Source organism: Vanessa cardui, chromosome 16 (assembly GCF_905220365.1).
Source record: "Vanessa cardui chromosome 16, ilVanCard2.1, whole genome shotgun sequence".
NCBI classification, from domain to species: Eukaryota; Metazoa; Arthropoda; class Insecta; order Lepidoptera; family Nymphalidae; genus Vanessa; species Vanessa cardui.
This window is the reverse complement of record NC_061138.1, coordinates 12,448,158-12,571,061: the sequence shown is the minus strand read 5'-3', so window position 1 is coordinate 12,571,061 and position 122,904 is coordinate 12,448,158. Positions and strand designations below refer to the sequence as shown.

The 122,904-nt window shown below is 32.8% G+C and overlaps 10 protein-coding genes across 16 annotated transcripts; 6 read left to right on the top strand and 4 right to left on the bottom strand.

Annotated features, from left to right (window-relative positions):
• Positions 1 to 2,626: 2,626 nt before the first annotated feature.
• Positions 2,627 to 7,150, bottom strand: LOC124536411 (threonylcarbamoyladenosine tRNA methylthiotransferase). Its single transcript, XM_047112948.1, has 8 exons — positions 6,929 to 7,150; positions 6,469 to 6,643; positions 6,193 to 6,350; positions 5,571 to 5,837; positions 5,095 to 5,260; positions 4,495 to 4,602; positions 3,586 to 3,751; positions 2,627 to 3,089 (listed from the first exon to the last, which is right to left on the bottom strand). The coding sequence occupies exons 1-8, from the start codon at positions 7,101 to 7,103 to the stop codon at positions 2,688 to 2,690; spliced, it is 1,617 nt and encodes a 538-aa protein (XP_046968904.1). The 5' UTR covers positions 7,104 to 7,150; the 3' UTR covers positions 2,627 to 2,687.
• Positions 7,151 to 9,268: 2,118 nt separating this feature from the next.
• Positions 9,269 to 51,941, top strand: LOC124536320 (protein trapped in endoderm-1). Of its 3 annotated transcripts, none has more exons than XM_047112842.1 (7): positions 9,269 to 9,426; positions 23,695 to 23,920; positions 32,789 to 32,921; positions 33,567 to 33,680; positions 45,366 to 45,468; positions 49,466 to 49,680; positions 50,065 to 51,940. In XM_047112842.1, exons 2-7 carry the CDS (start codon positions 23,815 to 23,817, stop codon positions 50,441 to 50,443), a joined length of 1,050 nt encoding a protein of 349 aa, XP_046968798.1. In that variant the 5' UTR covers positions 9,269 to 9,426; positions 23,695 to 23,814; the 3' UTR covers positions 50,444 to 51,940. The 3 variants fall into 3 exon arrangements, with proteins under 3 accessions (XP_046968798.1, XP_046968800.1, XP_046968799.1); XM_047112844.1 differs by having other exon boundaries at positions 49,466 to 49,668; positions 50,065 to 51,939; XM_047112843.1 differs by having other exon boundaries at positions 9,276 to 9,433; positions 50,065 to 51,941.
• Positions 51,942 to 52,774: 833 nt separating this feature from the next.
• Positions 52,775 to 54,003, top strand: LOC124536151 (ATP synthase subunit d, mitochondrial). The gene is made up of 3 exons (XM_047112612.1): positions 52,775 to 53,005; positions 53,188 to 53,406; positions 53,668 to 54,003. Exons 1-3 carry the CDS (start codon positions 52,887 to 52,889, stop codon positions 53,852 to 53,854), a joined length of 525 nt encoding a protein of 174 aa, XP_046968568.1. The 5' UTR covers positions 52,775 to 52,886; the 3' UTR covers positions 53,855 to 54,003.
• Positions 54,004 to 59,853: 5,850 nt separating this feature from the next.
• LOC124536523 (ATP-dependent RNA helicase dbp2-like) lies at positions 59,854 to 73,622 on the bottom strand. Of its 3 annotated transcripts, none has more exons than XM_047113080.1 (10): positions 73,469 to 73,622; positions 72,630 to 73,311; positions 71,108 to 71,255; positions 70,373 to 70,491; positions 68,168 to 68,404; positions 67,610 to 67,766; positions 63,873 to 64,012; positions 63,239 to 63,338; positions 62,376 to 62,465; positions 59,854 to 61,735 (listed from the first exon to the last, which is right to left on the bottom strand). In XM_047113080.1, exons 2-10 carry the CDS (start codon positions 73,254 to 73,256, stop codon positions 61,425 to 61,427), a joined length of 1,929 nt encoding a protein of 642 aa, XP_046969036.1. In that variant the 5' UTR covers positions 73,257 to 73,311; positions 73,469 to 73,622; the 3' UTR covers positions 59,854 to 61,424. The 3 variants fall into 3 exon arrangements, with proteins under 3 accessions (XP_046969036.1, XP_046969033.1, XP_046969035.1); XM_047113077.1 differs by having other exon boundaries at positions 73,384 to 73,610; XM_047113079.1 differs by having other exon boundaries at positions 59,854 to 61,732; positions 73,384 to 73,610.
• A 433-nt stretch (positions 73,623 to 74,055) lies between these two features.
• On the top strand, positions 74,056 to 74,771 carry LOC124536403 (tektin-2-like). The gene is made up of 2 exons (XM_047112934.1): positions 74,056 to 74,264; positions 74,519 to 74,771. The coding sequence occupies exons 1-2, from the start codon at positions 74,056 to 74,058 to the stop codon at positions 74,769 to 74,771; spliced, it is 462 nt and encodes a 153-aa protein (XP_046968890.1).
• A 337-nt stretch (positions 74,772 to 75,108) lies between these two features.
• Positions 75,109 to 78,610, top strand: LOC124536516 (tektin-B1-like). Its single transcript, XM_047113071.1, has 5 exons — positions 75,109 to 75,314; positions 76,625 to 76,847; positions 77,082 to 77,219; positions 77,566 to 77,651; positions 78,414 to 78,610. The coding sequence occupies exons 1-5, from the start codon at positions 75,151 to 75,153 to the stop codon at positions 78,598 to 78,600; spliced, it is 798 nt and encodes a 265-aa protein (XP_046969027.1). The 5' UTR covers positions 75,109 to 75,150; the 3' UTR covers positions 78,601 to 78,610.
• Positions 78,611 to 79,727: 1,117 nt separating this feature from the next.
• On the bottom strand, positions 79,728 to 87,810 carry LOC124536129 (serine palmitoyltransferase 1). The gene is made up of 6 exons (XM_047112586.1): positions 87,632 to 87,810; positions 87,108 to 87,562; positions 85,489 to 85,756; positions 85,010 to 85,169; positions 82,696 to 82,819; positions 79,728 to 81,258 (listed from the first exon to the last, which is right to left on the bottom strand). Exons 1-6 carry the CDS (start codon positions 87,656 to 87,658, stop codon positions 80,958 to 80,960), a joined length of 1,335 nt encoding a protein of 444 aa, XP_046968542.1. The 5' UTR covers positions 87,659 to 87,810; the 3' UTR covers positions 79,728 to 80,957.
• Positions 87,811 to 88,475: 665 nt separating this feature from the next.
• Positions 88,476 to 90,525, top strand: LOC124536130 (putative inositol monophosphatase 3). Its single transcript, XM_047112587.1, has 3 exons — positions 88,476 to 89,080; positions 89,515 to 89,663; positions 89,844 to 90,525. Exons 1-3 carry the CDS (start codon positions 88,579 to 88,581, stop codon positions 90,216 to 90,218), a joined length of 1,026 nt encoding a protein of 341 aa, XP_046968543.1. The 5' UTR covers positions 88,476 to 88,578; the 3' UTR covers positions 90,219 to 90,525.
• Positions 90,526 to 91,730: 1,205 nt separating this feature from the next.
• LOC124536115 (ubiquitin-conjugating enzyme E2 W) lies at positions 91,731 to 113,461 on the bottom strand. Of its 2 annotated transcripts, none has more exons than XM_047112564.1 (6): positions 113,379 to 113,461; positions 113,015 to 113,106; positions 107,223 to 107,325; positions 96,722 to 96,877; positions 95,908 to 95,983; positions 91,731 to 94,053 (listed from the first exon to the last, which is right to left on the bottom strand). In XM_047112564.1, exons 1-6 carry the CDS (start codon positions 113,400 to 113,402, stop codon positions 94,040 to 94,042), a joined length of 465 nt encoding a protein of 154 aa, XP_046968520.1. In that variant the 5' UTR covers positions 113,403 to 113,461; the 3' UTR covers positions 91,731 to 94,039. The 2 variants fall into 2 exon arrangements, with proteins under 2 accessions (XP_046968520.1, XP_046968519.1); XM_047112563.1 differs by lacking the exon at positions 113,379 to 113,461 and adding an exon at positions 113,260 to 113,369.
• Positions 113,462 to 113,691: 230 nt separating this feature from the next.
• Positions 113,692 to 122,439, top strand: LOC124536113 (N-acetylneuraminate 9-O-acetyltransferase). 2 transcript variants are annotated; one of them, XM_047112562.1, is made up of 10 exons: positions 113,692 to 114,020; positions 114,404 to 114,500; positions 115,137 to 115,240; positions 117,049 to 117,205; positions 117,746 to 118,004; positions 118,943 to 119,172; positions 119,584 to 119,862; positions 120,501 to 120,819; positions 121,172 to 121,413; positions 121,866 to 122,439. In XM_047112562.1, exons 1-10 carry the CDS (start codon positions 113,888 to 113,890, stop codon positions 122,416 to 122,418), a joined length of 2,373 nt encoding a protein of 790 aa, XP_046968518.1. In that variant the 5' UTR covers positions 113,692 to 113,887; the 3' UTR covers positions 122,419 to 122,439. The 2 variants fall into 2 exon arrangements, with proteins under 2 accessions (XP_046968518.1, XP_046968517.1); XM_047112561.1 differs by having other exon boundaries at positions 121,842 to 122,439.
• The last annotated feature ends 465 nt before the right edge of the window (positions 122,440 to 122,904 follow it).

Sequence of the window (122,904 nt, the reverse complement as noted above, 5' to 3'; positions counted from 1 at the left end):
TTATTGTTAAAATATATTATTCAATGGAATATTTTGACATAATATCTAAATATTATGAAGAAGGCTGATAAGTTTAAAATAAGCGACGGTTGCTTCTAAACTTTTATTAATTTGATTTTGGAACAAACTTCAGAATTACCAGATTCTACTTTTAAATAATTTGAAATTTAGTGTTTTTTTTTTAATATTTACGCCCTAGACACAATTTTGCTAGATCTTAACCGTTTCAAATTCACTTATTTGTATTATAAATAAAACAGACAATAGTTTACCTATTTCAATCTTTTATTTGCGTTTATTGGACCGTTGAGTACTTAGTCGTTATACAATATAATAAAAATTACTTAACCCATTGCGCAACGCCCGCGAAAACCGAGTAAGCGAATTGAGAAAATATTTTAAACAAAAATAGATCATTCAATATTATAGATATTTAATATCTGTGGCAGTTTAATGAATTGAATCCATCGGTATTAACGATAAGTCCTCAGTTCAAATCCATAATTAATTGCCGTTCATGTGTATACAGGGTTATTGATGATTTGACGTATATCCGTTAGGAGGCGATAGGGTTGAGAAGAAAAAAAATGATTTAAGTTGATAATTATTTTTAAATATATTTTTGAAAATTTAGCATTTTTGACAAATTTTGAAAAAATCTAAAAAACGTGATAACTCAAAAATGGTTAATTTTTGCACTATGCATATAGGGGTTTAAATTATTGCAAATAGTCACCCTTATCACCTCCTAACGGATATACGTCGAATTATCAATAACCCTGCATAATTGTTTGATGACGAAAAATATCCAAATACAATCTGATATATTTACGGGATGATTTTTAAGTTTACGTGGATAACATGAAAACTTATGATACAAAAAAGAGATTCGAAAATAATTTCATGGTCAGAAATCGCCCTAGTGCTTAATAGATATATTGTCAGAAGTTTGCCTATCTGTGCCGCGGTCCGCGTACTAAGCCCCTTTCCCTATTTCCAAACCATTTTCAATGAGAAGAGTTAGAACAAATGTTGGCAAACATTCACCTATACACCGTATAGTAAATACCTACAATGAAATTGGTCCTACAAATGATGTTGACATCTTCCACGATACATTACCTAAGTTTAAGAAAAAAAAAAATTCTGTTATTTAGTCTTAGTTTAATTTAAATTTTATCTCATTTAGTTTTTTTAATTAAATTGTATGTTTTTTATATTTTCTTAAGTTTATTTTAGTGCGATTAGTTAGCTGTAATTTTCATTAAAATTTGTGTTTAATTTATGTTTGTTTTCATTTTTGTATTTTTATTGTAGCAAGTGTCGTACACGCCTGTAATGGTGTACCATACAGAATAAGTCTGATGTTCTTTTATTAACTACTATTTTATTGTGTGTATGCCGATGTTGTGTCTTTTAAATAAATAAATAAATAACTTTGTAAAATTAAAAGGGTTTCTTCACGTCCTTTCCTCTCAAGGAGAAGTTTTTGCTCATTCGGTTACACTGCTCCAATTCGAGATGGTAGGACATAGGGTTGAATTTCATCCTTACACACAATTTTCCTCTCGATTGAAGAAAGAAAACTCTTTCACTGCCATTGTGGACGGCGGTGTTTTTGGATATAAACATATTAATCACGTAAAGAATCTCACTGAGTTTACCTTCCTTACCCTTTGAACCTGCAATCTGATCTAAACACTGGAGCCATCATGGTATATAATTAGCCGCTTAAGACATACATATATACGTACATATTACTGGTTAATTATTCTCTTTTTTGGTTTTCTTCACGGTGTACATAGTGTACATATAACCAGTGGTTATAAGGTTAAGAAAACCAAGAAAGAGAACAATTAACCAGTAATATGTACGTATATATACATATAACCAGTCAAATGTGCCCAATTAAAGGATAAACTGCTAATAGTTCCAGTGCCGTAAATAGTCTTTTCTGCGCTCTTTGCGTGCTTCTATAACTGCGCCCTATTTCAGCAGACTCTTTGCCTATTTTACTGTCTCACTCACTAAAATCGTAAGTTCACTACTGCAAATGCGTTGCCCATTTACGATAAACATTAAACACAAATACGCTCGTGCGCTGCCAAAAAAATGAGCGCGAAATATGTTTTTAATGATACTAGCATGAAGTAAGTTTGTATTGGAATCGAGTACTAGGGGCTCAGCGGCATCTTAACAAGAGCAAAACGAAAAAACAATAGTCCTGCCCAGTCTGGCTATTCTTCTGCGCCCCCAAGAGTCTACGCCATGTGCCTGGGCACCGGTGGCACCGCCACTGAATAGTACCAAAAAATATTATGGATATTTTAGTTGGAATATAAGAAAGCCACATTATTTGTTCAGTAGTTAACAACTTTTATATTTTTTTTTTGTTGTCTTAATCGGTGATTGGCATGTTACCCTTTGTACTATACGTTCTTTGCATTTTCAAAGTTAACGTTTTAGCTTTCGGAATATGTTTCATTCGGGTAATGAAATGAAATAATTAAATTGATAATATCATATCCTATATCATAAATTTTTTTTTTTCATCATCTTCATAATGTTTTCCTTTCAAATTATATTGTTAATAGGAATAAAATTTAAATAAAAGGTTGTGTGCAAGTAACTTATAAAAATAGTTTATTACTAAATAAAATCTATACAACAGTATATTTACAATAACATTATAAGAAAATCCAGATCAATCGCACTATAACCGCGAACAAAAGCATTACAATCGGTATCGGCACCGCCATCTTGTTTTCCCGCCTTAATCCTGACACCTCACCTTTCTTCAAGGGTTGCGTCAAGCCCGCCATCTTTGGTTTGTCTATGGGCTGTCCCATCATAGAGAATTTCGTCGCGCTTGTTATTTTGACGGTGACCATTTTGCCCATGTACTTATCTTCCTTGGGCACTAGAACCTGTTCGTAGAACTCATTGTGGGCGACGTAGTAGTTTTTATCGTGTGATATATCCGTGACAAGTACTTCTTGTACTTCGCCTACTTTGTGACCGTACGGTTCGTACGATCGGAAAAATTCGGACAGTTCCTTTGTACGTTTTTTTACTTCTTGTCCTGGTACCTGAAAATTTAAAATAGTTAATTAATTATCAGGTTATTTTATTCATTTTTATTACGAAAGTGTGAGTGGGCCAGGGGAATTACAGCCACAAAAAACATGACATCTTAGTGACCAAAGTGACAGACGCATTGTAATGTAGACAATATTTAATATTTCTTAAAGCGCCTGTGCAATTATCTGTGCAAAAATCTGTAGGCGGTGGCGAGTTGATAGCATATAGGGCCGAATTTCATGCTTACACATAAAGTTTTCCTCTCGATAAAAAAAAAAACTCATGGTCATCACTTGGTCATCACTTTGGTGGTCATCACTCACCAACAGAATTACCTATTGTAAACAAAACTAAAAAAATGAATTTATTTAGGTTGTATACCATGTTCTGTGTATTTCTTTATTTTTATGTTGTTTTTTTAAAAAATGTTTTAAGTTTAGAATTACAACAGAGTTTTAAGTATACGTCCAAATTTTCTTGATACATTCACCAATGTTAACTCACCCTTTGCATCTTAGCGGCAGGGGTCCCCGGTCTAGGGAAGAATTGGTTTATGAACAGAGAAGGGAATTTGTATTTCTTGCATAGAGTCATAGTATCATTGAAATCTTCTTCCGTTTCCGTCGGAAATCCACAGATAATATCTGTAGCAATTGTCATACCTGGTACCCTGGACAAAATAAAACAAAAATGAAAATTGGGTAACAAGGTCTATTATTGACACTTTGATATTATTTAATATCAAAAAGGTTGTTCATAAATAATAAACTATATTCACTAAATTATTGTGTTAATTTATAAATTATATTTAACATATAATTTTCTTAAATATATTTGGCACTTTTTTCAATTAATTATTACAAAAATTAAAGCAATGAATAGAAAATGATAAGAAATATATCCAAATATTTTATAATCATTGATTTAGGAGAAAAATATGCATTGTTTTGTTATAATATTAAAATCTTATAAGATTTAATATCAAAATCAAAATATACTTTATTCAAATTAAACTAGCTATACCGGATTTGAATCGCGTATATTAATTATTATTTTTTTTTTTTTAACATCCCGACGTTTCGAGCACTTTACAGCGTTCGTGGTCACGGGTAGACTGTAAAGTGCTACAAACGTCGGGATGTTTAAAAAAAAAAACTAATAATTAATATACGCGATTCAAATCCGTTATAGCTAGTTTTATTTCAATATGTAATCGCGAAAATTTAAGACAACATTATACTTTATTCAATTAAGATTTCACAAGAAATTGTTAATCTATATTAATAATCTAATTTTACAAAACTATATTTAACATAAACGAATATAGATTCTACCGAGAAGAGTTTTCCTGCATGTTTCAAATTCCAAGCTTTTTGTGTGTTTTTATTAATTAATATAATACAACATACTAACTTATTTCTAAGGAAATTGACGACTCTCTCGAAATCCGCCCTCGTGTACTCGCGCTTCATGTCCGACAGCACTCGGTCGCTTCCTGACTGAACCGGAACGTGTAGGAACCTGGAAACACATTGGATAATAACATCTTAGCTTCGTAATTTATATTTACATATTACAAAACTAAAAAAAAAGGATACAATTCATTATTTCATTATTTCTCATGCCTTAAAACTGATATAAGGAATTATTTATAATCATGTAGACATAATAAAGGAGATGTCAATTATCCAATTTGAAGAATTTTTTTTTTATAAATTACTACATATTTTTAGGTTATTCATTTACTATTTTTATTAAGTTCATTTAATAAGTTTATCCATAAGGTTTTAAGTTTACTCTTCCTACTAAAAAAACCACCTGAAGCTTGTATAAAAGCCTATATAAGTCCTACTTCCACAATTATTCAAATTGTGTTGTAATATATCAATTACTGTTCGTGTTGGCAACACTTTCTCTCTAGAGAATGACGAATAGCCACACCACACAGGAAGACATCACATCACTAATGTTTATTTTTATTCTACTAATCATATCTGCTATGTTATCACTCACTTGTATACTCTTGGATGATGCATGATCTCGGCGACTTCTGCAAGGTGTTCTAGGATGTATGGCGGATTAGTCATGCCCAGACGCAGCCTGCAGCCTTCCGGTATAACCTCGACCAGTTTCCAGAGTAACTCAGGAAGTGTAGTTCCAATGTCACGACCATATGTTCCTGTCAGTTAACATAGGTTTGTTTTAAAAAAAATATTACAGAAAATAACATTTTTACTAATATAATTAGGGAAATTAAGAAACAAAACACTATTAAATTCATCTATAACCACCAATTTTATGTGTATCTATTATATATGTTAAAAAATATGATTAGTAAGAATGTGTTAATGTTCATTAACGTTTATAATAATTATGTAGCATACTTATATATGATTGAGAAAAAAAAGGTAAAATTATATAAATCATGATTAGTTATGTTTTATGTACGTACATATCAATTAATCAAATAAAATAAATAAATAGCTGACCAGTGTCTTCGCTAGTGAGCCATATTTCACAAACACCCTCTTTGAAAGATTGTCGTGCCCTTTCAACTATTTCCTCAGGAGGGTAACTACCAAGTTCACCCCTTGCATGCTTAGTTTTGCAATATGTGCATTGATTTAAGCATCCTGTGTTGATGGGTATTATCTCTATAAGAGGATTCTTTCTAACTTTTGGTAGAAGCAGAGAAGCGCCTCCCGCTTTTCGACCTTCTCCAGTTTTCTTCTGGCCAAAGAGACGGACTGTGTGCCCTGAAACAGTATATAATAATTAACATTACATACTTATAAAGATCTTTTATGTTTAAAAAATGTTTGTACAGTTTTTAATGTTATTATATTTAGGGTTATTCTTATTATATATGATGGGATTTTATATATTTGAAGCATAACATTGTTTTCTTTTTATGATGTATTGTTAGTATTACCATTGATGATACAAATCTGTCACAAATCAATGACTGTGGTGTAAACCTTTTTTAATAATCAAAATAAATAAAAAAAATAATAATTAATCTTTGTTTACTTAGTCTATGAATTTATTTAATTTATATGAATATTTATTTCTCACTATTAAGGCAATTAAAAAAATTTCTATAGAACTTGCCTTTTAATGTTTCCTCAACAATTTCGACAATTCTGTCAATTTGTTGAACACCAACCACACTCAGTCCTTGCAAGTATGTTGCGCGTGGGGCCCCCTGCGGCACACAGCCAGCAACGACCACATGTATACCACGACTCTGACCCAGCTCTATTTCATTTCTAAAATAATATTATTATTTCAAAGTTCATTGACCCATGCATGAATGATTTTATGTTATGCCTTTAGCATTACTACTAATGTATTAAATAAGAAGAAGTTTTAATAGGTGTGACTTACTTGAAATGATCTTCGGCAGGACTTTTAACAGTACAGGAATTTAGCAACCACAATTGTGCTTGCCACTTATCTTCTGTAAGCTTGTAGCCCTGAGCTGCTAACAGCCCAGCCATGTACTCTGAATCTGAGTTGTTGTGAGCGCAGCCCCATGTTTTAACATATATTGTTTGGGTACCTACATAATTAACATAGCTATAATATTTTAAGGAAATGTTTAAAACTATTAGTAATAACCAAAAGAAATTAATTAAATTATCCTTTATAAAATGTGCACAGTACATTCAATTGTTCCGATTTGTGAATGAACACTTCACTTAAAATAAGTTATTATTAAAATACAATAAAAACATGAAATATATGAAATCGTATTATATAGTTTAATCAACAGATTAAATCATATTTCCGTATAATAGTACATAAGTTTCATATTATAATTTATCGAGTAACTTTTAGGTTATACCTGGCACAACACTTTCCAAAATTATCTTCTCAACGGATTCTACGTCCTTATTTTCCCGTTTCTTTGACCTAACGCTTACATTTTTTCTGCTCGCATACCTTTCTTTAGGTGTTATATCCTGAGAAGATATTAAATCTTCGATATCGTCTATAAATTCTGAAACGGCACCTGGCATTTTTGATAAATTGTATGAATTTGACAATTGCTGACATTCAACGTCCAAAATAAAAACATTGACTATAACAGATAACAAAGCAAATTTAATGATTACGTTACAGATTACTTACAATGAATATTAATTATGCCAACTAGAGTTGACTACGATATTAGATTGAAGATTTCAGCAAAATTTCGAACATTCAATTTTTTGAGAATTTTGAATCATGTTCAATTTTAGTGTCACTTATCTTTTTTAATTTTAATGTGGATTTCTTTCAATGGATTTTCAATTTACTTTGACTTTCCGTTTCACGGTAGTGTAATAGAATTTTCATAATATGACTCAATCAAAAAATAAAAAAAATATAGTTGTATACTACAAGACATAGTTATAACTCCACTCTCAGCTACCTCAGCTTAAATATAAGCCTTTGGTTAGTTTAGAACAGACTTAAAAAAAGTTAAGTTTTATCAATTTGTATTTTTTTTTTTTAATATCTTCTCTGATTGTTATTATTTGTATATGTTTAATAATACATTTCCTTTCGAATAAAAGGGATCCTTTTTATTTAATAGCATCTTCTCATAAAGGGGGAATAATAGTTGAAAAGTGAGATAATTATTACTTGCTGTCAATTGCGGTGTCTTTTGCTTTTTGTTGAATGAAAAAAGTATGCAAAAAGACTGATTATTGTTAATATATCATAGTAATATTTATATGTTCACATACACATATTATTTTATTTAGTATTGGATAATAAGCTTCTTGGATACCTCAATTGCCTTTATTTATATATCATATACAATAATTATATAATGTATAACATATTTTGTATACAAGATAACCCAACACCTCAAAGTCTTGATATAGATTTTTCGGAGAAAAGATATTGTAGTTACATCGAATTACAGTATTCATAATAGATATTTATTTTTATTTCCTATGTATGTATTAAAATTAATATCTTAATTATGTTGGCATGAAACTCAGCTATAAAAATAAAAAAGGGATACGTATCAAAAAATGACAATAGAATATAACCCCAATGAAATCGTGGCTTCCCATTAATAATAACGTAAATGTATTCAAGATGAATGGTAATGAATTGCAATTATAAGCTGTATGTTAAGGGTATAAAGTTTATAATTGTATAATATTTTACAATAGGTGTTTTACAACGTGACAATGGGTCGTACAGCTGCTTTGGAACGATACCCTTGGCCTTACTGATCAACTTTGGCGCCTTTTATCCTGTCTATTCGATCGCTGAATGAATGAATATTATTTATTTACAATACAGTACTTCATAATATTCTAGCTATCTAGATGCACAGTTGTGTTATTATTAGAAATACAATTTAATAAAAATAGGTACTTTTTCGTCTACTGGTAATTATTTTTAATCTATTAACTTTAAAGTTATTGTAAGGATTTCCTTCACCGTGAAGGAAAACATCGTGAGGAAACCTGCATGTGACAAATTTCATTGAAATTCTGCCACATGTGTATTCCACCAACCCGCATTGGAACAGCGTGGTGGAATATGTTCCAAGCCCTCTCCTTAATGGGAAAGGAGGCCATTAGCCCAGCAGTGGGAAATTTACAGGCTGTTACTTTACTTTACTTTTTTTTATTGTAAGGATTAGGAATTTGGAAAAAGTTAAATTTCTCTCAGAATTATTAACCCACCAAAACGTCTAAATATTCAAGAATAACTCTTGTTAATCGATATATTATATACTTATGACACATGTAGCATGTACCGAGAATGTAAAATTGCTTAATGTATATTATATTATATAGTTATATATAATACATCTTGCAATAGGGTACTTTTGGTGGTGAAATATAAATTAGGGAACTTGATAAAACTTAAAGATTACATAAAAATATACTTAAAAATTCTGATTTGAGTCGTAAAAGTTTTTTGCAGGAATAAAAAGGTTTATTTTTAGAAAAGGTGTTTATTTTGCCAAAATATATTTTTTGTGGCTTTTTATGAGTATATACAACATTTTGAAGTACTATTTTAAACACCGTAGAATACCCTATTCTACATGCGATTTCTGGCGCCCGTAATGTCATAATTCCCGGCAAAACGGCAAACTTCCTTTTAAAGTTTAACTACAGCGGTACACTCAAGCTCAACAGTCAACACTAGTTGTACGCTGTACTACCGGTGTATAGTGTACAGTGTACACTGTACAGCTCAGTGGCGCGCAAGACTTCGTGAGAGAAGGTTATGTGATGATTTTGTGTCAATGAATGTTGAGTGAGATGTCGTAAAAACTTTGTGATTTGTTAAGTTTTTTTTTTAATTATTACTAACGACACAAAGGTGAGTGGTATGTAATAGAATATAGTTTTATGTGAATGTTTTGAATATATTTACATTTTTTTTAGTCTCTGAACTTATTGTTTTCAACTTCCGAAAATGCAAAAGACGTGCTTGTAATGTAAATATTTTATTGGACTGCTCTTAAATCTTGATATGTGAAATTTAGTTTTATATGTGGTACGTACAAAATCTAGATGCCCTATTTTTTAATGTTCGACTACCCGGTAATTTATAAAGTAAATGAAATCAAGCTGAAGCTTAAAGGAAATGTTTTTTTAAGTAACAATTTTTCTTCAGTATTACAGCTAAAAAAACAGTAAATTTGTTAGTAACTTATACTATAGTTATACTAATATCTAAAATATCTTTCACTAAATATATTTAATTATTTCACTAAGTAGTTTCTCACCAATTTATGTTTTAATTTTTTTATAACACAATCACATTACAAATTATAATACGACTACATTTTATGATTTTTTTTTAAACCGAGGCCGTTACGCTCAACTTACCACCGTATGTCATGGACAAGGGTTCGGATCAAAGCATGGTGGATCTTTGCTCCCTTCGTATGTTTCTTAAAAAAATAAACCATGGCCCGCGCATGCGCACGCGCCACTTTGACCACCTGCCGCCATTATTGTCTATTTCGAACGCTGCACTTCCAAATATTACACAACATGATAACAGTAATAAAGTCATGTCGATTATTAATAAACTCTTGACGTACGGAATAGTATTATACGTTTTTAAACCTAAAATTTACCTGCAAGTATAGATGATGTGCGGAACGAAAGATTTATGACATGCTATTTGCAAGTAAGTTTGCAAGAATTAACTATGTTTATAAAAAATATATTTAAAGAACATAATGTTTTGAAAGAGAGCAATATTTAAAGCAGACATTACTTCTAGTGAGTTTATTCAATTGACATTCTATAAATTTTGTTCGTTTTTAATAAAAAAGTATTTAAAACACCAATAACATTACATATAGTCAATTTCAATGGGTATGTGTTTTTGTTTGCAGAAAGTTTATGAATGAATCTGACAGTATATACATATATGTGCATAATAAATATACTCGTAGCACTTAAACGACAGCCTTAACATCGTAATACTGACGAATTAATCTTCTTATTTTAGAGAAAGGGAGCTAAATACATACTCAAACTCAAACTCAAATTGCTTTATTCAATATAGAAGTATTACAGTTTATGATGGTCAATTGAAACGGTACCATCGGCTCGGAAATTAAAATACCCTGACTTGAGAAGAACCGGCGAAAGAAACTCAGCGGGTTTTTTTGTCTCATTTATTATATAAACAATTTAAATGAAATGAAATAGCCAGGAGGCGATCGTTTTATTCCCAAGGTGTGCTATCGATCATAAACTCATTAATTGTATAATACGCTTCTCTAGCGTTTTTGCTGGAAGTCAGATGATTGGTTGGGTAGTCATTTGGTGTTGGATTAGTGTTTATGTGATAGTTTCAAAAATAAATGGTTAAGATTTTTTAATTTAGAGAAAATTATTAATGACCACATGACGGTAAGTGGTAAGCACCGTCCATAACCATGTAAGTTGTAACCAACGCTTACATCTTCAATACAACGAAAATTTGGGAGCAAAAATGTTGTATGTATATCTCAAGTTATGGTGGCCCACTCCCTTCAAACCGGAGACCGGAACACAACAATACTGAGTACCGCTCTTTTATGGAAGTATAATGTAAACTCAGTAAAGAAAGTTCCATAAAAAATATTCTACATCACGTTCTTTGGTTACGTCAAACAACGAATTTTATGTTATAGTCTGTGCTTATTTGAATTAAACTCTACAGTATTTTTGGCATGGTTTTCACACGAAATAATATCATAGGTCAAAAGTTATCATAATCAAACGACCTAAATAAGATGATGCGCGAAACCGTGTCTAAAGTTTATCGAATACATTAAATTCATTCCTTACACTGTTGTTTATGATGAGTTTAATATTATTATTAGAATAGTAACACTATTTAAAGTTATTTTTTTAAATATTTGATATTTTTTAAAAGTCGAAGGTATTTTAAAGTAAATCTAAAAAGGTTTAATAAATAAACTTAATTAAGTTTATTAGATACATTAAAACTAGAAGTAAAAAATGACAGAGTATATTAATAAAAAAATAAATTGTCGTTGGTATAATGGGAGTTTTTAATAATGTTTATTTTATCTGGAACCCAACACGATACATGTTTAATCTTAATAGCTATTATATTTGACGATGCTAAGTCTGTTTTTAATTATTATAGAGAAGTAAACTTAAAAAACGCCTTGAAACGTAGTCGTAAAATATCAGAAAATGAGTTTATAGAATACACTCATCAAATTACGTCAAAATCGCAGTAAACTGGATTAAAACATTTTATGAGTGAGTTATAAGGAGGCAATTTATGTTGATCAATAATTTAATGTAACACATCTCGAACTCTGCTAAGAATCGTCTGTTATCACTGGAACATTAAAATCTTGATTCTATTAATTGTTTCTTTAATAACATTTTTTATCTGTATTCAAGAATATATCGACATCATTGTTGCTTAAGAAAATGTATGTATTTTTTAAATAGTTAAATGTTTATTGTTTTATAACGAGGGACCGTTTACTTGTGCTTTTCTAAACCATTTCATTAATTTTTATTTTCGGATTCAAATCACGTATTTCTTTTTGGGTTAAAGCAAAATATATTTACGCAACAAAAACATTCCTAACAACATTAACAACAATAGTTACGAACAATGACACATAAAATAATAAATTTATAATCATTAGAGGATCAAAATCTTGTAAATACATTGAAATAAAACAATAGTACTAGTATCAGTGCTTTCTTAAATTATTCCATGTCGTTCCAATGCACGTTAGTGTAGAATATAATCGGACTGTGAACAAGATGAATTATAAACACAAATAAAGGACACTAGTCGTCGAACGCGGCTTCGCTTGCGTTATTAGGATATGTCGTCACACATCAGACATAAAAAGTACCCAAGAACTTTCCTTGAAGTTCAAGCATGTTTCGTAGTAAATTTCTTCAAATTCATTAGTGTTCTGGCCTTGAAAGATTTATTAGTGTAGGTTAATATAGATTAAAACTCAGTAATTTTTGTTTGTAGTTAAATTCATTTTCTTTTATAAATTTAAATCCGACATTACCGAGAGTTTACTGGCTTAACGTGTTTTTCAATGCATAAGAATAGTATACACTGACGAATTGTCAACTTCAGCTTATTATTATCAATTACTTAAAATTCATATTGACTTCCGTTTTACATGTACAATAATCTTAGTTATCTGTTTATGTTCAGTCTGTCAAATCAAAAATGGTATTCTGTGACAAAGAAATTTAAACTCACCGTAAGTAAGTCGGTTGCCTAAATATCACGAGTGAGATACGAAGTGAATTACTACAGAATCCCAAACAAAAGGCCAAACGATTTGTGACACCCATTTCCAAAATGGCGATATATACACGAGTGTTGCCAGCAAACTTTACATAAAACAATTAACTAGTATTAAGACGAATGCACTCTATGTGTGTTAACGCGTTACGTCACACTATAACACTAATTACAGTGAGGATAAGTGACCTAGATGTTTTCAAATAACTACGTTTACGTTAATTGCTTGTATAATATTTTAAAATAGCTTTAAAATTGACGCGTTGCAACGAACCCCATAAACTTACAAATGACAATTGATGTGTTTTTATTTATTTTAAGTTACGACAAATTTGTATATTTTGAAATTATAACATTTATGAATTGTTTTTTTCTATAATAATAATAAAGAGAGGTATTGTAAACTTTTTTAATAGTAAATCTTAATAATACGGCCCTTGTTAGATCAGTCAAATACACAAAAATTATGTTTTATTGTCATTAATAAAATTTACCTATTAACTTTTTTGTTTTTCTTGATATATCCCTGAGATGTATAAATATCTGAAGTGAAAGTTTTCCGGAAAGTTTGCCTATAAAAAAGTAAAATAATCGATGATATTAACAAACTCGTATATGAAACTGTAGTATTTCTATCAGATTTCTAGACCTCTCTTTTTGCCGACATCCTAAGAAAAGGAGGTTATCGATGCGGTCTTTCGGCCAGAATACATCGTTTGTGTTGTATCTATATATAGATAAAAGGTCAAGATTTTTATTCGTTGAATATTCATATTTAACTTAAATGAACTTTGCTTAGTGGTAAGACTTTGTACGACGACGACGTATGGGTACTACCTTTCATCCAACATCACATATTCAACCGACGAACAGCAAAACTATCATTGTTTGGAAAATGAGTGAGCCAGTGTAATTACACATACAAAGGACATAACATTTTAATTGTCAAGGTTGACGATGAGAATGTAAGGGATTATTAATATTCCTTACAGAGGTGGTCTATGAGTGATCTTCTCTAAATATTATTTACTTACAAAACAACGCTAAATATGTACACTAGCGTAGTGTTTACTGAGGGCGATGGCAAATGTCAAATAGACTATTATAGGGTCACATTAAGTCACAAGGGAAATAGGGATGGAAATTCTTAAGGGAGAATTTTGCGAATCAATACTTTATTTCCGGTTTCACTCATCATTGGACATAGAAACTTAACTAACACTGGATGTTGTATTCAAAATAATGCAACATGGTAGATTTGCTTTTTATTTCTTTATTTTTTAATCCAATGAGGTTGTTGTTTCTTGGCAGTAGAAAAGGTTTTCTTAATCATATCCATAGTTTTTAAAAAGTTAATAAAAAAAACATAGAATTGAAAAGGATAACTATTAAATAATATAATGTTAATTTAAATTATTCGAATAAAAGTTTCTGAAAATTACAATATTTTTCATTTACTTAATAAAATGATGAATAATAAAAAATATTATTAAAATGGCGGTCAATAAAACAAAATGGCTGACAGTCTGACGTAATAGCTCAGACAGCTGGACGCTCGACAAGTGCTCGTATTTTAGTACAGAAGATGAATTGATCTCTTCAATCGAACAGTAACACATCGGTTTGGCGTTTCGTAAACAAAATTTTATTTCACTACAACCGTGAGACGCGTGATTTATTTTTACTATCGCTTCGAAGAAAAATATCGAGTATAATTTACTTTTTACGACTTAACGAGAATGCATCATTTGCGAGATGACGTTTTGAACTATAACACAAATACAATTTCCCGCCATCGTAATTTCAAAGTTTTTTTTATTAAAACTTATTGGCTAAGAACAAATTATTTTGGACCTAAAATTTTTTTTAAGGTATCCGTATCGGTTTATTGCATATGATGGATCAATCAAAGGAAAAATCAACAAACAAACCATACATTTACGTATTCCACATAATTTGTTAATAATTCTACATATTAATATTATTAATATTTACAGGGTTATTGGTAATTCGATGTATATCCGTTAGGAGGTGACTATTTGCAATATTTTTTTTCTTCGTGAGGATAATAAGTAATAGTAAGAATAGAATTCTGCATTATCCACTGTAGAACATGCTGTGTGTGCTTTGCTCTGTTATAGAGAGTTTCTCGGATTCGCTTATTAATACTTTATTTAGGCTATATTACAAAATGTCTTATTTATAATTTAGCTATTGAACTGTTTCTGTTTCTAAATTTTATTTTAAATTTGTATTAAGTAAGTAAGTAAGTTTTTTGCATTGGTTGTTATTTTTAGTTAATTTTGTAGGAATTTAAAGAGCGACCTTTAGAAATACCTACCCACCTTTTTTATAAATTCGTTCATGTTCTACTACAAATTTCCACCAGCGTCCTTTCTGGTCATTTTAGTTCAATTGATTTGAAATAATTTCCTTCATTTTATACATTTTTTGGAAAGTTAAGAAAACGGTTATGTTTTTAAAATAATCTGCAGGCCACGTTTCATAATGATTTTTCTTTTTAATTAAAAAATGGTTCACTTTTGGATTATGCTTATTGGGGTTAAAATTAGTGCAAATAGTCACGCCTATCACCTCCTAACGGATATACATCGAATTACCTCAATCTCAAAACTTTTTACGATGGAAAGACTGCAGTGAGAGGCTTGGCCTTTTTTTTTACATTTAATGTTTTTTAGTGGGATCAATATTTCACATTCACACTTTATTTAGACATACATATAAAAACACATTTTCTAAGAAACCTAGATGTATGAAAATTGTTTAAAAATCACTCATTTAGAACATCGATTGAATTTTGAAACAACAAAATATTTAATTCAGATATGAAAGCATAAATCTATTAGTTAAAATTATTATAAACTTCCGATTGTATGAACCGAGAGATTGTTTATTGCGACCTTGAGTACAAAGAATTGTTTCAAGACAATGTTTGCATTAAGAAAATTAACAGTGAGTAAGTGAGTTTTCAATTTATTTTGAGTATATTCTTACCCGCACCGATTTGATGGAGATTTATACAGTAGTAATAAAATGTATCATCAACAATAAAATGTATTTCAATCCATAAAATAGATGTGATTTAAAATTGTCATTTGTGAATTGCCAGGGCTAAAATCAATCGCTTTGGTAAATTACAATGCGATGTAAATGTTCTCGTAACCAAAAATCATCCACTTTCAAAGACTTCAATGTGGACGAGTAAGAGCACCTATACTCTGTTCTCCCTCACACATTGTGCGATTGGACGATACTTACAGAAGACTAATTAGCCCACCCAAAAAATCAAAGATTCTATTATTATTTGACTGTGAAATAACTGATGAACGAAAGTTTGTAATCATGAATTACTGAGAATTGAATATAATGTACGATGTTGCATAACCTGGGCTAGTCTCGTTGGTTTAGTACCTGACCTATAACACCGTAACTAAGCCTTCAGTGAAAAGGCCATTGGATTACCCTTCATGATATATCCAGGTAGTTCGTGGAAATTATCAATGTTTACATTTCGGGGTGTTAGAAAACACAAAAATCCGTTAGTGCTGCGACTGAATTCTCTGGCCTTTTGGATTTGCCGTGCCATCGGATGCATGAAAAATGCACCTGCTTTCACTTACACGCAAAGTATAAAGTATCTATCTAATGGTCACCCTGATAAAAATTGGTCACGAGGACATAAGGAGGATAAGACAACCTGATAGAATAAAAATATTCTATGAATGAATATGGATGGATATACAGGTACGACGAATGAGACGATGGATGGTTTGGATGAAAGACGATATGGTTAAAAAGAATGTTACTTGTGAGATGACGTCTGATAGAGAGGTATGGAAGAAGAAAACAAGCTGCGCCGACTCCAAGTAAAATTGGGATATGGGAAGGAGGATGATCTATGGGAGAGTTTAATCAAATTACGCAATTTTGTATCCTATATAATGTCGAACCTGCGTCTTACATAACGTCATAGAGAATGCGTCACTATATTCTATTGCCTGCATTTTTACCAGGTATTTGGATCGAAGCCAAAACTGCATATTAATACATCACATATTGTCGGTTTAAAAAATCTATTTATCGCTCCAAACTTGACGTTACAATCTATTTACATAACCGTAAAATTAAATTAAAATTGCTTACCTAACTACGTTACGTATTTTTATTTGAATTACTTACGAAACAGATTGTAATTAGCATAAAGTTCAACTAGCCGGTGACATTAACAAACAACTATCATTAGTGACGTTGCAAAAAAAAAAATAGATTATTGACAATGGCTCTTAGCAAATTAGTGATGTCCGCAAACACTCGATGAAATTGAATTGACATCTGTCATTAACGTTATCGCGGATCGGGTGTCGTGTTACGGAAACGACGAGACGTCCCTAACATGGGTTCGATATGTTTTATAGTAATGGTTTTTTCTGTTTACAAAAAAAAGGATGTTTTTTTTTTATTTAGGTAAAGTATGTATTAAATAAGTCACGTGTCCTGTTCCGTAAAAAAGATTATATTTCAGAAAAACAGTTATAATACGAATAGATCATCAGTTCAGTATTTCATATAAATAACTATTTGTTTTCATACGGAGAATTAAATTATCTATGAGGCGATATTCAAAAACGTCCTAATAAAGAAAGGTATCACAGAGTCCAAAGTCATATATATGATGCAACTCCACCTCCTTGGTAACCAAAACACGATTGTACTTAAAGAGAAGTTAAGTAACACAGAAAAATCGAAATAACTATCAATAATGCCACTACAAAATTTTAACCTTAATATCTGTATACAGTAAACAATTGGATCTTGTATTAAAAACGTTTTATTCACGAAAATATATTTATCAAACTCAAACTGACCCCCCTCCACACCTCAGTCCATTCGATTAACAAACCCACTTGACCATTATTTATAAACTTCAAATCCAATGGATAGACTGTAAATATTTGAATAAGATTATAACCAAGATAATTACGAATGTAATTGTAACACAAACACACAATTGGCGACGACGCTATCCGTATTTGTTATAACAATAACCCGGCTAATTTATGCCGGCGATAAATTAATTATTATTCAAGCAATAAATTTGATAATACCGCCTGTAGGCTGGTTACGCTAATCGTTTCAACTCTTTCATTACAAGTTAGTTATAGTACGACACAACTTAGATATAACATCGGCAAAAATCGTATAAACGATCACATCCGAATTAATTACGCTATCCCAGATTATCAGTATTTATTTCTTATGTGAATATGATCTTTACACAAACGTAATAACTTGTAATATCATATGATTTAATACATTCGTCAATTTGACGCGTCGATTTACATGCTTTCTCTGACGCTTGAATCTATAGCGACGAATAGCGTCGAATGGCGCGATAGGAAACTAATGTCTGTATCAATCGGCAGTAGTCGGTTTTATTGAATTTGCCGATGCTACATCTAAGTTGTGTCGTATTATACTTAGCTCGATACTTCACGTGGGCGAATTTTTCAATAGTCCAAACTTTTAGTCTATTTTCTATAATTAACTATACTTACCTCAGAATATAATTGTTGACTGTATGACAGTAATCATCGCAAGTGGTTACTATGTATATTTTTAGGGCTATAAAAATTCACCTACAATGAGTAATAATTCTAGTTAATCATGTATTCATTATTTAAACAGCCTACACTTTATATTGCAATCTCTTATTATGTAAAGTGTTGCCATTTACAAATAAATGTATTAAAATTAATGTTTCCTTTTCAAATTTATAATTTTATACTATTTTATGGGTCAAGGATTCAATCATTGCATGAGAATAATATTTTTAATACCTCAGACGCTTAAAATACAATTTTAATCGCATTTAACGAAAATACACGTTCACATATTAAAGGATATGTCAAAATAAGCCACTTTAAAAAGAAAGATAATGACGTCATCAATATGATAATTAATCGTAAAAAGATTGGGATCTCAAAATTCCTGATTAGATTTGTCCATACGTAAGTTACCTGAACAAGTAAATCCGAGTAAGATTTTTTTGTTAAACGTACATAGATATTATATAAACCATTAAAATGAATCAGAAACTGTGCGTCCTCTGACTTTACGGCAATCCACTAATATTAAATATGCGAAAGTAACACTGTCTATCTCGCTTTCACGCCGAAACTGGTGGACTGATTTCAATGAAATTTTGGTACGCAAATAGTCTAGAGCCTGAGAAAGGATATAGGCCACTTCTTAATTGGAAAATAATATTATAAACAGAGGTCTTACAGCAACAGCAGCCTGTAAATTCCCACTGCTGGGTTAAAGGCCTCCTCTCCCTTTGAGAAGAAGGTTTGGAACATATTCCACCACGCTGTTCTAATTCGGGTTGGTGGAATACACATGTGGGAGAATTTCTATGAAATTTGTCACACGCAGGTTTCCTCACGATGTTTTCCTTCACCGCTGAGCACGATATGAATTATAAAGACAAATTAAGCACATAAATCAGCGGTGCTTGCCTGGGTAACCTAACCTAACCCGCAATCATCGGTTAAGATGCACGCGTTCTAACCACTGGGCCATCTCGACTCTTCGAGGCCTTACATCAATGTAATATTTTAAGTTAATTTGTTAATTTCAAATTTTATACGCGAGCAAAGCCGCGGATAGCAGCTAGTAGATAATAGTCCTTATTTGACTTCAAGGCAATCTCATTTATATATTTTATATGATACAGTATAAACATGCGCATTTAATACCGTCCAGACCAAATGCAGTCACCACGAGTTCAATTTCACAATAAAAAAAATATTGACAGCCCCGTTACATTAAATATATTTATGAAAAAATTAAACATAAATAAACACTGCGTTACAAATATAACACTTCATTCATATATTGCGGCTTTACAAATCATATGAACTGTTTTCTGTACTTGTGTTAGATAATTAGTTAATACTACAGGTAATATGTGATAGTAGAAAATTTACTTTAATATTACAGACTAACTCGCAAAATATATCGACTTTATGGCACAAGTTGGTACATAACTTAAATTAGAATAATGACGTAATGTTGATCATAGTCTTAAATATTTTTCTACGGTATAATTCTATGTTATTAAGTAATTCAAAATTTATAAAAAAAAAACGGTAAATTCAAATTCAAAAATCGAAGAATCTTAATAAAACAAAGATTAAAGTACATATGAGAAATTGTAGCAGAACACACTTAAAACAAACACACAAAATTATAAACTCAAACACAAACAATTTATTCGAGTACGCTTACTTCAAGCGTTTCCATTTTTCCATTATTATAAACAACGACCTCCGTGATCGAGTGGTGTGTACACCGGTTTTCATGGGTACGCCACTCCGAGGGTTCGATTCCCGGCTGAGTGGATGTAGATTATCATTAGTTTTCTATGTTGTCTTGGATCTTGGCGCATTGGCAATATGAACAATTTATTTTTCTTAAACTACTAATCTTAAACAATAATGATCACTTACTTTATGCCCCAAAGCCCAGTACCCATACATCGACGACCTCCATGTCTGTATAAGTATAATTTAATATCCATAATCTTCAAGGCCCCATAAATCCACAACAAAATGCCATACCTTAACATAAATAATGAAATAATTGTCAAAGCATTAGGCTCTCGCAGCTATTAGTATCAAGAATACCTTGAAACGAGGTCGTATACAGGTTCTATTCTCTATCTATATGTCTAAGAAAATAAGGCTGTATGATTATTATATGTTCTTACTGCTCATACCAACATTGTATGGGAAGATTTCCTTCCCTCTCCTTACAGTTCAAATTTCTAAAATTGATATATTCGCTTACGTATAAAATATTCCAAAAATTACGCAGTATTTTTTTCATTCTAATTTTGATGTTGCTCTTCAAATAGTCGTAATTGCTATATTTAGATTATATTTTTATATTTGTGTTCATCATACCATACACAAAACGTACGTTCTCTATTAGATTAATGAAATTATAAACAGCACGTTGATTGGTCATAATTTAAAATGGAAACCAAAGAGTTCGTATATAATATTCTTAAACTATTTCCAATTTCAAAATTATCACGAACGATGTCAAACGGCCAGTTCCTTTGAAATATACCCACGATTCCGTGTGGGTATTATGACCGGGCTAAAGCTATATATTGACACTCATTATGGACTCGTTAAACGCTATTTGTATTCAGCTATTGTTTCGTGCCCTCGATAAACGATTGCCCTTGACTTGATGACTTAAAGATGATCGTAAATTGTCATCGTATTCACTTCAGATGTATACAAAAGTTCCTAAGTATCAAAGTTGAAAAGTACTCCTTTTAAATAAGTAGGCGGACGTGTAAATGGGCCATCTGATTACACGTGGTCACACCGCCCATAAACAAACAATAACAACAACAACAGCCTGTAAATTTCCCTCCGCTGGGCTAAGGCTAAGCTTCGGAACATATTCCACAACTCTGTTCCAATGCGGATGTTTTCCTTCACCACCGAGCAAGAGACGAATTATAAACACAAGTTAAGCACAAGAATATTCAGTGATGCTTGTCTGGGTTTGAATCCGCAATCATCGATTAAAATGCACGCGTTTTACCACTGGGTCATCTCGGTTCAATAGGTAACTAAGGTGTTATTTGTGTAGTTTTAGCTCACTCATATTTCAAATGCCAGAATATAACAATACTTTTAGTGTTGTTCATATGTATCAAGTATTTCAACCCTTAGGTTGAACAGTAGGTATAAAATCAAAATCAAAGTATACTTTATTCAAGTGGGCTTTTACAAGCACTTTTGAATCGTAATTTAACAATTAAGTGAAGCTACCACCAAGCTATAAAAATTATTGTTTTGTACTCACTGACACCCACACATAAAAATGTTGGCCTACACCAGTGTAAGTGTTGCTCGTGCTTACAAGATGTCTTAGTAGGCGTGTCTCACACAACGTAACAGATAAGGCAGCAAAACAAATTACATTATATTAGTATTAATTACAGGATAATTTTACGGGAAAGGCGCGCCTTTAAGACTGCATAGATCGATACCAATGTCTTAAGTGATATGACAGGTCAACCACTTCCTTTGAAATTCAAACAAACTTATCAAAACCAAAACATCAAAGCAGTTTTTTTATTGCTGTAAAGTTTACGATTAAACGAACTACTCGTAGTAAAACATGTTGAACGTATTTTTTTCATAGTTTTCGCTTGATTGGAGTTGCGTTTGTGGTTGTTCTAGTGTGCCGCGCCTTCTTAAGACATTTAATATTTTTTAAATTGGTAATACTTTATGATATTTATTATATACCTAGTATTTTTTTATTATCGAACAAAAGACGTATATTACTCTACTTTATTTAATTTTAAGGTCTCGTATTATTCGAGACGTTTAAAGATTTATTCTATTTATTAATACTAAATAAATTCTACGGTTCATCATTCATTATTTACTTTATAAGATGTTACGTTGTTTCGAACGTAAACAAGTGTTTTTTCACTAACTAACGACCTGTCCGTCTTCGCAAGTGTGCAATTAATTAATAAACAATATATTATGATTTAGATTTATTTTTTGCCTAGCCCATGTATGTATATAAGATAACGTTGTATTCGCAAAAACTTTTTTAGAATTGGTTCTTAGTTAAGATTACCGCCTCCATAAAATTGACAAGGCATACAAATTAATATTAACTCTTTATAATTATTGGTTAGATTAGAAAATATGCCTTTCCACATTATTTAATGTCAAATAAATGCTCAATCAATTTAAAAAAATACACAAATACAATACGTAAACAATATTGAATAAACGAATTTGAATTTCAAAGTCGATAGAATACAATGTCGAAACATCCATACATATGATGGCTATCTGTGCCAATGGACAGGCGAACAGGCACAATGATCTCCTTGCCTGACCATGCGGGAGCTACTGAGATGTATTTAAATGCATTTAAGTCCGCATACAAGAACTGAATATTTTATCCTCGGTCGAACGGTCTAGAAATATTATTAATACGATTAACTGTTTAACATAGAAAACAAGTAATTCTGTGATAGATCTTTGTGCAAGCCTTTCCCCACTTACAGATTTTAATAATAAAATCAATAGGCAATACAGTGGCGGATTTACAAATAGGCTGAGTAGGCTGTAGGGCGGTAAATTTAGAGGGGCGGCAAATTTAGCCCAAATTTGTTATTATCTTACAGAAATTAAAAAAAAAAAAACTTATAATTATATGTATGCACATTACGTCCGTAATCCGTATACTCGTTAGTACATAGTGGGTTGGAAAACTAATCTTGTAACTGACTGAAATATCACCTAGTTTATAATCACACTAATAACGGGAAAAACCGATGTAATGAGGACGATAGAACACAAATTATAAATGTTGCAAAAAAACGTAGGGGCGGCAAAAATTGAATAGCCTACTAGTGGCAGATTTGTAAATCCGCCATTGAGGCAATGCGCCACCAACCATGGGAGCTGTCCCTTGCGAGTACAGTAACACTGGCTCGCCCTTCAAACCGAAATGAAATAATATTGTTTGGCCGTAGAATATTTGATGAGTATTCAGGCGGTCTTACTGTACAACGACATTCACAAGTCAGTGGATTGTGTCCAAGAGATTCTTACGACACATAAATATTTCCCCAGTCGAATTTGTTGCATAATATTACTGAATATTAAAAGATTATAATCTTCAAACATCTTTAAGTAATTTTAGTGTAAATAAAAAAATAAACCACACTTTCTTTTTTTTCAGATTTATCAATCATCCAAATGGATCATAAAAGGACATACAAAATTGTTTTTAATGAAAAACAATGACATGCGTGTTTAGTGTATCACTAGTGATGTGTTGAAGTTATATCGATAAGAAAAAATGGATACAGATATGCATAATTCAACGTTGGACACGATTTACCCGCGGGAGGCGACTATAATGGCGGCCGCGTGTGCTTGTATATTTAGCATAGTAGGTGTTCTAGGTAAGTGAAACATTTACTATCGTATTTATTTTTTAATAGATTAACTGCCCTGTCAATGTATTTTAACAGGTGTTTAAAATTAAACATTGATTACTGATATTTTATTTTTATTATTATTATACTGTTTAATTATTTTATAAACAGCTGTAAATATAGACCAAACATATACTCTAAATGATTAATGTAATGGCATCAAGATTCATTATTTCTATTGGCTTGACTATAGTAGTGTGATAAATGACACATGCACATGTGCAGTCACACGCACACAAGCTTAAAAACACGTGACGAACGACACTTGGAATAAGCGCTTTTAACTTATATGATATGATAAGCTTATAATAAGTTTTTAATAACAAGTTATCTAATACCTACATTTTTTTATAATTATTTAATTACCTATTTTTTTTTTTTTTTTTTTCTATAACACTAAATAGCTTTAGATATTTTTTCATAATTTCGTAATTTTTTGTCTTATTTAGAAACACTTAACGCTAATAAAATGAAATAATTTTTATTTACAAGATAGTCAGCACGATTCAACCTGCATTATACGTCATTGCTCTGTTCCCGTGGGTGGTAGCTTGATGTAAAATAGCGTATAACCGTCCACAGGAATTGGGCTATGAAAAGCAAGAATAATTTCTCAAATCCGACTAATAGATCCAGAGATTAGCGCGTTGAAACAAAAAACAAACAAAGTTCAGATTTATAGTATTAGTATAAATTAAATAAATCTGGAATCTCCCCTGTTCCAAATTTAAATTCAAATATAGAATGTAATTATAGTCTATTCGTATCACAACGTAAATTAACGGTAAACGACATTGATTACAATTCGATAAAGTGCACTTGCCTCAAACGTAAAATATTATTACGACGCTTGCTGATAAGAATCCTTATTTACCCTGTTCATGACCTAATAGAGTAAATAAAGTGAACATTTACTAGCTTAGAATGGACTTCAAACAGAGTAAGTTAAATTTAAGCTAAGAGATATCATGTAAATATATAATTACTTATCTAAAGTATCCTCTCCCTTGAGGAGAAGATGGAACATTTTCTAATACGATTTTACTGATATATTTGAGGCAAACATTTTTTTTGTAATAGTCTTATTACAAAAAAAAATGTTTACGTGAAGAACCGTCAAAGCGTTCTAACTACGGGGCGATCTCGGCTTATTATTGTTGTTTAACACACTGCATCATCACCCTCCTGCCCTTTTCCCAATTTTATTTGGGGTCGGCGCAGCATGTCTTCTCCTTCCAAACTTCTCTGTCAGACGTCATCTCACAAGTAACATTCTTTGTAACCATATCGTCTTTCACACAGTCCATCCATCGTTTTCTTGGTCGTCCTCTACCTCTATATCCATCCACATTCATGCTCAAGGCCTTTCTCACAATATGTCCCTCAATCCTCATTCCTCCGCATTACATGCCCATACCATGATTTAACACACTGCATTTTGTTAATATCACGCTCGGGCCCACTTTGAAGAACCTAATTGTATATATATCTTTAAAATAATTAAAAGTTAATGCGAGATTATTCCAAGCTTATAGTTTGTTCTCTTTTGTTTTAACCGGAATCATATTTTTACTGTGTTTATAAAAAAAATAATACTAAAACAACCTTATCCTAAATATGTTCCATGAATATTAAATTTTTGATGTGAATAGCAAAATAGTGAACATAACTTAGACTGATTTAAAAAAAAACTAAATCCATATAAAACTCAAGCCAACAGCGTCAATTACTTGACGCTATTTAGAATCTATTTAAAGTGATAAAATCTAAAAGTACATAAAAAATTATTGACATAAAATACCGTTTTATCGATAAAAAATGACGTTTATCGTATCATAATAGTCGTTGGGAACGGGAATATTTGTTTGCTCATCGATAAGTATCGTCCCATCACTACCGGTTCGTGGAAGCGCATGTTTACTGAGCGCCCGCACATTGATATAAGACAATATGTCATAACAGCGCGTTCGTGTTACTAAATCTTTCAACGGATCCATGATGTGTTGTCACAAGCAAATAAACAAATATCATATAAATATTCGTCCGCAATAGGAAAAGACTTTTTATTAGGGCTATTCTGTAACAAGAAACTCGAAACTCACCTCAGAAGTTTTTCTGCGGTGAGGTTGAAACGTCCGAATGTGTTATGCGATATTGATGAAAGTATTTATAAACTTTATTGGATACACGTATCAAAATCGGTTGTCAATATTTCACGAGTGAAATGCGAAGTGATTTCACAAAGAATCGTACTGTCGTTTCGTGTCGATTCGAAAATCGAATGCTATTTTTGCGCGGCTAAAATCATCGTGATTCGAAATTTTGGCGCGCGAAGCCTATACGAGGCTTTGTTGGAATGTTCTCATGTGTGACTGTTTTTTTTTAATTTTATTAATTTCCATAACTTAACTAAAAAAAAAAAAGAAAACAAACTTATCTATATTATATCAAATTACAAGAGTTCAATCTTTCCTAACCTCATTCCGAGCAATCACGTGCACACACATGACACAGACCGCTTAAACGCACTCATTAAAATTGACGTCAACGCTCAATACATAGAGGTTAGGAAATTAAAGAACAAGACGTGACTCAGTTATACAAAGACTGATTTTGGTTAATTATTATTAATTACGTCCGTTAGTGATTTACTTTTAAGGTTTTACTAAAATTCTCACCAGCCAGCTCTGGCTGAATTGTCTCTGGTCTTGTCGTAATGCGATCTCCACAAATTATGAGCTAAAAGAGAAAACACAAATATTTGGCCTCACTCTTATGCAAAACATTATCTGTATCTTTTATTTATCCAGAGCAAACTAGAACACGATTCTTTTACAACTTTTAACTTTTGAACCTAACATTTCTAGAAACAGTAACAATAGTAACAACTTTTAGTTTTTTCATTTTATTGTTCCTGCTCCTTTTTACAGAGTTTCTTCCGAATTTATAATATTAATATATATGTCATGAAAATGCGTGTTAGTCGAGCTGTTTCCGATTTTTGAGCTCCGCAAAGTATTGAGACGATTGACGTGCGTCCAATCATTAAATACAGCGCAAATCGATAAATCTATATTTGTTAATATTGGTAGTTCTTATTTTCAAGATCACCTGCTATAGTCCATAATACCTATTCAATATATTGCTTCAAAATCATATAAAAGTCTATACAACATCAGAGTATAACTGTTGCTATGGCCAATTATAAATAAGCCTATAGTTTTAACCAGATCCCAAGCTACATCTACGTTAAATTAAATTACGATCGGTTCAGTGGTTTAGTCATAATGAGATGACTATCAGAAGATACTCTTGCATGTATTAGTCTGATGAAGCTAATATGTGAAAAATAAGGAAAGAAATATATTAATTTTTAATACAATGTTCGTAATGTACAAACTATTGCCCAAATGACTTATGTTTTGACATTTTGGTGTTCCCTATTTTATTTTACTTTTAGGTAATAAGAAAAAGACAACATAATATACATATACGTAGTTAAAAAGCGTGACACGTGCTTATTTGTCATGTATAAAATTGTTACGAAATTATCCTGTCTAAAAAAATGGCATACCAGATGTGGATCTTTTATAAGTAATACAATTGATAACTGTTCTTCTAAACAAATACTTACGACAATATTGTGTTACGACAATTTAGAAAAATGGTTACCAAATGTGTGTGTGGACAATGGGTATCCATTACTTTTCTTTGCTTTTATGATGAGTGACTATATACAAACACGTTGAGTCAAAATATGGGGATTGGAGATCCAAGTTAAAAAACAGTCTATCTAAAGTCCTTTTCTTATTTAACAATTGCTTGTTAGTTAAAGGAAGTACCGTGAAAGAATCTGGGAGGCACGTGTCGGAAGAAATTGTGGCTTATTTATAACTGTGCCTGCGGCTTTACCGTCGCAAAAATGGCAAAAACTTTTCGTTTAACACACAATCTTTCGACTCAAATTTTACCCCTTCAAGGTGTTGATATTAAAAGCAGCTACTTTCTCGGAAATCAATCTATTTCCGTACCAAATTTCATCTAAATAATCTAATAGAGTTACTTTCATTCATAACATTAGTAAAGAAAAATGCGGTAACTTTGTACTTTGTACACGGCGATTAGAAACCTATCAATTATTCCTACCAAACATAAATACACCGAGTTCCGGTTTAAAGGATAATAACACCGGTGTAATTACAGGCACAAAGGTTTGAGAACCAGATATATCTATTGAGTTAGTTTTATCTTTTGTTTTTATAATTAAATATTTTTAACCCATATGAGTGATATATGATGGCGTAAATTAAAATATTTACGTTTCTGAGTCACAAAGGTCTTTCCTATTGCGTAAATATTTGATACTTATATCTATAAACGTCAAGTTTAAGCCTGATTATGTTCCCTAGTATAATTAAACAACCATTTGAACAACCCGATGATACTCGGACATAAACTTTAGCGATTAAATCTATAAATACGGTATTTTATTCAAATCGAAGAAATAAACAAAATAAACTAACCCTTAATTTACGTATTTACTATATATATAACAACTAACTATAACTACGTTATATAATCGTAAATCGAATTTTAAAAGTTCGAAAGTAGTCTAATATTTTTCATTTCATTTTACTTAAGAGGACTTAAATTTTTTTTTGAATATGCAATTATTTTTATTACTTTTTAGTGCATATTCATTTGTTTTAAAATAGTGTTTCGTTTGAAGGCGGTTTTTCTTTTTGTTAATTTTTTTATTTATAATACAGCACTTAACTACTTATGTCCATTTTTAGTTTTACTTTTAAAATTCCGATAACAATTTCGTTAACGTTTAAAACGTCTTTTTTCATATATCCATAATGAATATCATAGATAAACTTAGCTGTTGACCAATGATATCGCGACTATTTGTTGTTAAATGTTGTTTATTTGGCTTTTCTCCCCTTTTGATTTGAATAAAGAATAGGGGAGAAATCAAATAATAATGCCGTCTCTTCTTTCAATTGTCAAATTAGTAATGACAGAAAGAAAAAATATTTCATTACATCGTATTTTAGATTGTTAATTATATTATTATCTCTAGTTTAGTTAGTATGAATATTATGTAGTTATTAACACTAAGATTTTGTAATTTGACAAACACAACACAATATATTGTAACTCGCTAATAGCCCAAACAAGAAACAACATACATTGACCAATGGGCGCTTGTCACGTGACCTGTTATCGATGCAATTAACTTACCCTAAGTCCTTGTAAGCTTATACGTATAGCATTGAATGCATCTATACTTAACTAAGAACTACTTAGCTAAGTTGTCTGCAATATTAACTAACTCGTATAAAAGAGAGACTGACAAATTTTAATATAGGAACCGATTTTGGTGATTTATTTTTGCGTCTTCTTTTTTATAAATAAAATTAGCGAAACGCCCGGCTTCGCACGGATGCAATACTGATGCCATTATTTTTATCATTGATATATATACAGAAACCTTACTCTCAGATCACTCTCTATCTATCTATTAAAAAAAACTTCATAAAAATCCGTTCCGTAATTTTAAAGATCTAAGCACACATAGGGACAGATAGCAGAAAGCGACTTTGTTTTATAAAATCAAAATCAAAATAAACTTTATTCAAGTAGGCTTTTATAAGCACTTTTGAATCGTCATTTTACAATTAAGTGAAGCTACCTGTACTATGTTATGATAAATACATGATAAATTCTCACCATGACCATATTTATAATTCGCCACATTACGAATTATCAAGGGCATGCTTAGCCCTGCGGTATATCAATCAAGCTGACAATTTATCAAGTCGCCCCGAGCTCGGGGACAAATGACCCCTCCGATCAGCAAACACTATCGATCGCCGAGCTGGAAGCTGTTTATTTACGAATATTGATTTTATAGCACGTTTTGCTATCATGATTTAATATGTTTTTTTATAAAATTAAAAATAGCGAATATTATTTAAGTTCTAATAAGGACTCATATCCTCTTGAGAAGTTTTATAGATTATTCCGCCTCACTTAATATTATGGGATGGATACATATCTATCAAAATATTAATAATTCCTCGGGAAGTTTTCATTTATTGTTTTCGATAAAAAAAGGCTGATAATATAAATGATTATGAAATAACATAACGTTTTTCAAATGTTAGTGCGTCTAGTTTTTTGGTACATTCTATGTCTTAACTGGCTTAAAATTTTGTTTGAATTATTGTGATTACATAAAGTATAAATACACGCGTGTAATATAAAATACAGATCAAATTCAAAACACTTGAAAGACCAATCCAAAAATATACATTAACTTAGACTACGAAATATTCAATATTAAAATATTTAAGACGTACCGACAACAGGATAGGTTTTTATCTAAAGAGTTTTTATTTATATTATGAAAAAGTATATATATTAAATTAATTATCTTACAATATTTTTATCGCATATATTTCTTTAGTTCAACAGGCCGGAAGCAATTAATCATAGTCGGCCATCAGACAGCTCACGTTTCGCGGAAAAAATAAATAATACCCACTATAAGATGTTAATTAAAAATAATATGTCATCTTAATCACGGGAGTATATAATTATGTAATACAAGTTGTCGCCGGCGGCTTTGCTAGCGTGATAGGAGGTTGGTTGTCATGTGTGAGGCAAAAAACGTAGCCTATGTCCTTCAATGAAGTTCAAGTTTGTTTCACACGTAATTTCATCAAATTTTCATTCATTCATCAGGTCTTGGTTTAGTCATGAAAGAGTGCCAGATAGACAGACAGACAGAGTTACTTTCACATTTAAAATATTAATATGGATTCTTAACTAAGTAGTCCTCTAGAGTCTAGACCAATAGCCCGACATCTTCGGCGACCAAAAGACGATGTTAGTGCACAAGTAATCCGTGGCACAGAAACGCAAACAGACTGTTTTGTGGGCTTTGTGCAAGCTGGTCTGTATAGGTACCAACACAATTCTTCTTTTATTTTTAACGCGACTACCAATGCATAAAATTTCAATTTATTTAAGCGTTAAACTTTGAGAGTCATTGCGTAAATAGCCCAAAGAGTTAAGATTGAATATATTGCTAAACCAATGGGCTATTGTAAATATAATTGTTTAATTAGAACTTTTCAAGCTCAATTTCTACTTTTATTATTTTTTAATAGTTCCTAATATGATAACCACATTACGTAGATTATAAAATACAAGCTTGTAACACATGTCACTATAGTCAAGTTTTAAAGCGAGCGTTTAAAAAGGTTAAAAGAGACAACGCATGCTCGCGTCTGCGACATCAATTTGCTAGCGGAATCCCCATTCCCATCCCCATCCCCAATTGAATCGCAATTCCGATATATCAGCCAAAAATGAACCAGTAATCCTGGTCATATACGGCAATAATACGAGGTTTTTGGATGATAACAAAATACAATTAAAAGGAATTAACGTTACGATCCTTCGCTGTGTGTCTGGGTAATTTCTTTCCCGAACCGGTGGTACTTTTTAATTTGTCAATCCATAAGCAGTAATACGTCTGTATTGAATCAAGGAATTTTATTTGATTCAAACATTGATATATCTATAATATATAAACAAGACTTTTAGTATTTCAGGCCCCAGCCCGGTACCTCTAATAAATAGCAACGATGTTCAGTGGCGCCGCTCATGCTGTCGGTACTCGTGCTTACATTACACAGACTGAACACTTAGAGATATTGAATCGATATGAGTTTTAGCCAATAGTCGCGATGTTAGCTTTAATTGCGGACGCCAATTCATTCAACGAACTGTTTCCGTGACTCACGGTTCAAAATGTTTAACAGGATATGAAATATCTCCGATCTTAAATGAACCTCAATGACAGCCGTCGTGGTTTTCGCTAAATAGAATCTATTTTAATATTGTAAAGAGGTTTTGTTAGTTTGTATGTAGAGAGTCATCTCCGCAAAACCCAATATTATAAAAAGCACTGATACAAAGTTGTTCGTTATTCTTCAGTGCTATCGTTTGTTATTATATCATCAAAGCCAGGGCTAGTTTCGCTCTTTGTACACGATATTATTTAAGTAATATTATGTAGATCTTAACTCGTCAGAACAAATAAATCTAGCTCAAGGGGTTAGAAGCCATCGAAGAGTCCTCCTGACATCTCCATCCAAATGCTATGCGATACTACCAAATTATTGCATCATCAATTAAACTAATCTATTAAAATTCGATTTCCTACTCTAGGCTTGTTCAGATACTGACTTTATTCGCTATGGGTACTGATAAAAAAATTTAAAAAAATATATTTCATTTTGCTAATTTAATTTCGACGCTTTCACTGTGAAAATATACATCAAATAGTCCATTTATTGATAAAGGCTATAAATCATATAACATCATAGATACTAATATTACAAATATTAAAGAAATTTACCAAAAAACTCTTCACGTTAGATAGCTTATTAATCGAGAAGGGTTATACTAAAATACTAGCTGTGCCCGAGACCTTGTACGACTATGAATATAACAAAAAAATATTGTAGCCTTTGTTACTCTCTATTATATCCAGCCGTTCCAGAGATTAGCCAGAACAAACAGGCATACAGACAGACAAAATTGTACAAAATGTTATTTTGGTATATGTACCGTGTATAAGTACATATGCATTGAGTAAAAAATCTCTATTTTAATATTACAAACAGACACTTCAATTTTATTATACGTATAGATAAATAACATTATGGTCGATCCTCGGGGCATAAGATATACATATATGATTATGTATGATATACTACGAAATTCTGTAATAAGGGACCTAATGTATGATTCCAGGTAATCTAATAACAACAATTGCATTGCTAATGCATCCGAAGCTGCGCGGCCACGTGACCACGATGTTCGTGCTCTCGCTCTGCGTCTCTGATCTCCTCTTCTGCAGCATCAATTTACCATTAACAGCAAGCAGGTACGAATTACACATACAATTACCCCACTGGCTTTACATACATACATATATGCTCTGGTAGCAGAAAATAACTATCTGATTGTAGTAAGTTATACGATTGTTTATTGCCGCTATTAGAAAGAGAGGAAGACCAAAGTGGGATCACGATATAACAAAAATAGTTGGTGAAAACTGGATGACAATTTCCAAAGATAGAGTGGATAATTGGCAGAGTCTGCCTTCACCATCAGGGGTTTTTGCATGTATGATAAATTATCGGAATATAGCTAGATTATTTATGCACATTATTATCTAATATTAAAATTTGAATGTAAATCATAATGAACTTTAATTTATGCGAGTCTTAAGTCTTTATATTCTATTCTATACGATTGTTTATTACTTAAGAGGCGACATTACCTAGAAAATTGAGGGTTATAATGCAGGCATGCACTATAGTTTTATTAAATTTAAATTTGTTAAAAACATCCATATTTGCTCGGCGGTGTACCAAAACATGATTAGTAAAACTAAATGTGTCGGATGAAATTCTGACACGAATGAGACTTCAAATTGGTGCTCCAAATTGGAGTCACATGCTTGTCAGAATTTTATTTTCATTCATGGAATAAACTCTAACCTTTAAAATAACTTTTCTTTGTACAGATATATCAAACAGCAATGGGTGCTGGGTCCAAGACTCTGTCAGATGTTCGCTTTCGTGTTCTACGGGAACGAGGCTGTGTCTCTCCTTTCCATGGTCGCTATCACAATTAACAGGTAAGAATATATAGTCACCCTTAGATTTTATACTTAACTGATTGTGGGCCACGGATTAACTCGCGTTTTAAGTGTTTGAGTTAAAAGTTTTATTTACAAATTTCATATAATTTGCTTCAGTGGTTTGAAACTCAGACACAGACAGATTTATTTTTGAAATGACAATATTAGTATAAATAACGCACAGCATGTTCTCGAAGGAGACTTTTTGTATACGAAGATCGATTTAAAAGTTTATAACAAAGATTTACCTAAAGTTTCTTACAGCGCCATTGTCTATGGGCGGTGGTGACCACTAACCATCAGGTGGCACATATGCTCGTCCGCCAACCAATAGCATAAAAAATAGCCGCAAAATGTCTCGTACTACAAAAGACACTTAAGTCTTAGTCCATTTGTGATATATTTGAAGCCTTATTGTATAATGAAAGTGGGACTATAGTATACTTATGTTTGCGCAAGAACGTGCTCTAAAATGTATTCTACGCAGAACATCTTCCTTGAGTACGGGTGCCGTGGCCGAAATCGGTCAGGAGGACATTCCTCCATCACAGTCGTTAAATATTGTTTACCATTTAAATGTTTATAATACCAGCAATGATATTCTAATAAACGGATATGTTATATCTATACTAAACAACAGAAAAAAGTGTGCCGCGCCGGGGACCGTTTATTTTAGTTTATTTTTACATTTCAAAACAATAAGTAAAAGGGATAACTAGATGTTTTAATTACGCAAAACGTATTACTACGTAATTATGATGTATTATAACGTATTACTACGTAAAACGACTAAAAGCAAACGTCCCAATTAGGACGTTTTCTAGTCTTCACTTTTTGCGCGTCAATAACATATCTGTTTACTAAAACATCATTGAATACTAGCGAATCGCCCCCAACGTCGCGTTTTCAGTTTATCAATAAAGGAATGTCAATTTTGATGTAGCCAGTTTTCTGACTCATTCGAAGCAAAAATTATGTTGCACGTAATTTGGAATCAGTGATATAATTTAGAAATATTCTTATAGAAGTATTTCTTTCTTGTAACACATATATAGTGGAAGCTAGACAGGCTGATATCCATCATATATGTAGGTATTTTATATATTATATCTATCATTCAAGAACATTGTAAGATACCAGTGATAAGTTGTTAGATATATTTTTATTATTAGTTCCAGAAATTTCCCTTACATACAATTACATACATCCAAATAATGATTCAAAGGGAATTACTTATTAATTTAAAATGTATGTGTTCAATCCTGTTCAATAATAAAAGATCTCTTAACGGACTCTTCTTAAATATGATTACCTTTACAGCGATAAATCATCTTATTGATCAAAGATCTGCTACCGGCTGTGGTAATCACCGTGCATCTCAGCCAAAACAAATAATAACAAATCAGATTATAAAGCAAAAGGCAAATGGAACGCTCAGACCATTGTAGTGAAGCAACAAAAACGAATACAAAATCTGAAGCGAATACGGAACCCGTTGTGCAAAATGTTTTTTTTTTGTTAATACGCCAAAAGTGCTGTTATTTTAAGTATTTACTACTAGTAGTCGCCCGTGGATACCCTCGCGTTTTAGGTTGTTGGTTGTCATGTGTCAGGCAAAAAAAGTAGCCTATGTCCTTTCATGGAGCTCAAGATTGCTTCATACCAAATTTCATCAAATTCAATTAAGCGGTTTGGTCTTGAAAGATCGACAGACAGAGTTACTTTCACATTTATAATCTTAATATATAGATTAAGGTACAATAATAAATTGTCATCTCGTTTTGCCGTCATGGAGTCAAGGCTATGAGTTTTACCCCCAATGCGCGTCAATACATATTTCATATCTATTTTAATAAATTTTGAAAATTCCACAATTTTAGACCAGAAAAATAACAATTTTTTGTAGACACCTACGTATATCTGCAAAATTCGTGTTATCAAGATTGATAGATATTTCGGTAAAATGCTTTGACAGTTCAACGGGCGGCTATGTTTGACGTTTACGGGTGCGTTCAGAAAGTGTTGCAAGTAAGTTTCGCGCAGTTATTAAATATATTTGTATAATAATAAATGAATATATTATAAGAAAATTATATAATACATCGTTTTTGATCAGTTTTATTTATTATTCTCAAGCGAAGTCGGGTTTTTCATCTAGTAAAAAAGTATTAATACACGGATTTATGATAAGCTGTAACAAATAATACACTGTTTTAAGTATAGGGTTAATAAAAACAACGAACATCGCGTATCGTGTAACCATTAACCCACAACTTCACAAAATAAGCGCCATAAAGATGTCAGTTCCGAAAAGCGTTCCCCTCAACCCGGAAGATATAAAAAGATAAAAGCAATACACGCAACGCAGACGAGATACATCTCCGTACATACGAGTGTATCGTAAAAATAATACGTGGGAACACTCAGCCACTGCGTAAATGTCAGCGTCATATTTATTGATACATATTTCATTTAAACAAAACTATCGTTCCATTTTTAAAAAAGTATGTTCTTTTAAAAGGAACAAAATAAAACTATTTTTTAATTTTTTTTAATTAAACCCACTTCATACATTGATTTCTCTGTTATAAAGTAAATAAATTATTTTATTTTTTTACTAAGCATTAGTGTTAAAATAAACGAAAAGAAATTGAAACATATAAAGCAGTAGGGACCGCAAATTCTATTTTTAACAGATGTCAAAAATGGAATATATTTATTTATGTTTGTTACCTTAAAATGTTTCTGAACCGTCACTATTAAATTTGAAGTCATAATAGGCGTTTTTTTTTGTAAAAATATCGTAATTTTGCGGTTTTCTGGGATTTGTTTCATCGATATTAGAAAAATATTTTATTTCCGGACATATTTATTACCGATTTTTATTAACGATTGATTCAGTTGTTTCGTTAGTTTTCTAAAATTATAGAAGAACTCCAAATCTAAGAGTAAAATGAGATGAAGATTTTATTGACTTTAATTTACTGATCGATCAATCAATAAATCTAAATTAATTACAATGTGTTCATTGATTCTATGAAGTACGTGCATTTTTACTGCGTATATAACTCTATTCGACATTTAAATTTAAAACAATATTCGTATTTAAAAAGGAAGAACTTTTTTAAAAAAGCAATATATTTAGGCCTAAATGATTAATAAATTGTTTATATGAAAACTAAATTTACAGAAGAATTTATTATTATTTATTATTATAATGATTGGCCGTTCTATTAACAAACAGATTTTTTTTCATTATTTATGTAACGGTAAAATATGTTGATTGCCAGCACGCAATGGTCACGCAAACTCTTTTGTTAAGATTCGATTTCCGTTGTTTTTAACAAGATCAGTGTCTGTAAAACAAATTATAAATAAGATAAATTAAACACTTGTTTAAAATTAAAACATGCTGAGCTAACCGTAACACATAAAATACATTGTTTTTTTTTTAATACTTTCTCTGTTATCTTAAACGATTTAAAATTAAATACATATTCTTTACTTGACAGGACTTTAGACAAAGATTAACTTTTTTATTTTTAAATAGTACATATTATATCCCGCGGGTGGACATAAATTCTTATATAAATATGTAAATAATATATTTTTTGTTTTTCCGACATGAGTAATAATTTTCGTTCCATTTCAACTTATTTACACAAAAAACTTAATAAATTACTTATCTAACTTTCCTTATGAAATCCTCTGTATATTAGTGAAAACCGCATAAAAATCCGTTCAGTAGTTTTGGAGTTTATTGCAAACATATAGACAGACAGACGCGGCCGGGACTTTGTTTTATAATATGTAGTGATTCAGTGACTATTTTTTAGAAGACAGTAATACAGAAATTCAATTTGATGTAGTGATTATTTTAGAACATAGTAATTAATAAATTCAATTTTTATTTAAGAAGTAAACAACACAACTGCTTCGAAATAATATGTTATTTAAAAAAATTTGTGGAGATGTCCAATGATATACAATCCATAGAGTATAGAGCTGCTTAATTGTGTAAGCTTTATTTCAAATTTTTTTTTCTATTTTCGAATTCGAACTGAAACATAAATAGTCCTATTTGCATATCCGTTTTGAATATAATGACATTGAATATAAAATATATGTAATCAATAGCTGTTAAAATGTAAATGATTAAACGGACCATTAAAAGACCCACATCTCAACGCGTCATTTGTAGGCAATGCGTTTCAATTTAAGTGCTTCTATTGTTAATGTCACAGAACATACCATTTGGAAGTGGCATCAGTTGAAAGTTGAGTGTTAAAACTATATATAAATAAAAGATGTCCGTGAAGAATCAGTCAATAGCAATTTGCTTATATATTATTCTAATAAGGCTAATTTTAGTGTTTCGGTTTTAACTTCGACTTTTGAATCTGGTTTAAACTAGTTATAATTACAACACGAAACTACTAACACATACAAATATGAACACAAATTTTCTTAATTGTATTTGTACTTAAATAAACATATTTTCATACTATATAAGATTTTAAATGAATATGGTTATTTTTATTATTAAAGTTATTAATTTCGGGATATTTAGCAAGTTTTTTTTGTTATTATGATTTTTTTCATTTCGACATTGCCTACGAATGTCTACGAATGTCGAAATATCGAGCTCCACCGAACAAAAATAAAAAACATGGTAAATATCCCGAAATTAATCACTTTAATATTTTCAAACTGGCTGATAATAATAAAATCTATAATAAAAATAATTGTATTATCTGTTACTAGATTCCGCATTCTGATTCGTCTGCAAGGTCGAAAGGTTTCACCCAATGTGATATTTACTTTTCGGCACTGATGACAACTCTCATGCAAAATTTTATAATGATCGGTGAAGTTGATACATAAAAACAAGCAAATAAAGTCCTTTTTATAATATTAATAAGGCTTAGATTCTCATGAGAACTAAACCAGTTCCAAGGAATTTCCTTGTTCTATGGTCAACATGCCTCGTTCCTGAACGTGTTAAGTGCATTGTGTGGAGTGATATAAGGATTTTAAGTTACATTTAAGTCGTGAAGGGAATGACTAATAAAATTATTTAAAAAACTTGCTAGAAACATAAAAGAAACTCCTTAATGTTTTGTAATGGAAGGTAACATAAAATCTAAATTAATAGTTCGTAAATTAACTGGCAAGGGACGCCTTTTTTTGTTACAAGGAAGTATTATAAGTGTTAATATATATACATACATATATTAACTGAGTCTGTGGCATACCACAATTTTTCTATCGTTAATTGACCGATAGTAATTATACTGCTTAATAAAACTAATTATAACCTCTTTTTTGTTTCTTGAACTTACTTCTTTAATTAAGTTAGTAATTATATTCAAATAATTTAAAAATTAAACGCTATATAACCCAAATATCATCCGAGAAAAGTATGACATATTACATTAGCTATATCGATAAGTAAAAAAGACACCATTATGAGACGTCTTACTTTATAAAATACAACAACAACAACATCCTGTAAGTTCCTGCTGGGCTAAAGGCCTCCTCACCCTTTGAGGAGAAGGTTTGGAACATATTCCACCACGCCGTTCCAATGGAATATGAAATAAATACACACAATAAATACGCTTTATGAAATAAATAAAACAAAATACTTTTTGAAAAAAAAAAGCGCTTTGGGACAAACTCCATCTTATACATGTTCCTGTTCTCCCTACAAAAAATATTTTTAATTGACCTTCTGAGGCTCCTCGCTATAGTCCAAGTCACGAACACGATTTTATAAAATCAAAATATTCTTAAACCAGGCAGTTATAAGCACGTATCATCGTGTTACAGCATTCAATTGACAAGCTACCACCGGTTCGGAATGTAGACAGCGAGCAGAAGCGGAATTAAATCAGAAGTGTATTTTGATATGATAACAAATCTCAAATAAAAACTCATTACAACAACAACAACAACAGCCTGTAAATTTCCCACTGTTGGGTTAAAGCCTCCCACCCTTTGAGTAGAAGGTTTGTAACATATTCTATCACGCTGTTCCAATGCGGGTTGGTAGAATACACATGTGGCAGAATTTCTATGAAATTAGACACGCATGCATTTCCTTCTTATATACATAAATTAAGCACATAATAATAAGTGGTGCTTGTCTGGGCTTGAATCCGCAATCATCGGTTGAGATGCACGTTAAAACCACTGGGCCAACTCGGATCTTAAAAAGTTAATGAGGACAGTCAAAAATATGTCTAGATATCACGCAAACGCAGTATCGAAATGTCGTAATTCAGTAACTTGTGTGTAATGTAAGTTTCACGACGAAAGAGATCTTTAACTTTCTAAATATTATTACAAATAATTGCACGCCAACGCACTGGTTTTCTAATCATTTGTCATTTGTCTCCATATAATATATATATTTTTTTAATAGGCCGTTCGGAAAGTGTATTTTTTACAGATATAATTGTATTATTTTCGCGAACAACTTCACGGTTACGCCGCATGATCTGTACTTATAATATAAATGCGAAAGTCTCTTTGTTTGTTATCTCTTCACGCTTAAACATAAACCGATTTAGATGAAGTTTCGTATGGGGATAATTTACATCCCGGGAAAAGACATAGGCCATATTTTTAGTCACACCTCGAGAGGTTAAAATTGGGGTTGAAAATTTGTGTGCTAAAAGTAAAGATTATAAATTTTGCTTGTAAAGTGGTACGTTCAACTAGTCATATTTTAATAGCTGATAAAAATGAACTGTAACAATACACTTTACCAACTCTTTACCAACCTAACTTTGGCTTTGAATCTAGGACCTCATAATCTGTAGCTAAATATGCCGCTAGCACAAGAAGGCAGTCATATTCACCTCTGTAAGCATAGTGGAATAAATATAGTACAAGTTTTAAAAGTATAATATTTGAAGACGTCAAAGTCTTGTGAAATATTATTGAGGCAGGTTACCCAAACCACTAAAGATTCTTACATTAACGTAGATATTATACATGCGAACCGGGCGATGAACGCATAATAGGAATTGACACAGTTTTCAAGATTTATAGCGCATGAAAATCAGTTACACGAAGATTCTCAGAAGAAATAATTATAATGACCTATGATGCGTGTTCCAACGCATAAATATGCATTCGTAAGGAAAAAACAGCGGATGTTGGAAGATAGGTATCTATCTAAACAGTTATAGAAAAAAAAATTATCTTCAAAATATAAGGACATCACTCACTAATAGTGACTTCGCCATACAAATATAAAATAATATGAGACAACATCACATACATACTCTGATCCCAATGTAAGTAGCTAAAGCACTGTTATGGAAAATCAGAAGTAACGAAGGTACCACAAACACCCAGACCCAAGACAACATAGAAAACTTATGGTAATCTACACCGACTCGGCCGGAATTGAACCCGGAACCTCGGAGTGGCGTACCCATGAAAACCGGTGTACACACCATTCGACCAGGGAGGTCGTCAGCAATACTAGTGTTGTGTTCCAATGTGAAAAGACACAGCGGAACTACAAGCACAGGCACACCTGGTGGTAACTACTGAGTTTCACCAGTTCTTCTCGGTAGAATTAGTATTCCGAATCGGTTGTATCTTCATATTTATTTCAATACTGTAACTGATTCAAAAGCGCTGCTATGAGAACCTATATGACTTGGGAACCTTCAATAAGAGAGCGTACTCTTTCCTTAAAGACAACGCGCCTGCAAGATTCCGCTGTTGCAGATGTCCATGAGCGGTGGTAATCAGTGATGAGGCTCCTGCTCGTTTTCCAACTAAAACTTAAAAAAAAAAACTAAATAAAAACTCCTTGGTCATGCAAGGGTTGGTTTATATTTCTAACCTGTCCACGTGTACTTTGTACATGTATCTGACAATATTACATAAAAAGTCAGTCTCACAAAGTCAATATTGTGTACGATTGTATAAATCAAACGTGATTAAACGCAACACTTATCGTGACGTTATATCTGCATTACACGATGCTACAACATAACCGTTTACATTGCTATAAAATTTCGAAACTGAATTCATAAGATCGATTTGCTCCTAAGACACAAGATTTTGCGATTAAATAATTCTTATCCATTTTTTTTAATTGGAATACATTTGATAAACAAGAGATTCCTAAGTACTTTTAAATAGTTACTTTAATCAAAAACTACCACTGTTTCTTAATTTAGACAATCATTTATAATTACTACATACTATATTTCTTAAATACATTGTCAAATGTATACTTTATGACTACTTAAATTTATATATTCTGTATTGTCCACGTATATAAACAAACTTTTCCTTTGTACTAATATTATCATATTAAAGAAACTCTATTCGTCAGTTACGCTTTCACGACTATACTACTCTATCGATTTTGATGAGATTTGTACAAAGCAAGTTTATAAAATGTGGTTGAACACAAAGGACCAATGTAGGTTACATTTACAAGCTTTTCCGGAAGTAATGTTTTGATTAAGTGTCGTATAAAAGTTCTTAAAATATTTTCATCGCAAACTGAACTGAAAAGTGAGTAAGTATTATTCCTTATCCATTATTGTTTCAAAAATTATTTAATATAAAATTTGAATTTATTATGATATATTTATAATAAACATGAGTGGTCTCTTTTTGAGAGTTTTTAGATATTTACTTTTGATAGGATTGCTTACAGTATTAAATAAATTAAAATCGTGAATTTTTACGACTGACCGTCTGTTTGATGCCACCACTTGTTGGAAATGCTCCCTTGGTGCACATATAGAACCGAACGCTTTGTCTGAAACGATGCTATATCGCGCTCAAAAACCCATATCATCATATATATAACTTCATAATCGCCTTCAACTTATCCCTCACACTGGTGTGTGTTGCCATAAAAATAAATCCATTCATGAGAGCGGGTCAGTAGCCGCTGCACAAAGGGATCTCTGTCCTGGAGCCCTTACGAGCTGCATCGACGTGTTACTTTATTTTGTTCGGATTCGCTTTCATCTACTCCGAGGAGACGTGCTAAGTGCCAATGATATCATCGTCCATCCACAGAAGGTCCTTTTATGATACTATGACTTGTTCGTGGAATAAACTTCTATTCAAGGACAAAAGTATACTTTAGCAATTTTAATTGGTAACATTTTAATAATTTAAACCGATCAGATCAAGAGAAATCTGTAAAAGGAACGCTCTGATAAATCAAATGATATAGTATCTATAATAGCTGACTTTTAATGAATCTGGTGCATGAACGATTTGAATATATAATATAATAAGTTATATTTAGCTTGCAATTTTATTATTAGTCTTTTACCAAATTTTATTACGAACTAGTAGTAGTACCACTGAAATCTTAAATAAATAAATATATAAATATGAGACAACATCACATACATTACTCTGATTCCAATGTAAGTAGCTAAAGCACTTGTGTTATGGAGAATCAGAAGTAACGACGTTACCACAAACACCGACACCCAAGACAACATAGAAAACTAATAATAATCTACATCGACTCAGCCGGGAATCGAACCCAGGACCTCGAAGTGGCTTACCCATGAAAAACGGTGTACATACCTCTCGACCACGGAGGTCGTCAAATATGTGCTTAATATATGTATATAAATTAGATTAGAGGTAGACCCGATCGAAACCTATCCACAAATATAGATCATTAAAAATTAAATGACATTTATCACATAACATGCTTACGCGAAATTTGTATAATCGAAATATTTTAATGTTAAATCTCCGTTCTCTAGAACAGCATTATAAATACCAAACAGTGTAGGAATACTTAAATATATTTGCCATAAACAGCACAATTAATCCGTCAAACCTCATTGGAATCGCGCGATGGAGCTCCAAACCAAACAAGAAGTTCTTACCTTCATCAATTTACTTTTATAAGGAGATAATATCGTTTTAAAAGATATATTTTTATGCTTTTACCACAATAGCGAGTTAAGCCAACAGTACGTAACCCCGTTTGAAACGATCGAGAAAAACTTACAGCATACGTTTCTTATCTAATCAAAAGCAAACGGCTGTTTCTCACGGTTAGCCAAGTGCTTTTTAAATGCCGATAACGCTTAGAGAACTTATTGGGTTAAATCTGTACGAATAAATTAACAAAAACAGAACAAAATTCGAAACTAAATAAGAAAAATAAAAAAAGAATTTGTGTTCAGATTTTTTTTGACAATAATGTTATGTTGTTTAAATTGAACCAAGTCGCGAATTATGAATTATGATTATTGATCAACCACAATAACTATCACTACGATATAAAAATAATTTGATTAAATTTCTCCAAAACTTTTTTGTGGTTTGGTAGAAAGCTGTGTATACAACATCGTGTTAAACAAAAATCCGCCTCGGTAAAAGCAGGATTGAGTCGCACATTTTACTACCCAAAAAATATTTTAAGAAATCTAGGGTACCTCACCAATGGTTCAGGCCGACAAAGACCTCTGTGTAGTCTCATTTTATAAACCTATTTAAATTTTAATAATATAATTAAGAAAAAAATGTGATATATAAGTACACTAAACGATACTAATATTTAATAGAATTAAGAAAAAAAAAACAAGGGACACACTTAACGGTTCCTATATATTATCAAAACCTTACAATGCATTTATCGCATGCTAAACGAAAGAAGGTTTTACATCTTGTTTGGAACTTTTTAGTTTTTGAGTTATATGACAGAATAATATATGCCATCTCATTATGGAATAAACATGAAAAAATCATAAGCATCGGATCGATTTCGGAGATTCGTTTCGTTCAATAACGTATACGCTTCTAATGAACCGTGAACGAGGGAGCCGTTCGAATGGTTCAAACATTCGTTCTCCTTCATCGCAACATCAACTCAACGTGCTTTAACGGTTATATTAGGAGCTTTTTATTACGAACGATAAGTTAGTTAATGACAAATGAAAATTATTACAGTCACTAGTCTCTACATGTATAAAATAGAGGCCCCGGACGCGTCTGTCTGTCAGTGTTGTATGTTGGCGACAAACATCAAAACTACTGAACGGATTTTCATGCGGTTTTCACTAATAGACAGAGGGATCCATAAGGAAGGTTTGGGTGTATAACTTATTAAGGTTTTTGTGTAAATAAGTTGAAATAGAACAATAATTGTTAAAAGCAAAAAAAATATGTATACCTGTACGAAGCCGAGATATTCATGTCAATTCTATTTTCATCAAATTTAACACTAGATACTTTGGGACCTATAATATCAAATCTGTTATATAAATTACCCCAATTGCGTAGTGAGCATCTAACCATTTGGAGTCTATCTTCAAATTGGTATAAATGCGTTCTTAATACCTATCTTGACATTATTTTACAAATAAAAAGAATAACACCGTTTGGTATTTTTAAATATGATAACTTTTATATCAGTATTTTAATATTTTTTTTAATAAATAATATATTTTTGTAAAGACATTTATAATATTACGACTAAGTAGTACGACTATAAATAACAATAAAATTTATCGTTATCATAAAGAAATATAAATATCCGTAGAAAACAATTACTCATAAATATAGTTTTTTTTTATTTCGACTACACCTACAACGACATGAACTAGGCTACCACATTTCTACGAATATCTCAAACCCCTCATAAAGTTTCTTCTCTTCCAGATACACATTGATAGCCTACTATGACATGTACTCGCAGATCTACACGACGACGAAGATCTGGATACAACTGCTCCTAATATGGCTCGTATCGTTTGGCTTAATGGTGAGTACATAATAAACCTCCTTTTTAAAACCTTTCCAATAATCTTTAGATTGGACTAGTGCTAGTCCGTAAGGGTACAACAACAACAACACAACCTGTAAATTCCCACTGCTGGGCTAAAGGCCTCCTCTCCCTTTGAGGAGAAGGCTTGGAACGCGTGCATCTTAACCGATGATTGCAGGTTCAAACCCAGGCAAGCACAGCTGAATCATGTGCTTAATTTGTCTTTATAATTCATCTCGTGCTCAGTGGTGAAGGAAAACATCGTGAGGAAACCTGCATGTGACAAATTTCATAGAAATTCTGCCACATGTGTATTCCTTCATCTTATCATATCTTCCAAACCATCTCCTTAATGGAAGAGGAGGCCTTATCCCAGCAGTGGGAAATTTACAGGCTGTTACTTTACCATACCTGAACTCCCGTGCCGGGTATTACTGACGAAATATATGATAATGTTTATGTAACGCACAACGTCAATACCTTGGATATCGATACGATACATCGAGCATGTGAATTGTGAATGATTTGCGCGATGAATAACAATTTAATTTGATCAAAAAGTTCGAAGACCACAACGCTACGTGCATAATACTTTACGTTTAATGTAAAATTCGAAAGTGCTTGTGAAATCCAACTCATATCACATATACTAATAATTAACATGACTTTATCAATAAAAAAAAATACATTTAAAATAAACAATGATTCGTGTATTGAAATTTATTGTGTAATAAAAATCTAAAGTATTTTAAGTACTGTAACCGTAATACGTAAATTTAGATTAATTTTATTTCTTCTCGTGTGTATGCAGCCTTATAACAATAAATTATCTGTATTGTGTGAAGAAATAATTCTCTCCTATTCTCATATATCAGGACGTATTTATAATACCTAACTGAAAAACTACTAAACAAATCTTATATATAAGTACAAGAATATGCTTCTTTTTCAACGGCTTCTGTTTATAACATACTACTGTCCTATTCAATACTTAATAATTTAAATGCAAAAATACTCTTCTACCTCACGTTCAAACCGCTGGACCGATTTAGATGAAATCTGCTAAATAAATAATATATTATAAATTATATATAGAGATTAACGATAGGAAATACTGTTATATAAAATACACATAGCATAATTAACAATTCATATGTAAATACATTCGTTTAAATTTTCTTAATAATTTTCCTAGTGTGAAAACAGCCTTATAGCAATAAACGTTGCGTATTCGACGTGTGCACAGATAAACAAACAAACTAGGATTATGAAGGAAGTTGAATTAGTTCATTGCACTTCCACGTATGATACGATACGTGTTTAATTGCGCCGAATTAGGGCCATCCGTGTGGGTCCCGCTTTAAATTAAGACCGGGACACATTAATTGACATTACTTTAGATGTTATAAATAGTAGTTTTATTGTAAAAAAACTATTACTGTTTGGTTATTTAGTCATATATTTAATTAATTGTTTTAAATATTATGCGCTTATGATTAGATATAATTATTTATACAAAAGGTGAACATAGTGATGTAGCCTAAGCCTATTCTATGCAGGAGGAATAAATGAAAATAAATAATATTGATAACGAAATGACGTCAAGTCTTTGACGGTTGTATAGTCTGTAATATTTAAAAAATAATAACTTAGCTCTTTCAAAAATGGCGCTATGCATGTATTGTTATGTGACGTAAACATTTAACAGTTTACATAAAGTTAGAGTTAGTTTATAAATGGTTGGGTGGAGTAGTTATATATGTATTATTGAACAACAGTACAGCGTGAAATTTTAGATTGTGATATACGACACTAACTATAGTAATTATAATGGCGTATCGTTTTAAGTCGATTGTCATTAATGCAGAAGTGAGATACGAAGTGATTTCTTAAAGATACCCCACTTTAGTAAATCATGCTTCATTGGGGCCACTGATTGATAAGCTCAAACTTCTTTATTAAATATGGGAGCATTATACATACTTATAAATTAAACACTGTCACGGGTTCGGAAAAGAAATTACTGAGAAAAACTGGTGAAAGAAACTCAGCGGGTTTTGTTTGGGGAATAAGTCAAGCCAGGAGACGATGGTTTTATTCCCATCCCAAGATTTGTTATCAATTATAACCTCACTTATTGTGTAATACCTTTCTAGCAAAAGCATTATTTAACTCGTTTTGTTTTAATTTTTCCAAAAAAAAATATTTTGAACGCAGTATTACAAATTTAATATATTTAAATGTAACCTTGTACTACTAGTACCAATTTACGTTCATTGCAATATATTTTCAGCTTGTCCTTAAGATACTAAAACTCGTTTGAACTTATAAATTAAACATACATGTTAAACGTTAATTGTCAAACATCATTCATTCAGCGCCATTTCCGTAATCCAAGTTAATAACAGTTGATAACCGTTCGAAACAATTTCGACCAATTGTTTCTGGTGTAAATGCATTTTAATGGCTTAAGAATAGGGCTGTCAATACTGTTGCTGTTTTAAAATAGGAATTTTCGAATTCGAAATTTGAAATCTAACATTGTATATAAATATAAGTATTTAATGAGGAGTTAGGCATGTCGTTATCAGACATGATGTTTTTTCAAATATAAGTCTAGCCGTTCACGTTCGTAACCTCTTCTTTTTCATATTATTTGAAATATTAGTTTTTTTCGTTGTCATGTGTTCTACGCCATACTCACGCTGCCAGCATGTACGATAAAAAAAAATCCTAATTAAAATTTTTGATACTGAAGTAGTAGTTGCAGAAATATATATAATCATAATCACATAATCAGCTGCGTTTCGAAGTTTTACCAGACTATAGACTTTTATATATTTTTCTATGAATATGCCAAAAGGCTGGATACCTTATGTATACACGGCCCTATAATGTTCAACGCTTTTTGTTAAATAACAATAATACATACAATTAAATTGGTTACCATCACCAATGTGCATTTAATATAGATCAATATGGTCCTTTACAGCAAAAAACCATGAATTTTTTCGAAGATATTAAATTAAGACGGGTACCTTTACAACATGTAATTAAAATGAAAATTTTCGATAATATTAAATGAAGACGGATAACAATATATAATACATAGTTATAAGTTTATTATTATTTTCGTTTTTTCCATTGGCAACCCTAATCAAGAATGTTATTGTGCATTCAACGGGTGAGGTCGCATCAGAATAAGTAAACGCGTTGATACCGTGCTTATACCGTATGAATATTGAGTTTATTTTTGGAGGTACTTCATTTTAGGTCTAAGATTGACACGATAATAATACATATCCTTTTATTGGACAATAATATATTAATTTATTAAGAAAGAAATAATAAATTTAGTACTTGGCTTTTACGTATAATATTTATAACTAAATGAAACGATTTAGAATTTAAATTTTGTAACACCTCTAAGCGTGAAACAATTCGGCATTATTATTTATTTTCACGGAGTATCATATAAACCATTTTTTTTTGCTAAAATTTAGTATAATATCGTCTAAATAAGTTAATTCGCTTACTCGTATAATACTTACAAGAGACCCGACCCAGCTTCCCACGGGTGCTATATTGATACTAAATATACTACAGAATTTGTTTATTTACGACACCGCATTAGAAACTTCTAACATTGCTTCTTCACTTTATTGTCGGCAATAGATGTATTATATGCAAAAACCTTCCTCTTGACTCACTCAACCTAATAAAAAAATCCGCTTCAAAATCCGTTGCGTAATTTTAAAGATCTAAGCATACATAGAGACAGACAGCAGTAAGGGACTATGTTTTATACTGTGTAATGATAAGTAAACTACTTTTCGTGCACGACTTTGCTGACGTTTAAGAGTTTGTTCGTCAGTTTTTAGGCATAAAAGTAGCAAATTACGTGTATAAATTTGGTTCAGTGGTACAGAGTTACTAATATTAGATATAGATAAACATTTGTGTTCTGTATTTAAAAGTAATTATATTATTTCAGATACCACCACTCCTTGGAATTTGGGGCCAACTTGGTTTAGATCCAAATACGTTCTCGTGTACGATTCTACCCAAAGACGGGAAGAGTCCAAAGAAATACCTCTTCGTTTTCGGTTTCGCGCTGCCATGCGTTGTGATCATTGTGTCCTACTCTTGCATATACTGGAGAGTAAGAGAGAGCAAGAGAAAGCTGGAAGGACGCAGGTGTGTATGTGGGTGAGATATCCATGCATGTTCTTTATGTGTGCGTTAATAGACAAGATTATTAACAAAATATAACTGATTAAATTTCAATGAAGTCAATGTGGTTTAATGGATTTTTTGCGGGGTGTCTAAGATGACCTCCGCTTCAAAGTCAAAATAAAAAAAAAATGTTTTATAAATTTTCTGCTAGTGAATTTGCCCTAGAAATCGTATAAGATTGTCTTGTCAAGAATTTTCCTATTCGTTAAATTATTGGCACGTAACTTAGTCTTGGCTGAGAAATGTCAGACCTTAGTCTTAATATTAAAAACGTTATTTAGAAACATTCATAATTGATTAATGTAATCTACTTCGAAACTTGGATATAAAATAAAACTATTTCTTTTTTATTTACAGCAAACTAAGCGGCCAAACAGCCAAAGAGAAGGAGGAAGACTCGCGCCTTACAACACTAATGTTGACGATATTCCTTTGTTTCCTCGCCTGTTTCCTTCCCCTCATGATCATGAACGTGGCAGACGACGGCATATCTTTCCCCTGGCTACACATCATAGCCTCTATCCTGGCTTGGGCCTCCAGTGTAATGAACCCACTTATTTACGCAGCGACCAATAGACAATATAGAGCTGCGTATGGCAATCTTTTAAAATTCTGCAAAAATAATCCCGTGGCACGAAGGACTACTTGGGGGAGTAGGACTGTCGGCCAGTCCTCGAACTCCCCTCACTACCTCGATAAGCGTAATCCGTTAAAAGAAAAACCGACTAAGTTATAAATCTTACTTCGTACTGGTTGCGATTTGATTGAATGGGACCATTGATTGGTTATAGTCTGATGGTACTTTGAACTGAGTAATCAATAATAATTGTATATTATATAAGCACCATAGACAATTAGCTTACAACTGTCAGCTGTCATTATAAAAAGAAAAATATTAAACGAAATATTTTTTATAAGTAAATATTTAATAGGAACCAAATAATTAACCAAACGTCACACATTTGTCAAAGTGCAACGCAGGTGCTTTTTTTATAGCAAGTTGAATTTGGACGAATGTGTAGCGCTAACTTAAACACTTAGATCTTAGAACTATCTGTAAATAAATGTTAATAATTGTAAATACAAATGAAAGTAGCATACTTACATGACCAAAGTAATTTATTTAGAAACTAAGGTGAAAAACATATAATATTCTTAAGTGTTATATTAATACCGATTTATACTCTATCATTAGTTGTACTTTCGTCTAAAGCAAGATATAAATAAAAAAAACAACCAATTCTTCAATTGAGGATTAAAATGTTACCAGTACATAATTATATAAAATGTGGTCGAGATGCAAAGAAGATTAAATGATATTTAAAAAGTAACGTAAAACTATGATACTCCGTCTCTGATTAGCTATTTTTATATAAATATATAAATAAATTAAAAAAAAATCAAAACTAGACAGAAAAACCTAAAAATATTTAATTTTTATTTGCCTTGAGTTACCAAAAAAGTCACCAAAAACATTTAAAGAATATTTAATTGAAATTAATAATTGCATTTGATTTGTGATTACCAGATTGCATTTTCCTTTACCTCATTATTGCGTTGAGTTTAATCAAAACTTTTAAAAATATTTGAAATTTTTAATTCAAATTGATTACTACACAATTTAAAAAAAAAAGAAACAAGTAATAAAGAAAAAAAGAAACCTTACGTTAAGATTCCTTTGATCTGCAGTGGCAATAAATTAAAAAAAAATGTAACTTAAAACTCAAATTTACTATTGCTAATAAACTCCATTCCACGAGACGAGCTCCCAAAGGAAATTAACCATATGCACTCATTGGTTAATACGCATTACTTTCATGACCAAATCGTTTAATTTATATGTCGGATTGGTCTCTTTTGTCTTTAGCCAATCATCATCGACCAATGGGTGCAGAAGTATTTTTTCCTAGGAGCTCGACTCGTGGAATGAACTCCGTTTACAATTTCTTCTCCCTCAAAACATTCCCCGTAGTTAATTTACATAAATAAATACTTTACTATTAAGGGACATATTTATATGTAGTAATACCAAAAATGTAATTTATAGTTCTACATAATAAACAATCTTATATACATTTTTTTTTTATTAAAAAAATATTGTTTGATTTTTCATCAAGACTGATATTAAAAGTCAATTAGAATAATGGCGGCAATTATTTTGTGTATTGAATATAAGATAGTTTTATATATTTATATGATATGCGAGCATTTATAATTTGTTTTGGTAATTTATCTACTTATAAAATTTAGATTAATTCATACCAAAGTTTAAATAAATGTATTTCGATAAGTGCTGTTGTTTTATTTCTAACCTACCAAGTGTCATTAAAGCTAACCCCCAATAAAAGAAGAACGTAGACCTAAAATGAAAAAAAAATATATAATCGATTTTAAGAAACTACTCTACTTTTAAAAACACAACTCGAGTTTTGTATTCTGTCCTCAAAGCTGGTAGCACATCTGCAACTCCTCTTATGTGCAGAGCGACGATCACAATTTTCCAGCAAATATATTTTTTTACATTTGTTTACAATTAAAACAAAAAAGGCAACAATCCAAAACATATATACGCTTTTCATTACCCCTTCCATCATTTATGATTGTAAAATATTAAAGGTGTCCCACATTAAGTGGTTTCAGTTTTGTAGAAAATGAATGAAATAAAATTCCCCTTATTACACTTCAAGGCATTTACACTACAGACCAACTAAAAGGTATAACAGTGCAAGTGCAAGAGTACAACACTAGAGAAAAATCAGGCGTAGGTCATACTTTTACGTGTTTTCCGGTACATCTTCGATGCATTGCTAAGTTTTTTTTCAATTAGAAATATGTACGGGATGTACATATTTCTAATTGAAAAAAAACTAATAAGTTATACGGGAAGTGGTTATTTTTAACTAACAAAATGATGAACTTCCGTCATACCGTTATTGTTTACGCAGATATTCATCTGCGCTTAAAAAGTAAAAACTATAACTATACTATTTTATTATATTTATCATACTTATAATTTTGCTGTGCAAAACATATATTTTAACTTCGTTTATTATGTGTACATAGCTTTACTGTTTACGATATTATATTCATGGCAACACCACAAAATTTATAGCTGTCTTTGGTTACTTGAAGTTGTCAGTGACGAGGTCCGCAATTTTATAAAATAAATCAGCCAAAATATGTCGAAAAGGATCGCTCAGAGCTCTGTAAACTGGGCCGCCCTGGCCGAAAGGGTCCCAGCGGAACAGAAGGCCAGCCTTGCTGCTTTCAAAGTCAAGTCCGATGGCTATCTACGAAGGTTAGTTTTGACATGAATGTTACATAATTTAAAAATCAATTTTTGTAATAATAAAAAAAACACGAATATAAACTTTAAAACAAATATTAACTGAGTTTTATTTAATTATGAATAGTAGTTAATATTATCTTATAATATACATAATCATGTTTTTATTAATTACTTTAATAACATATTTCCAGGGTGTTGGCTAACCCTGCTGAGTTACCTAAGATCAACTGGGCACTTTACAAGCAGACTATCCCCATTCCTGGAATGGTTGACACTTTCCAAAAGCAATACGAAGCCCTCAAGATCCCATACCCGGCAGACACCATGACCGCCAAAGTTGAAGCTCAATGGGTGGATGTAAAGAAAGCAATTGATGCATTTGTCCAGACATCGAATGCAAACATTGCGTCGTAAGTTATAAACTACCTTTACTTAAAAATAATGATAAATATGTTTTTTTTTATGTTGTAAATTATATAAATGTTCCAGTCAGATTTTAAATTAAATTATTCATGTTAGCAATAACACCTATTGATTACTATTTAAATCAAAAATTTCTTTAGCATTTCTTTTATTAAAGTGTATTGTATTTATGTTGAGGTTAGAACAAACATATTTAATGTAATTTAAAAAAACCATTAAAGTATTAATTGAAATCATATTTTGTTTAGGTTCGAAAAGCAGATCCAAGAGACCAAGGCGATCTTACCTTATGAACAGATGACCATGGAAGACTTCAAAGACGCCCACCCCGATATTGCCCTCGATCCTCTCAACAAGCCTACATTCTGGCCTCATGATGCTGAAGAGCAGCTGGACTACGTTAACCCAGAAAAACAAGCTCATTCCGGTCACTAGATAAAGCTACTATACATCAAGGGCTTACAATAAGTTCTATTATAAAATGATCATTGTAGAACATTATTTGTGAAGTATAACATCTTAAGCTGAAGTGAATAAAAAATTGTTCTGTATAATTTATGTAGGAATAAAGTAATATGTTTCCACTATTATTTTTATTTTAAAATGTCATAAATGTTTCTTTTGTTTATTCCGATTCCACTAAAAAACAAAATTTGTTGGAAATAACAGTCAGGTATTAAGGTATTCAGTAGAATTCTCTTTAGTAGAATCATAACATTACAACTGTGTAATAATTGTGTCAAAGGAATTTAAAAACTGCAATTTGACTATTTTAAACAAATGAAAAGTATCTTGAAAAATCTATTATTATATCTAACATTTTTTTAATTCAATTCAATTCTTGGTTTAATGACTTTTAGTTGTGCCGGCAGGGCACAGATTATTTCGCCAATGTCATGTAGGATGGAGAAGACACGAAAGAGATTGATCAGAACAGTTGAGGAAACAAACTCAATTAAATTTTGAAGACTAGCATAGTAGTAGTAATTTCCTTGTTCTCAACCTAGAACAACACAAACATTAAGGGTTAATAATATGTTACAATAAAAATAATTGTTTGTACTCTAAACTATGTATACTAAAATATAACACTCAATGGGACTATTCACAACTTAATTTTATTACATTTAATATATTTACATAGAAAAGAACAAAATGGACAAAACACAAACGTCAACAAACATTTATAGGGCGGGGGACTTTAGGAGGGAGAACGTCGTAAATGGGATGAATAAGTTTAGGACAAAGGAACAGGACATGGGTTGCGGAACCTTCGTCTAGGCCACATTCACACAGCGAGTGATCACGAACTTTTATCTTTGCTAGGTGGACAGGTGTGCAGGAATGGCCGAGGCGTAAACTACAGATAGTGGAAATGATCCAACGATCAGCGTGCCTGTGAAATGAAAACCATGGACGCCTCGGAATTTTAGGTTGTTGTAACGCCGAATAATACTTACCCTTAACCGATTTTGATGAAATCCAAAAAGAGTTCCAGGATTTATCCATTTCAGCTTTCGCAAGAGTGAGTAAATCTCTAGCAGAATTGACAAAATGCTCCGATGAACCAAATTGTGTAGCAGTCTTTGCATAAGAGTCAGCCATCTCGTTTCCAATAATACCTGAATGACTTGGAATCCAGACGAGCAAAACTTGTAGACCCTGATGATGACAGGATAACAGGGCCTCTCTGATCTTGCAAACGATGGAAAGCCTTAATTTGCTACGAAAAGGATTTTTCTTAATGGCCAACAGGCAACTTAAGGAGTCACATAAAATAATTGACTGTTGAATATTATGTGACTGAGCGTACTTAATAGCTTCCAGTAAAGCAATAGCCTCACCGGAAAATACAGAAGTTTCAGAGGGACATTTAAAAAGTAGTGCTATTTTATACTTGGGAATCCAACACGATGCACCAACGCATCCGATTGGAGAGAGTTTAGAGGCATCAGTGTATATAGCGAGGTGATTTGGCCAATTTTGATGAAAGATTCTTTGAAATTGCATAGCAGTATCAGAAGAACCTTTTATAAGACCGAGGTTTGTAATTACAAGAGGATTAAATCAAAGAGCCTTAAAGGAGGTGGAAAAAAGAGGATTAGAAGGAAACGTGTTAAGAGGATGATGAAGGTTGGTATACTTAAGGAAACCGTTTAATAGGAATGAGGATTTCGGACTGTCCGGGTTGCAAAGGTGGGATAATTTGTTTAACCTGGTCAAAAGAGGATGGGAAGATAGCTGCAATCATTTGATGACAAAGCGGTCACATAAATATTGCCTCCTTATATGTAGAGGAGGGTCAACACACTCAACCTGTAGAGCATTAGTAGGGGTGGATTTCATCGCACCCAAGATTATGCGCAAACATTTATATTGAATTTTGTTTAATTTTTCTGAAGCAGATTTATTGAAGGGATCTAGAACAAACAGTCCATAGTCCAAATGACTACGAACTATTGCGTTATAGATCAGCTTCAGTGTATAAGGGTGAGCTCCCCACCAAACTCCAGACACTGCTCTAAGGGCATTAATAGATTTTTCACATTTCTTGGCTAAATAATCAGAGTGTGAAATTCCGTTCAGTCGTTGATCGAGAATAATACCAAGAAATTTTGTTTTGTCTACAAAATTGATGCGTTGACCCTCATAAGACAAATTGAAGGAAGGTATATATCTCTTTTTAGTAAATATCACTGCTTGACTTTTGGCTGTCGACAGCGATAAGCCATGGTCAGAGAGTCATTGGGATAGGTAATGCAAAGCAGTGTTTAATCGGAACGTTAAATTTTCAATGGAACTAGATCTAAAGTACAAAACAGTGTCATCAGCATACTGGAGTATGTTGCAAAAATTGTTAACAGACAAATCGAGGTCATGAGTGTATATGCTATAAAGCAGAGGACTGAGTACTGAGCCTTGAGGAAGACCTTTCCAGACAAGTCTGGGGGGAAGAGAGTGATGTTGGTGTCTAACCGTTATTGATCTGCAAGTTAACAGATTACATATGAGATGTACAATCCTCGATGGAATACTCAGCTGTTGCATTTTCTGCCTGAGTAACGGAAGAAGGACATTACCATATGCAGAAGATATATCAAGAAATATTCCCACAAGGTACTCTCCTTTAGCGAAGGCAATTCGAATGTCTGTTGTAAGAATGCTTAGACTATCAATGGTGCTCAACCCCTTCCGAAAGCCAAATTGAGAGGGAGCAAGTATATTTCTGCTTTCCATTAACCATTCCAGGCGGTTCTTCAAAAGATGTTCAGTGATCTTTGCCAAAGTTGACGATAAAGCTATGGCTATATGAATTGCAATCTGAAGGGTTCTTAACCGGTTTAAGAATAGGGACAACAATTTGCGACTTCCAAGATTGCGGGATGATTCCTTTAATAAAAACCGAGTTAAATATATTTAAAAAACAATTTTTCGCTTTATCGTTCAATTTAGAGATAAAAGAGTAAGGAACGCCATCTTCCCCAGGAGTAGAGTCAGATAAACCATTTAAAGCACAATCAAGTTCAGAAAAAGAAAAGGGGGCATCCATTTCATCCAAAGTAGATGCTGGCGTAGAATTTAGAAAACTATCCTCATAAGGGACAAATGGGGGGCAAGCTTGTCAGCGAAATTGTTAAGCCACTCAGAAGGAGTATTTGAAGAAAGATTGACAGAATTAAGGCAACGGCGGAATTTTTTAAGTTGGGACCAGACTACAGAGGAAGGGGAACGAGGACTCAGGGATTCACAAAAATGAATCCAACTGACTTTTTTCTTTTTAGAAATTAGCTGTTTGAATTTTGCGTCGATTCTCTGGTACCTACAAAAATTATCCATAGACATACACAATGTGTATGATACTTCAGCCTCTAGTCTCTGTTCAGATAATCGCTTGCATTCTTCATCCCACCAAGGGGTTGAAAGCAAATGAGTTTTTGAGATGTGTTTTTTGGGAAAATGAAGATCAGCTGCAGAAAAAATGCCATTAAGGAAAAGATCATAGCAAAGAATTACATCTCCATAGTCTTGTGAAACAAAGAGGTTGTCGATCATGGAATCAACAGACTCAGCATATGCAGACCAGTTAACATTCTTTAGCTTATATTTTAATAAGGGATTTGGATTGATATGGAGAATGGATCGGTGATTTAAAGAAAGGAGAATAGGAAAGTGGTCACTACCAAAAGTGGAGGAGAGGATTTTCCAGGATATTTAAGAAGGCAAGGACTGGAGAGGATAATGATAAGTCTACAGCGGATTTTGGGTTTTGGTTAGGGTATACTCTACGAGTCGGTGAGCCATTATTGAGGATGCAGAGGTTTGCATCATCAAATATGTCCATCAACAAGAGAGCAAATGGGTCACAGAAATGTGAACCCCAGGAGGTGTGATGGGCGTTGAAATCACCCATTACAAGGATAGGACTAGGAAGACAGGAAATGATGGCAGAAATATCAGGAATTAAAGCTGGATTAGAATGAGGAATGTACAGGAAAAGAAAAGAGATGTTAAGGGCTCTGACAGCAACAGCATTAATATGCTGGCTGGGAAGGGATAAGGGAATTTGGGAAAAGGGGAGGGAGTGCCGTATAAAAATGGCACTCCCTGCATAACCATCATTTCTGTCATCTCTCAAACAGGAGAAGCCTGGGACCCGGAATCGGGATCCAGGGATCAACCATGTTTCAGAGACGGCAATAATGATAGGTTTATGGAGGTTAATCAGTGAGAGGAGTTCATGTTTTTTAGGACGGACGCTCTTGCAGTTCCATTGAAGGAAGCTGATTAGGGCCATTGTGAAGGATTGAGAATAATTGACATAAGTCTTGAGCAACGTTGGACGGTAAGGGGATGTCGTTACATGTTGAAATAATACTAAGAAGTATTTTTGTTAGCATTTCTAAGAAGTTAGGATTGCTATTAAGAGGATTAGTAGTGTTTTGGTTGAGAGCACAACCGTTAGGAGCAGAAGAGGGACAATTACTAATGATCGACTGGTGGGCCTGCTTATCATACCCCTTACCAAGAGGTGATCTTGGGCGAGGAGTACTGATAAGTCTTCCGATAGGACCTATTAGTTGAAGATATGTTATCCTGAGACATAACTATCTTAATTGTCAGTTAACAGTCCTTGTCTGTTGTATAATGGTTACCAGAGCAGTGTAAGCAAGTGGCGTTCTCCTTACTTACACTACAAGACTCACCTGTGTGGGATTTGGCACACTTATAACACCTAGGTTGAGATCTGCACTGTGTTTTAATATGACCATAACGACAGGTCGACAGCAATTAAGGCATTGGATGGTTGGAAGTTTGTAAGTCTCTACTGGAAGGGATGTATGGTAGGAAAAAACTTTTGAAGGAAGTATTTGCCCTCTAAAAGTAATAACAACAGATTGGGTAGGAACCCATGTTGTTACACTGTCATTAATTGTCTTTCTGTTTAGTCTTCTTATTTTCATTACTTCACCACATCCAGTGGGAAGTTCAAGTGACATAGCAAGTTCTTCCATCGTCCAGTGCACGGAGATACCCTTAATCAAACCCATTCTGGTTACATTGAAAGTCGGTACAGTAGCTTTTTACTTGCACATTTCAACAATAGGATTTGCCAGGAATGAGTTTGCCGCTTGGGCTGTTTGTTGAAAATTCAACAGAAATTTTATTACGACCTATGTTTTTAACACCATCATTAATAATTCCTTTAATTTTATGAGTGTGCAGAAATTGTACAAATTTAATTGCTCGGATAGTAGTTCCTGAGGCTGGGTCAGAGACTTCCCGGGACACTTGTACGATGAAAGGACCCTTGTCATCGTCAGAATAAATTTTTGGGCCTTCAGAGAAGGATGGGTGAGATGGTCTGTATCGAAGGATTTGCAGAATTTGGATGGATTATAGTGTTTTTAGCATTCGAATTCATTAACTTGGCGTTTTCGAGAAACCGGAATAGAGGGAGGAGAAAGAGTATCGGTATCGGTTTGTACTGAGCCACCTGGATCAGGGGGTTCAGGCGGAGTATCCACCTCCATTATAAAACTTACAAACTAAAAAATATTGATATAAGATAAATACTCACAAAATTTAAATATATTAGTAACACCACTTAACCCAACTACCAACTAAAACACTATTAACAATAAAATATACTACAAAACTAAACACTAAACACATGTGTTAACCAACGCTAACGCAAGCGAAAAAACAACATTAAACAAGTAACTAATCCATACAAATGACATTTAAAAAGATAATGTCAAAGCTTTCCACACCTCAAAAAGCCACTACTTAATTCTATTCATAATTAAAATGAAATACAAGTAAAGCTTAGACTAATAATAAATAAATAAATTGTATCTGCGAAAATCTGTTTAATTTTTAAATTTTAAAATATAATGAGAGGTACAAAAGGGATTTTTAAATAAAGCAAAATATTTAAGACATTATTTATTTGGTGAGTTGCACATGTTACAATATTGCAGTTTAAAGGGAATGTTACTCTTAAAAATTCCTTCCCTGATCACTATGAGAGCAATACATCTACACAATATTTCTGTGTTCTTAGAACTTTTTATGTATAGTACAATTTATAGATAGTCTTTTTGTCTAGCAATAACACATCTTCATGTATTGTATATTGGTAATGTGAACATTAAAATGAACTTGAAAGTACATTTTACACCAACGGAGCTAAGTTATAATGTCTATAAATCTCTATGAAATATCCCTGCCTGAAGTTGTACATACGTAAAATAACTTTACTTCGAACCCCCTTAATAACAAACGTTGTATAGTGGTAACGTAATTAAACAGTTTTGTTTTCTTCTTTCAAACGTCACATTACTGATGCGTGATAGATACATTTATCCACTATAATACAACGTCCAATAGTAAGGCCATAAATGGTTTATTAAAGTTCAGTGACAAGTATAAATGCATCAATGAAAACTTTAATGATTTTGGATGTTATAATTGTAAAGAAAATTAACCAACTTTTCATCTTAGTTATTTTTCACTTTCGATTTTGGATATATATAATAACAAACATCACATTACTAACTGAGCCTTAAAACCATTCAGTAGATCATCCCTAATTAGAGTGAATGAAATAAAGACATATTCAAATTCTTCAATTAATATCTCACTTTCGTACTGAGCACAGCCCATTCTATTCAAGCGATAGGATAAGAGCATAATGCCCCTAATTATAATAATATACTAAAATCATACTTGAGATACATTATTTCTGTGATTACATATACGAATTGGTAGAATGATGCTTTTGAATACCTGCAATAGCATCTACAATTATTAAATAATTTATGAAAATAATAATCAAAGATTTATGTAGTCTTTTGAAAAGACAATTTACTGCTGTATAGAATTTAAAACATTGTTAAAGAATTAATGTTATGTTTCGAACAAATTTGATAAAATGACATTTAATATTTAAAAAAACTCATTTGATCTTTGTATATATTTTCTAAGTTATAACAATTCACAATTTTCTTCTTAACACAGAGTTACATATTTATGTATCTCTTTGGGCTAAATATTAATGAATATTATTATATATTCTAATAACTATTTCAGTCAATGATATTATAATATATAAAGTTACATACTTTAATGAGCTCGTGAAAATGATTAAATTATATCGAGATAAATTTAATAATCCAGCATTATTTACATGTCACTGTAGCCAACATTCAGGTTTGATAAGTTTCATACATAATCACACAATTATCTAACAGTTTTTGTTTTTTATTTAAAACTACGTTTAATTCGTCATTAGAATTCTTACTAGACAAAACTATCTTATCATTTTAACTACATAAATAAAATATAAACAATTTGTAATTTGAATAAAAAATGACATTTCAAACTATTGCATGTCAAATACACAAACATAAGGCAGGAAAATATAATAACCAAAACATTCCCCTATAGGTCTTGATTCTACTAAATAAAGTGAATAATATTATTTCTATATTTTAAATATATTTTAGGTCGAGGGCGGTGGTTGTGAGTACATATTGTAGTAGCTGTTCGGAGCTGAATTGAAACCTTGGTTGGATTGATTGAACCCTGATTGATTTTGTCCATAACCTGAACCATATTGTCCACCTCTTCCTCTCCCACCTCTTCCACCTCGACCTCTGAAGCTACCACCGCCCTCTCTGTCTCTATTGAAGCTTCCACCCTCCCTGCTACCGAAATTGGGACGGCTGTTGTAGTTGTCTCTGTTGAAACCAGAACCGCCGGAACTCTGGAAGCCACTCTGGCCGTTAGAGTTGTTGTCCCACCTTGACCCTGCTTGAAGAATAAGAATTTATAAGTAATACTAGTATAATAGTTCTCAATGATTTAATGCTACATATATTTTTAATGAACTGGTAATTTGGTACTAATTTTAATAATTAATGCTTAGGTAGCTTCACTTAATAGTAAAATGACGATTCAAAAGTGCTTGTAAAAGCCCACTTGAATAAAGTTGATTTTGATATTATGACATACTGAGATATAAAGAGATGTTTACTTGGTAAAATCAATAGTACCAAGTTATCATTATGTTATGTAATCGTCAGAGCATTAGGTGGTCATGACTTAGCTATCCTTGCGTTAATAGTTAGTTAGACTGGTAGGGCTTTGTGCTAGCTCGTCTGGGTAAGTACCACTCAAGTATTGTTGTGTTTCGGTTTGAAGGGTGAGTGAGCCAGTGTAACTACAGGCACAAGGACATTACATCTTAGTTCCTAAGGTTGGTGGCACATTGACAATGTAAGAAGGAATAGTTATTATTTCTTACAGCGTCATTGTCTATGGGTGATTGTGACCACTTACCATCAGGTGGCCTGTATGCTCGTCCGCCAACTTATACCATAAAAAAGGCAGGGTTAGGGGTGGGTGCCCCGAGTACTCATGACATAGCGAGGCCCCCGCGAGGCCCCCTCACCTCTGTCGCCCGAGTACCGTCCGCGGCCGCGCCCCCGCCCGCGCTCCCCGCGCGAGCTGCTGTCGTCCCGCTCGCGGAAGCGCCCGCGACCTGCAAACACACACACACATCAAAATTTGGTATGATATTGCGACAGGCTTAGGGGCTGTCCATTAATCACGTGATCTTTTTTTAGCATTTTTTAACCCCCCCTCCCCCACTGGTGATACGTAGTGAGGTTTAAGACCACCCCCCCTCCCCTTTCTCAACATCAGGTGTATTTTTAGTACCTACAACGAATCTTAAAATTTTCTGAATATTATCTTAATTTAAATACAGGTATAAACTATAATCTTATTTTATTCTGAAATAAAGGACCATATTTGTTTAAAAATCGCGCATTAGACGAAAAAATAAAAACACAAGATATCTTACTACAACCCTTGTGTTATTTTCGTGATTTTTATCAAACCCCTCCCCCCCTTTCAAGCCTCACGTGATTAATGGACAACCCCTTACATAGCATAAGCAGAGATGGCCCAGTGGTTAGAACGCGTGCATCTTAACCGATGGTCGCGGGTTCGAACCCAGGCAAGCACCGCTGATTCATGTGCTTAATTTGTCTTTATAATTCATCTCGTGCTCAGCGGTGAAGGAAAACATCGTGAGGAAACCTGCATTTGACAAATTTCATAGAAATTCTGCCACATGTGTATTCCAGCAACCCGCATTGGAACAGCGTGGTGGAATATGTTCCAAACCTTCTCCTTAAAGGGAGAGGAGGCCTTTAGCCCAGCAGTGGGAATTTACAAGCTATTGTTGTTGTTGTTTCATAGCCTTGATTAGAGTCTAAATCGGATACTTCCATAGTTATATCGGCTTACCATATTTTCCCTTGAATCCCATTCCACATTGCGCTAGCTCCAGCAATTTAGGGTTGACCACTTGGTTGGCCTCTTGCAGTACTGACAGCAGGTCTTTCGCCTGTAGAAAATAAAAGTTGATGTCACGAAGTATGTTACAGACTACCCTATGTATTGCCTGTACCAATCACAGAAGAAATAGGACAAATAAACCACTTTGAACAATGGTATTGACATAAAATTATTAGTCGAGATCTTAACTGTAATCCATGGTAATTATAGGTTCCTAAAAAAGCTTTTCAGGATAGTTATCGGGTGTTAAAGTCAAATGAAATTGGATATAATTCTTTTGTATTATAAATAAAGGTACTTTAACCAACGGTATTAACTAACTTGACTTTGTATTTTTTAAATGTTAAAATAGAGTAACTACTGAGTTTCTTGCCGATCCTTCTCGGTAGAATCTACTTTCCGAATCAGTGGTAGCTTCACTTAATTGTAAAATGACGATCCAAAAGTGCTTGTAAAAGACTACTTGAATAAAGTTTATTTTGATTTTAACCTTGAACTTATTAGAAGTGCATAACATAGCCAATCTGGCCTATGTAAATTAATTTCTACTAATTTCACCATAAAAATAGGTTATATATTTCACCTTAGCGGAGTTATTCGGCGTGAACAGCGTATAGGCCGTGCCGGTGTTGTGCGAGCGGCCCGTCCGACCGATGCGATGCACGTAGTCCTCCGAATTGTTAGGGTAGTCGTAGTTTATAACGAACTTCACGTCCTCCACGTCTACACGCGAATATGGACTTTGTTTTATAAACGTTACGGTTTCAATTGCATGTAAAACATTCATCACAATACCCACGCTAGTATGCAAACTATTGATGGTTTGAGGGAAGAAGCCTTTTATAAAGAAATTTATTTAGTAAATTTAACAAATTATTCGCTTCAACGGTCTTGCCTATAATCCTTGTGAAGTATGTTATTAGTAAAACACCTCTCTCTTTCTCTCATCACTGATTTGACATTCGAAAGAAAGAGAAAGGAGACATTTATAGGTAAGACCGTGGGATGGTACGTAGGTATATTCCCCCAAAGCGAGTGTCATAATTACCTGAGACGTCACGCAGGAGCGTCGGCGGCTGGAAATCAACTGTATTATGCCCAAACGTCCGGAGTGTTGTGTGTGGAGGCGGAGAGAGTGCCGACTTCACTAGCGTGTCTCTCAGGGCACGTCCGTCACGTCAACTTATTGTCAGGTTGCGTAGCGCTTTAGTTTTGTTCGCAAATCTCTCATGACAGTTAACCAAGCAAATATTGCTCCTAGTTTCATCTCGCATTGGTTTATTTTAGTTTCATATTCAGTTATTTACTGGGTTGTCTATAAAATACGTTTTATTCCTAATATCTTGAATTCCTAATATATCTTTCTGTTTGATTAAAATTGTGTTTATATTGTATAAGGAGCTTCAGTTGTTATTCTTGAATAATTGGGAATAGAGGAAAAGTCAAGACAAATAATACTTTTTTTTTGGAATATTACCATTTCTTAATATTCCTTCTTTCTAAAATTAATCGTCAAACTTCTCTTAATCATTGGCCTATGTAGTAAATACGTGGATAATTGGACTTTGATAAGAATGTCCATAACAGCCTATCATCAATAGTAAGTATTCTCTACTACATACTATATGCAGTTTCGAATATTGCACTTGACTTCCATTACTTTAACAGTTAATAAATTTTTTAGGATGATCGAATTTGTCGACAGAAATAATCTGCCTACGCGAAATTTAGTTTACAGACAATTAATATTTGTTAACGCATTTTATAGACGACCCTACCCCCAAAGCCGAAATATTTGGCTTCAAAATCATCAACACTAGCGAGATCATCAAACAACCCCCCCCATTCCATTTATAGAGGCAGCATGCTCGTCTAAACAGTGTGCGCTGACGGTTGACTGGCTGTCATCGCTATCAACTCTTTAGTATCAACTACTTGACTTGTCGCAATATGCATATTGTGTATCAACAATCGGAGTCAGCAACACACCGAAAAGTTAGCCCTTATCTCTGCACGCATGCGCCTCTGAAATGAAAACAATCGAGAATAATGCCGAGTCAGTCATGGAAATTTTTCATATAAAATAGGCCTGGACATTATTGTACCCTATGGTATTTATATTACTATGCACATATGTATAACAACATTTATTATGTTATATATTTACTGGCATAGGGTACTTATAGCCATGGCCCGAGAACATCTCTAAATGGCATTATGGGACCATTGCTGTGTCATTTTCGTGTATGCACGTGCCAGTATTCACTGATTACATCATGTAATTTTATCATATTAACTGCAAAAATTAAATATAAATAATAAAAAATAAACTATTGTGAATACTGGAACTTTAAACATTTTTGTTTTACTTCTTATGTCAACGAATGAAAAATATTTAACTTTTTCTGTGGAACTTATTTCTTTTATAGCTTTTGGTATATATATCCTACGTATATGTTCAATACAGAAATTTAAGATATTTTATTTAAATACCTATTATGCCATTTATGTTGGACACACCTAAACACTATTTTAGCTAAATAAATACTTGTTTATGCACTTGGATCTAGTGTAAAAACTAGATATCTGATTGACTGGATTTGCATTTTATGGGATCACTGCTCTTTAATTTTTGGTTATTATTATCTGCCCATCGGTAAAGGAAAAACATTGCAAGGAAACCTGCATTTATACACATGACATCCAAATTGGAACAGTGTGATGAAGAGGTTCCAAACTTTCTCAAGAGACTCCGTATTTTATTTATGGAATATCTGGCCGGTCTAGAAGTCGCCCTGGCTTTAATCCCGTTTTATATTATTTTTTAATATAATAATTGAAAAAAATACGCCATCTTGAATTTCCCTTTCTTTTGTCTTTTAGATATGCTGTCAAAGAACAGCGCCTTTATCGGATAACATTTCAAACTAATTCAAGATTCTCACACACCTACGCGCCAAACGAATTTATTGACACCACAAATATCCATAATGCTCCATCCACACGGATGCAACCAGAAAATTAATGAACTATTTACCTTGGCCTCTATTTTTAGGCTGAATATACATTACAACTGCATTATAACCTTATATCTTTGTCCTACTCAATCCACAGAAAAATATTTTCCTCATTGGCATCTTAACGACGATTGGTCTGCATCAGACCAAAGCCCTAACGGGGCTCTGACGTGCCCAAGTATATATTCCACAAATCACTTAGCAATGGTATCAAAGGCCTTAGCTACGCTCCTGACATCTCCTATACCTCTCGAACACCCCGGCACCAGAGCGAGGATGTTTAGCTTTTGTGCGATTGCAGTTAAAAAGCCTCGCTTCTGTTTCATATTTAATCTTCAGTTTGATGCCTTCGTTCTATATTTGAAATATTCGCAAATTTTCTTTTTTTTTTTTTTGCCAGTTTGGCTTCGGTACTACGGTTTCAGCTTACATCTTTCAAACAGCCATAAAATATATTATTTACAATATGTATAGCCTACCTATAGTGTTGCGACTATGAACGCCTAACGGTTAATCGAGCCCATATTTTTAATCAATTCAAGGAATACATAACAATTTGCGCATATTTCAATATTTTCAAATCCAACTCGGCGGGAATAATCACCACCTTGTCTTTGAATGTTTTACATCTGAGGTGGCACAAACATCGGATAGGTTCTGGGCATTTACAGTGATACATGTTATTTAATGACATTACTTCATCTCTACTGACAACCTCCCGGAGGCTTTTCTACTACTTTTTTATAATGCTTATGTACAATAACCTACGCATACATGTCACACGTTACCGATATAACATTTCGTATAACAAAACAAGGATTAATCGAGTGGTGTTATGATGGTGGAGGACTGATTTTTCGGTGCGAGTCGGTGAGTGTCGGTGAGTGTCGGTGAGTGTCGGTGAGTGTCGGTGAGTGTCGGCGCAAGTCGGTGCGAGTCGGTGAGTGTCGGTGAGTGTCGGTGAGTGTCGGTGAGTGTCGGTGAGTGTCGGTGAGTGTCGGTGAGTGTCGGCGCAAGTCGGTGAGTGTCGGTGAGTGTCGGTGAGTATCGGTGAGTATCGGTGCGAGTCGGTGCGAGTCGGTGAGTGTCGGTGCGAGTCGGTGAGTAACGGTGAGTATCGGTGAGTATCGGCGCAAGTCGGTGCGAGTCGGTGAGTGTCAGTGAGTGTCGGTGAGTGTCGATGAGTGTCGGTGAGTGTCGGTGAGTGTCGGTGAGTATCGGTGAGTGTCGGTGAGTGTCGGTGAGTGTCGGTGAGTGTCGGTGAGTGTCGGTGTGAGTGTGTGCGTGTGCGTGCGTGCGTTACCGAGGCCGCGCGCGGCGACGTCGGTGGCGACGAGGATGGAGGAGCGCGCGTGTCGGAACTGCTGCAGCACGTAGTCGCGGTCCTGCTGGTTCTTGTCGCCGTGGATGGCCAGCGCGCGCCAGCCCGAGCGGTTGATGGTCTTCGTTATCTCGTCCACCTGCGACCCCAACGTGGTATATTGAAAGCTCATTTTCGTTTTGGCAAATGGGCCACTGGCCTGACGAGTAGCCATCGCCGCCAGAAGGCTTTGATGCCGTAAGCACATATTTACCATGCCTTACATTGCCAATGCTCCATTGGATAAGATGTTATGTCTTGCACATGCAATTATATTAGCCCACTCATCCTTGAAACAGGATTACAACAATACTAGGTATTGCTGTTAGGCGGTAGAATATATGATGAGGGGATGGTTTACAATATTTATATACAAACATTGTGCGACAAGAGTTCAGTTACAGACCGAATTGTATTTCTGACTTTGTTTTCACATTTGAAGGCATGTTTAACATATTAAAAACCTAACTAATTTTTTTTACACATTTCACAACCTCATACCTTTCTCTTAGTCTCTGCAAAGATGATTGTCTTAGTTTCCTCTTCTGAAGATATCTCCGTTAGTAAGGTCAAGAGTTTTTCATTCTTCTCCCACTCCTCACAGACGTCAACAATCTGCAGGATATTGTGATTGGCTGACAAGGATAGCGAACCAATGTTGATCTGAATGTAGTCATGAAGGAACTCTTCCGCCAAATTCTGAACCTCCTTCGGCCAAGTTGCAGACCACATCAGCACCTGGAGAGTTAAAATTAATTATGAAAGCGGTACCACAACTTTATTTTATATTGCTTTACTTTCTTTCTAAAGGTATTAGTAGTTAGGGAGGCGAATAGGGGAATTTTCGGTAATACTCGAGCGCGTCAGATTAAGATATTGGGGGTTGATTTTAGTGTTTTAAGACCAAATTTAACTAATCTGACGATAAGTCCTTCACGCCGCCGAGTTATAGGGTCGCGAACTTGTAAAAAAAACACGTTAATCCGGCATTCTCGAGCGCGATTTTTATTTCTTTTATTTTGAAGAATATAATCTAAAACTTACTAAAAATACAAAATCTGCCGGTAGTGTGGAGGAGCCATTTCGTCTTCCGAAAAACGCGTTGCGGCATATAAGTCGCAATCAACAATACATTTTGCAAAAAAAAGTTTAAATAAACAAAAAAGGTAATTTTATTTTACACAGAAAAGCTCTTTTACATTTTTGTCCAAAGTTAAAACTTTTTGACTTGAAGCATCATAAAAACTCAAACTCCCGGTACTCAAAATGAGTATATCTCGAAAACTGAGAGTGTGTTAAAAAAATCGATATGAAATAACGATGATTAAATTATGTGACTTTTATTATATAACACAATTTTTTTTTTCTAAAGCTTCTCGACAATTTTCGTGGACTCAGAAAAAGTTACGCGTATCTGTATACAAAAGTATTATTAAAATGTCCATTTTCATGTATGTATATTATTGAATAGCCTGTTGATCCTTAAATTGTTTTTCGGACGTACCGTAAGCAAAACGAAGTGAAGAATTGAAGCAAAAAAGAGGGAATTAAGAGAAAAGAGGAGAAAGAAAGGAAAAAAAGAAACCAAAAAACCTTTTTCGGTCAGATTAAGAGAACCCACCAACATTTTTGTCAGATTAAGAAAATATGCTTTCAGGATACCGAGATAAACCTCCCCTATGAAAATCTGATGCGCTCGAGTATTTCATAAAAACGTTTTTTTTTTTGCATTTTCAAAAATTCATCGTAACTTATCGTCACGTCAGTTTTTTTAAAGGGAGCTTCCTTGGGGCCTACTTAACACCCCTTCCGAAAATCTGACGCGCTCGAGTAAATTTTTTTTTTTTTGCATTTTTGACTACTTTATATGCCTACCCCCACCACGCAAACCGGCAGATTAGTGTACCGTTGTTATCAGAGGCGCTTGAGGCATACGTAGTATGAATATCGGACGCGCTCGAGAATGCCCAAGTAACTGTTTTTTTTAACATTTTTGAAAAACCGTACACGCCAAACCCACCGCTAAAATTGTTTTTACCATACGAGCTTTTCTTTTCGAAATTGTTTTATCTTTCGATTTTGATAAGTCTCGACGGCGCCGTTGAATTACGCCATTTAGCTACCTCGCCTCCCTAACTATAGGCTTAGTGAGCACATAGTTATAGTACGACAACTTAGATGTCGCATCGGCAAAATTCGTAAAACCGATCACGTCCGAATTGAGTACGCCATCCCAAATTATCAATATTTATTTCTCATGCGAATATGATCTTTACACAAACGTAATAACTTGTAATAATATCATATGACCTAATATATTCGTCAATTTGACGCGTCGATTTACATGCACTTGCTTTTTTTGACGCGTGAATCTATAGCGACGAATAGCGTCGAATGGCGCGATTGGGAGCTATGCTTCCGATGCTACATCTAATTTGTGTCGTACTATACTGCCTTATGATTTCTATCTATTAATTGAGAATGAGTTTTAGAGATCATTCTAATATATACTGCTCACATACATATAGCCGAAGCATCTGTTCTAGAATTTCGTCAGAAACTGTTTGCCTCTCAAGGTTTTGTTTTGTTTTGTTTAAATTAAGAACAAAACATGCTGGTTTTTACCCATGTGTTATAGCGATTTGGCCATGAAGGCTTTTTGTCGTGTTAATAGTTTAATTAAGCAGTTATAACAAAATAACATACCTGTCTATCAGGTCTGATCTGTTCAATAATCTTCCTAATCTGAGGCTCAAAGCCCATATCCAACATTCTGTCGGCTTCATCCAATACTAAATATGTGCAGCGACGAAGATTTGTTGTATCTGTAGTGAAAATAAATTACTTAACAATTTTTTTTAGAAAATTAATAGTGTATTTAACAAATATATTTGATTGAACTTTTTATGCAATAACTACTAAAAAAAATGGAATAAATACATTTGTTAAATAATAATAATAATATGTTAGTCATGAACCAAATCCTAAATTTAGAACCAAATGTCATATATTATACTTAATATAGATGCAAAATGTTTTAACTGCAAATAATTTCTAATGTAATAATTCATTATTACATTACAACTGGCAAAGCATTGTTACACAATTTCTATTGTTTTGTTTAAACCAGCATTGTATAATTGCCCTATTGTTTTTAATAATACCATTGTTTATTAGCGACATTAAATAACAATAAATCTATGATTCATTTTAAGATCACAAATTCCACTCCAAATAATTTTATGGTTACTTTGGATCAAATAATATGTATTACTACTAGCACACATTGGAGTAGTGTAGTTTCATATTCTCAAATCTGTCAATAGCCTGCTCAAAAAGAAAGGCATTTCAAAATGAGATATTTTATTTTAACAGGCCTTTACTTTACTTATTCTACTAGTGTAATACTATATCAAAATACCATAATTGCATATGTTTTACCTTTCTCCAAGAAATCAATCAGTCTTCCTGGTGTAGCGATGACTATCTCAACACCCCTCTCCAAAGTCCTGCCCTGGGGTCCTTTGGGTGCCCCTCCAAAGATGCATGTGTTACGAACTTGTACACTCTGACCAAACTCTTGAGCCACCTGGTAAAGTTAAATATAGGGTAATAACTTGAGTTAACATTCATTTTTGATGTAGGAAGTAGATCAACAATGTTAACCAATATTAGTGACATGTATTTAGTGTTAATTTACAAGTAATCTTTCTATATATATATGGCTTATACTTAGTAGTGATATAAGCTTCTAATGTCAGAATAAAGCAAAGAAGCGAGCCACTGATTAAACTAGTTATTACATCAAATAAAAATTATTTAGTGTGATATGAAAGTAATTGTAATAATAAGTGTAGTATGTATACTCTATTCCAATCATAATAGGAAAAAAAAACAACATTTGACAGTCAATTGATGAAGTATCTTTAGTTGAAAGCTTGATTAATCTATGATATTCGTTAATTTATGTTTTTGTTATAAATATAGATTGATCACAGCATAGCTGAGTTATTAGCAAATCATATAGTTGTATTATATGTAAATCTCAGGCTTGTTTAACTTTTTTCCTACTTTCATTGGACTAGCCTATATAATGTTTTACTTGTGGTACTAATTTTGGTGTGTGGTGTCATATTCATCAACTAAGTTTATTAAAATTTACTGGTGTAATTACAAGTTAAAAAAAAAGTACATACTGAGAGTACCTAATTGATGTGTATATATATTTTTGATCTACCATCTACTCATTGTAGTATAATAAATAAAAATAATATAAATGAAAGCACATTAAATCAAATTACAGAGTGCAACTGCAATTTTATGTTATATAATTACTTTAATATATATTCAGCAATTAAAAGATGAATGAAACACTAATGATTAAATAAATTGATAAGCTTATTTCTACATTAATATTTTTATAAATTTGACATTGATAAAAAAAAACTAAATACACATACTTTTAACAGAAATAAGTGCTCATAAAAGTAAAGGTTACGTTCAGAAACCTTGAACCACAAATGTCAAGACTTGCATCATGGAGTTTGTCTATGACTACATTCCCTATGGCAAATAATCAATTTAACAATAGGTTTTCGAACATAGCCTGATAGTAATACACTACGTTCTACAGTGTAACATTAATATAGAAACAATTTACTATTTCCATGTTGTTTGGATTTCCTTCTACATCTGCAGTTATCCCGTTCATTGAAAGCAGAGCCTTGGTAGCGCAATGGAAACAAATAAATTATTTACTCCTACTAGTGTTTGAATATAAATATATTTAATTAATCGACTGATGGATTTATTACATTAAAGGTTTCTGAAATTTATCATTTAATGAGCACAGCTGAAATAGCTTTATGAATTAACTCATGCAAACTTTGTTAGTTTTAAAACTATATTAGGAGTTGATTGATAAACATTCTGTTTTATAATAATAGATACTATTAATATTTACCTGTTGAATCTGCTGTGCCAATTCTCTAGTCGGAGCCAATACAAGAACTATTGGACCTTCATCTCTTAGCAGTCTTGGTTGATTGATTATATGCACGATTGCCGGCAAAATGTAAGCTAGTGTCTTTCCTGAACCTGTTTGAGCAATTCCGACCATGTCTCGACCAGATAAGGCAATTGGCCAACCTTGAGCTTGAATTGGTGTCGGATTAGGAAATCCTTGTTTGAGAATTTCTTTCATAGCATAGTCAGGAAATCCTCCTTCTTCGAAAAATATGCTAGGCGCAGGGACGTCACGCCCTTTAACCGTTATCTGATGCTGACTGCGATACGCCTCCACATCAGCCAGAGATCGTCTTTGAACATTCGCATGAGGCACATAGAAGTTCTTTTGGAAGGGAGTGAGTTGGACGTTGTCCCAGCGAATTTTACGGAGACCGCCACCCGGTTGGTCATTTTTGAATTTCCCACGGAAGTCATCACGACTATCGCGTCCACCTCGGCTGCCTCCTCTGCCACCACCCCTTCCCATATCACGCCCTCGGCTGCCTCCACTGAAACGAGTCACCCTCTCCTGGGATCTATCACTAGACCTCCCGCCCCGGGAACTAACGCCGCCTCGACTCATACCGCGACCTCGCGATCCTCCTCTTCCACCACGACCACCACGTCTATCGTCGTACCTATTCCCAGAATAGCAAATGTTAAAAACGTCAGCTTAAAAATAAAGTAAGCATTATCTGTTGAGGACTTACATGTTTACTGTTTGATAAATATAAATTAATACTTTGCTAACGCACAACTATTTTGTTGCTCTTTCACTTATTTTCTAATCTTTACCTAATATCTTCCACTTATACAGGATTTGAAGCTGTAAATATATTTTTTTCGGCAAGGCTTTCTTTTTCTTTAATATACAATCACAAAGCGTTGGAAAGCCGCCATGTTTTGTTTTAACTTACAAATTTCAATGTTGGCATTACGTTCAATACTACGTGTCAAACCACGAATTTTTATAAATAAGATTGCAACAAATGTTGGCGGAAGTGTCTTAATTTATTAAATCGGTTCGATTAAAAAAAAGTACTTGCTTCCTGATCACAAATTATATTTTAATCCAAAAGTTATATAGTTTTAACTAATACGTATCCAAAGTTTATTTTAAAGATTTAAATTATGTCAGAGAAAACTTAATTAAGGTTTAAATTTATTGATATCGTCCAACTTTTTATCTTATTAATTGCGTTTCTACAAATAGAAAAGCAACCTATTTAAGTCTGTTGCATATTATGATGTATATTTGTACTTAGGATTTCATTTCTGTTTAATCGATATGCTTGGAAATTGAGGCTAAAATATATTGATTAAACTTTTTATATACGTTTAGTAAGAAATTATATCAAAGATACGAAAATTTCATACTTAATATGTATTCATCAATCCCAGTTTTTGAAAAACCTCATCCCCGGCTGACTGTACTAGACTGGACTAGAAACATTCAAAGACTACAAAACGAAGCAAGACTGCGTCGTTTTGAGTCCTACGAATTAAGACAAAGAGCAAACCAACTTCGTAACGAAACATCGGTAACAACTCGTTGGGATAATTACGTTAACAATGAGTTAATGAGAGACAGGTAGGAATCATTAAATTGAAGCTACAGCAACTGTAATTCGTATAAAGACTAAAAATAAGAAATTATTAACTCGTAATATAAAACTTTAGTTACTTTCATAATTATTAATTACCTATATTTGTAGGTACTTCCTAGATTCATGAATAATCTGATTGGACAACATTCTAGTAGAACAAGTCAACGCACAATACAGCTAATATTTTTCATTTAAATTTTCCATATCCATAAATTAAACATGTTAAATTTCTTTTAAGAATATTTGAAGTAGATTCTTGGCGGGAAAAACAACGATTTACTAGAGAACAAGTGAGAGATGAGATAAGAGCTTTGAAAGAAGAGAAGAATGCCACTGAGTTACACCTTGAATCTTTGCAAGTACCTTTTATGGTAGTATCACAATGCTTGTCGAATAGGGATCAGAGGGTCCCACCAGAATTGACACGAGATCAGCTCGGAGAAGAGTTAAGAAAAGTACATAAAGACGTTTTTTTATTAGTAGATTTATGAAGTAGTATTTATTATACGAATGTATTCGGTATCTACATATATTATATACTACTAGCAGCGTAACATTTATAAAAATTAAAACACAAATATTCTGTCTCAGGATTAAACTTACGTAAAACAAGTCGCACATAGAAATGGAACCTGTATTCGTGTTGATTTATACAATACTTTAATTGAATTACAATTACAAATGACTGCAAAGGTTGACTAAGCCTGCGAAAACACTAAGAATTAAATTAATCTATGTCAGATCGTTTAAGTCTAGTTATCATAAGTAATTTGAAAAACAAATTCATAACATTATTGATTGTAGTTTGATATTTTTCAGGAGGAACACACAATTGAAAATAGTAAACGTGTTCTGACCGACGTATGTCACATGGGTTGGGAGAAGATTAAAGAGTTAACGAATGTCTTATGCAGACTGGAAAGGGAGATACAAAACAAAGATGATGCATTAGTGTTGGAATACCATGTAAAGGATTTGAATCGAAATAGTTCAGACATATCATATAAGTTAGATCCAACGAGAATACCACCAGAGTAAGTAAATATTGGTTCTTATCCGCAGGAGCATGTAGCAATATATTATGCGGAAGTATATTTATATATTGATATGATTATTTTAATTCCAAAATGGTGTTCAGTAAGTGCTCTTTTCAACCGACTTCCAAAAGGAAGAGGTTATCAATTCGTCTGTATTTTTTCTTTTTGTTTGTTACCTCATAACTTTTCACTGGGTGGACCGATTTTGATATTTTTTTTTTGTTTGAAAGGTAGTGCTTCCCGTGGGGTCCCATTGTTTTTTTATTTTTTTCCGATGATGGTATCCATATGAAAACGACATAAGTCTTAAATTTGCATTATGTATATGCGCGACAAATAGGTGAATAACTGAAAATCACGTTAACCAATTTTGATAATTCTTTTTTTATTATAAAATATATACTTCAAGGGTAATTTGGTGAAAGTTTGGTAAGGTTCTGAGCACAGGATCCATGACAAAGTAACGGAACGGAAGGGAACGGAACAATTCTGAGGAGCACGTTAGCTATACTCAATCGAATCTTTTATTTATAGGTTATTTGGATATTTGAGTCACCTTCAACCACTTCAGTCACTTTCAAAATTGCGTATTCAACATATTTTTTAGAGTCTTCCTAAGTTAAATGAAATGAAAAATATTAGACTACTTAAAAGTCGATAAACGATTATATGATGTAGTTATAATTATTGTTATATTTGGAGTCGGTGTCAGCCAATAAAACCCTACAGTATATCTATCAAAAAACAATACGAGAATACTTTAACAAATATGTTTTTTAACAAATTACCTTTTACACAATAATATACTGGATCAATCAAGGAGCTCGTATCGCTTCTTGCTTTTGATTGTTGGGGCAAGGGCGCCGTGGCTGACACCGGCTCCAAATATACCAATAACTATAACTACATTATATAATCGTTAATCGACTTTTAAGTAGTCTAATATTTTTCATTTCATTTAACTTAGGAAGACTCTAAAAAATATGTTGAATACGCAATTATATTTATTACTTTTTCGTGCATATTGATTTGTTTTAAAATAGTGTTTTGTTTGAAGTCGGTTTTTCTTTTTGTTAAAATTTTTATGAACATGATAGTCCTGTCTCGGCTCAAAAAGTGTAGTATTACTAAAGTGCGCAGAAATCTGGTTGAAAATATGAATTTAATATGTTATTTTTCTATTTTCATCAAATCATTTTACTCAACTCTATATACACCTTGTTATTGCAGCTAATTAGAATGAATAAGTTGGTTATAAAACCAGTCTATTAAATTAAGTAATGTCTATTAAATTTCGTTGTTTTTAGTTCAATGACAGAAGAAAGCTATGTACATTGCATAGAAAATACTCTTAAAATAGCTGAACAGCTAATGAGGGAATCGAAAGATTTGCGCGAGATAATGTTCAAAAGCAGGGAACAAGCCCGGAATCAAATGTATGCTCAAAGCCAGCAAGTTGAAATGATAATGAGGAGACGTATTTACGATATCCAGAGAGCAAGAAATGAAATGGAGTGGCAGAAGTATAAGGTATTCAATCTAATGTAATATTTTACTTATTCAATGAATAAAGTACAATGACAAACTTCCAAGCATCGTTGCAGGTTCTTAAAATCTTTTCTTAGCGGATGTCTACACTCTATAAAGAACCTACCTGCCAATTTTTAAGTTTCTAGGTTTTCTAGTTTGTAATTTAATGATTAATCAGTAAGTGGTATTTCGCTATGTATAGATTATTAAACGTATTTGTTTACGTGTTTTTAGCTAGAAGGAAATTTGCAAAAAGTTGATCGAGAAATAGAAACACTTCGTGCAGCAATCGCGGACAAAATAAATCCAACTAAGCTTGTGGAGACTCGACTAGAAACGCGGATGCGACGACCGGTCTTGGAAAGAGTTCAGGTAATTATTTATCATCTAAATTTATTAACAAAATCAAACGAGATATGAATCTTTTATTTTTTACAAATATTTTTTATACTCAACAAATAATTGTGAAGGAATTCATTATCTGTGCCACAGATAGCTTTAAGAATTTTCAGCCGAACATCATTTTTTGTGTTGGTACTTCGTACTTTTTGAACTTGTGTCCGCAGCAACGAGTTGCGCGCGGTTTGCTTAAAAATGGATTTATCTAAATAAATTGAAATTTGATGGGAAACCTATAATTTTAATTCACAAACAGATATTATTATTAACATATTATATTATTATATTCTACTTTTCTACTATACTTTTCTTCTGTCAGGATAAACCAATGCGTGGTCTAATAGAAGAATACGAAAGAGTTCATATGAGCTCCAATATGTTAGAAAAGAAACTAGAAGAAGCACTGTAAGTATTTTTTTCACATTGAATTGAGTTCTGAACAATTAGCATAGAAATATATATAGGCATATTTTATTTTATTTAATTTTTGTATCAAATGTGTGTGTACTATAATTGTGTACAGTTCCAAAACATTTTTGATTAATTTCGAAGTTTGTGAAACAGTGAAGGAGGTAATAAAACTCAAAAAAATAGTACAAAAGCTGAATTGCTTAAAAAAAATGTTTTATAGTTTTAAAACATTACATTCGAGAAAAACGTTAGGTCTAGTATTTATTTCCATATCGCAGTTCCAAAAATTGTAATAAAATAATTTAAAAACGGGTATCTCCAGTTTTACTTGGTGGTAGGGCTTTGTGCAAGCCCGTCTGGGAAGGTATCACCCACTCATCAGTTATTATACCGCCAAATAACAGTACTCAGTATTGTTGTGTTTCGGTTTGAAGGGTGAGTGAGCCAGTGTAACTACAGGCACAAGGGACGTAACATCTTAGTTCCCAAGGTTGGTGGCACATTGACGATGTAAGGAATAGTTAATATTTCTTACAGCGTCATTGTCTATGGGTGATGATGACCACTTACCATCAGGTGGCCCATATGCACGTCCTCCAACCTATACCATAAAAAAAACATTCGTGATCAGCGAATACATGGATATACAAGTTTATCCAAAAAATATTTTGCAGTACCTATACCTATTGTAATATATTTTAGTAAGTTGCTTATTTTTGCTGTGGTTGGATTAATATTCTTATTTATATTAAATAGCTCAACCTACCACGGCCTTTACAATCACCACCAGCGAGTGACTAAGGATCTGGAGTACAAGAATCAAGCCCTAGAAACAGACCGACGTCTGATCGAAATCAGGAAACCTTTACACAGAGATGATGATTCAGATTTCAAGAGAAATGTTGGATATTGTCACATGCCGGCGGAACTCGTTACAGATTAAAAATAGAATATTAAATAAATAAATATATTGTTGGAATAAACAAGCAACATCTGCGTCAAGTCACACAAATTCCCTTTAAAAAAAAAAGAAAAAGACGGGAAATACGTAGTTGACACATTGAGATCGCGAATATAATTATTACGGTGTAATGTGATCATTGATGGTTATTTGTGTCGTAGACTAAATGTTTTTCTTTTGTGGTAGATTGATTGTTATTTTAAATTAAAGATAATTGTTTTAGATGTTAACCTACTTCCTACTTCTGGTTTTAAAAATATATATTTCTCACTTATTGTCCACAAGTTGCCAGTTGCATTTTCACACTTATGATACGAGTAAAGTACGACACAACTTAGATGTAGCGTCGGCAAATTGAATAAAACCGATTACTGCCGATTTACACAACCAATAGAAATAGCGTCCCTATAGCGCTATTCGACGCTATTCGTCGCTATAGATTCTCGCGTCAGTGACGCGTCAAGTCGACGAATATATTAGGTCATATGATATTACAACTTATTACGTTTGTGTAAAGATCATATTCACATAAGAAATAAATATTGATAATTGGAGATAGCGTACTTAATTTGGATGTGTTCGATTTCACGAATTTTGCCGATGCTACATCTAAGTTGTGTCGTGCTATATTAGATACATATATAAGTTTAATAAGACAAATTACCGTATCGATATAGCTAATTTGTTTTTTTCTTCTATGGTATTTCACCATACATCCTGTGACTTTTGTAGTTTATTTTTATAAAAAAACACACTGCATATGTGAGTGAAATAATATCAATGTCATGTACAAGGCTTTTCTTGTTCCAATTATGATGAAGTGTGTGAAGTTATATTTAAATATACAAAAATGTTCTCACAATTGTGTTAAGATTCTCTTAAAGACCTCAATTTAAAATTAAATGTTTGTAGTTCATAAAAAAAATAACTCAAATTATATTTATAAGTCTTCAACTTAAGGAAAAACGCACTGTGCAGTAAAATTTACCTTAAGAATATTAATATAAAAATTTACCTGTAATTACGTAAATAACAAATGAAGGTGTTCATTATCTTTAAGTATAAAATGTGTTCACTTATTCTATATTAATAAATAAAAAATCACCGTTAAAAAAACTCATTTATTTATATGATTAACATCATTATTACGGTGTGGTAAAATTATGACATAACATGTAATAAATTTGTGTATTCAACACTTAAGCTCATTACACAATGAAAAAAATAACAGATAAGGAAGAAGGACCTTTTTCTATATCTGTTTTCCTCTACCTTAAGGTTGCTTGGAAGAGATCGCTGTGTTAGCGATAAGGCCGCCTCTTGTACATCTTTCATCTAACCGTGTATATTTGATTTATTTACTGGCGTACAATAAAGAGTATTTTGATTTGATTTTTTAAGAAGGAATAAGGAACAAGAAATAAGGAATAGCGGAATCCAACGATGACATCACCATTAATCAATTCATAATTAAAAAATAAGGAATAATAAATAAGAATAAAATTTCCGTAGTGTTGGGAATTTGTTTCTTATTTCTTATAGCCAGCCAATCGCAGGGCGTTTTTTCAACGAAGTGGCGTAAAACTGACAGCAGCACGTAACTAGTAAGCAAATATTCAACCGCTGTGATTGGTTGAATATGTAACCTATCGCCTATTGTGTTTTGGTTGTTGTGCTATTCCTTATTCATTGTTCCTTATTTCTTATCTCTTATATCTTATTTTTTTCATTGTGTAATGGGCCTTATTGATAAATCTACAACACTATTGATATTTCAAAACTTTAGAAATATTTCTTTTTCTTAATTAATGTGTTATTGGTGTATTTTATACAGCCTGTTCCAATCAGAAATACACATAAAAACAAACATATACAAGTATTGGTGCGCTTCATTGGTTGAGCTTTATTATTATATAATAGTTTATATTGAAAGCGAAATACGAAAATCTATGGTTCGATCGGAATAGACTATAAATTAATCTATTATTTTATTGAAATCTTTAAGTTTCTAAGTCTCTCTTAACAAAAACCAAATGCGTGTGTAGTATTAACAGGCGTGCATATAAAAAATACAACTTTATTCTTACAAATAAAAAAAAACATGTCGGGTCTAAAGCAACACTTCGTAAAATTACTTACAGATAGGAATGTCTAGTAAAATTAAATAGGCTGTACATTAAATATTGAAATTCTGTAAAATAAATAAAAAACTGACAATAATGTAAAACTATTTAACATGAGATATCGGCCATTTTGAATTATAATAATATATAATACAAAAAATCAACGATTTCGTCTTTTGTAAAATTTATTAATTTTTAAAAAACATTTTCTACGTCTTACTTAGGCCCGACTTTTTCATAGGCCTCATCCAATAAGGTGCAAATCTGAGCGATGTTTGCATCGTTCAACTTTCTACTGGACGCCAGCCTTATGGAAGGTTCTGGACAATTGACTTCCGTGTCCCTGAGGTAGGCAGCGACCGCCATGGCGACGCCATTCTCGAGGCAATAGTTGGTTATGTTTCTCAAGTGGGAGTGCTTGAGGCGGTCTGGCAATTCAGTGTTCTTGAGGTAGATGTGTTTGACTGGTGACAGTTCGTCGCCGCTGAATGTGTAATGCTTCAAATTCGCGAGCGCTCTGTGGACAAAGAGATATAATATTGAAATAAAAAAAATTACCTGTTGCCTGTAAAGTCGGTATACGGGCGAAAGTTTTACGTGACAACGACTTTGAGTGGTAAAATAATTTTAATGTGAATATTAAGTCGTATAGTAGGAAGAAGGATGAAATAATAGTAATAAACACTTTTTATGTCTGTCTCTCTCGCTCTTAGGCGGGCTAACCACGCCCGAGTGGAAGGCACGCGTGCCTCTCACTCGCTCTCATTGGGAGCGCATAACGTGAGCGGAGCGTAACGCAGTTTCTTGAAGTGTCACCCGGCAAACCAATTTATAAGACGTTGTCACGTCAAAACTACTACTACCAGAGTCGGATTTAAAGGTCTGGAGGCCCCCGGGCCACAAAGCAGTGGGGGCCCTAGACGAACAGAAGCGTGAACACCCTAATAATTATATTATTATGAATTAATAAGTTTTTTTTTTTAATTTCAATCAGTGCTATGATTTATTTACTCGTATCGGTAACTTTTTAAATATTAAGTAGCAACATTATTATAATTTGACTATGTATATCTCGGTATTTGTTAACTCGCTGAAAACTGACGTGGCCCCCTCATGTGGAGGCCCCAGGGCAATTGCCCCGGTTGCCCTCCCCTATATACGGCCCTGACTACTACTACTACTACTAGCACTTTACTCATAGCTGTAAAGTGCTCGAAACGTCGGGATGTCAAAAATAATTAATATACGCGATTCAAATCAGTTATAGCTAGTTTTATTTCAATGTGTAATAATCGCGAAAATTTAAGACAGCATTAAGTGATATAATAATTTTAGCACTAAGGATGATCGCCAGTAGACTTGATTGCTTGTATATCAATCACTGTTGTGCGATCTCTTAACGGAATTATTATAAGTATTGTTAAAATTTTTTTAATTATTTTTTTTTTTGCTTTTGTTCTCTTTAGTATTATTTATTGTATTAACACCAGAATAAGATGATTGTCACTAACAAAAAAGGACTGGACATATAGTCTGAAATAAATGATTTATTATTATTATAAGTTAAACAGGCTTCTACGGGCCTTGTTAGTCTAGCTGCTGCATTTTGAAGAGTTCTAGATTCAAACGGCAGACAGATATTTGAAGAAGTTTGGAACATATTCCACCACGCTGTTCCAATGCGGGTTGGTGAAATACAAATGTGGCAGAATTTCTATGAACTTAGACACATGCAGGTTTCCTCACGATGTTTTCGTTCACCGCCGAGCACGAGATGAATTATAATCACAAATTAAGTAATTACACATATATATAGCGGTGCTTGCCTGGGTTTGAACCCGAAATCATCAATTAAGATGCACGCGTTCTAAACACTGTGCCATCTCGGCTCTTATTGCTTTAAGAGTCACTAAATATTCTCAATTACAAATGAAAAATGTAATATAATACGTACTTGTTTAATTTCTTCGAGTTTTCATCCAGCTCGCTGATAATAGCTGGATTTTCTTCAATGATATCAAGTGCTGAGATTGCCGCTTGGGTCAACATCGGCGGCTGAGATGCGCTGAAGCAGTATCCTGGCAACAAAAAATAGCAATTATAATGTCAGTTAGTAATATATCAACGTAGTGTTAAAGAGTATTTTTTTATGTGATAGATTAGCGGCAACCCATATGAGCCACCTGATGGGAAGTCATCGCCCATAGACAATGGCGCTGTAAAAAATATTAACCATTCCTTACATCGCCAATGCGCCACCAATCTTGGGAACTGAGATGTTACGTCATTTGTGCCTGTAGTTACACTGGCCCTGTAGTTGCACTCACCCTTCAAACCGAAACACAACAATACCAAGTATTGTTGTTTGGAGGTTGAATAACTGATGAGTGGGATTATGATTACATATTAATGAATATAACAGAAACTATTAAATTTACTGTATTATATATAACATTATTATTTATTATTGTAAGTTAACATGCTATATAAAATTTTATATGGCATGTCCCTATGTATGCTTAGATCTTTCAAATTACGCAAAGGAAAAGAACGCAAGAAAAAACCGCATCATAAGATGCGGTTTTTTTTATAATAGATAGAGTGATTCGAGAGGAAGGTTTTTGTTTATATTACATGAATAATATATTATATTTAAGAAACAAGAAAATATCTGTAGTATATTTAGTATCAACATTGCACTCGTGCGAAGTCGCAGCGGGTCGCTAGTAAAGAAAATAAATTGAAATGTATATTATATCGATAATTATTTTCAAAGTTTACTTGGACGACATTACAATAATTAATACTCATAGTGTTACACTATGATTATAAATGATTGATGCATTCTTATGTTAGTATGTAGCGTATATAGTATAGCATCTAAGTTACCAAGGATGCGGTGTATTAGATGTTAGGTCGGTATGTTTAGTATTTCTTATAGTGAAAATGTCAAATCAGGTAGCCTATCCGTCCTTTCAACTACCTATTTAATAAAAAAAGCTATTACTAAAAAAATGAATTAATTTTGAAAATTTTCGACAATTTCTTAAGCGAAGCCGCAAGTAACTAATCATAATATTTAAACAAACAAATTCATAAAAAAAACAACAACATTTTCCTTACAATTTTCCCATGTTATGACAATATAAACATGGCAATAAGGATGTAATAATATCGAAAAAATTAATTCAAAACCCACTGACGCTTTGAGGAAACTTCGATAGCGTTTTACGTGGCGGCATAAATAATTATTACAGAATTTTACAACTTTGTACAACAGCAAATATTGACATATTTTATAATTTACCTTTGCCTATATACATTTACTGTAAAAAAAAACTTCAAAATATTCGTGCCTAAGCATGTGACCCTAAATTTTATATTTATTTCTTTAGTTTATTCTGTGTCTCTAATTAGATTAGTTCACGCACCCTATACAACGGAAATGTAGTATTAGTATATGTACATATGACGAGGTGTGAAAAATACTTTAAGAAATAGACTAATATCAATAAATATCTTATTTATATTAACAAATAAACATAACTTTGATTACTTTAATCGAATAATAAATAAATATAAATAAATATGAGACAACATCACATACATTACTCTGATCCCAATGTAAGTAGCTAAGGCACTTGTGTTATGGAAAATCAGAAGTAACGAAGGTACCACAAACACCCAGACCCAAGACAACATAGAAAACTAATGATAGTCTATATCGACTCGGCCGGGAATCGAACCCGGGACCTCGGAATGGGGTACCCTTGAAAACCGGTGTACACACTACTCGACCACAGAGGTCTTCAATAATAATAACGAAAACCAACTAAAACGACGAATATTTTATGACAGAAATTGTATGTATGAATCACAATCAAATTAAAAATCTAAACTACGCGCCAAAATGTAAAATGACGTATACAAGTAGGTTTCATAAATGTCATTACCTACTTTTGAAATGGATCGCATTATCAAAATCAAAATAAACTTTATTCAAGTAGGCTTTACAAGCACTTTTGAATCGTCATTTTACAATTAAGTGAAGCTACCACCGTTTCGGAAAGTAGATTCTACCGAGAAGAACGGCAAGAAACTTAGTAGTTACTCTTTTTTAACATTTAAAAAATATAAAGTCATGTTAATCGAATACAATTATTTAAATTAATATATCCTGCTTGGAAGTCAACAGGTATTAACTCCACGCTTTTTTATCATCTATAAAATCTTGTATCGAATAATATTACCTAATTATAGATACATACCTAAACCTGAAAGTCTTTGGTGCTCGACGATGAAATGCGTGCCAGCACAAAAACCGCCGACAGTCGCGAAGGAATGTTCCAGAGAGCCGATAATGAGATCGATCTCATCTCGCGGTACGTTGAGGTGTTCCGTCAGGCCACGCCCATGTTTACCAATTACCTTTAATAAAATGTATTACTTATATGCTTGTGCAAGTATCCGAATTTTACTTTATGAAACATTCAGAATTCACTTGATTTAGAAAGATTCGAAATATTTTTTTAAATATTTCACTTTTGTATCCAAACTTAAATTTTAATGTGTAAAAGTTTGTATGGATAACTTCCATTTTGTAGTAACTTTTGATGCATAGGGAATTTTTGAGTAAAATTTCACCTCATATTATACTCAACGGGTAATTGTGGTAAACTTCAGATATAGAATAATTCACTAATTCTTTGTAAATTGTATATAAAAACTTAATAGTGCAATTACTTACCCCAATAGTTAAACTTTCGTCCAACATGATTCTTAATTTGAATCTACGGGCTAGCTCAACGAGTTTTCGCAGGGGGCACATCTTGCCTGAATTGAAATAAATGGCTTCGGCTATTAAGAATGCTCTCCTCTTGGGATTCAACTCCTTCTTCGCAGCTGCCTCGTTAAGCAACCGTTCAAGGTCATTCATGTCATTATGTTTGAAATATCTGACGGTGCTTCGCGCAGCGTCAATACCTTTCTGGATCGCGAACCATACTTTTTCATCACTGTTAAGAAAAAAACAAAGATCTATAATTGAGTTTTTGAACCATACATTTATTATTGGGACATATCTCTATGTCACAACACAAAAGAGATATTTCTCTGTTTGTTCGCCATTTTTCTGGCCATCATAACATAGTGTCTTATCCATTTGAGAATCATTATTGAAATCTATGAAAATCGCCTGGCCAGACGCCTAGGCGATTTCTAGACCCAGTCTAGTCAGTTTCATTCTGGCAACAGAATCACAGATCACAAAGGTGGTTGTTCAAATGCTGAGATGTTTATATGGCATCTACAATAACTGTTAGTCAATATAGTCAGACAAAGGCAACTTTTACAAGGAGTTGATCCAAAATTTGTTTGTGAACAGCATAGTTATGGAGTTCTTATGTTGCATATATGTTAATGTTATCACATGACTAATGCTATAGACACATTGACAAGGAATTGATGTTGATCAATCAAAATTAAATATCTTGCAAAATAAGCTGACAGGGCTCATAGTAGACTGGTCATATATGCATAAGCAGTGTTACAACACTGGTATCACAATATACACAGTAGATAGAACAGAGTTAATTATAAAATGTTAGTATCAGTAGTATTCTGTGTAGATCTATAACATAGATCTTCCTAATATTTTACTTATTCTTAAATATAATATTGCATGATTCTACATGCATATGTATAATGCAAACTTTTTGCTTTGTCCATCAATCACCTTAAAACTGAATTACAATCAATAGTCAGATGAACCAGTGGGCTTATTTTATCATAATGTTAGTTGTCGTGCTTTTGTTTAGAGGATATTAGAGGAGAATTTAGAGGATAAAAGATGTTATTTACTTAGGAAAATCCTACATAATATATATCTGTAAACTAACTTATCCCATACCAAAGTTTCCTGTTTTGCAAGGAAAACCGATTCAAGTAACCAAACCAAACCAAGGAAAAATTCTGAGATTATGATTTCATAATAATAATAAGCATATGTAACATACAATAAATAATCTATCTATCTTCTTGTTAGGAATGTTATATTATTTTTTTTATTTTTGTATTTTTATTTCTATTAGTAGAAAGTACTTAAATTGACATATCTAAATTTTAATAGACTCTGATTAAATTATGTGTACACATTTTTGATAAAAAAGCCTATATATCAGAGGCATCCTTAATTAGTAACAAAACAAGGCTATAAGCCTTGTTTGTGTCAATTGTAAGTACACTTTTGATGCACTATAAAATACCTAAAAAGGGTTCATTCTATGTGTAAATGTAATCAACTGACCCTACATCCATTGTCTCATTCAAAAAAGATATGCATCATTAATTATTAAAAAAATAACTCACGCAAATATGATGTCCCCCTTTTTAGCATATGCCGATATGGCACTAGCAACAGTTGAGAAACCATAGGAGTAAACACAAGTCTCTTCAACTTGCATGAACTTTGCCAGTCTCTCTTCTAATTCTAAATGAACATCTATTGTACCATAAAATCCTCTCGGACCACAGGATCCTACACCATACTTGTGCAATGATTTAATGGAACTTTCCACAATTGAAGGCACCTTGTCAAGACATAGGAAGCTAGTTGTGCCTACATTGAGCACATTTTCACCTATATCGTCTATTAAAATCGGCTCTTCAACTTCAAAAGTACGCTCAACCAAAGGTAATGGTTTCCATTCCATTAACTTCTGCTTCGTCAGTTTGTCCTCTATTTCTTTAGGTTTCTTCTGCCATAAAAAATATACAGATCCGATAACGACTTGAACAGCTATGACTAATGTCCACCAGCTCACCTGAAAGATAATACTTATTAGTTACCGGAATTAAAACCTTACTTTAATTTTATATTTTAATACTCTTACAGTATCATAAATATCCATTAAAATCATTTTGAAAAAAAACGTTTAACCACTTCACGCTGCAGTATACAATTGAGAATAATTATAGCGTGATATCTCTTAAATGGTTTCTGAAAGTTTATAATTTTTTTTAATTATGAAGTTCAATTAAAGTAGACATATGTCAAATACGATAAGTCAACTGTCAGACATTGACAAATGTTGCCATTGCCAATTCGTGATTTTTTTCCTAAAGTACAAGTAAATATTCATTTACATAATTTTTTTAACATGATGGTGGTATTTAAGATTAAGGTGAAAGAAAGCTGGCAGCATTTCCATCTAAAACTTATTGCTAACTTTTATTGTCGACTTAATATTGTGAAGCAACTGCGAATATTTACGATAATTAAGATTTTTTCGAAAGTAACGAAAGAAAGTTTCCAACTTTGCATATTACTTAATAAAAGGTTGAATTAAAGATAAAAAAGCATCGACTTAGTTTTTATTGATTTCTAGGCAGTATATAAAATGATGGAAGCTACTTGTGGTAGCTTAGCAATTAATTAAATAGTGTAAAATGACGTGCTAAAGTGCTTTTATGAGCTGTCTCGAATAAAATAATATTTTAATTTTGTGGTTTATTTGGTTATTAACATAATTTTCGATGTCGAAATTAAAATTAAGATCTTTTTTCAAAATATACTTTAAATATATATATTTTTTTAATAAAAATATACAACAAATCTTTTGATTTGAAAATTTATATCTTTTATAGGCTGGCATGCCTTGTTAACGTCAAATGTCGAGTGAGATTCATATTTGTCAATTGAAATTTTTGTATAGGTAATGTCATGTCACATTTTGTCGAGTGACTTAAATAGTAAAACTCAATAAACCTAGTTTGAAATGAGAATATTATTATAACCGCCTAAAGAGAATTAAAAAATACAAGCTACACTAAATCTACAATGAATTTCGGTGGCACTTTGAGAGTTAATAAATTCGCATGTTTTACATTAGGTTTTATTTTATTCCTCATAATTTATTGGCGTTCTGGAGGTGCTGGTTATCCCACTGACAAAAATGACTTAATAAATATAAAATCACTTTTAAAAGCGGCTATACATGCCGCTGAGCGAGGTGGAAAGAAAGTTATTGAGGGTAAAAACCATGAATTGAATATAAAAAGTAAAGGCAAGACGCTGGAGGGAGCGAACGACCCGGTTACCGATGCTGATTACGCATCGCATTGTGCTATGTACTATGGTCTGAAAAACACATTTCCAAAGTTAAATATAATATCCGAGGAGCACTCGAAGGATGATACGAGTTGTCAAAATCAAGATGTAATTGATATTGAAACAACTCCTACAGATCACAGAACAATAGATTACATGAATGACGAACATGTATTCGTTAAGGATGTTACGGTCTGGATTGATCCTCTGGACGCGACACAAGAATATACAGGTAACAAAATCTAACAGTATTGTTATTTTATTCTATTAATGAAGAAAAGCTTACACTAAAATATTTTTTTTTGTGTAAGCTTTATGATAAGATTTGTACTAGCTTAGTGACAAATGACAACAGTAAACGTAATGGACAACATTTAACATTATATTTTGATTAAATTGGTGTGACCTAGAAATATTTACCCATACATGATCTATTTATGTTTACTGTTACTTTTTTAAACCAAATTTTAAGAGCTTACAATTTTCATTGTCTTTTATAAAAAAAAAAACCATCATTATCAAAACAGACATTTTGTCCATAAGAGTTTTTGTTAGTGAATAACAATCGATTTTCCCTCATTAGCTTTTTTATATGAATATAATACCATTAATTTTAATTAAATTGTAAAGTTTTGTTAATATAATGATAAATGTTTTATGTTACAGAGGGTTTATATAAATATGTAACAACAATGGTATGTGTGGCAATCAATGGAGTACCAATTGTTGGTGTAATACATTACCCATTCCCGACCCGCACATACTGGGGTTGGTATACGAAGAAGACATCCAGCAACATTCCAGATATAGAACATGTAAGTCACAAGCAATATGAGCTATCATTATGTTTACAAATATATTATGTTATACCTACTATATACCTATAGTTCATTGCCAATTTTGTAAATCTAAGTATTGTATTTAATTCAATTTTATGTATTCCAAATATTAGTAGATAAAAGAAAAAGTATTAATGTCCATGTATTCATTTTCAGAAAGAAGAAAATAAAGAACAACCGAGAGTTGTAATATCGAGGTCTCATCCAGGTAAAGTTGCTGATATAGCTACAGAATCATTTGGACCTAAAACAGTTGTAACAAAAGCTGCGGGAGCTGGTGACAAAGTGATGGGAGTCATTAATGGTAACTTTGATATTTATCTCCATGCAACTGCTATCAAAAAGTGGGATTTATGTGCAGGTAACGCCATTATTAAGGCTGTTGATGGTAAAATGACCACTATCAAAGGTGCCGAGATAGACTACTCTCCTGATAGTGGTGTTAAAGTAACTGATGGTATCTTAGTAACAAGGTATGATCATGATTATTACTTGAGTAAGTTACCGAAATCTTTGACTGGTCAAACGTAATTGGTTAATTAGTTATTAGGATAAATAATCGAATTTAGCATATTGCATAGCAGATACTGTTTAAGATTTGTAATGGAAGTAACTGGGTTATATTTTTGAAATAGCATTTTTATTGATTTTCATATAAATTAATCATTATTTATTTATTCAATGAATAGTATATTTTAATAAACAACAGTTTTATTTAATAAGGACAGGTTAAAGTTCATCCAAGGTTGACTATTTTTGGCCAACTCAATATAGGTTTGAGACTATGGCTAAGTTAAAAAAAAAATATATTTTTCAAAAATTTGTATGTTAACAAAGATCTCGTTTTCTGTCTATATGAAAAGAAATATTTTTTAATTTTTTGTGCAATTTCGGTTGAATAACATAATATTTTTAATAATTACCTGTTGTAATTCATAATATTTATTTTAACATATTAAATTCCTGACGTTAATTTATTTTTGATGTTGAAAGTATTTTGAATATTTTTTTAAAGATATAACTTTATTTAATAAAAAGAAATAAAGTAGCCATCTATGGACTTGGCGAAATTTACAAGTATTTTGTTTGTTTTCAATCCACTACTATATATTGACTCAAATTTAATATTATATAAAGAATAATTTCTTTCAAAGAATTGTCATTTATATGTGTAACAATATTTAATATTGACACTGCAGGATATGTTAAAAGTTTGTCAAATGTACATAATTAGTTATAATACTATAATATGTTAAATTGTAAATAATTCTATCACTTTGGAGACTCTTTTGTAAAGTGAATTTATATAATTTTAAATATAATATCATAAATTATGGGTTGTAAATAAAATTTAATAATTTATTGCGTATGACTTTTAAATAATTTAGGTATTAATGTTAATACTTCCTCACAACCTTCTGGATTTTGTCAATATACTTAATGTAATCAGTTGTAACCTCATCATAATTTTTACTTTTTCTGCTTAAGAAGTCACCGATTGTTATTAAGCTTCTGATTGGTTACTTGCTCCGAGCCTGAGATGAAATTTTATTATAGGTTGTTACATATGCAGGTATAAAATATAAACATATAATTTTTATTGCATTTTGTACTACACTTGAACTTGACTTCTCAATACAATTTCATATATCTTGTACTTAAAATTTGTCGTTATGACTGACATATATCTAACCACTGTAATTATTGAAAGTACTATAAACAAAACTAAACTTATTATGTCATAATTATTGTTATAAAAACACTAACCAATGAAAATAAAAGTTTATGGTTTTATGTGAATAAGACTGACTGCAAAAGTTAAAGCTTGTTTTTAATCTGTTAATATAACTACTATGGTACTGCTACTTGCCATTCTGAATATGACTATATTTGAATTATAAATGTTCTTTATTTTCGAATTTTAAAGTATTTTTTACAATCTTTAACAAAGCAATGTGTATTGCCATTTTAAAAATATTAAGTTGATAATATAATTTTTTTTTTTAAATAAAATAATTTCCTTAGGTGATTCAAAAGCATAAGTATATTTGCATTTCATATAATTTTCGTAAGCATTATTACATTTATTGATTAATTGACACACCTTCCCAGATTATTGCAGTGTTTATTATTATATCACATACATATGAAATTTAATACGAAATTGAATAACTACAGGCATTAAAATTATTTAAAAAATAATCTTAGAACAGGCATCGACGATTTTTGTTATACATTTTAAAAATATAGCATTTTATAGTATAGTACATGTTATTACATCTGTTCAAGAGGGATAAGATTTGGTTTAGCAAAGAAATATTACATAAATAATATTTAAATTTAATTGTTATCGCTATTCTGGATTACATCAGACATGCTTACACTTATGTTTCTTGATAAAATTTTTTTTTAATTTAATTTATTTAATGATAATTTAGTTATTCAGTAAAATATTCTTTTCAATTTTTTTTTATATTTTGGAACATCAGTGTGTACATGTCTTCACAATTATTAGTTTATATTAAATAATAATTATTGCAGTACATTTAAAATTAATAAAAAAAAAAATCGTTAGGAAAAAATCTAGAATACAAAAATAAAATTATAATCAATTTATGGAAACAATAATAAAAACTAGGTACATTGTAATCAAATTTAAAATAAGTTTTGACAATGTACAGAGTAATAACTTAATTTGCCGCCTAAAAATAAACTTCAAATACGAATAGACCAGATTTCATTGTATATATGCAATAGTTATTTGCGTGCGAGCAACATTTCAGGAATAAATACTGTCTTATCGTAGGATTTACATTCTAAATATCGAAACAAAACCTTAGCCTCTTATTATACTGGCATTTTTACGCGCCATATATGCGGTGTATGCATGATTAACGTGACCATACTTTCCGATTTTGTGGGACAGCCTCGCTATTCAACTATACCTCAATTTCTTGAACCTCTTTTAAAATGTTCCACCGTAACGAATGAAATCGCCAAACGCGTATAAAATTAATATTAAACAATTCCATATACATAGCAGTGTCTTCTAAAACTATCCGATGCAAAAAAGCATAATGGTCAGGTTACTCAAAACGCATATATTACAAAAATACGCTATTTACGTCAGTGTAAAAAGGGCTTTGATTCTCAAAATAATAAAACAAGAATAATATTCGGGCTAATAATTTATTCACATGCTTCAATAATTTGTTATTCCATCAATCTACTTTATAACTACTCGGCTTGGCTCCGCTATTTAGCGAAATCGATAATTACAATATAGCATAAATATGTTATAATAGTTTTTATTTATTACCGAAATTATATAGTCAATTTATTTTATCTCAATATAATATAAAATTTTTGTCTTTTACAATACAGATCAATAATCAATTTGGTTTTAAATGACAGATAAAAAAAAGTCGTGTATAAATGTTATAAGATTGTTTATGGTCTGTGTCAAATTGGCCTCTAATGTACAATACCTTAAAACATAGACTACAAAATTGTTATATTAAGGATCGATTGTTTGACGTATAAATGTATGTTTAATACTTGTTAATTTTATAATTTATTTCACTAATTGTTCTTTGGTAACTTTTGTATTCGTTTTACCGATTTTTACAGGAATAAGGTTCAAATAGGAGGCACCATTTAGTATGAGTTATTTTCACTGACCGATTTTAAGGTAATTTTATCTTGTTAAATATCTTCATTAAATATTCAGAGTTGGAATGGTTTCTAAAATATCATCTTAGTATCCTCTCTTGACGATTAAGGTATGTACATTTTGGCCAATTGAAAAAAATACAGATACCAAAAATCATTTATTTATAAAATATTGAAATGAATGTATTTTTTTAATTTAATCATGTTATGAATGACTCTTAACAGTAAGTCTTTAAAAGCTAACATTTAGTTATTCGACCATATGGTAAAAATCTCGCAGTCTATTGAATGACGTTTTATAACTAATTGTTTTGCAATAAACATGTACATGTCCTACTCTTAAACATTGAAACAGGAAACGGATGAAGGAAAAGGACAGATATATTTACCTTCAACTTCCCAGACTTGTTATGCCGTACCGATACAAGTGATTAACGTGAAACGATGAAATAAACGTTTTGTCTATGACAGAGCATTGCACAGATGAAATAAACACAGATAATAAATCGATAGAGGGCAGCACACTAGCACAATAAACATCACACAGCTGATTCAATTTCGCACCATTGTCTAAGCCGCGGCACTCACTCGTATATACATATGTTATCATACTGTATCGATATAACACTTATCACATTATTAGATTTATCGTCCGTGCTCGATATAGCCGCGATGCGGTGTTAAACTGAGTCGTCTGAAAAAAAAAACAAATACAATTTAATACGTTCAAGTCGGTAATATCATAGAGGCTTTTGAATTAGTAATTTTTAAAGTTTATTTAAAGCTAACATCATGATCATGATTTTAGTCACGACGATCAATCTTAAGAATGATTAGCCAATTACGCAGAATAAATTATAGTGCGTTAAGTGTCAAAAGATGGTGTTTCTAAGATGGTTTCACTTAGGATAAAATTTTGTATGAAGGATTTGGTTTTTAAAATTAAAAAACACCCAATTATATATGATATAAATCGGTGTTTAGGCTTATGTTTATAGGTATAATACAGTCAGAGGACTCATCACAACAGAAGGGTGAAATTGAAGATGAAATTTGGACTATTCCATACCCAAAGGTGTAATTACAAAAAATCTTTAAAACATATTTTGAATTTTAACAGAAATTCGAAGAGTAGTTTTATATGATTATAATTTGCTACTGGCATTTCTAAATTAACGGTAAAAAATACGTTACATTTACAGATATAAATTTTGATACATTCAATCATTCATTTTGATGAAGTAAAAATTTAACGATACATTATAATATATAGAAAATATTTTATTTACATTACAAACATAATCACATCAGAAAAGTGTAAAGTAGCATGATTATTTTAAAGGCAAATATTTTTAATTTACAGACGATTCCATGGATTCGATTTAGCCTGGATTTCCTTATGTTAAGACTATGTGTTGCAAGTCTTACATTTTTAACTTGAAATTTAGAAAAGGTGAAGGGTTAAGTTTCGTTTGAAATTTTAAACAGTGCGGTTGAAATTCACGTTATCAAGTTAGAATAATTTTATGGAATATGAGCTACATTATGTTGAGTTAGATCTTCACTAAAACCTTTTTCATTAGCTTAATTGGATTGTTTATATGCTATATGATAAGAGGTTCTATCTCTAAGAGATCTATAAGAGAACTTTATATCTTAATTACTTTGATAAATACTTCTGTAGGTTGCAATCTGTGTTGCAGAACTATCGATAGTTTGAATATCGATAATATCGTTTTGATTAACACTATCGAATATCGATACGCTATTATCTCGAAATTCATTCGAAGACTATCGATAGCTCACAACTATCTATACTATTAAATTATTAATGTATAGTTGTTACCAATAGTATTGCTTATATATATTGTCGACAGTATCGACACGTGACAATGCTATCGATAGACTATTGATAGTAACCTGTATGTGTATTGCATCCGACGAAGATCAGACACATACATATCCCGCATTGAATCAGCGAACACACAGGGAACTACTACTTAGAAATATTTAAAATGACACACAAAGTTTTTAGATGTTTTATCATAACCAAACAATAAAAATATCTGTATATCTTTGCTGTTTCGATAAGATATGGAGGGTCAGGGAACTTTACACTGACATATTTATATTTTAGATTTCGTTCAGTTCCGTAATGCGGACACCATTTTTGATGGCCAGTAAAGATGAATAAATAAAGTATCGTAGTTTTTTAATGACAAAGGCGGACAAGTAAATGGGCCACCTTATGGTAAGTGGTCACCATTACCTATAGACAATGAAGCTGTAAGAAATATTAACTATTACTTGCGCTACCGACCTAGGTGACAAGGTTTTTAACAGGTATATTATTATTGACGTTTTGAATTTTCTGATACAAAAATCAATGACTTTAAATAATTTCCGTCATATTGTATTTGAAATATTCTAACAGCCTTAAATGCGTACTATCTTTTTTGCCTAAACTCTTAGAATTAATACTTACCAAACATTTAGGTTAAAGGTAAAAAATCGATATGAATGAATAGAAAATAGAAGCTCTACATACCGTGATACCACCATTTCGTTTTCTTAGGATTTTTGTTGCATGTTTTCACGTAAAAAGAATTATCCGGTGGCCGTTTCTGGAAGGAATGGAAATAATCATTTAATGACAAAATATAAAAGAAATAACTTATACAATTCCAATTATACTAAAAAAAATTACATTTTGGAAAAATATAAAATTTAATATAGCTTATGTGTATTCTAATGGGAGGTGTAAAATAATTTAAAGTCGGGTTTACGAGTAGTAGTGAACACTCGGGGGCAACAAACACTCCTAATTATTTTCTGAATACATTGAACTATTTAACAGACATTTCATTTAGTAAATTACAAGACATACATTTATTGACTAAAACTACGTAGGTATGTAATACTAAACATTGGAATTTAAATTGTTTCTTTAGAAATCACTATTGTGGAATACTCGGAGCTATATCCACGTAACTATGAATCCAGTCCTGTCAACACTCGAGTCGAGATGGCCCAGTGGGTAGAACGCGTGCATCTTAACTGATGATTGCGTATTCAAACCCAGGCAAGCACCGCTGTTTCATGTGCTTAATTTGTCTTTATAATTCATCTCGTGCTCAGCGGTGAAGGAAAACATCGTGAGGAAACCTGAATGTGACAAATTCATAGAAATTCTACCACATGTGCATTCCACCAACCCGCATTGGAACAGCTTGGTGGAATATGTTCCAAACCTTCTCCTCAAAGGGAGAGGAGGCCTTTAGCCCATCAGTGGGAATTTACAGGCTGTTGTTGTTGTTGCAACACTTGGGTCTATAAAAACAATATCCAATGCGTGTACTCACCTTCTCTTTACAGCTACTAAGCATGGATACTATAGATAGGCAGACGGATTGCACGGAGAGCGCCGGAGACCAGTCGTCCGTGAGTATGGAGAGGCAGATGTGGCCGTTTGAGTACACATGCGGGTGGACCGGGATGTTGTTACCAATGAATGTTACCTGGTGGACAATACAAATCGTGATGGTGATGCTGCGTACATACGTCATTGGTTGTGGTTATGGCGACGTCAATAATATACCAAGATTTTTAGTTTCATTGACACAGCCAGTAAGAAACCATTTGCAAAATATTACAAGAATCATCGAAAATGGTACATAATTTTTACTTAATGTGTTAGTGGATATGAGTTTACTTCTATTTGGCACCGATTCGTGAATATTAAAGGGTATCTGGTGAAACCTAGGAGTGAGCGTTTCAAATAATTACCTTATGTGCAATTCAAATTTGTCTTGCGATAGAGTATGTGTGAAGAAATAATACTTAAAGACATCAATTTATATTAGTTGTTAATGCATGGGATAAATAAGGAAATGAAATTTGTTATTAAATCCCACATTAATTAAAACAAAGAATAAGATATTGAACAGTTTATAGCAGAAAGAGAGAAAGAAAGAAAGTGAGGGAGAAATAGAAGGAAAGGAAAGATCGCCTGGAATAAAGCCTTTTCACTCACACCAGTTCACTCTATCGTAAGCCGCGTATAATGGTAGGTCCGCAAGACCCAGACTTGACACAGCCTGCTATTGATCTTTGTCTGTGCAACTTAGCAGCGCATGTAAAATTCGGTGTAAGAAAAGTGTGGACATTTGCATGAAAGATATATGAACTTATTTTCCAAAAAACCGAATAATATTTACTTTAAGACAAATTTACATCTGTTTTTTAAATGTTCGGTTAGTAGAAAAGGTATATTTGTTAATCTTATACAGAGAAAATATTTGACCTATATTTTTCTATTAGAACCAAGTTGGAATCGAATCCATTAAGTCAATTCAAGGGCACTGCGCCAAACGAATGCCAGTTTCACTTTTCACACTCTTCTAATGTATTTGATTCATAAAGCTGCATCCACACCGAGGTTATTTTTTATGGAGCATCTTATTAGTGGGCATTTAGGTTTGTTAAGAAACGTCTAACTTTTGAAAACAGTATCGTGGTAACAATCGGTAATAACTGTTGCAATATGTGGTAACAATCGATAATAACTGTTGCAATAATCACTTTAACTACCGTGTAATCTATGCGCGGTTTAACGTAAACGTCCGTTGAATGCGGCAAATGAAATCCACCATATCTAATATAGAATTAACTGTCAAGATAAAAACTAGAAGTTTGTGATCATATTACGTCGTATAATTAGCTTAAACTTCCTTTTTGTCTTATTTTGTTATTACATAGTTTAGGTCCGGAGAACGGGCGACCCGGTACCATATGGTAGGTGGTCCCACCGCCCATATGAATAGGACTTGTACGGAATATAAACTATCCTTAACATTACAAATGCCACCAAAACAACTGAGATGATGTTATGTCCCTTGTACCTGAAGTTACGCTTGCTCACTAACCCTTCAAATCAGAACACAAACAATATTCAGTATTGCTTTTTGATGTGAAATATTTCATTAATGTCTAGGAATATGTTTCAAATCTTCTCCACAAAGGGAGAGGAGGTCTTAGCCCAGCAGTGGAAAAATTTACAGGCTGTTGTCGTTGTTGGGTAGGTTAATTGGTATTATGGATGCGACGATGTTGAATCAACAAATAGCAAGAAGTGGTGGTGGAATAAAAGTTATCACGTTGGATTACGTTGTTCCACAAAAAGTAACCGCGGTGTGAATGCACCATAAGCGATGAACAAAGAACGTTCAGTCTCATTCGTTCGTTCACTCAACGATCTGAACCTTGAATTGATGGAGTTAAATTGACATTCTTATCTTGCATGTTAAATGTTACAACATAAAAACTATTGAGCGAAGAAACCAACACTTATTATGTCTAGTCGAATTGAGTTGAGAGCAAAAATCTAATACAAAGATTATGGGATAAAACCCGGACCCGGATTATACAGGGTTATAATTCGACGTATTCTTGTTAGGAGGCAATAGGGGTGACTATTTGCGATAATTTTAACCCCCATATGCATAGTGCAAAAGTGAACGACATAAGACTAATTTTATTTTTTACATAAAACGCGACAACCCTAAAACACAAGCAAACGAGGGCAACAACTACTTAATTTATAATAATATATCTGCTGTTTAAACTATCATGTACCATACATTGTTATTAATTAGGACAACTCTGTATATATCAGAGGTTGTAAATCTGACATTGTACATCCACGATCAGATATAAACACAACGGACAGACTTTTGAATGAGCGGAACTTCATTAATACACATATAATAGCTACCCGCCCGCTTTTATCCGAATAAAATAATAAAAAAGCAACGTAAAAAGAAATTTCATCGACGAAAAACCGACGACCTAACCTCGTAAACGCGAGTGAAGTCGCGGGAGGCAACTAGTTCGCAATAAAAAATAATATAAAGCTGTGATGGCACAGAACGTGTACATCTTAACCGATGATTGCGGGTTCAAACGCAGGCAAGCACCACTATATATATATATATATATGTGCTTAATTTGTGTTTATAATTCATCTCGTGCTCGGCGGCGGAAAACATCGTGAGGAAACCTGTATATGTCTGATTTCATCGAAAATTGCCACATGTGTTGGAATATGTTTCAAACCCTCTCCTTAATGGAAGAGGAGGCCTTATCCCAGCAGTGGGAAATTTACAGGCTGTTACTTTACTTTACCAATAATTTATCAACGTATTTATTTCACATATCATGTACCCATGGCACCATCAATCGAAGCCATGAAATCAATTCACATACGAGTGCTAATTGTAATGTCACGCCCCTTGTTGACGATTACAATCATCGAGGAATGATTTCAAGGTATAATTTATTTATTTATTTTAAGGAATAGGTTGGCGGACGAGCATATGGGCCACGTGATGGTAATTGGTCACCATCACCCATATACAATGACGCTGTAAGAAATATTAACTATTCCTTACATCGTCAATGTGCCACCAACCTTGGGAACTAAGATGTTATGTCCCTTGTGCCTGCAGTTACACTGGCTTAAATATACGTTCAGGTACTTCTCTTATATTTGGGCACACTTCCAACGATTGGGGTGCCAAAATTTTAACGAATTATTAAAAAAAAAAAACAATGTATGAGCAATTATTTTACAAATTAAAACATTGTCGAACTTTGCTATTTGTCGTCATCTTAATCACCTACTACGTGTGTGTAGTTGTATTATATACGAGCTGTGCCCGCGACCTTGTACGCGTTTGAATTTAACAAAAAAATAATATTATTGTAGCCTAAGTTACTCCCTATTATATCAGTTATCTGCCAGTGAAAGTCCCGTCAAAATCGGTCCAGTCGGAACAAACAGACAGACAGACGAACAAAAATTGAAAATAATGTTATTTTGGTATATGCACCGGCTATTTTAATATTACAAACAGACGCTCCAATTTTATTATGTGTATAGATGTATGTTTGTTGTCACGGGGTCTCCTGGGTGAACGCTATTGATTGTGTGCCGTTTATTTATTATTTATTTTCACAATATCTTTCGTTAAACTGAGAATTGCTTTTGTAAAGTGTTGCAATACCCTTATTTAAATTTGTAATCAAATGAAATCAATTTTATTCAAGTAAACTTCACAGTGAAGCGTTTTTGAATCGTTAATAATTAAATACTACAGCTTCTAGCTAAAGGCAAACTCGAGCCTAACTCCAGGTGTTTCTTTCTAAAAAGTACTCTTTTAATGAATAATACGATAAATTTATTAATTTAGTCTTAATAATCTTTTTAAATTTTGAAAATGGTAAATTGATTATACATATTTCCCGGTATCTTATTATATATACGAATCCCATTCGTTTGTAAGTAAATCACGCCAGAACGCTGATCTGAATGGAATTTGTCGCTGAGGTAGATTAAAGTCTGAACTGAAACTTTTTAATTCTTTATACCGGCGACCCCATTCCTCTTACAGAGGCAAAGTCACGGGCGGGCGACACAACGAAACATACTAAAGTATCTCGTGATAATAAGTACCTAATTTTTTTTCATATATTGTAGTACAGGCGGTTACTAGTCAAAGAAAGACTGCCCAGCCCAGTATAGATATGACAGAATTTTACTTGACATATAAAATCCAAAGCTGGATATTTCGCGTATTATAAAAACAAATTAAGCGCAAAATACATTGTACGATCAGGCCCTGGCGATACCTAGCTTAAGCTTTAAATCTCTAAAGAATGTTAAATTTCGTACTTTTGATTTAAAGTACAGTAATTTAATGTCTACGTATTGTTGTTAATTATGATTTATACAAATGCACTGAAATCTGATAGAACAATGAAGGTTATAACGATACCTTACTACTTAATTAAGTTTGTTAGTCATTTTCCACACAGAATAGTGCAGAACAGAATAATTTAGAAATGGCAACTAGAGTAATTTTGTATTAATTTGTTTTAGAAACACAGAATCACTAATTAAATAATTTAAGAAATAAAAAGGCAATATTCAAAGGATTGTAGTAGACTGTGACAATAGGCTCTATCAGAATATGATTTTGATCGTTGAATAATTTATAGGCAATACATATACATAGCCCTGTTTATCATCGTATCAATATTTGCTTTTATATTATTATAAATATTTATTCAACAATAATTTAAAGTGAACAATTTTATGTATAAAGGAAGAAATCCACGTGCATAGTGTTAATTTATTTGTTATTTTTAGGCCATATATTTTTTTAAATCAACCTAAAATTATAATTAATAATCAATTGTGATAAAAATAATTTTCTATAATCCTACAAAGCGATATAAACCTGATAAATAATTGTTATATACCATATAATATTATTTAGGTCATACATGGCATTTCTACTATATTCATTGGTCTGTGTTTACTAGCGACATTTCTCTGACGTTAGAAGTCTGTAATCAAGAATTGACAACATAATGAAGCACGCTTTGAATGCCAGATGTAACTACGCAATCAATGAGGAAGACACAATACGTAATACTTCTTTACTGTTAATTGAGTATAGAAATTGAGCTCCTATTTATTTAAAGTAAATACTGACTCTATTGTAACTACTCAGAAGGAATACATAACACTATTAAAGATGCTTTGTAAGGATAGATTTGTAAATGTGTAATTGTTAAATTATGGTCTATGAAACACAATTTTGGTCATCCGCAATATAATCCTACTTAACCTTCATATTTTATTTTATTAATAGTTAATTACAGCTACTTAATGTCTAAAGCTGGTGCACAACCAATCAACCGAGACAAATTGTAACTTTTTTGTGATAAATTTGACGTAGATCACTCATCATTATGATTACATTTATTAAAAAAGTTTCTATATGAACAACCAAAACAAGGCTAAAACCTCTTTTAAGGGGATTAATTTAAAAAAATATATATATATATGTATAATTGTTGACGTATATAACATTACACGTGTATTTATTTGTTAGGGTGGGCGGTCATCTAATTTCATTGTTATAATCGGATCACGTCACACAACATGTGTGTGCGTTTAACTTACATGGGCATTCTTTAATTCAGGTGCGTTTTAAACATTGTAACTTTATACGAAGTTATAACTATAATATTACCAGTATCTACTAAATCCCGCAAAACTTTGAGGTCATTCAAATATTTTTTGGGTAATTCGAAACCTATGACAGTTTGTGCTTTGCATTTCATTGTAAACCGCTATTCATATCGACGCCAAACCTTTCATAAATGGAATTTAATGTCAATTAGTTGTATGTAGAATACCTACTGTTCTTTAAACGGACAGTAAGTTTTTACCGCTCACTAATATTAAATCTTTGTTAAATCGCAATCAAGAATCCTCTTTAATTTTCTGAACATCTATGATAAGAGGTCTCAGGAGAAAAGGAGACCATAACCGATTTTCTATACGCAGCTATCGTGAAATAATCACTGGGACAAAAGTCGACGTACGCTATTAATATATAAGATAAATCCGAAAGTTTGTCTGTCTGTTAGGTTTTCACAGCAAAACTTAACGGAATTGAATGAAGTTTGGTTTGAGGCACGCTTGAAACCCAAGGAAGGACATGAACTACAATCAATCACCTGACGACAAAATCCTGAATAAGAAGAAATAATCTCCAAAACCTTGCATCAAATTAATTTTTGTTCAAGACTACATATACCACGCTATTATAGAGGGCATTGAACTTATGTGTAGTTACATGTAGTAAAATAAATTACATAAGCTGTAAGTTAATACGAATATAATCGGAATAGAAGCATAAAAATAAAGATTAACGAGACAGTTTCGTTTTTGTACAAAGTGGATTAGACCGGCACAAGTTAATTAGGGACGTACGAATAAATCTTGCCGTTGATATAACTACGATTGTATGTTTGTATGTTATCTTAATTGCTTTAAAAAACAAAACCGATGGTTCGACCTTAATTATACGCGTTTTACAAGATAACAATGCATTAATATTAATTATTTTTTTATAACATTTCAATTTTTTCTTAGTCAATCAAACGCCCTTGGATATTATGTAATTAAGAAGTACAAATATTTACAGCCAAATAAGGATATTATTTATAAAGAGACGACTCACGTCCAGCTTCTGGAATTTTTGTCAAAGTTTAAATAGCCTAGCTAAATAATGAGCGCTCATTGGTCAGTGGTAGATGTCATTGACCAATGACAATCTAGATTTTTATTAAGTGAGTTAAATATTATTGAGATTTTTACAACATAAACAGGTCCAATGTATAGGCAATAATATAATGGTAATACTCTTGATACTCTGTTTGTGATTTTCATTTACTCAAAAATACACTACTGTGCGAACCAATTTCAGGACTTGACCTTAGGACGAGTAGGATAAGGACATTAGAATAGAACTTTTATACACACGTAATAGATTTGTTATTAGAATTTTGCTTTCAAAATTAAATCATTGATTGCATTTCAAAAAGGTTTTTCAAATGAGGTACAATTAATAAATATGTATGCATTTAGTCATCTCACGCACACTATTACAACTTGCAAGCACGCGCGTCACTCACTAATACTAATGCAAGCCTATAATATTAATTTAACGTGGAGGTATTATCATTTTGGACTAGAGATGTTGAGTCCAATATCACAGGAAAGAAAAAAAAGCGAAGAACTTTCATCGAATATCTATTAAGACGATCTCCATGGTCGAGTGGCGTGTACACCGGTTTTCATGGGTACGGTACTCCGAGAGTCCTGGGTTCGATTCCCGGCTTAGTCGATGTAGACTATCATTAGTTTTCTATGTGGCCTTGGGTGTTTGTGGGTGTTTGTGGTAGCGTCGTTCTTCTGATTCTCTTCTGATTCTCCATAACACAAGTGCTTTAGCTACTTACATTGGGGTTCAGAGTAATGTATGTGATGTTGTCTCATATTTATTTATATTTATTTACTATTGTTGATTCGAATATCTTAGTTCGCTTTGGGCTGGGTTACATTTATGTCATTAATATCTAGTGAAAACCTTTCTCTCGAGGCGAGTCGATCTTGAGGTAGAAACGAATATCTCAGGTAAGTTAAAAACCTAATCATATTTGTGTGATACAAGTCACTATTTACATCATTTGATATAAAATCTATTTACTTATCAAGCTAATTTAGAGTGGAAATGGCAGAAAAGCATCGATCTCGAAAATTAAAGTAATTATTTTAAAAGTTTTTCAGCACTGTTATATCTGTTATACGAGTCTCGGTAAGCGTAATGCAGGACGACCTCCGACCCGCTGGTCTGACGACATTCGGAGGATCGCCAGTGGAGGCAGGATGAGGGAAGCAAAGAACCGAGCAGCGTGGCGCGCTCTGGAGAAGGTCTATGTTCAACAGTGGACAGCAAAAGGCTGATGATAAATATGATACTATTTGGGAATGAAACGATCGCCTCCTGACTATTTCATCTCATATTGAATTGTATGTTTATATATGAGACAAAAGAAAAACCCCGCTGAGTTTCCTTCGCCAGTTCTTCTCAGGTCAGGGTATTTTCCTTTCCGACCCGGTGGTAGTGTTTCAATTGACCATCAATAAGAAAGTGTAATGCTTCTATATTGAATAAAGTTATTTGAGTTTGAGTTTTGAGTATAACCAGTTGTCTAGTGTATAAAAGTAGGAATTAAAAAGTCGATACTTTCATCCTTTAGTCACGATAATCAGGTGATACAGTGTGCTCACGTTTAATATCCGACGTTGATAGGGATATTCTGTCAGAAATTACATTGAATCTCACTCGTAAAATATTAACCTACGTTAATACTTAATTTCATGCCTGCATCCAATATTTAACTGGTTATTTGACTGGTTTTTAAAATCCATTTTATATTATTTAATAGAAGTTAAGGAACCCAGTAAAAGTTGATTTTTTTTATTTCTAATACATATTTGCCGAAAAATATCATATTAAAAATTCTATATTTAAATAGCGCGCAAAAACGCTACTAGGACAATATGGCGCTGCAATGGGGTAGGTGACGTCACTTTCCTGTATTTTAATCTGTGGTACATATAGTAGAAAAGCAAGGTTAACAAGAAAGTGACTTCATTATAAGCCCGGCCAATCAGGAGCGTTTTGTGTCACGTGACAAACGTTTGAAAAATTGCATTTTTATTGATGGATTTTTGAATAAATTAAGTATCATTTTCAACTTTCGTTAGTAAATAACCATTTTTAAACTCATAATATACACTGATTACAATAATTCACAATTTATTTTTCGCATTGTCAAATAGCCTATTCTGACGATCGATTTCTGGTTTGAGTTTCGAGTTTTTTCTTTCTTGTAAAGTGAATAAGACGGAAAACGGTTAGCATTGATTGAGGTCAATCTGTTTATTTAAGTTCATTTTAACACATGATTCAGCTTTATATTAATAACGCGTTAGTCATGATAATCTCTTGATACAAAGCTCATGTTTTATATCGGGATAAGTAATGTACCTTTCAAATATGAAATGTGGTTCATACAAAACGGTTTTCGTGAAATTTACTTTGATGAAATAAGTACATCACAACACCACTACATAGTATGAAACAAAGTTTCTCCGTCCGTATATCCCTTTGTATGCTTAAATCTTTAAAACTACTTATCGAATTTTGATGCGGTTTTCCTAATAGATAGAGTGATTCGAGAGGAAGGTTTTTGTATATATTATATGTACAATATAGTAAAAAAACACTGATAATTTAAAGATGAATGTAATGTCGTGAAATAATAAATATATTTAGTATCAGTACTGCATCCGTGCGAAGGGTTGCTAGTCTAAATAATATAACTAAACAAGTTTTGCTTACTATAGCACCTAATAATAGGTTATATAAATACGGCCTTGAGAATAACGGACGATTTAAAATATAGCCTAATTTTTGGTAACATTAAATTGACACGTGTAAATAAATGCTAATACCTTTTGACCGCAGTAGAAGATCAAGTACAGATTAAGAATTGTTTGACTAAATTTATTTGCGGGTACACGTAAATTTGTTATTTTTTGGCTCACCTCACCCTTGCTGTATGTATAGTATTCGACAGATTAATACTAAGAGTATATAGGCTGTAAAAAAAAATCCTTTCGAATGTTTCAGACAATTTTGACGGTAATTATTATAACAATTTATAGGATCCTAGTATGAAGATTGGTTAACATCTTAGGTCAATTGTCAAATTTTACGAGTGAGATACGAAGTGAATTCTTACAGAAGCGTATTGCTTCATTATATGCTTGATAAAAGCCAGACAGTTGAACACATAAATATTTGGCTGTATACGAAAGGTTGAAATCCCAATATCTGCTAACTACGGTACAAAAAGACATGCTCTCCTTTTAAAATAAATATTGAAAAATAAGACTATTTTCGAATTTCACATAACGCATAGGCAATGATATTTGAAGACATTGTATATGATGTTATTAATTTTGATGAAACTAATTAAAACTAATTATTAAACATTTATATTACTTTAAAAAGTTTCATCAAGCCCCACTTACATATATCATTAATTCTAATAATGGCGTCTGTTTTGTATGTCGACTATATTCATTACATATTTACCTCATATGTTACATCCCAAAATTATTAGAAAAAGGCTATTATCACACCGAGGCATTTGCATACGGTAGCGAAAGTATATCTCTTTCTTCCTTACACAATTTATATATACCTGTCCTTATCGGTTTAAACGAGGCGTGCGAAAGCGTCGGTGTGAAAGCGCCGTTAATGTAGCAATATCGCTTATTAGATTAATGGATCGAACGTTTAGAGTGTTAAGATACGAGATGCCTTAAGATACGTGTGATGAATGTACGGAGATAAAACATTTTAACATTACCTCTGGAGAATCGAATGGATATTTGTTTGTGAATTTGAACTGAAGTACGAATTTTTCACCCTCATACAGCGTGCCGGGCACTCCTTCCATATGAACTGTCCATCTGAAACAAAAAAAAAGTTGTTAGAAAAAAAGAAAAAAGTTTGCAATTCAGTGCATGTGACATCTTTTACGCAAAAGTGCAGAATTTTACTATTCTAATTGCAAGTCTTTGTATTGAAATTGCAAAACAATAAAACGAAAATATAAACAAATATATATGTAAGGAAATTGTTTTTTGTCTGTTATGTGCCTGACTAAAAAGTCCATTTAGTCAACAATTACATTACAACACTTATAAGAGAAGATGCTTATCGAAGCCTTTACTACATAGTAAATATGATGGTTAATATGTATGTATTCATAATATATTATTACACGTCAAATTACTTTTAGTCCAATAAATTAATCAATAACCTCTACATATATGTAGATACTCTAATATATGCCTTTTATCATCAAAATCCTTAGTTACATATTATGATACGAGATAATACACAGCTTATAACAGAGTATTGAAATATAATACGTTATCAAGGGCCTACAAAAATACGACTTCAATATCGCGTATAAAATATATCCTAAAGCATAGTTCTAATACTATTGCTTGTCATACGCGATCTTAGACCAATCTATATAATCTATAATAAAATTGGAGTGTCTGTTTTTAATATTAAAATAGTCCCTTTCTTACTCAATGCCTATGTATGTATACACGGTACATATACCAAAATAACATTTTTTACAGTTTTTGTCTGACTGTTTGTTCCGGCTAATCTCTCGAACGACTGGACTAATATTGACGGGACTTTCACTGGCAGATAACTGATATAATAAGGAGTAACTTAGGCTAAAATAATATTTTTTTTTGTTAAATTCAAACGCGTACAAGGTCGCGGGCAGAGTTAGTACAAAAATAAAGACGAACGTTTCATTAAAGGCGTTCAATTAGGCACACAGCTTTGCAGTGAAGTATCACTTGCAATGTCGTGTGCGTTATTAGAGACACGTACCTAATTAGTTCACACGCACAATGTTGTGAACTAATTATGTGTCTTATGTGTCTTATGTACGTGTAATAAAAATGATACGGGTTTTAATATAAACCACATTCTCGAAAAACACCAGAAAATCAATTAGACGTTTTTTTTTCTTTTTGGAAAAGAGGTTGTTTTATACGGCTAACAGTCGAATGAACTGGTAGCAATCGTTACGTCAGGAAAATGCGTTATGGCGACCAGACGACCTTACCCCCTCTTTCTCTCTCTCCTTCTATTATATACGGTTTTATATAAAATTATATTTTAGTATTGTTTTTATCACAAGTTATTTTACTGTGTCGACTATTAAATACATAATACAAAGTGAAAACAATTTCGTTCCAACTTCCCGCGACACCTATTAGTATCATTACCATTGGATTGTATTTTAAAACAATAAAATACATAATATATAAACTTTAGCGCGTCCGAGTTGCACTAGATCTTTCCTTGAAATGAGAAGTATTTCACGGTCAGTACAAGACGGCAAGTTCATATGTTATAAGAGATGTGTATATTTGTAGTATTTTTATATCGATACATAAAAAAATAGATTTAAAACTAGGCGACATTGATGTTTTTTCTGGCAAATCTCAAACCACACACATAAAAGGCGATCAGTTAAATCCTTCACATACGATTAGATGAGAAAACGTCCTTATTTTTACGTCCACGAGTAATGTATCCAAATATAACTTGTTATTTATATTGCGCCAATATTAGCTCGCACAAACAGTTGATTCGTATACAGCGTCCGTAGTAAACATTGAACTATTTTAAATCTTCATAACACAACAAATGTAAACAGACCGTACATGAAATTAATTTTAATCTGATAATATTAATACATGATATATGGCTGTAGGAGAAACCTTTGGATATTATAAATAAAATTTGCCAAGCGAAATACTACACAGATTATTTACCAGTCATAAGTTATTTAAAAAAAAAGGGGACAAGTGCGAGTTGAACTCGCGTAAAGAGGGTTCCGTACGATGTTAATATCTCCTAAAATATTGGTCGTAAAATGCAAACCGATTCAACAAAACTTAACATTGGAGTTAAAAAATATGTACTCCCATACATTCCACCTGCAAATGTAAGTTGGTACGCACAATATCGAGTGATTTACCATGTTATTTTAATATCATGGACTTCTTATAGGTTTTCCTATAATCTATAAGGAGAAAAGTAATTTCTGTATTTTTTTCAAAATTTTAAGTTCAGTAGTTTCGGAGATAAGGGGGGGGGGGGGGATGGTCAATTTTCGTCTATTTTCTTGATTAACTTGGAAACTATTTATTTTAAAATTACAAAAAAATACGTTTAAGATCTTCTCAACAAGACCTTTCATTTGATATGCCTCAGTATGCAGTTTGCAGTTTTCAGAAAGAATTTTTTTTTTAATTTTCCCCTTCCCCCCCAAAAATGACCCCCATATACAGATTTCATCTGCTCACGTCACACCTCTGTATTTGGGTTACATGAATTGATATGTGTACCAAATTTCAACTTAATCGGTCTAATAGATTCGGAGATAATTAACTGTAAGCGACGGACGGACAGACACACGAGTGATCCTATAAGGGTTCCGTTTTTGTATTCAGACTTACGGAACCCTAAAAAGTAAGTTATGTTTACAGCCTTTTTTATTCTGACAGACAAAATGGATATGCATTTCTAGATATATGTAGTTAACCGAACCAAAACTTAGATTTGCAATAACTACGGCATTTCACCTTAGGGCTTAATTCATTTTTGTGATTCAAATACTTGGACCTCCAAAAGAAATGATCCATTTCGCAAAAACTTAATCTTTATCACCAGAAAACGAATAAAATAAGTATGCTATTTGCTATGATAAAGATTAAAACCGTTAAGCAAAACGCCCAGGAACTAGAGATGAATATTGTCCTTTTTTTATTATCATCCTTTACAGAAAATACATGTAAGTATGACCGTCAAATATTTAGACGAAGATCAAAAGTATCAAAACGTCTTAGAAAATAAAAAGAATGAACGTCAGATATGAGGTCAGACGGAACTGTTTATAAAAAAGGTTACTGCCCGTTGAATCTGACAGCGAGGAACAATAGGAAAGGCGAGTTGATATTTTAAAGAGCCACTTTCATAAGGCTGAGTGGGAATTTCATTTGTCTGATTTGTGACTAAGAAAAAAAGTCGATGCATAGTCAATCATCATGTTTTCTTCTTAAGTTAGTATAAAATAATTTCATTTATTAGTAAATGATTACATTATTCGAATGAATTAACAGGTCACTGAAGTTAAGCTCAGCAAACAAATAAAGCGATTGGATCAGTTTCCAATATACCTGATCGTGGTTGACCAATTTTTGGACGAAATCAAAACGGCCGGAAGATATCAAAAATTTCATTCAGAAAATATAAATCTATAGCAAAGGGCCAAAAATTTCTAGCATATTTAGGAAGATTATGGAATTCCATTTTGGTAATATTAAGGAAATGCAATTGAATTTATTTACATTGTATTAGTACCTGGCTTACAAATGATTGTAATCGATCACAATTGGCCATAGTTATTGGTACTGCATAGAGATGTTCCCTATTCCTCATAAAACTAAAAAAAAAACTAAAAAATACACCACTTGCATGGTTCAAACCTGTGCATGTCAGTATCGAGCATTACTGTTTGGTGGTACAATAACATATAATTAAGACATAAAGATCATGAGAAAAGTATGTAGCGTATCAAACATCAAATACACTTATATTTAAGCCATAAAGATCATGTGGATTCTTCACCAATGGAAGGATTGCAGGAGAACATTTTAGATAAAAAAATAATGAGTAATTGTCCCGCTTTACCCTATCTCAAACATAACCTCTTTAGAACATTAGTATAGATTTATTACATGTTAACTAAATAAATCAAAGAAATAAGTTTTACATATAACTTTACCAACTCTATTAGCACTTCCCTATAGACAATATTATATAATAAAACCCATCAACATACTTTATGTTTAAAGTTGGGTGCATACAAACAATGTTAATCACAATTTTTTGTTTAAAGCAGGAAGCTAAAACACCTATTTTCATTTAAAAAATTATAAATAATACTTTTAACATTAAAAATATGCTTTTTAAAAGTAATATAAATAAGTAATCATTTTATTCCTAATTTCAAAGCATTATTGAAAATAATCCCTATCTAAAAAGTTATTTCCATACATAATATAAGAAGAAATTACTAATATTCCTATTTACCCCTTCTTTTATATTTGTGTTAGAAGTAGCTATATAGTAGCCCAAGGAATAATGAATCATTTAGGTGACATAATTATTTATCTATATAGATAAAGATAGGTAATTGTGTAAACCAGATACAACAAGCTTTTACAATAAATTAAATACAAACATAATCAATAGGCAAATGATAACAATCAGTCTGGTGGATAAGGGCTTAGTATAGTCTCAGCAGACTACATTTTTTAAATATTATAATTTTTTTTACTACAAATAGGCAAAGACAAGACAGTTCAGTATCTGTACCTCCTTTGTTTGTTAGTCAATTTTTTTTTTAATTTATCAGCTGTTAGGGGAGCTTTAGTGTTATCAATATGATTAAATACCTCTTTTTACCTTAAATTTTTTATAATGATTGTGGTTGAATATTGCTACTAATGAAACAATTATTGAATTATTAATGTGCCCACATTGACATTGTCAAACTTATAGATTGATAATGTGCAGCCATCCGTGGGATGTTGTTTTGAATTTAGTGCCAGTAGCTATTTTAAAATGTCAAGTTTAATGTATGGCAATGATTTTATGATTGCTCGTATGATACCTATTTGGTTAATTATTTTATTTATTGAAGTTATTCTGGCATTTTTTATATATAAAAAAAACAGTGAAAGTTTCAGTTATTACATAGTAATCCATAAATAAATATACAACACGCAAATTCAATTATTTTTTGTTTTGAATGTATAGTTAATTTTACATATGAAATATAATAATATTCACAAATTTTAAGGCTTTTGTTATGATCATTAATGTGACTGTCTCTTTCTTATTAAATGCAATTACACCTGAAGTAATATATGATACAGTCTACAAAGGATTATGAACTATTATAACAATAGTAGTTCTATTTGAACAACATTTAATAAAGATAATGGTAAGTCAGATCTTTGCAAAAAAATAAATATCATATACCCTCATTTTTAGATTATATTTTATGCTTTATACTGTAGATAAGAATTTGCAATAAAGGTTTATTTATTTATATTATATTATTCAGGATAAGTTTGTTATCAAGACCAGATTTAATTCATTTCAATGTATCAATGAAAATTTATCATTTAATAATGTCCAATCAAATGCACACATGACATAAAGGAAACTGTTTCAGAATATATTACTTCATATTAATTGTGTATTCTATAGGATTACTATTGGATTCCTAAGATTATTTCTTATTAGACCACTTGGGAATCATTTTGTTAAATGTTGATATCTTTATCTTATTTTAAAAAAAGAACAGTCAATCAAGATTGCTGCATTTAAGGGTCGTTTTTGTTGGGCGGCAAAAAGATTTTCTAGGTATCCAGATATTGAATGGGGGGCGTTAAGTAGCATATAAATTATTTAGACAACTTGAAAACTCCTTCTTTTTAAGGATATTTCTGGAATAACGGATCAACGATGATAAAATGGGTCACTTACAATGTCAGATTTTGGCTGGCCTGATCTCCGTCCACAGTAACACCCGGTGGAGGTTCCTTCATTAACGACATGAGTTCTTTTTGCAAACGTCGCTGCAACAATAAATAAAAAAACTTACCTATTGCTGAGATTATAAACTTTTAAAAAATAAACATATATTTTAACAACACAACAATAGAAATCCTGACAAGAAATCTACGAAGAAAACTGTCACAACAGTTACGTATAATATTTTATTACATTACTTGGGTGTTGTAAATGTCACTTAAAGACAATTCGCAACGAAATGCTACACATTTTTGAAATGCAAAATATTTTAGAAATACAAAATTCATCGTATTATTTTTTAATTAACTTTACAAACCTCCGACGGGGACATAGCCGCCATTGTACAAATTTAGACGACTAAAGTTGCCATGTAATACATTAAATTAAATATTTTCATTTTATGAAAATGACGTTTGCAGTTTATTTGCAATTTCTGAATACAAAGAAAAGTAAACGAAAAAAAACATCTTTTGATAAAACGTAACTTTAACGAAACGTAAAGATAATGTGTCCTATTTATTTTTATTTTCTCGGACATTTTTCAATACCTACATTTATTAATTATTTCTCTTTATACACCGGCGTTTTACAAATGTCAAAGTCAAAATGACTGTCAATAGTGAAGCAAATGTCAATGTTTTAAGATATTGAAGATTAGCGAATCGCGAGTGCAATGTTTGTGATGAAATTAATATATTTAAATAACACAAAATTGCGGATAACTTAAACACGCAAAATAATAACTTTATTCATTTTAATATAGTGCATAATGTTCTATAGTACTCTTTAATGTTTTGTTTTTAAGTGGTAATTATAACAATTGTCATGGGCTCCTATCCAAAGAAAAGTTCAGCTGAATGGTTTATCGACCAGATCAATGTAGAAAATGCAAAACTTCTGGCTTTTGTCCTTGTTCTTGGATTCATTGGATACCATGGAATACTGCACTTACGATATGGTATGTTTATAAATAAAAATAATATCCCTTTATTTCCTACTCTTACATTACTTTTAAGTTCTTGAACTTATTTAACTATTTATTTTAGACTCACCAAACAGTTGGCACGATAGTATGTAAAATTCTTATTTTAAATAAGAAAAAAAATTCATATAAGAAAATTGTTATCATTTTGTAACTTAAAGATAGAACAAATTATGTTACTCGAATATGTTTTATATCCCTTTTGTGTTTTTATATGACATATTGAATTTCAGCTTTTAAAGATGTTTTAAAATCTTTTGCATTTGTCAATAACATAATTATTAATATTAAAATGTTCATAGTTATTATTAATTAATATCAAGTTATTTTTTCAATTTTTAACAAATTGTTTTTTTCAGGTCCAGATTCTTGCAATTGGTTGCTATCATCTGGTCGTTATAAAGGAGATCATGAGTGGCAACCATATGGCTGTATGTTGCATAAATACTCAAAGACGTAAGTATTTTTTCCAAATTCTATATTCTCATGCCTTATACTACAATTATTATATATTTTTTTAAACATTTTCTGTTATCAACTATCACTAGTATGGCACTTTTAATGAGAACACAATTAACTCTGACCTGCCTCATCTATTGAGATTGGAAAAGGCACATAGTGGTGTTTTCTTACCTCAGGTATCTTTGGGTGAGAATACAGTAAAATTACTTTATTGGAAATTTTTTATTGGGAAAACAAGCAGTAAAATATTAAATTAAATTAAAAAAAAAACATATAATACATAACAAATAAACCAGCAAAATTCATTCTCAATATTGCACATACTGTTTATCATAGTTTTGTAAGGGAAATCTATTAACTGCGCTCTCCTGGACAAGGTCTGCCAAAATATATGCCATACAACAACAACAACAACAGCTTGTAAATTCCCACGGCTTGGCTCCATTCGCTTTAAGGAGAAGGAGTAAGAATATATGCCATACTGCATATTTATCCAACTATAAATGTTAGCTCAAACCACTTTCCCCCCTTAGATCTTCTTTCTACCACCCCATCCACTACCCCATTTAGAATTTATTTTTGTACAACACCTCACACACAATTTAATTTCCATGTTGACATTTTTTTCAGAGATGCTCGAAGATGTTTGCGGTATTTAGCATTTTGGGGGAAATACAACAGTTTTGCATTCATAGGAGACTCGAGATTAGAACAGTTATATGAATACTTTATTGGTAAGTAAAATTTACAATACCTTACTGTGCCATTTTGAATTGGTTGATATTATATTAATAATTATTATTTATTATTATTATTATATTATAATGGTTGTATGTATATCTGACAAATACTGTTTTTAATTAATATTTGAGTCTAGATGTCAGAAAATAAAGAATATAAAAAATATCACAATTTTAAATATTAAGGAAAATTTGTGTTATTATATTTAAATTTAAATATACATTGATAAAGTATGTAATTATATAATTCTATATATTTAACATACCATTATGATATTCATTTAGTTTATTATATTAATAAATTTTAATTTTTGTTCTTGGTTTCATCTTTGTAGTTTTCCCTAATTTATTAATAAATGTGAAAACCAAATAAATAACACATTTAAATCATTTTAATAGTTTGCAATTAGTTTTTTATTTCTGTATTTTTAAGGGGATTTTATATGTCTATATGTCGGCCCACTTTTTACTTGGTGGTAGGGCTTTGTGCAAGCCCGCCTGGGTAGGTACCACCCACTCATCAGATATTCTACTGCTAAACAACAGTATGCAGTATTGTTGTGTTCCAGTTTTAAGGGTGAGTGAGCCAGTGTAACTACAGGCACAAGGGACATAACATCTTAGTTCCCAAGGTTGGTGGCACATTGATGATGTACGGAATGGTTAATATTTCTTACAGCGTCATTGTCTATGGGTGATGGTGACCACTTACCATCTGGTGGCTCATAAGCTCGTCCGCCAGCCTATTCCATAAAATAAAAAATTAAAATACTTTGCAATTCTAAATTTAAATATATAGCGAGATATTCGAATTTTTCTCTGAGATTTTAACATGTTCAGTATAAATGGTTAGTCTTTGAGTTTATCCGCCAGCGCCGTAATTCGGTCAGGTGGATAGTATGATCATTGAAGTGGCCTAGTCAGTGGCGGATTTAAATATTTTCCAAGTATGGGTTGTTGAATTTTAACCGCCTTTCTTCCTAGCACATACTTCAAACGAATATTCATGTTCGTTACATGTAGCTTACGATTTAAAGGTTTTTTTTTTTAAATATGAGACTTAGTATTTAAATAATTAACTCGATAATAATAATAATAAAATTTGGGTTGTCTGGAAGAGATGGCTAATAAGCCATAAGTCCGCCGATTGTACAACACTTTTAATGTTCTTTCTTTTTTTTATATTCCTTTTTTGTATTTTATAAATTTTGTGTTATGTTCTTTTTTTTTTTTGTTTTTTGTTTGTGGTGTGCAATAAAGTATAATTCATTCATTCATAATCGATTCTTATTTCGAAATAATCAATCGTTGTATCAAACGGAGTTTTTGACTTTACATGATACTATCATTTCAAGGAAAAAAAAATCACAAGATACCTTGAAAACTTTACACCAGACGTGTAAGTTTCTAAAAAGTATATGAAAATAATTAGTCACTTATTTGATGTCCATTAAATCTCCTCCCGTTGGTTCAATTGTAGTAATCTAGATCAACGATCCATAATCCGAAGGTCTATTTCGAAACTTACTTTATTTGCATAGCAAAATGACGTAAAATTAGTTAATTAAGAACTAGCGCGCACTGGTAACTTTTGTCACGGTGACTGTTTCGTCACTCTTGTCGAGACCAAGAATATGTATGGAGGTGCGCACAGTTTACGACGTGACAATTGGGTGACATTTGTGTCTGCATCTGTACATTTAGGGACTTGACAAGAGTCACGAAACAGTCACCGTGACAAGTTAGAAGTGCGCGCTAGTGCTTACATGTATTATTAGTTGATTAGTGCTCTTTCGTTTTAGGCGTTCTCAAAACTCGAGTGGATATCGATTCGTCGTACTCGACCAAAGACCACCACATGCCGAACTACACGTACGTTGATAACAAACTGAGGTTGTCCGTTACGTTTATATGGAGCGATGATGTATCTAGAACAATGGTTGAACAGTTTAGGACATGGTAATTTGTTTTAAACGATATTTTTTTTATCATATATAGTCTTATCTTCCCGCCCGCCCCAGCTTTGCACGTTTACAATACTGATACTAAATATCTAATCTAGACACGCGGTAGCGTGTCAGCCAAGTTCAGGTAATAATAAATTATCAGTGTTTCTTTACTATATTGTGCATGTATTGTCTAGAAAAACCTTCCTCTCGAATCACTCTATTTAATAAAACAATTCGCATCAAAATCCGTTGCATAATTTTAAAGATATAAGCACATACATAGGAACAAATAGCGGTAAGCCATTTTGTATTATACTATGTAATGATATCTTCCAGGTCAAACTCTGTCTTTACACAGTGTACACTAGTATTATGTATAATTGTTCCATAATAATAGTAATAAAATCTACATTATTTAAATTTTAAGTTCCATTAAACATTGAAATTCCATTTATCCAATCAGCTTGATCAATAACATTAATAACTGTTTCTATGTAAGTAATAATTTGTACTCAATGACTCAAGCAATTAGGTTCATTTTGAATTGCAGGCAATATTCAGATAGTCCTCCATCAGTGATAGTGGCTAGCACGGGGCTACAGATGATAAAGAATCGTAACACAACGGAACAAGCGTTACAAGAATACAAGAGGAATCTGACACAGCTGGTTCAACCCATAGATGCCCTCGCGGCCCGCAAGACCCAGGTGCTGTGGAAGTTGTCGGAGTCAGTGGATACGACGAAGATGAAGAATGATGTGAAGATTACGAACAGTGATATTGATGCGTACAATCGAGCGGCTGTCGAGGTAACGTAATACCTAGGCGTTTCCCGCGGTTTTGCTCTCGTTTTAGGGGTTGATTGTCAGGTTGTTGTCGAGATGGCCCAGTGGTTAGAACACGTGCATCTTAACCGATGATTGCGGATTCAAATCCAGGCAAGCACCGCTGATTCATGTGCTTAGTTTGTCTTTATAATTCATCTCGTGCTCAAAGGTAAAGGAAAACATCGTGAGGAAACCTGCATGTGACAAATTTCATAGAAATTCTGCCAGATGTGTATTCCACCAACCCGCATTGGATCAGCGTGGTGGAATATGTTCCAAACCTTCTCCTCAAAGGAAGAGGAGGCCTTTAGCCCAGTAGTGGGAATTTACAGGCTGCTGTTGTTGTTGTTTGTTGTTGTTGTCAGGTGTTTGGTATAAAAATAAAACGACGAATTCCGTGGTCGAGTAGTGTGCATAACTAAAGTTAATTAGATTTCTATGTTGTCTAGGGTTGGGTTTGTGGTACCGTCGTTACTTCTGATTTTCTATAACACTAGTGCCTTAGGTACTTACAGTGAGATCACAGTAATGTATGTGATGTTGTCTACTATTTATTTAAATGTAGCATTTGCATGGAATTCGAGCTTGATTTATTTTAAATTACATCACATTTGGTTTAATAATTTAACCGTGAACATTTAAATTTAGCATTATTATAGATAATTAATAAATATATATAGTTAATGGAAGTATAAGCGTAGAATATCCGTATATATTTGGTATGAAGCAAACTTGAACTCCAAAGGACATAGGCTACTTTTTGCCTGACACTGACAACCAATATCCTAAAACGCGAGCAAAGCCGGGAGACTTTAAATAGCTTATAATTGAGTTTAGTTAGATTATGGCATTATGGATATACCACGGCATATTTGTTATCCAGCGTCCCATTGGTCATATATGCTGAAATGCTATTCCAGATCTTACAGCACAGTGCCACAAAACTCTGGAACTCTCCTCGTTTAGCAGCTGCAGCGGCTTCATCATCAGACGGCCTCTCCATAAGCCCCACCGCGCTGAGGCACTCGGCTCAGATCCTGTTGAACATGTTCTGTAACGACCACATGAACTTCAACGACGGCACGTGTTGCGCCCAGCCGGAGCCCTGCACACAGTTACAGCTCTTGACGTTTGCTCTGTTCCTGCTCTGGTGAGTTATTCTCTCGATTATAGGATGTATTTACACAGGGAAGGTCGCCTTAGCTCACTCCGGGGGCCTAAAGCAAATGAGAATATGTCCAAATGCATATTCATCACATCGATCTTAACTGATGAATGCGGGTTCAAACCCAGGCAAGAGTTTTCATGTGCTCAATTTGTGTTTAGAATTCATCTCAACCTCGGCGGTGGCGAACAAATTGGGGGGAAACCTGCATGTGTCTTATTTCAACGAAATTTTGCCACATATAAATCCACTAATTGTAGCAGTGTGGTGGAATATGTTCCAGGCCATCTCTTCAAAGGGAGAGGAGGCATTTGCCCAGCAGTGGGAAATTTAGAGACTGTTATTATTAATTATTATTTAAAATATCATCTCTTGACGAATATGTTATTTTTCTAGCGCAGTGCTAACCAGCATACAGTACATATGGCGCTGGTCGCAGAACATCAAACAGAGGATAGATGGTTACTCGTTGGTCAATCAGACCGCTGTGGAAACACCCTCGGCGATGGCGGCCCTCGCCAAGCTTGGCATGATTATGGCGTACTTCTACCTGTGCGATAGAACGAATTTCTTTATGAAGGAGAATAAGTATTATTCGGAGTGGAGTTTTTGGTTGCCAGTCGGTTACGTGTTCGCACTTGGATTGTTTTTTACGGACGAATCGAGGTCTAGTAGGTGAGTATCTATATATTCTACTTTAGTATAGAAAATTAACTCACGTTTGGGAAAGCCAACACGTAACTTTTATTTACTTGGTGGTAGCTTTATGCTGCCGTCTGGTTAGGTACCATCCACTCATCAGATCCTCTATCGCCAAGCAGCAATACTTGGTATTGTTGTGGGCGAAGGGTAACTTTAGCCAGTTTAACATTTGGTTGGCTCCAGATTATTTCAAATAATAAAAATATATTTGTAAAAATTATCCCGCTGAGTTTCTTTCGCCGGTTCTTCTGAGGTCTGAGGTGCTAAATTCCGAACTGGTGGTAGAATTTTTGTCTATCAATAATAAAGTGTAAACACTTCTATTTTGAATAAAGATTTTTGACTTTGACTTTTGGTAAAAGAGATAGAGACAGACAGACAGAGAACATCTTATTTCTCAAGGTTGGTGTGGCATTGACGATGAAAGAAATAGTTAACATATTTTTAGTACCATTGCCACCACCATTGGATGGTGAATATGCCTAACACCCCAGGGAAGCCACGTGTCACAACTAGTAGGCTATGGGTGTATGACTAAATCAGGCTCCATTATATTAGAACCATTCAAAACGTGTTCATTTTATTGATATTAATAATTGTTTTGTTTACAGTCATTCGAGAGTATTAAATCGGGACCAAACCAATGAATGGAAGGGTTGGATGCAGTTAGTGATCCTGGTGTACCAAGTCACGGGCGCCAGTAAAGTCCTCCCTATTTACATGCTAGTGAGGGCACTGGTATCCTCCTACCTCTTCCTCACAGGCTATGGTCACTTTTACTACACTTGGAAGACGGGAGACACTGGCCTCGTTCGGTACTTCAGAGTGATATTCAGATTGAACTTCCTAACAGTTGTACTGTGCCTAACGATGAATAGGCCTTACCAGTTCTATAGCTTCATACCCTTGGTGTCCTTTTGGTATACATTGGTAAGTAATTTAAGAAATTAATTAACTACTAGGCTAAAGTTTTGACTTTGCTGAAGTTAAGCCTTACTACTGATGATACTGCCTTAGGAGAAAAAGGCAAAAAATCCCAAGTTGTTTTAGTAAGGGCTGGTGAAAAAATATGTAAAGATATTTTCTCCAATATATGTAGGATTTTTTCAGGATGGTTTTTCTAACTGTTATTACATTTATTTATTTACTCAGAACATCCAACAGAAGTAACAATAGTTATGCCATATAAAATGCTTGAAAAGATAAAGTTAATTGTCGAACTTATTATAGGGTGTGGTAAGCGCACTTTGATACTCAGCACAGATTCATAACTCTGTTTCAGATGTTCGTAATCTTCGCCCTCCCACCTCACATAACCCCATCTTCGAGTCACACGATGGAAACCAAGCCGTACCAGTACCTCTACATAGCCATCAAAGTGATCGGTCTTCTCACCATAGTGACGGTCCTGTACATGAGCGAGGTGTTCTTCCAGAAGATATTCGTGACGAGGCCCTGGAAGGCGCTCTTCGTCAACGCCGACGACGACATTCACCAATGGTGGCTCGACTGGAAACAGGATCGGTAAGCTGCACGACTCGACTTTTTTTTTTTTATGGCATAGGTGGCAAACGCGCAGGAGGCTCACCTGATGGAAAGTGACTACCACCGCCCATGGACATCTGCAACACCAGGGGGCTTGCAGGTACGTTGCCGGCCTTTAAGAAAGGTGTACGGTCGTTTCTTGAAGGTTCCCATGTTGTATCGGTTCGGAAAAACCGCCGGCGAAAGCTGGTTCCACAGAGTGGTTGTGCGAGGCAGAAAATGTCTGAGAAATCGCGCTGTTGTGGCTTTTCGGACATCAAGGTGGTGCGGGTGAAACTTAGAATTTTGGCGAGATGTCCGAATGTGAAATTCAGCAGCCGGGATTAATCCGAACAATTCCTCGGAACGTTCCCCGTGAAAAATTCGGTAGAAGATGTGATGTCGATATGTGACGCTCGCTCGGGGAGTTTCTCAGGGGCGACTGTGCGCAGGTACTCGATGACGTATGGAATAATGTTCGCGGCGGCGTACCTGGCGGCGCAGCGGCACGGCGCGGCGCTGGGCGTGGCGGGCGTGGCGGGCTCGGCTCTGCGCGCGCTGGGCGCGGCGGGCGCGCTGGCCGCGTACGGCGCGCTGACGCTGCTGTGCGCGGACAGCTCGGCGTGCGACGAGATCCACAGCTACGTGTCGTTCCTACCCGTGGTTGGCTACGTGGCGCTGCGTAACGCGTCTGCGTCGCTGCGCGCGCGCAGCTCGGGTCTATTCCGCTGGTTTGGCTCGGTGACGCTGGAACTGTTCGCGTCGCAGTCCCACATCTGGCTGGCGGCCGACACGCACGGCGTGCTCGTGCTCGTGCCGGGCGCGCCCGTGCTCAACCTAATGCTGACGTCATACGTGTTCGTGTTCGCGGCGCACGAGATCCGAAAGCTGACGGCCGTCGTCCTGCCCTACGCGGTGCCCGACGACTGGCGGCTGGTGCTGCGGAATTTCGCGATCTTCCTGGCGGTACTTGTGCCGATCGGTATACACGACGGCATGTTTTGAGACTTGAAAATCTCTTAGAATCACTGATAATCACTGACGCTTACGCAGTATGTGTGGTATGAAAGACGCGGCCCGGCAAATAAGTTATAGTATCGGTGTGGTTTGAGGATTTCCGATCTCATACCAAATTCAAAAATATTTTATATTTTGAAAAGTAATAATCTAAACTGGATGTGATGGTAAATTTATTTATTATTATTATTTTGCTGACGTCGCAGTAATAATTAAAATTTTTTTTTTTTGGTCTCACAGCATAATATGCGAATTCTATTTTTTTTTATAATGTTTGATATTTTCAGTAGAACATTACAGAATTTATAAAAAATAAATTAAAAAGTTAGGTCATAAAATAAATTATTTATTTGAAAGTAATGTATGCATGGCATCAGGCATGTCAGTCTAAGAAAAATATAGCTATAAGTTGGTACAAAATTAATGTAAATCGAGAGAGTCATTTAAATGATTTTAATTATAATTGTAATATAA

What these genes read in the sequence shown, in the direction of transcription:
- LOC124536411 (XM_047112948.1), bottom strand. Translation starts at nt 7,103, where the DNA reads ATGCCAGGTGCCGTTTCAGAATTTATAGACGATATCGAAGATTTAATA. An exon ending in TTTGGAAAGTGTTGTGCCAG is followed by an intron (nt 6,644 to 6,928) that starts GTATAACCTAAA and finishes TTAATTATGTAG; the next exon opens with GTACCCAAACAATATATGTT. An exon ending in GCTCACTAGCGAAGACACTG is followed by an intron (nt 5,261 to 5,570) that starts GTCAGCTATTTA and finishes GTTAACTGACAG; the next exon opens with GAACATATGGTCGTGACATT.
- LOC124536320 (XM_047112843.1), top strand. Translation starts at nt 23,815, where the DNA reads ATGGATACAGATATGCATAATTCAACGTTGGACACGATTTACCCGCGG. An exon ending in TTACCATTAACAGCAAGCAG is followed by an intron (nt 32,922 to 33,566) that starts GTACGAATTACA and finishes TTCTTTGTACAG; the next exon opens with ATATATCAAACAGCAATGGG. An exon ending in TCGTATCGTTTGGCTTAATG is followed by an intron (nt 45,469 to 49,465) that starts GTGAGTACATAA and finishes ATATTATTTCAG; the next exon opens with ATACCACCACTCCTTGGAAT.
- LOC124536151 (XM_047112612.1), top strand. Translation starts at nt 52,887, where the DNA reads ATGTCGAAAAGGATCGCTCAGAGCTCTGTAAACTGGGCCGCCCTGGCC. An exon ending in TCCGATGGCTATCTACGAAG is followed by an intron (nt 53,006 to 53,187) that starts GTTAGTTTTGAC and finishes ACATATTTCCAG; the next exon opens with GGTGTTGGCTAACCCTGCTG. An exon ending in TCGAATGCAAACATTGCGTC is followed by an intron (nt 53,407 to 53,667) that starts GTAAGTTATAAA and finishes TATTTTGTTTAG; the next exon opens with GTTCGAAAAGCAGATCCAAG.
- LOC124536523 (XM_047113077.1), bottom strand. An exon ending in TGGCACAGCAGATTCAACAG is followed by an intron (nt 71,256 to 72,629) that starts GTAAATATTAAT and finishes TAACTTTACCAG; the next exon opens with GTGGCTCAAGAGTTTGGTCA. An exon ending in CGCCGAATAACTCCGCTAAG is followed by an intron (nt 63,339 to 63,872) that starts GTGAAATATATA and finishes TATTTTCTACAG; the next exon opens with GCGAAAGACCTGCTGTCAGT.
- LOC124536403 (XM_047112934.1), top strand. Translation starts at nt 74,056, where the DNA reads ATGTATTCATCAATCCCAGTTTTTGAAAAACCTCATCCCCGGCTGACT. An exon ending in AATGAGTTAATGAGAGACAG is followed by an intron (nt 74,265 to 74,518) that starts GTAGGAATCATT and finishes ATTTCTTTTAAG; the next exon opens with AATATTTGAAGTAGATTCTT.
- LOC124536516 (XM_047113071.1), top strand. Translation starts at nt 75,151, where the DNA reads ATGGGTTGGGAGAAGATTAAAGAGTTAACGAATGTCTTATGCAGACTG. An exon ending in CGGTCTTGGAAAGAGTTCAG is followed by an intron (nt 77,220 to 77,565) that starts GTAATTATTTAT and finishes TTCTTCTGTCAG; the next exon opens with GATAAACCAATGCGTGGTCT. An exon ending in AAGAAACTAGAAGAAGCACT is followed by an intron (nt 77,652 to 78,413) that starts GTAAGTATTTTT and finishes TATATTAAATAG; the next exon opens with CTCAACCTACCACGGCCTTT.
- LOC124536129 (XM_047112586.1), bottom strand. Translation starts at nt 87,658, where the DNA reads ATGATTTTAATGGATATTTATGATACT. An exon ending in CCAAAGACTTTCAGGTTTAG is followed by an intron (nt 82,820 to 85,009) that starts GTATGTATCTAT and finishes TTTTGTTGCCAG; the next exon opens with GATACTGCTTCAGCGCATCT. An exon ending in AACTCGAAGAAATTAAACAA is followed by an intron (nt 81,259 to 82,695) that starts GTACGTATTATA and finishes CTTTGTCCACAG; the next exon opens with AGCGCTCGCGAATTTGAAGC.
- LOC124536130 (XM_047112587.1), top strand. Translation starts at nt 88,579, where the DNA reads ATGAATTTCGGTGGCACTTTGAGAGTTAATAAATTCGCATGTTTTACA. An exon ending in CGCGACACAAGAATATACAG is followed by an intron (nt 89,081 to 89,514) that starts GTAACAAAATCT and finishes TTTATGTTACAG; the next exon opens with AGGGTTTATATAAATATGTA. An exon ending in ACATTCCAGATATAGAACAT is followed by an intron (nt 89,664 to 89,843) that starts GTAAGTCACAAG and finishes ATTCATTTTCAG; the next exon opens with AAAGAAGAAAATAAAGAACA.
- LOC124536115 (XM_047112563.1), bottom strand. Translation starts at nt 113,349, where the DNA reads ATGAATTTTGTATTTCTAAAATATTTTGCATTTCAAAAATGTGTAGCA. An exon ending in GTGACATTTACAACACCCAA is followed by an intron (nt 113,107 to 113,259) that starts GTAATGTAATAA and finishes TTATTGTTGCAG; the next exon opens with CGACGTTTGCAAAAAGAACT. An exon ending in GCCAGCCAAAATCTGACATT is followed by an intron (nt 107,326 to 113,014) that starts GTAAGTGACCCA and finishes TTTTTGTTTCAG; the next exon opens with ATGGACAGTTCATATGGAAG.
- LOC124536113 (XM_047112561.1), top strand. Translation starts at nt 113,888, where the DNA reads ATGGGCTCCTATCCAAAGAAAAGTTCAGCTGAATGGTTTATCGACCAG. An exon ending in TTGCATAAATACTCAAAGAC is followed by an intron (nt 114,501 to 115,136) that starts GTAAGTATTTTT and finishes CATTTTTTTCAG; the next exon opens with AGATGCTCGAAGATGTTTGC. An exon ending in TTTGCTCTGTTCCTGCTCTG is followed by an intron (nt 119,173 to 119,583) that starts GTGAGTTATTCT and finishes TTATTTTTCTAG; the next exon opens with CGCAGTGCTAACCAGCATAC.